This window comes from Desmodus rotundus, chromosome 9 (assembly GCF_022682495.2).
Source record: "Desmodus rotundus isolate HL8 chromosome 9, HLdesRot8A.1, whole genome shotgun sequence".
NCBI lineage: Eukaryota > Metazoa > Chordata > Mammalia > Chiroptera > Phyllostomidae > Desmodus > Desmodus rotundus.
In genome coordinates, this window is record NC_071395.1 from 72651234 (window position 1) to 72787348 (window position 136115).

Below are 136115 nucleotides of genomic sequence, written 5' to 3' on the forward strand. Positions count from 1 at the left end.
TTGTACTCTTTGACCCAAAGCAACGTAAGGTCAGCAAAGTCACACCTGGTAGGGCTGATCACACTCTCACGCCTTTGAAAGCAATCTTTGAGTTGGATTAGATAGTATGTTGCATATTGATGAAATGTGACCAGTTTTTATTGGAGAAATTTGTTTGTCTGATTACTTGATGCTTTCTATTTGAGGATATGTAAAACAGATTTTTAAGGGAATATGTAATTAAAGTTATATATTATAAAGTATAAAGCTAATTTTCCATCTATGGTCTAAATAGTAAAAACAGATTCCTATATTTGATTATGATTTATTTTATTTTATTTTATTTTATTTTTTAGTCCTCACCCAAGGATATGTTCATTGATCTTAGAGAGAGAAGGGGGAGAGAGAAGAGAGAGCAACAGGGAGAAGGAGAGAGGGAGAAATATTGATGTTAGAAAGAAACATCATTGGTTGCCTCCCGTACTCACCCAGACTGGGGATGGAACATATGACTTAGGTATATGCCCTAACCAGGAATCGAACCCCCAGCTTTTTGGTGTACGGGACAACGCTTCAACTAACTGAACCACTTGGCCAGGGCTGATTATGATTTCTTTATCCATGTCATCTAAACATGAGGAAAGGCTTTATTGAGCAAGAATCTAAAACACTCAATTCTCTTCACTTTATCCCAAGGCTGGATATTCTATTAATTTGTCTACTAAAAAGAGGTCCTACTTTATACTCACAAAAAAGGGGGAAAACACCAGTAAACTCAAGCAGACAAGCAGTTATGAAGAATAGCTGGTGACAAAATGGTAATGAAAGTTGTCCCCACACAGTGAGCCCACACTCAGGTGAGCTCTGAGAACTTTACAGATGAGTTCTACCAAATTTTCGGGGAATAGAGTATCTGTACCTTATATGTTTTTCCAGAAAATAGAAGAAGAAGGCAAGCCAGCTAGTTTTATGAGGTTGTTCTTTTTTAGCTAAGGGCAGCACAAAAAAATAAAAATATAGGTCTCATTCACTCATGAAGATACACACAAAAATCCTAAATAAAATACAGGCCAGTCAAATTCAAAAGTCTCTTCAAAAAGGAATTGTGCAACCTGATCACGTCAAGTTCGTCCCAGATGTGCAAGGATGATGTGCCACCCCGCAATCTTTCTTCCCAACAGAACCCCAGCTTGTTGGGAGCAACATGTGCCTGGCCCCAGGGGATACGTCATAATTAGCCACAGCCATCCCCTTCTCCTCTGCCAGACGCACAGGACATCAGCTTTTTCTGCAGCCAGGAGCGCCGGGATCTATTTCTGACCAGTGACACTGGGACAGGTCTGCTGGGGGAGGGGCCTCTGGGAAAATTTATCCCTCCTTGGCTGGTAAAAGGAGAGTCACTTAAGTTAAAGCAGTTTTGTGCTCCTGCTCCTGCTCTCTCCCTTTTGTCACCAGATTTATGTCTTCGAATATGGCAAACATCTTGCAACCGTGAGGTGACTAACCAGCACGAGGGCAAAAAGCCAGTGTGCTGATGGCAAGTAGAAAAACAGGCTCCTTCTACCAGATGACACTGTCAAGCTGCTGGACCAGCCTGAGGTGGCTCACTCCAGAATGCTTGTTAATACCCTTAGGTTTTAACATGCTATTGCTGCTGTTCTGTTATATGCAGCTGACACCATTTCTACCAATTCAAATAGTTTATCATCAGAAAACCTACCAATGTTATTAATTTCATTAGTGGACTAAAGCAGAAATGTCATATGACTGTATGATTAGAAATAGGAAAAGAAACCAGAGTGCAATGTCTAATCTTAATTTTTGCAAGTTCAGAAAACTAAGTATAGAAACAACTTTTTTAACTTGAAAAAAACTATATATTAAAAACCTAGGAATCTAATGCACGAAATAAACTAACAAACAAAATAGAACCAGAGACGTGGAAACATGGAACAGACTGAACGCTGCCAGAGGGGAGGGGAGAGGAGGATAATGGTGGAAAGAAGGGGAAGGGATCAGTCAAAAAACATGCGTGATTGGCCCACGGACATGGACAGTGTGTAGGTTGACTGTGGGAGTGGGGTGGAGGGTGAGCTGGGCGAAGGAGGGCAACGGGGAAAAATTTGGGACAACTGTAATTAAATAACAATAATAAAAATATTTAAAAATATAAGCATAGGAACTCTGAATAATCACAAATGCTTCAGATGATCAGAATGCACTGGAAAATGTGGGGCCCTGGCCCCCACTGAGGACTTAGTAGCATTGGCCATTAAGAACATATTTTGGGACAAAAATAAAATTTGTATAACAAATTAAATTAATGGAAGTATAAATTTATGCTCTAAATCTCCAATCACTCCCAATTTTTCAAGATTACAAAAATAAATGTCTTTTAAAAAAACAAACCAGCCCTGGCTGGTGTGGCTCAGTGGATTGAGTGCTGCTGGCCTGTGGACCGAAAGGTCACCATTTCGATTCGCAGTCAGGACACATGCCTGCACTGCAGGCCGGGTCCTCAGTAGGGGGCATGTAAGAAGCAACGGATTGATGTATCTGTCACATAATGATGTTTCTGTCCCTCGTTCTCTCTCCCTTCCCCTTTCTCTAAAAATAAATAAATAAATGATTGAATGAATGAATGGATGAAAACCAAACCTACAGTTGCCCTGGCTGGGTAGCTCAGTTGGTTAGAGCGTCGTCCCCATATGCCAAGGTTGCAGATATGATCCCCAGTCAGGCAGGCACATACAAGAATCAACCAATGAGTGCATAAATAAGTGGAACAACAAATCAGTGTTTCTCTCTCTCTCTCTCTCTAAAATCAATTCAAAAAATAAAAACCTACGATTAACATATTTAATGGTGCCCTCCATGTAAAGACGGAAGTAAGACAGGATTGCCTCTGCTGCAATGCTGGCGGAGCTGGTCAATGTACAAAGATAAGAAAATGAAACAAGCAGGATGCAGCCAGGAAGGGAAAAGATAAACGTGTTGTAACCTGAGATGAAATGATTACCTTTATAGAAAAATCTATCAGAAGCAATAAGCAAACCCTTAGTTAGAACCAATAGGAGTATTGGGGACTTCACTGGATACAAGAAAAACTTAATACTAATAGCTCTCCTTTACACTGGAATAATCAACTACGAAGTATAGAAAACAAAATATTATTTACAATAGTAACAAAATCAAAGTATTTATAACATAAGTTATTAATAATATTTTTTTCATTTATGTAAAACCTTTATGGAAATATTTGAAACTTGTAAAGGATATAAAAGTTCGGTATAAACTATTTATTTGGATGGGTCAATTCAATATTATAAAAATGTCAGTTCTCCCTAAAGTAATATATAAGTTAAATTTGGGGGAACTTGATAAACTTATTCTAAAATGCATATGACATTATGAAGGTACATGAAAAGCCACATCAGTTTTGAAAAAGAGGAGTGAGTCACCCTGCCAGATATAAAACATACTACAAAAGTCACAGCAAACAAATAAACAACAAAAACAAACACACAAAAACACTCTTGGGCCCTCACTGGTGGGGCTCAGTGGATTGAGTGCTGGCCTGTGAACCAAAGAGTCACTGGTTCGATTCCCAGTCAGGGAACATGCCTGGGTTGCAGGCCAGGTCCCCAGTAGGTATATGTGAGAGGCAACCACACATTAATGTTTCTCTCCCTCTCTTTCTCCCTGCCTTCCCCTCTCTCTAAAAGTAAATAAATTAAATCTTTAAAAAAACACTCTTGGTACTGTTTAGTAATTGAAAATAAAAGAAAGAAACTGATTAGAGACTGCCGAAACAGCCCACGTGCATATGGAATGTGATATAGGGTAAAGGTAGGATGACATCAGCGGAACAGGTTAGATTAGCAGATAGGGTAAAAGTAGCTGCATCATTTTATGGAGAAAGCTGTATCCTACATCACACCATATACAGAAGTAAACTACAGGTGGATTAAAGACTTTAAAACAAAAGGTAAAACTATAAGCCTAACAGAAGAAAATCTAGGAGAGTATTTTTGTGACCTTGGGGTGGGATTTTCCTAAGCAAGATACCCAAATCACAAACCATAAAAGGAAACATTGATGAATTTGAGTACATTAAAGGAACAATTCCTGCTCAACAAAGGACATCACAGATTCTCCCCACTATTGAATGCCTACTGTTTATATTCCTTAATTTACTCAAAAAGTATTCATTAGGCAACATGCCAAACCCTGACACAACCACAGTGCATATGACCCTGCAGGACTGGCATTGTTGAGGGAGGGACCTGATGGAGCGCATGCTCCCAAAGTGGCATCTTTTCAGCAAGTGGGCAGACAGTCATTTTGTCAGGGTCATTGTTAAGACAATACTAACAGACACTAGTGGAAGCATATAAAAGAGAGAAGTGTCTTGTTTAAAGTGGTCATTCCTCCCTCAGCCTGTGAAGCACGGGCTATGTTTCTGAGTATCTGCTGTCCCACAGCTTGCCATCTAGAGGGGTTGACCGGCATTAAACAATGTTTCACAATGGCTTTGGCAGGGCTGTAGAAACTTGTAATACAGTAACTAATCCAGAGTTCAGTCCCAGGAGGGAATTGATCCGCAGCTAGAGATCACATCCACCAATGCTCCGCTGACAGATGGCTCGTGCCTAGAGTCCCCAGGACCCTGGGTATCTTGCCCAGCCGCTTTGCCCTGCAGACACTGGAGAGACACATTCCACTACACCCGCTGGCGCTCAGGATCAGCTCCATGAGACACCATTTCTGATCCTAATTTTTCTGTCAGATTCTTTTGATTACAAAAAAAATAAATGAACTTAAATCACCAAAAACATTTTTTCAACCTTCATGGCAATAATTGATTCAGGCAAGAATCATCAACAGATGCTGCAACTTATAGGCCAAACTTTTATTAGGAACAAGCATATTTATATATCAAAGTATCTCCCCTGCCCCCCAAATCCTTAGTTACAAAGGGAAATATAAAATCTTGACAGTAGAGAAACATGGTGGATTTCACCTGAATCTAACATCACTGGTGGTGGGTCAAATGGACAGAATGTATTTCCTCATATGATGCGCTGAGACACACCACCATGTAGTGTTCCTGCCAGAAAAACAGAACCCAAACCCAAACCTGAGAAACATCAGACAAATTGAGGGGAATTCTACATGATTGAGGGATATTCTACATAATTACTGGACTGTAGTTTTCAAAAATGTCAAAGTCATAAAAAATAAAGAAAACTAAAGAAATATGGTCCTGGATTGGATCCTGGACAGGGAAAAAATAGCTATAAATATTTTGCGGACAGTTGGCAAGCTGGAAACATAAGCTGCGGATTGGATAATAGTATTGCATCAACATTAAATTTCCTGAAATTAATAACTATACTGCAGTTATGTAAGAACATATTCTTGTTTTTAGGAAACACATATTGAAGTATTAGTGATAAAGGGACATGATGTCTCCAACTTACTTTCAAATGATTCAGGAGTAACATTTGAGAGAGAAAGTGATAAAGCAAATGAGACAAAATGTTTATAAATGGCCGGTCTGAATTGATACATAAAATCAATCGCACCATACATGGATGTTTATTGTCAACTGAAATGTATTTATTTTTCTTTTTTTGTTTGTTGTTTTTGTCTTTTTTCTTTTTTCAGCTGAAATAAATTTAGAGTTTGCAATATAAAGATAGTATAATGCACCTGAAAGATGTATACTTTTGAGAAGATAGAGTAGATGTACTTGTCCCTATTCCACCCACTAAATACAACTAAAACCCTAAACATATATGCTTGTATCTTTCTGTCTGTCTGTCTGTCTATCTATCTGTATCCATCTCTCTCTCTTTCTCCATATATGTAAGGAGATACATGTGTATCTCAAACATGAGAAGATGAAAGGTGGAGAGAAGAAAGCAGAAACACTAGCGACCTGGAAACCCAGGGAGCACCGTGACGCTGCTGACTTACGCGGGCTTTCTCTTTGCTTCGCATGTCCCAGTCTTGGAAGCAGTCAGCAGGCTGGAAATTCCAAGGCACAGGCAAAAAACAAAAAACCAACCGACAAACAACAACCACCACCAAACCCCCCACCCAAAACCCTGCTCTCTCTAACCAAAGAACCAGGAAAACGGTAGCCTAACAAGACAGAAAAATTAGAAAATAACCGCTCTATCCCAGCCAAATATCACAGAAAACTGTGGCCCCACCCACACCCACACCAATCGAGGCCGAGTGGTGAGCCTAGAATTCCACTTTTCCCAGGATATAATGAGGCACCCCAATACCCTGCCACGGTGGTTTCTGGGAAGGTCAAGGAGGGAGTGGGGACTTGCACCCAGGCCAGCTGGTGATGAGACCTCCCACACTGCAGGGTCAGTGGGGAGACCACGTGGGAGACCACGTGCCAGACTTCCACTCCAGACTGGCAGTCAGGAAGCGTCCCTCAGCCCCGGCTGGGACGCTGTCCGAGAGGCCCACTGACTCGCTGTCGGAGAGGCAGAACTTGCACTCACTGCAGCAGGAAGGAGGCCATCCTCCCTGAGGTGGCAGCGGAGACGTGCGGGGAACTGGAACTCTCATCCTCACCCAGCAGGAAGGAGAAGCCCTCGCCTCCATCAGGTGTCAACAGAGGGGAACTTGAGTGGGGAACTTGAACTTCTATCTCCACGTGGCAGTAAAAAGGCAGCACCTCCGCCTTCCCTGCCAGAACACTGTCAGAGAAAGCCGGGTAAAACAGATTTAAATAAGACCCAGAGTCTCGTAAAATAACACAATAATGTCCACGTTTCGGCGTGCGTCAAGCACCCCACGCGCGCCTGGATGGAATAAGAGAGTCGGACCGTGGCGAGGTGGCGCGGTTAGTTGGAGTGTGCGGTACACAAAAAGGATGGGGGCGCGATCCAGGTCCGGGCACCGAACGAGGCTGCAGGTTCCACCGCCAGGCGGGGCGCGTCCGGGAGGCAACCCGTTGATATTTCTTTCCGCCGCCCCCTTCCTCTCTCTCCTCGGATGAGGATTGGCGGGCGGGGCGGGGAAGGCGCGGGGAGGGGAGAATAAGAGAGTCGGGAACCAGCCCCTCAGAAAATCTTTCAGCCGTTGCGCCCACGCGTCAAGAACTGGGGATCTTTCCTGTGCACGTGCGGCCGCGAGAGCAGCGCGCCGGTCAAACGACGGTCAAACAGGAGGCCTGGGACCGCAGCTGACTGAGCTGCAGCAGTGTGCCAGGAGGAGCGAGCCCAGCTGCACATCCCGAGCAAGCTGCCGGGGGAGATGACGAGGCTGGCGGAGGAGAGGGAGGAGACGCAGAAAAAGCCCAAGCTGTCTGCTGTGACCTCTGCCCAGTCTGGCGGCGGGCCCCTGTGCACTGTGGACATGTGAGGAGGTGGCAGGCGGGGCACGGGGGCTGCCAGTTCCGCCACCACGGAGACCCTGCACCGCTCACGCTGCAGCCTCTGCCTCCAATCTAAGTTCCTCCCTTGCAGCCTCCTGTCTGAGGGCTAGGGACAGAGAGGAGGGGCTCCATTGCCTGGGGACAGCCAGGGCCACGGGCCATACCGAACCTTGTGGTACTGTTTCCGTGGGGGCCACCCCCAGGTGTGAGTGGACGTGTTCAAGCATCGACTCAGCCAGCCCACACAGGTGGAAGCTGAGCTTGAAGGTGACCTGCAGACTGGTTTTATGAAGGTTTTCTTGAACTTTATAGTAACACGCACTGACGAGAAGTGGTGATTGCACGACGGATGGAATGAGAAAGTGATGGCCAAGTCCTCTGGCGCCCTGCGGGCCCCTACAGGGACCTGGTCAAAAGGCACGTGCTTGTCACCTTATCCCCTTTACTGCCTCATGTGGTTTCCCTTTTGCTCCAAAAATGTTGTAACAGAAAAGAGTATTTTTGGCCTTTTTGGATTAAAATAAACACAATTTTAGCATTAAAAAAAGTCCATGGTTCCACTGAAAATCATCGTACGAAGATCTGGGAAGATCTGAAACTGAATGAGAGAAAGACAATCAACAGCTGCCAACACCGATAGGACAGATGTGTCAGAATTACGTGAAAAAAACGTGGTCAAGTGGTCATGATAAAAAACACTTTAAAAGAAATGCCTGATTGCCTGAAACAAATGAAAAAATAGAACTCTTCAGCAAAGAAATAGGTCTAAAGAAGAAGCAAACGGAAATTTTAGAACTGAAAAATGCACTAGTTGAAATTAAAGCTTGGTGAATGGGCTCAACAGCAGGATCAATGATAAAGCGTGAGATGGCACAAAGCAGTACTCAAATGAAAAATACAACTGGATTTACCTGAAAAGCAAAAAAGGTTGTATTTTCAATCTATTAGTAACTGAGATTTAACTCAAAAAGGTACATAGAGCCCTGGCTGGCACAGTTCAGTGGATTGAGCACCAGCCTGTGAACCAAAAGGTCACTGGTTTGATTCCCAGTCAAAGCACCTGCCCTGACCTGGGTTGCAGGCCAGGTCCCCAGTAGGGGGCATGTGACAGGCAACCACACATTGATGTTTCTCTTCCTCTCTCCTTCCCTTTCCCTCTCTCTAAAAATAAATAAATAATTTTTTTAAAAAGGTAGAAAGAGAACATAAAAATAAGCTAAAAACATGAGGAATTATTAAAGATAAAAATAGACATTCATCATCAAATAGAAAAAAACACAGCAATTGAGTAGTTAAATGAATAAATCTAGTACTTTGACTGGTCCAATAAAATAGACCAATCTTTGGCAAGCCTGATGAAGAAAGAAAGGAAGGGGCAGGGGAAGGAAGAAAGAGAAAGACAGAAAAGAGAGAAAATACAAATAAGCAAAATTAGGGGTCATAACTACTGATATGGAGATTTTAACAAATGATAAAAGTGTAAATGTTCAGCCCTGGCTGGTGTGGCTCAGTGAATTGAGTGTGGGCCTGTGAACCAAAAGGTCACTGGTTTGATTCCCAGTCAAAGCACCTGCCCTGACCTGGGTTGCAGGCCAGGTCCCCAGTTGGGGGCATGTGAGAGGCAACCACACATTGATGTTTCTCTCCCTGTCTTTCTCCCTCCCTTCCTCTCTCTCTGAAAGTAAATAACCAAAATCTTTTTAAAAAGTATAAATGTGCAAACTTGCAATAATAAATTAGAACAGCCACATTAAAGAGATATTTTAGTAGAAATATCAATTACCAAAATTGATTCAACATGTAGAAACCTCAACACAGCAATAATTACAGTAGGAATTGGAAAGGTATTCAAAAAGCAAGCCCCCTTCTCCCCCCGAAGGCATGAGGCCTAGATGGTTTTATAGGTGAATTCCACCAAACATTCATAGAATGGAAAATCCCTATAATTTCTAACTTTTCCAGAGAATATAAAAATTTCCAACTTACTTTACAAGGCCAGCATAACCCTGATAACAGAACAAAACAAAACAAACAGAAAAAGACAAAGCCCCTAAAAAAAATTGATGGGCCACTCCTATTTTCTCTTCTTGTTTTTTTTTAACTTATGAGGCTCTGTACTTTTTAAAATTAAATTTACTAGGGTGACATTGGTTAATAATAACATTATATAAGTTTCAGGTATGTACCTTTGTAATATGACACCTACACATTTTATTGTATGCCCACCGCCTGAAGTCTAGTCCCCTTCCATCACCATACATTCAACATCCTTTACCCATTTCATCCTCCCCTTCCTCTCCTTTCCCTCTGGTAACCACTATTCTGTTGTCTGTATCTATGAGGGATCTTTTTGTTTATTAGTTTTGCTTGTTCCTTTGTTGCTTTTTGTTTTATATCTCATATGAGGGCAATCATGCAGTCCTTGTCCTTTTCCGTCTGACTTACTTCACTTAGCATATAATACTCTCAAGGTCCATCCATGTTGCACAAGTGGCAATATTTTATCTTTTTGTGGCTGTATATTATTTCATTGTGTATATGTACCACATCTTGATCCAATCATCTGTTGATGGACACATGTGTTGTTTCTGTGTCTTGGCTATTGTAAATACTGCTGCAGTGAACATAGGAGAGCATGTATTTTTACAAATAAGTATTTTCAAAATTTTGGGGGTAGATACTCAGGAGAGAGATTGCTGAGTAAATGGTAGCTCTACTCTTAATTTTTTGAGGCTCTTCCACACTGTTTTCCTGTATGGCTGCATTAATTTACATTCCCATTAGCAGTTTATGAAGGTTCCCTTTTCTCCACATCCTCTGCAACGCTTATCTCTTGTCTTATTGATAATAGCTATTCTGACAGTGTGAGGTAGTATCTCATTGTGGTTTTGATTTGCATTTCCCTTTTAACTAGTGATGCTGAGCATTTTTGAATATATCTGTTGGCCATATGTATATTTTCCTTGGAATAGTGTTCAGTTTGTTTTGTTGCTGTTGAGTTGTATGAGTTCTTTATATATTTTGAATATTAGTCCCTCATTGGAGACATTAGTTGCAAATATCTTCTCCTGTTCAGTTGATTGTCTTTTTATTTTGTTGGGTTTTTGTGGTTGTTCAGAAGCTTTTTAGTTTGATATTGTCCCATTCACTTATTTTTGCTTTTATTTCCCATGCTTTTGGGGTTGAGCTCACAAAAAAACAAAACAAAACAAAAAAAAAAACCCACTGAGGTCAATGTTCATAAGTTTAATGCCTGTGTTTTCTTCTATGTATTTTATGGTTTCAGGTCTTACATTCAAGTCTTTAACCCATTTTGAGTTAATTTTTGTATGTGGTGTCAGGTACCAGTCTAGTTTCATTCTTTTGCATGGGCTTTCCAGTTTTCCCAATACCATTTACTAAAGAGACTTTCTTTGTCCACTGTATGTTTTTGGCTCCTTTGTTGAAAGTTAGTTGCCCATATATGTGTGGGTTTATTTCTAGACTTTCAATTCTTTATAAAATTTAAATTTTTTTTCTATCATTCCACCCACCTCCCTTGGGCAACCATCAGCTTGTTGTCTATTCCTATGTGTCTATTTTCTTTTCTTTTTTAATATTTATTTATTTATTTTTAGAGAGAGGGGAAGGGAGGGAGAAAGAGAGGGAGAGAAACATTGACCTGCAACCCAGGTATGTGCCCTGACTGGGATTTGAACCCATGACCTTTCGGTTTGCAAGCTGGCACTCAATCCACTGAGCCACACCAGCCAGGGCTCTGTGTGTCTATTTTCTATATCTACAGTTCTTCTGTTCCATTGGTCTGTGTGTATTTCTGCCAATACAATACTGTTTTGATTGCTATAGCTTTTAGTATAGTTTGAAGTCAGGGAATATGATACCTCTGGCTTTGGTTTGTTTTTGTTTGTTTTTGTTTTTGAGTTATTTTGGCTATTCAGGGCTTTTTTGTTGTTGTTTCTTCAAGACTTTTTTGTTCTATTTTTGTAAAAAATGCCATTGGGATTTTGATAGTGATTGTATTAAATCTGTATATTGCTTTAGGTAATATGGCCATTTTAACAATGTTAACTTTTTCAGTCCATGAACATGGAGTGTCTTTTCATTTTTTCAAGTTCTTTCTTTTTTAAAAGATTTTATTTATTTATTTTTAGAGAGGGTAAGGGAGGGAGAGACGGAGAGAAATATTAATATATAGTTGCCTCTTGCATGCCCCCTACTGGGGACCTGGCCTGCAACACAGGCATGTGCCCTGGACTGGGAATCAAACCGGCAGCCCTTTTGTTCACAGGCAAGCACTCAATCCACTGAGTCACACCAGCCAGGGCCTATTTCTTCATTTTCTTTCAACAATGTCTTACTGTTTTCTGTGTACAGGTTCTTTACCTTCTTTGTTAAGTTTATTTTGGGTATTTTATCTTTTTTGTTGAAACCATGAATGGGTTTGTTTTCTTTATTTCTCTTTATGATGTTTCATTGTTAGTGTATAGGAATACAATGGATTTTTGTATATTGATCTTGCATTCTGCAACTTTACAGTATTTGCTTACAGTTTCGAATTTTTTAAATATTTTTTCTTTTTAAATATATTTTATTGATTATGCTATTACAGTTGTCCCATTTCCCCCCTTCACTCCACTCCATCCTACACACTCCCTCCCTCCCACATTCCCCCCCTATAGTTCATGTCCATGGGTCATACATATAAGTTCTTTGGCTTCTACATTTCCTATACTATTCTTAGCCTCACACTGTCTATTTTCTACCCACCATTTATGCTACTTATTCTCTGTAACTTTTCCCCCTCTCTCCCCTTCCCACTCCCCTATTGATAACCCTCCATGTGATCTCCATTTCTGTGATTCTGTTACTGTTCTAGTAATTTGCTTAGTTTGCTTTTATTTTTGTTTTAGGTGTGGTTGTTAATAACTGTGAGTTTGCTGTCATTTTTACTGTTCATATTTTTTATCTTCTTTTTCTTAGATAAATCCCTTTAACATTTCATATAATAAGGGCTTGGTGATGATGAACTCCTTTCACTTGACCTTATCTGAGAAGCACTTTATCTGCCCTTCCATTCTAAATGATAGCTTTGCTGGATAGAGCAATCTTGGATGTAGGTCCTTGCCTTTCATGACTTGGAATACTTCTTGCCAGCCCCTTCTTGCCTGTAAGGTCTCTTTGGGGAAATAAGTGGACAGTCTTATGGGAACTCCTTTGGAGGTAACCGTGTCCTTTTCTCTTGCCTGCTTCTAAGATTCTCTCCTTCTCTTTAATCTTGGGTAATGTAATTATGATGTGCCTTGGTGTGTTCCTCCTTGGGTCCAGCTTCTTTGGGACTCTCTGAGCTTCCTGGACTTCCTGGAACTCTATTTCCTTGGCCAGATTAGGGAAGTTCTCCTTCATTATTTGTTCAAATAAGTTTTCAATTTTTTGTTCTTCCTCTTCTCCTTCTGGCACCCTTATAATTCGGATGTTGGAACATTTAAAGATGTCCTGGAGGTTCCTAAGCCTCTCCTCATTTTTCCTCATTCTTGTTTCCTCATTCTTTTCTGGTTGGATATTTCTTTCTTCCTTCTGGTCCACACCATTAATTTGAGTTCCAGTTTCCTTCGCATCACTCTTGGTTCCCTGTACATTTTCTTTTGTTTCTCTTAGCATAGCCTTCATTTTTTCATCTAATTTGTGAGCAAATTCAACCAATTCTGTGAGCATCCTGATTACCAGTGTTTTGAACCATGCATCTGATAGGTTGGCTATCTCTTCGTTGCTTAGTTGTATTTTTTCTGGAGCTTTGATCTGTTCTTTCATTTGGGCCTTTTTTTTTTTTTTTTTTTTTTTTTGGTCTTGGTGAGCCTGTTACATAAAGGGGCAGAGCCTTAGGTGTTCACCGGGGTGGGGTAATGCTAGTCGCTGCACTGTGACGCTGTATGTGGGGGAGGAGTCCAATAGGGGGCAATGGCGCTTGCTCCACTCCCTGATGGATTTTAGTCACTCCCTCTGCTACCCACAATCAAATTGGGTCTTTCTGGTGCTGCTTCCTGGGTGGGTGGGTTTGTGTATGTTCTAGGCCCCTGTGGGTCTCTCCAATGAACTCTCCTGTGAGGCTGTGAGGCTGTGAGTTTCTCCCCCTGCCGCCTCAACCCCCAGAGGTATTTTCAATCAGTGGTTTGAGGCTTTATTTCCCCGTGCTGGAACTCTGGGTTTCATGGTCTGTCACTGGGTCCACTACCTGGTGCCTCACCAGCCAGCTGCAGCTTTGCCCACCCTGCTCCACAATCCACCACCTCGCTGGGTCCACCAGCCACCACCTTGCCGCGAGTCCTCTCCACCCAGCTGCCCATCTCCACCACTCCTACCACTCTGGATGAATGTTTCTTCTTTATCTCCTTGGTTGTTGGACTTCCAGTTCGATTTTCTGTCAGTTCTGGTTGTTTTTGTTTTAAAATTGTTGTTGTCCTTCTTTTGGTTGTGTGAGGAGGCAGTGTGTCTACCTACACCTCCATCTTGGCTGGAAGTCTCTCTAATTTTTTTTTTTTTTGTGGAGTCTTTAAGGTGTTCTATATGTAGATTTACGTTATGTACAAGTAGCAACAGTTTTCTTCATTCCCAATTTGGATGCCTTTTATTTTTTTCTTGTCTAATTGCTCTAGCTAGGACTTCTAGCACTATGTTGAATAACAGTGACAAGAGTACACATCTTTGTCTTGTGCCTGATCTTAGAGGACAAGCTTTCAGTTTTTTACCATTGAGTATGATGTTAGTTGAGGGTTTGTCGTGTATGTCCTTTATTAGGTTGAGGTACTTACCTTCTGTACTGATTTTATTGAGTGTTTTTATCATAAATGGATGTTGGAGCTTGTCAAATGCTTTTTCTGCATTTATTGACATAATCTTATGATTTTATTTTTTATTTTGTTAATGTGGTATATCACATTGATTGATTTGTGGATATTAAACCATCCTGGAATGTACCCGACTTGATCGTGATGTATGATCCTTTTAATGTATTGTTGTATTCAATATGCTAGTATTTTGTTTAGGTTTTTTTGTATCTATGTCTATCAGAGATATTGGTCTGTAGTTTTCTTTTTTTTTTAAGGTTTTATTTATTTACTTTTAGAGAGAGGGGAAGGGAGGGAGAAAGAAAGGGAGAGAAACATCAATGTGTGGTTGCCTCTCATGTGCCCCCTACTGGGGGCCTAGCCTGCAACCCAGGCATGTGCCCTGACCGGGAATTGAACTGGTGACCCTTTGGTTCACAGCCTGCACTCAATCCACTGAGCTACACCAGCCAGGGCTGTAATTTTCTTTGTGTGTGTTGTCTTTGCCTAGTTTTTGGTATCAGGATAATATTGGGTTTATAAAATAAGTTAGGAAGTATATCCTCCTCCTCCTCAATTTTTTGGAATAGGTTGAGATGAATTGGTATAAAATCTTTGAATTTTGGTAGAATTCACCAGTGAAACCATCTCATCCTGGACTTTTTTTTTTTTGAGTGGTGGAGAAGGGATTTCTGTTTACTCTTTCAATTTTCTTAATAGTGATTGGTTAAGGTTTTCCAGTTCTTTATGATTCAGTCTAAGAAGGCTGCATATTTCTAAGGTGAATCTAGCGGTGCATAGACTTTCAAAGCATTTTTGCATAGTCCTTTGTGTTTCTGTGGTATCCATTGTAAATTTTCCTCATTTATTTCTAATTTTACTTGTTTGAGTCTTTTCTCCTTTTCCCTTAGTGAGTCTAGCCAGAGATTTGTTAATTTTGGTTTCCCCCACCAAAGAACCAGCTCATGTTTCATTAATGTTTTCTATTATATTTTTGTTCTATTTCATTTATTTCCACTCTAATTTTTATTATTTCCTTCATCCTACTGATTTTGGACTTTGTGTGTTCTTCTTTTTCTAGTTCTTTTAGGAGATAATATTAGATTGTTGTTTTTCTTTTAAAGATTTTATTTATTCATTTTTAGAGAGGGCTGAAGGAGGGAGAAAGAGAGGGAGAGAAACATCAATGTGTGCGGTTCCTCCTGTGTGCCCCCTACTGGGGACCTGGCCCACAACCCAGGCATGTGCCCTGAGTGGGAATTGAACTGGTGACTCTTTGGTTCACAGGCCGGCACTCAATGCACTGAGCCACACCAGCCACGGCAATATTAGATTGTTTATTTGAGTTTTTCTGTTTGTTTGTTTCCTGAGGTAGGCCTATAATGCTATAAATGTCCCTCTTAATACTGCTTTTGCTGCATCCCCAAAAGTTTAGCATGTCATATTATCATTTTTACTTGTCTCTCTATATATTTTGGTCTTTTATTTCTTTTTTGACCCAGTAGTTTTTCAGTAGCATGTGGTTCATTTTTTAAAATTTTTACTTATTGATTTGAGAGGGAGAGAGAATCATCAATTTGTGGTTCTTCTTATCTATGTATTCATTGATTGCTTCTTGTATGTGCCCTGACCAGAGATCAAACCCACAACCTTGGCATATCAGGAAATCCTTCTAATCAACTAAGCTACCCAACCAGGGCCAGTAGCATGTGGTTTAATCTCCACATACTTGTAGTCTTTCAACTCTTAAAGTTAATTTCCAGTTTCATACTGTTGTGGTAAGAAAATATGCATGGTATGATGTCAATTTTCTTAAATTTATTAAGACTATTTTTTTGCCCCAACATATTTTCTATTCTTGACAATGTTTTGTGTATACTTGAAAATAATGTATATTCTGTTGTTTGGGGATGCAAGTTGTATAAATATTAAGTCCATTTTGTCTAATTTGTCATTTAAAGCCAAATTTCCTTGTTGACTTTCCACTCTGAGTCACATGGAAATCTTTGTAAGAGGCAGCCAGGTGTGGACAAAAAATGGGCTCTGTAATAAAAGTGACAAGTCCAGTGATGGAAATGAAGGCCCAGGGGAGATGTGGGGACATGTCTCCCTCTCCAGTGCCACCAGGGAGTAGGGAGAGTGAGTCAAGGCTCTGACTGCTGTGCCCCACTGTGAAGGTTCCCACCCCTGCAGCTCTGGGAGAGAGAACTCCCTACAAAGACACCAGCAGTTCCCTGGCACTGTAGTGCCATGCAGCAGCTGGCTGGAACCATTGCTCCAAGGACACAAAGGGTGAGGGGACTGTTAACCTGCTCAGCCACCATAGCAAAATACTACACACATGGGTGACTTAAAACAATAGGCATTTGTTCTCAAAGTTCTGGAGACTGAAAGTCCCAGGTCAGGTTTCACATAATGGACTCCTGGTGAGGGCCTTTTCCTGGCCTGCAGGCACCACCTTCTCCTATCCTCATAGGGCAGAGAGTTATTTTTTTTAATAAATTTATTTTTTAATTTTATCTTTTTTTAAAATTTATTTTTAGAGAGAGGAGAAGGGAAGGAGAAAGAGAGGGAAAGAAATATCAGTGTGTGGTTGCCTCTCATGTGCCCCCCACTGGGGATATGGCCTGCAACCCAGGCATGTGTCCTGACTGGGAACTGAACCTGCAACCCTTTGGTTCACAGCCCACACTCAATCCATTGAGCTATACCAGCCAGGGCGCAGAGGGTTAATTTTGAGTTTGAATAAAATGTTTCTTGGAGAAGATCTTTTTGCATTGGTCTATTAGCTTCCTCTATTCTAAAGTCCATATGCTTGGGAAGTTCTAATTCTTTCTTTCTCTAGGCTCTCTGTTCTCATTCCCTCTCCTCCACTTCTGGTATACCTATTATCCTTATGTTGCTCTTTCTAATATTGTCAGATAGTTCTCACAGAGTTCTTTCATTTTTTAAAAGCATCTACTTCTCTCTTTTCTCTCTCCTGAATCATTTATAGGTTTTTATCTTCATACTCAGTAACTCTCTCTTCCATCTGGTCTGCTCTAGTTTCAATGCTCTCTAGTATATTCTTCATCTCCTTTACTGAGTTCTTCAGCTCCAGAATTTCCTTTTGGTTCTTTCTTATAGTTTCCATCTCTTTGGTAAAGTATTCCTTTTGTTCATTAATTTTATTCTTGAACTCATTGAACTGCCTTTCTGTGTTTTCCTATAAATCATGGAGTTTCTTCATAACTGTAATCTTGAAATCTCTGTCATTTAAATCACCATCTTCCATGACTTTGAGTTTAGTTCCTGGGGATTTTTTTTTTTTCTGTGCTCCCAATTTACCTTGGTTGTTTATGGTATTTAATGGTTTGTTTCTCTGCCTGTACATTGAGGTAGTGAACTTTTTTCTTGTTTAGGTACTGTTTGCTCTCAACAATTCAGCAGGCTGATAGGTAGAGTACTTTCTTTTTCCTATGGTCCTTAAGGCATCTCAGTTTTCTTTACCAGGAGTGTGGGGCAGGGGAAATAAGTTAGCAATGTTGCAACTCCACCCTCTTCCAGTAATGGCTGCCAGCACTGTTGTGTTGTTTTAAGCATCCTAATCACCTCTACCTGGTTCTGCCTTGATGGGGAGAAGGGAGATGGCCTCATCTTACATTCCAGGCTATAGTGTGAGGGCTGCACCTTGACTTCTCTGCTACCACTGTCACTGCAGCCACAGTGGGTGCTGAACTGCATTAGCGCCCACTGTCTGGTCCTTCCCCCTGTGCCACTTCTTCTACCTATTTCTTTTTCTTTAAAAATTTTTTTTTCTAGTGAACCTTATATTTTTACTTTTTAAATTTTATTTATTCATATTTAGAGAGAGGAGCAGGGAAGGAGAAAGAGAGGTAGAGAAACATCAACGTGTGGTTGCCTGTCATGTGCCCTGCACTGGGGACCTGGCCCACAACCCAGGCATATGCCCTGACCAGGAATCGAACTAGTGACCCTTTGGTTTACAGACCCATGCTCAATCCACTGAGCTATACGAGCCAGGGGAATCCCCTACTTATTTCAATACAACCATCTTCCGACATTCTGAATCTTTCAGATGTGTTTATGTGTTGAGCAAGGGAAGTTTTATTGAGCTATAGTTGTGACATGTTGCAAGTTTAAGTGCAGAAATGATGGAGTGTTCTTACTCAGCCATGATGCTAATGTCAACCCAGGCCACTCCCATTTTCTAATGTAGATATAAAAGTTTTTTTTAAAAAAGATTTTATTTACTTATTTGAGGGGAAAGGGAGGGAGATAGAGAGGGAGAGAAACACTGGTGCAAGAAATGTCAATTTGTTGCCTCTCATACATCCCCCAAGTGGGGACCTGGCCCACAACTCAGGCATGTGCCCTGACTGGGAATGGAACTAGTGACCTTTTGTTTTGTAGGCTGGCGCTCAGTCCACTGAGCCACACCAGCCAGGGCAGATGTAAAAGTTTTAAAGAAAATGTGAACAAGCCAACCTAGAATTATATTAAAAGAATAATTCATAATGACAAGTAGGGTTCATCCCAAGCATTCAAAGATGCAAAGTTAGAAAAAAAACAAGGACATTAACAACAAAGTAAAACATAGGATCATTTCAGTAGGTGCCAAAGCATATGAATTTTTTCCTATGACTACAAAAATCCTTCAGTTTATGAATCCTTGGAGAAACAGAACTTGACTCCTATTACAGAGGATGAAAATATAAGATACTTGCTTTCAACGACCTCTTGCAGCTAAGTTACAGGCACATGACCAATCAGACTTTCACCAGACTTTGAAGAAGCTAGTATCACAAAGAGGTAGTGGTGGTGCCAAACTCTCTCTGCAGCAGAGTAGTTGTGACAACACTGAGTCCCTGGCTCTGCAGCTGGAGCAGTGCAAACTTCAGTGACCTGGTCTTGCAGCAGGAGCAGACTTTTGCTCACCAGACTGGTTTTGCAGCCTAGTCCTGGGCACTGTCCTGGCTACACAGTTTCAAGACTGGTTCTCTAGCCCTCACTGACAAATCTGTGAGGTAGGCAATGTATTTTTAATAAATTTATTTCAGTCTAAACTAGAACATTTCTGTTGCTTACAGCTAAAAACTCTGATACCAATGCAGCAAAACCCAACAGCCTCAGGGGCCTTATTCCACATTATTCCTTCTCTATATGCAACTTTCCACCTCACTTCCTTCTACTTGTTGCCTTATTTTCTCCACACGTTTTAAAAGGTTTATTTCCTTATTCTCATTCGAGAGAGAGGAGAAGGGAAGAGAGGAAGAGAGAGGAATATCGATGTGAGAAACATTGATTGGTAGCCTCCTGCACTGTCCCAACTAGGGATCAAACCCACAACCTGGGCATGTGCCCTGACTGGAAATCAAATCAGTGACCTTTCAGTGTGTAGGATAATGCTCCAACAAACTGAGCACCTGGGCAGGGCTTTTTTCTCCACATTTTAAAATATTTTTTGCAGCCAGCAAATTATATAAATGGCAAGTCTAGAGATTGCATCTGGCTCAAGTATGCATCCCTTGTCCAGTCACCGATGGTGAACAGACAGGGGTTGGCTTATGTGGTTGCACGGTAGCCTTTCTGGGGGACAGTTTGTAGAACACTTTAATCATTAGAAGGGGCAGTGGGCCAATGGTGGCTGAATCCCTGAAACAGGCGACTAACCTGCTGTTGGGAAGTCCTAAAAGGCTTTTCAAAGGAAGAAATTCTAGGCTATAATTTTTCATATAAGTTAAGAGTTACACAGAAGGGGACAGGGGATAAGAAGAGAGTCCATGCACAAGACAGAGAATGGTCTAGAGTGAAGGGTGGAGTGCTGAGAGATATGGCTAGACAGGTGGGCAAGGTTCAGATCACACAGAAGCCTACAGGTCACGTTAGGGATCTTAGACTTCCTCCCAAGAGCTATAAAGAGCAATTGATGAGATTCAAACAGTGGAAGGATTTGAGAAAATCTGAAGTTCTGAAAAACAACTCCAGGGGAGAATGGGAAAAAGGAAAGAGACCAGATGGAAGGCTGTTGCAATGAAACAGTAGAGAGATGACACCCTGGACTAGGAATGGTGGCAGCAGGAATAGAAAGAAATGGATTTGAGATATTAGGAAGTAAAGTTAATGGAACCTGGTGACAGGTTGGAGGTCGGGATGAGGGAGCAGAAGAGTTAAGGATGACTATCAGGGATTTTGTTGGTATTGATTAACCAGATTGCCTTTTTTCTTTTCTGTATTTTATTTGTTTTTATTTTTTCTTTCTCATTTGTTTCTTCCTTGTCCTTTTTTTTCTTTTCTGTTAACTTTTTTGTATCTACCTTAGATGAACGATTATCTTTTCTTTCTTACTTTTTATTTATTGATTTGAGAGAGAGAAACATCAGCTGGTTGTTCCACTCACTGATGCATTCCCTGGTTGTTTCTTGGATATCCATTGATCAGAGATTGAACCCTCAACCTTCACATACTGGGCAACGCTCTAACCAACTGAGCTACCCAGCCGGTGCCAGACCAGCGATTTTCAACCAGTGTACTGTGGTACACTGGTGTGCTACAAGAATTTTTAAAACATATGATACCTGATTATTTAGTCACTGGCACTGACCTCTTTTTTCTTAGATTGTCAAATTTAAAAAATGACAACAGCCAATACCACAACACTGGTCCTGTGTGAATACCCTGTCTCGACCCATAAGTACATAGGTCATATAATAGAGCTGCATCTTATTGATCACATTGCATAAGTTTGCCTCTGACTGGTTAATTCTTGGTACCAGAAATCCTTATATAAAAGTATAGGCACCTGACTTTTTTAAAAAGTTGCTTTGGGTCCTGGCTGGTGTGGCTCAGTGGACTGCACCGGCTTTGAACTGAAACGTCACCGGTTTGGTTCCAAGTCAAGGCACGTGTCTGTGTTGCAGGCCAGGTCCCCAGTTGGGGGCTTGCAAGAGGCAGTGGATCAATGTTTCTCTCCCTCTCTTTCTCCCTCCATTCCCCTCTCTCTAAAAAGTAAATGAATGAAATCTAAAAAAAAGATCACTTGGAACAAAAAGGGTAGGCAATTACTATTTTTTGTAAATCAATCAAAATTATGCCTACTTTTTGTCAGATTGCCCCCAAAATTCATATTTTCTGGTGTGCTGCAGAACTTTAGTAATTAGTTTGTGTGCCATGAGATGGAAAAGGTTGAAAATTGCTTGGCTAGACAAATGGATGGATGATGGTACATTCACTAGGTTGGGAAACACAGGAGGATAAGCTACTTGGATGATGAGCTCAGTTTTGAATATATTGTTTTAGTGTCTTTGGAACACCCCAGAAATCCAAAAGGCAGTGGGACATATGTGTTTGGGTCTCAGGAGAGGGATCTGGGCTAGAGAGAAAGTTTTGAGAGTCACTGGAGTACAGGTGGTAGGTGAGTGCAAGGGGATGGATGAGAATAACCTCGGTGTTTGTGTAGCATAAGGAAAGAAGAGGGCAGGTTAACAAAGAACCCAGGTCTGGGAGCAGGTTAATTTTCATGAAGGGCAGAGGAAGAGGAATGGCCAATCCACAGCAGAGATTGAGACTGGCCAGCCAGAAAGTTAAGACGAAAGCCAGGAAAACTAGTGTTATGAATCCCAAGGTAGGTGTGGCCATGAGTATGCAGGCTGCAAAAGTCAAGCAAGATCACAATGGAGAAGTGTCCAGTGGATGCAGAGGGATGGGGGGCATTGGCAACCTTGGTAAGAACTGAGCCAGTGGAGGGGAGTGGTGGGACCAAAAACCAGCCCAGAGTCGGGTGAGAAGGCAGAGGGAGGTGAGGGTTAAAATTAGGCAACTCTAAGAATGTGGCTATGAAGGGGAAGCGAGAATGGCAGCTGGAGAGGTTTCTAAAAGCTGGATGAGGGTGGTGGTTGGAGTTCTCCCCAGTGGGAGAGAGTACAGCCAAAAGGAGGGCTTGGGGGAAAGTTGTGGAAGGGGGTGATAAGGGCCTGTGTCGGGAAGGAGACTGTTCACTGGGTCACATGAGCCCTTATCAGGCTGGTATTTCCTCTCCATCCCCTTCCTGTCCCTGACCAGCCCTCCCTGGAGCTGGAAGAAGGAGCGAGTCACACCCTGGAAGAAGCTCTGTGCCTTTGGAGGTTTTTCTGCCTGCCTGTAAGCTGGGGCTGGGGCTGGAAGAGGAAGGGGTCTGAGGGAGGGATGAGGGCCAAGGACCTGGAGCTAGCAGTTTAGGCTCTGAGGGGCAATGGTGGGTGAGGGGAGTGGAGAGGATGGGAAGTGTGGGAGTCGAGCTTCTGGAAAGGATCCTAGAGGCTTCAGTGAGGACTAGGGACTAAGGGAGTAATACGGGGAGCCAGTAGGATACCCACTCAAAGTCCCCTTGCCCACAGGTCCCCATGCCTCTCTTCCTCTTGCTGCTCCTGCTGCCAAGCCCCTCACGCCCCCAATCCACCTGTGAGACTTCTAAAGTGGCCAACCTGTTAGAAGTGAACTGTGATAATCGGGGGCTGAAGGCACTGCCTCCAGATTTGCCAGCAGCTACAGCCATCCTCCACCTGGGCAAGAACTCCTTGGGCACCTTCTCCATGGCGCCCCTGGAGCCTCTGACTCTGCTAACTCAGCTGCACATGGAGAACAGCCAGCTGACCAGGCTGCAGGCTGACGGGGTGCTGCCACTGCTGGAGATCCTGGAAATACCCCACAATCAGTTGGCAAGCCTGCCCTTGCTAGGAGGTGCACTGCCAGCACTCACTACCCTGGATGTCTCCTACAACAAGCTGAACTCATTGTCTCCTGGTGCCCTGGCTGGCCTGAGCCAACTCCATGAGCTCCGCCTTCGTGGCAATAAGCTGAAGACTCTGCCCCACAGGCTCCTGGCGTCCACACCCCAGCTCAGAAAGCTCGATCTGGCTGACAACCAGTTAATGGAACTTCCTTCTGGGCTCCTGGATGGGTTGCAGGAACTTGACACCCTCTTCCTCCAAGGGAACTGGCTGCGCACCATACCAAAGGGCTTCTTTGGGGATCTCCTCCTGCCTTTTGCCTTTCTTCATAACAACCCCTGGTACTGTGACTGTGGCATCCTTTATTTCAGTCTCTGGCTCCAAGACAATGAAAACAATGTCTACTTATGGATGGAGGGTGTGGATGTCAAGGCCATGACCCCCAATGTGAACAGTGTGCGATGTGTCAATGAGGCCAAGACACCCATCATTGACTATACAAACAAGGACTGCCCCCATCTGAATGGTGAGGGTTACACAGCAGACTATGATGATAGCTTTGAGGTTGGGAGTAATACGGTGCCTACAAAGGCTGTCGTCACCAACACCAAAGCCAACACAACACTCTGGGGCCTGCTTTACTCAGAATCTGCTGCTTCTCTACACAATCAAATGCCCTACTTGCCTCCAACCCAAGAATCCACTGAGAAACAGACCACATTCCCAACCACCAGAGAACCCATCACATTCTCCAAAACTCCTAAACCCACTACTAAACCCACCACAACCCCAATTACCCCAGAACTCACAACCCTACCCACCTTAACCCTACCCACCTCAGAACCCACTACAACCCCGACCACCCCAGATCCCACCCCAACCCCGACCACCCCAGAACCTACAACTCCATCCACTCCAACCCCGATCACCCCAGATCCCACCCCAACCCCGACCACCCAAGAACCTACAACCCCACCCACCACAACCCCGACCACCCCAACCCCAACCCCCCCAGAACCCACAACCCCACCTACCACAACCCTGACTGCCCCAGAACCCACCACAATCCAGACCATCTCAGAACCGATCCTCTCAACCACCACAGAATCCACCTCACTCCCTACATCAGAATTCACAATTATCTCTGAATTTGACGACCTTGCAAAGGTCCGTGGGGTGGCTCACGGGAATGTGGACAGCTCCAGAAATGACCCTTTTCTCAACCCTGACTTTTGCTGTCTCCTCCCCCTGGGCTTCTATATCTTGGGTCTCCTCTGGCTCCTGTTTGCCTCTGTGGTCCTCATCCTGCTGCTGACCTGGGTCCGGCACACGAAACCACAGGCCCTGGGCTTTGGCCAGTCTGTTGCCCTGGCCACAGCCAAGCACACCACACATGTGGAGCTGCAGAGGGGAAGGCAAGTGGCTGTGCCCCGGGCCTGGCTGCTTTTCCTTCAAGGCACACTCCCAACTTTCCGCTCCAGCCTCTTCCTGTGGGTCCGGCCTAATGGCCGCGTGGGACCTCTGGTGGCAGGACGGCGGCCCTCAGCCCTGAGTCTGGGTCGTGGTCAGGACCTGCTGGGTACAGTGAGCATTAGGTACTCTGGCCACAGCCTCTGAGGGTGAGTAATTTGGGGACTTTAGAGGTTCTGATGAGCTTTCTTATTAGGATATAGCTACGGCAGGGTGGGAGTAAAAAGCACAGGGTTGTGGGAAGTCTTAATCACTTTTCCTTTCTCAGAAGTCTCTTTTTCACACCACAGAAACAGCAAACCAGGACGGGTAGTGAGATGAGTTGGGTGGGTCATAGAAAACAGTTCCCGGTGCTGCATCAGATGGGGATAGGGGTGTTTCGCAGACTACTAGGTTATTACCACTTTGGGGAAATTTTAGGAAAAAGCAAATAAAAAACAGCATGGCCTCCATGATTATCTGTGTATTAAAAATTTGAAGGAACTTATCAAGATGTGAGCCCTGATTGTCTCGGTGGTATAAACATGGTTTTCCTTTCCTCTGCTTGGCACCCTCTAGTTTTCTACCATCATATTGTTTGTATAATAAAAACGAACTTCAAGCCCTGGCTGGTGTGGCTCAGTGGATTGAGTGACAGCCTGTAAACCAGAGTTCCCAGTTCAATTCCCAGTCAGGGCACATGCCTGGGTAGCAGGATAGGTCTCCAGTAGGGGGCGTGCAAGAGGCAACCACACATTGATGTGTCTCTCCCTTCCTCCCTTCTCCTCTCTAAAAATAAATAAAATCTTTAAAAAATTTTTTGTAAAGGAAATTCTTAATAATTTTGAAAAGAAGAATCAGGTTCTTTTGGAGAAGAGTGGCTGGGACACCTGTCCCTAGCATTCCCAAGGCCCCCACTACCCCGCCTCTAGTTGCACTACTCACCCAAACACGCTCTAGTCTTAGCTTGCACTTCCCCTGCATGGCATCCATACCTCTCTCCTCCAGAGGTGACCACACTCCAGGCTGCGCCAAGCACCAGTTCCAGATCAAGAACCGTGAGGTTCCCTGGAGGTTAGTAACACTACTGAGGCCCACCTGTCTGTGGCCCACCATACTAAGAGTGAACGAGGGTGCCTGTGTACCTGTGGCCTCAGAAGTGCAGCTTTCCTGCTCTGTTCAGGTGAGTGGGACAGAAGAAGGGTGGGGGTTTTGCCGAACGGTCTCGGTTTCCTACTGTCAAGCTAGGATACATGCAAACGGAACCCACTCCTCACTCCTGGTGCCAGATTTCCCTATTCTCCCTACCATGTTCAATGGGGCCTTCTCTCCTACCTTGGCTCCAACCCAAACCAAGGCTTAGGGCCCAGGGGGTGGGGAGGCTGAGGCTTTCTGGCTCCACAGAGAACCCCTCCCCCAGATGGTGCTGGAAGAATCTTCCTAACTTGAAAAACTGACTGCATTTCTCCTGCTCTGAACTCTTCCTCTGATAGAGAACAAACTCTTGAGCTTGGCAACCAAGGACTTCTGTGCATTGATCCATAGCACACTCTAGCTTCATCTCTTAACAGCAAATGCTTCACCACCTGTGCTCCAGCTATTGCAAACGTCACATAGATCACCCACTCCCCAGTCTTCTCTAAGCCACTGCTCTCCAGTCAGCCAGGAGTAATGCCCCGCCCCCGGTTCCCCAGAGAGTCTAACTGCTACTGTGCCCAAGTCTCTCCTCCCCCAGGCAGAGCCAAGTGCTGTAAATCGCCCAGCAACGGGTCTATTGCTACACTCCCAGTTCCCCAACTGCTCCTGTCATCTTCCCCTCTGGATTTAGAAATCCTTAAATACAAGGTTCAAGTGTCTCAAAGAGGGCAGGCACTATGTCCCATGCTGGCATGTACCCGAAGCAGGTAAAGACCAGCAGGGGTGGGAAGGCCCAGCAGGGGGGCCAGGCTGCTGAGCTCCACCTCTTCTATCAAGAGGCCCTCCCACCTGTTGTCTGCCTGTCCCCTACCCTGGCTCAGAAGACTCAGGGTCTCCTACTGCCCAAGGCTCCTTCTAGTTGACCTTCCCATGCCTTTTTATGCTCTAAGAGGTTTTTAGGCTCCTTGAGGGCAGGGCTCGGGAATCACACAAAAAGATAATGCAGTCACTCTCCCTAACCTAGCGTCCAGATCAAGTTTCTGGTCAACAACCTGTTTCCTCAAACCTCCAGGCTTTGGGCACCTGGCTCCTGTGTTCAATCCCTCAAGCCTGGCCCATCCACTCTCTGTAGGTCAACCTTCTCTTCTCAGACTCTTTATTTCCGTCCCCTTAAGGCCATAAAAGCAGTCACCAGACACCAGAGACTTTTCCTGGGGATTACATGAGATGACTTGTGCTGACTTGTGCATCTGTCGCATTCTTGGGCAAGTGGCTGGGAAGCAAACAGAGCCTGGACTTGGTTTTCTTGACCCAGTCAGCTGCTAAAACAACACTGATTTACATAGTATTTGCATAAAACTAGTGAGTGCTTTTTCTTTAATAAGTTTTCTTAAAAAGTCCAGTTTCTGTTCTTAAGGGCATCGCTTCTTTGTCCAGTCTCCTCCCCCTCCAGCCCTCACAACTCTTCAGATTTGGGGGTAACGTTATCAATCCAATTTATTAATTATGTCCACAGTGAGGTGGAGGGAGAAAGGCCACATCCTCCCACTGCAGACCCTCTGACCATCTTGACAGCTTCTGCTCTCTCTGGGTCCCCTCAGCTCTGCCTTGGTTTTCCTACCAAAAGGGGGGATCTTCTGCTGTCCTATGTGCCCTGAAACTAACAAACGAGAGGAGTCTGGAAATCCTCAGAGTTTCTCAGTTCCCCCCGAGGCACAGCCAGGGACAGAGAGGTCACGAGGATCAGGACAAGCAGGGTAAGCTGCAGCGGGGGTAGGACAGACCAAAGTCCTTTACCGCAGAGGAAGGAACAACACTGTGGAGGGAAAATAAATAGAGGAGCCCAGGGCAGTAGTCCAGGACCCCCAAGGGCACACTGACTGTAGGAGTAGCAGGCGACTGGGAGCCCCAGCACACCGGCTACAGGCCCCTCGCCTGCCTCAGCCACTGAGGAAAAGACGCTTGTAGGCCTTGTTCATCTGCTCCAAGAAGATGAAGGTGAGGACGGTGTGGGGGCCCAAGCGGGCATAGTACGGTGTAAAGCCCTTCCACAAGCTGAAGAAGCCTTCGTAGCGAACGACCTTCACCAGCACATCCTAGACAGGCAGGTGGGCAGGACATTGGGCTAGGACCTGACCTCTGGGGTCCTGGGCCTCCTACCCCGCTACCCTCATTGTTTTCCCAGGACATCCAATCCTCCAGCCCAAGCCCCCAGCCCTGCTTCCTCACCAGCCCATTTTTGTATTCTGGCTTTCCGTCGATCATTCGCATGTTCTGGATCCTGAAGGAGAGGAGGTAGGGGCATGAGAGACATAAAGGGGCCCCTCCCAAGTTTCTCCAGGCCCAGGCCTGCAGACTCACCGGGTCTTGACAATGTCCACGGGCATGGAGGCAGCAGTAGTGACCAGACCACTGATCATGCTGGCACAGAAGTGGCATAGGATGTTGTCAGAGAAATAGCCTGGGAGAGGGGAAACAGGGAGTGGCAGTCAGCTTGGAGCTGGGCCAGGCCAGGCTGGGAGCTGAGGGCCCAGCTCTGGGTCTCACCTGAGTCCAGTAAGAACTGCTTGGATTGAGAGTAAGAGGCGAGCTGGGCAGCATTGACGACGACCGCCCGAGCCATGGTAGGGATGCAGCCCTGGGGGGAGTTGGGGAGTAGTCAGAAATACCTGAGATCTGATCCCATGTCCCTCAAGTCTCCAGCCACTTCACTCACCCTCCATAGTGTGGGGACCCCTTCCTCCCGGGCGATTCGAATCAGGGCATTAAACACGTTTTTGTAGCCACGGCGCTGGTCAGCTGGAAGCCTGGTGAAAAGGCAGGGGGAGGCCAAGCTCAGGACAGACCATCCTGCCCCACAGAAACAAAGAAAGGGAGGCCAGAACAGATGAATGCTCTGCTCTAAACCTAAGATAAAAAGTCCTTAATTCTAGATTTCAAGGAATGGGGCTGGGGTCAGGCACAGACCTGGAACTCACCGGCCATCAGCAGTCATGCGGATAAGAGCCACCTCAGCTGGTGTTCCCACAAAGGCACCAGTTGCACCTGCAGTCATGCCAATCAGGGCCTTCAACAGAAAGCCAGGGGGTGTACCATCAGCCCCCGTCAGACGTTCAAACAGCACAGTATAGATGCCAAGACGAGTGGTGGTGTAAGTGGCCTGGCGTAGTAGGCCAGCTGACAGCCTGGAGAGTGAAAGGGTCAGTCGTATCAGGCCAAGGTCTGGAGTTGCCAACCCACACCCTAACCCCCATCCTGTGGCCCCAATACCCGGTGTAAATGCCTCTCAGCCCTTCTGCCTTAAGGATACTGGTGAGGGCATGGAAGCTGGTTTTGTACTCTCGTGTCTTGGCTCCTTCCCCACTCAGCTGCATCCGGTTCTTCACCAGGTCCAGGGGTTGCACAAAAACTGTAGCTCCCATCCTGGGGGGAAGACAGGGGTAGAGTGAAGGGCCAGGTGTCCCAGATCTACCAATGCCCAATGGAGCTTGGCAACAAGGGTCATGAGGGGCAGGGCCTGCCATGCGACTGATTAAATATTCAGGAGGTTGGTGAGCATGTATATAAGTCTCCCCGTATATCAAGAGCAATGGATCTAAAAAGTCCAATAGTAAAGGAGGAGCCATTCAATAAAGTGCTCCATGCAGCTCCAAGGGGGTGGTCAAACAGTGAGTGACCTGGGACTGCACGCAGCCGGACCCTTTCGTGACCGGGAGGAGCCATGCAATGACCTGGAACTCCATACAGCCAGGCAGAGCCAAGCAATGGGTTGGGAAATTCAAGTAGCTGCCCAGCGGGAGCCGTGCAATGATCCTGCATGCAGCCTAGTAGGGGCCCTGCAATGGGTAAAAAGATCCTGGCAGCCCATCAAGGACTGAGGACGGCGCTGACCCTATGCCGGCTCGATACACTGCAACAGACCAAGATGAACTGGGCCCAGTTTCTTGCACCCATCCCTTCCTCCTCTTTCCCATCCCTGGGGCCTGAGCTTACCCGGCCAGGCCCCCAAACAGGAACTTGACCGACTTAGGGGAGGTACGGGGTTTCCCGTCCATCCCGGCGGTCCCGGGACTCGCCGTCGCCGCCATCACTACCCGATGGCCCTAGACACACGGTCCCGTGCGCGCGCGGCCCCGCTCGCGCCCAAGGTGACACCTCGCGCGCAACAGGGGCAAGGGCGCGCGCGCACACCCTCGTAGCTCTCAGGTCCAGAGCCAGCTGAAAACTAGCACAGGCGCAGGCGCGCAGCGCAAAGGTGGCCGGGAGTAAGGCGGTGCTGAAGGAGGAGCTCTAGGATAAATTCGCGAAGGGGTGTGGCAGATTTAGGAAGCCAGCCCATAGACGCAGTTTTTACCTAATTGAAATCGCGGGAAAATAGTTTTGAAGATCTCGCGAGATTGAGGAAGCTAGGTTAGCCTGGAGTTAGGAGGCCTCTCGCGATAAATAATAGCAAGATTTCAGCGGTGGGAGGGCAGTGTTGTGAGGGCTCTCGCGAGACTTGACGGTACCGTGGCGGCGGCGGCGGCCCGAGGGACGAGAGGTTCGTGAACTGATCAGCTGCAGGTTCCGGGCTGTAAGCGGGAAACAACTAGGTCGTCTTCTGGCACTTCGGTGCTCCCTTAATCTACACAGGCACTCCCTCCACCTCTAACTTTTGTTTTAAACGTCCTTTTAGGACCGGAAGTCCTTCATCTTGAGCGTCCAATGCTGGAAGCAGCCTGACATTCTTTACCGGAAACCCTTTCCCAGGACCTAGGAAGACGGCCCACCTGGCCGGAAGTCCCACCTCCTTGAGCTTCCCCCACCCTTCCAGAAGTTTTTCTGTCACCTGTGTTTACTTCCTTCCCCTCCCCCCGTTTTATCTGTGTACCAGGAAAGGATACGTTTAGTGTCTTCCTCCCAGGTTCTCTAAACGGCTTGGGTATCTCACTCCCTGAGCCGTGGTTCCTTCCTTGCGTCCCCATGTAGCTGGAAAGTGGGACCTGGGGGTGGTCGGACCCCTGGGATTCTGCAGGAGCGGAGAGGGCGCAGAACTCCGCTTCTGCTCCTGCCACCAGGACGCGGCCTCCTCAACCTCTTCCCCTCTCGCTGCCATGCACCCTCCGGCCTTCCCGCTTCCTGTAGTTGTTGTGGCCTCTGTGCTTTGGGGAGCGACCCCCATCCGGGGGCTCATTCGAGCGGTGAGTCTAAGGGGCAGGTGGGGGAAGGGCGCTGAAGGGAGATGTTGCAGATTGAAGGGGAACCCGGAATCTTTTGTCCACAGACCTCGGACCACAATACCAGCATGGACTTTGAAGACCTCCCAGCTCTCTTCGGGGCTGCCTTGAGCCAGGAGGGACTTCAGGTGATTTTATTTGATTTTTCTGTTTCCCTGAATCTTCCATCCTGGGTAGAGGTTGAGGAGCTATGCCCTTGGATGAAGTTAGAGGTAGGAAAAGAGTCAAGTTAGGAAGTGCATTAGCACGTCTAGTGTGGAATCCAGAATGTAGAGGGGGGAGACGGAGTCTACTCCTGAAACTCTGAGCCCTGTGAGGAAGGCTTAAAGTGGACCAAGATAGGAGCAGGGAGAAGTGCTGCTTATGGGTAGGGTCTTGGGTCAGTTGCTGGTTTATTTGACATTCGACAAGATAATTAGCTTTCTAAGTCTTTGTTTTACTGTAGCATGGGATAAAGATAGAAGTTATATCAGGATTATTATGAGGCTTAAACTAGGTAAGCAATTTTGTAGTACTTTGTTACAAAAACTACCACAACAAAAACTGGGCCATAAATATCAATGCAGTTTGTAAGGTGGGTAATTGGAAAGTTAAAGGGAGATGTTAAAAAACAAAATCCTATTGAATAAATTTTAAAGATTTTATTGGCTTTATTTAATGATTTGTGAATTGGGCAGTATCCCATGTAGCAGATAGAAAGGAAGCTGTACCAACTGAGACAGAAGGGAGCAAGACAAGGGAGTTATACTAGCAAAGAACTGGTTGGTTGTGGCAGTCACATCAGGGAATGGCAGGGGTCTGTCAGGCAGATTACCTCACTAGGGCTGACCAGGTAATTCCAGAATGACTAGTTTAAGATTACATTTCTGGAAGAGGCTAAAACTGTAATTAAGTTAGGTGTTTGGTCTCAGTTTGATGACACGGAGCTTAGCACAAGTGACTCTATTTTGGGCGCATTGTCTGATTTATTAACAGAGGTGGGTATGTTCTGTATGAGTTTGTCCTGGAGAAGGGAGTATGAAACGAAACTTAAGGAAAGTGATATGGATGAGTGGAGAATCTATGTACAATCATGGAGAAACTGGAAAGCAGAATTTGAATTAGCTTGGAGTATGGCATATAGGTTAGCTCATTTGGGACAGGGAGAGATAATGGGAGGGTCTGGTAAAGGGATGATGTTTGATACAATTTCATCTTCAGGAGGCTGAAGAGAGGTAGACTTGTGACTTGGGTGGGATGCTGAAATCCCAGAAGTGAGAAGGAAGTGGAGGATAGAGAACATTCAGTATGTGGGGACCAGTGTGCCTGGTAGGCTCTATGAGGAGCAGAACCTAGGAAGGTGAAAATCCAGCTGTTTCTTACTTCTCTTCCCCAGGGCTTTCTTGTGGAGGCTCAACCAGCCAATGCCTGCAGCCCCATTGCTCCACCACCCCCAGCCCCGGTCAATGGGTCAGTCTTTATTGCACTGCTTCGAAGATTCGACTGCAACTTTGACCTCAAGGTTGCTGAATGTGGAGTGGGAGCTGGGAAGCTGAGGGTAAAAAAAGGCACCAGGAATGAAGGGAGGCAAGGCCTATAATGGCTCCTTATTCCCTGCCTTGTCCTCCCTAGGTCCTGAATGCTCAGAAGGCTGGATATGGTGCAGCTGTAGTACACAATGTGAATTCCAATGAACTTCTGAGCATGGTGTGGAATAGTGGTAAGGTTGGGGCATCTCTGAATAACTGGGTTTTCAGTAGAGCTCAAGACTAAAGAGATGGTGGGTGGGCTAAAGGCTTAGGGGAAAGAAGTCAATCCTTTGGGTGGGATGGCACAGAAGAACCAAATGCCAGTGTTACCAAAGGATTTGGTTGTAGAGGGGTGAGTCCTCAGTATAATGCCCTGATCCCCTGCAGAGGAAATCCAGCAGCAGATCTGGATCCCATCTGTGTTTATTGGGGAGAGGAGCTCCGAGTACCTGCGTGCCCTCTTTGTCTACGAGAAGGGGTAGGTCGTTTCCTTCCTTCCCAGTCTTCCTTCAGCACTTTTCCATGCCAATCTGGAGTCCAAGCCTCAGGCCCTTCATCCTCTGCCCCTTGACTTACTTTCTGTCCCCTTTTCCATCCTTGGGCCTTGTCCAGAGCCAGTTACTTGTCTCTCTTCCTTTGTCACTTTGCTTTTCCTGCCTTTCTTGACACTGGTCTTCCTTTTCCTAGGGCTCGGGTTCTTCTGGTCCCGGACAATAGCTTCCCACTGGGTTATTACCTCATCCCTTTCACAGGGATTGTGGGACTGCTAGTTTTGGCCATGGGAGCAGTGATGGTGAGTAGCTCAGGGAGTGTGATGAGAAGAGCTGAGGCCTTTAAAACCAGCCTGGATCTGGGGTTTAGAGTTGGGGATAGTTTGTACTGGATTGTCCAGTCCTGTTCCCTAAGGCTGATCTGATCCATCCACCCCTTTTTTCCAGATAGTTCGTTGTATCCAGCACCGGAAACGGCTCCAGCGGAATCGACTGACCAAAGAGCAACTGAAACAGATTCCAACACATGACTATCAAAAGGGTGAGAGGGCTAGAGGAGTGGAAGACCTTTCCCATAGCTTTCATGGTTCTGAAGGAGTTGGAGACCAGGAGATGTGGGGCAAAGAACGATGGTAGGGAGAAGATGCCAGCCTGATATCACCTTTCCTTTGTTACCCATATATACAATGAGAAGGGGCAGGAACAGCAGCAGATGGGAAGCAAAGATGATTAAATGGAGTAGTTGAGGGGAAAGATGGAGGACCAACCTTGCTTGTAAGGGAGGGAGGTAGAACAAAAACGGGAGTGCGGAGGATTTAGTCTCAGAAGAAACAGGTGAGGAGGGGCTGCCAGGTCCTTAGGCCCAGGAGTCTCTAGTGCCCATATAAGGTAATAGCAGAAGCCCTGCCCCCATTTCCGCTCCTCCCACTCTATCTCCACCCTCACACCTCCCCCCAAAACCCACTTCCCTTCTTACCTCTGCTTTTCTTTGTCCCTTCTAACCCCCAATTCCTCCTGTTCTACCCTGGCCTTGCCCTGCAAGGCTCAGTCTTAGCTCTTCCATGGGCTCTGTGGAACCAGGGAAAATAACTTATGCAAGGTTTAGCTCCACACTGGCCTCCCAGAGTGAGTTCTTGTGGGCCTTGGTCCAAGGTGGGCCTTGGTCCAAGGTGGCTCAGTAAAGACTCCTTTTTGCTTCTCCCAGGAGACCAGTATGATGTCTGTGCCATCTGCCTGGATGAATATGTGGATGGTGACAAGCTGAGGGTACTCCCCTGTGCTCATGGTGAGGCCCTCAGTTCCTGTGCCCATGTCCCCACTCTACCAGCAGGCACCAGCTATTTCACCTCATTCCTCTTGACAGCGTATCACAGCCGCTGTGTGGACCCCTGGCTCACTCAGACCAGGAAGACCTGCCCCATCTGCAAGCAGCCTGTCCATCGAGGTCCTGGGGATGAGGAGCAGGAGGAAGAAACTCAGGGTCAAGATGGCGACGAGGAAGGGGAACCAAGGGACCATCCTGCCTCAGAGCGGACCCCACTTTTGGGCTGTAGCCCCACAGTTCCCACTTCTTTTGGCTCCCTGTCCTCAGCCCCCCTTGTTTCCCCTGGGTCTTCAACAGATCCCCCACCCTCTCCTCCAACTGCCATCCTGGTCTAATAACTCCTAATCACCCCACCCCTGGTGACCTATTTTGCACAGCCTCTCCCCCTCTATTCTATGTTGAGGGATGGGACATTTTTTCCCTAGGTTTCTCCCTTAACCCAACCTCATCCTTTTGAGGGGTGTTGGTGCAAAGGGACTGGGTCTTCATTTATTGGGTTAATAAAGTTGTTTTGTCGACTAAAGAAGGGGAAGATCATTATATAGGCGGACCTCTTACCTATCTGGGGAATTGTGCCCCCTCCCCCTTTTTGCCATAAAGGGGCAAAGTACTACTGAGACTAACCTAGTCATGAGGATAGGCCCAGCAGGCATTTGTTCTGAGTCAGAGAGGGAGCTCCACCCTTAAGATGACTCAACTGGCCCTGCCTTGCCCACAGGTCTGGCCCATTCTCTGGTCTGGATGGTTCTGTTCCCTTCCCCTCTAATTCAGCTGGCAAACTGAGGACCTAGGGCTAGAAAAGAAACAGGCCAGATAGGTCTGAGGCAGGTGCTTAGTTTATGGAGGGGAGCTCCAGTTCCTAGACATTGTAGTGCTTCAACCTTTCCTATTCCTAACCCCAAGCAAGGATAAAGGAGACAAACAACAGTTGACTGTCCTCCATCCTGACACCCAAGCTAAAACCACACAGCACCTTGTTAGTAGAATCTTTTTTATTCAGAAAAAAAAAAAACAACCCCAAAAAACAAAAAATTTTCCAACCACACACAGGAGGGGTATGGGGAGGGGGAGGTATCTGTCCATCCAGCCCTGGCCCCCAGCCCATGTGGTTTTGGCAGCGACAAGGGGTATAGGATAATGGCCCAAAAAATAAAAATGGTGTATGTGTGTGTATGGGAGGGAGAGGGGTGCAAAAGCAGTGGGGAGTGGGGGGGGGGGGGCAAAGATGAGGTCAGTACTGGGAGCGCCGCAGGTGGGAGGCCATTTCATAACATTTCTTGTTGATCATACCACCGTGGACACCTTCTTTGCCCATCAGCAGGACTAGCGCTGGAGAAGAGAGAAAGGAGGCTGGAACCCAGGTGTCACAGTACCACCCCCTGCCAGCTGTTCAGCAGCTGTCCAGCCCTGGGGGTTGTAACCCAACCTCATCTCTCCCACTGCCCTCCCTACACGCACACAGGCAGGCTGTCAGTCACCCTGAAACAAAAGGGCTTTTCAAAAGGGAAAAATCAAGCTAAGAGACTAGAAGCGGAACACTAAAATTTAGGAGTCAAAGGCTTATAGACTGTTGACTCGTGTTCAGGCTAGAAATGGATGTGGATGAGCCTGCCAACTCAGAAGACAACAGCTAAACGCTGGCTACGATTAACAGTCTACCTCCTCCCAGAAACTGGAGTTTCTCATCTGAAAAGGCTCAAGGCAGGGAGAATCCTAGGAGGTAATACAGTTCAACTTTTTTATATTACAAGAGGAACTGAGACAGAACTGGAGGGACTATCCAGTGTCCCAGCATTCAGCAGGCTGGGAGTAGAAAGCTGATCTGGTCCCTTTATACTAGGGAACCACACTGAAAAAGATTCATAGACGGACGCACATTAATGATCTTGGAACTACATCAAGGGTAAGACTCGGAAACTCACTCTTGGCAGTCATGGTGACAGTAATGTTGAAGGTGGGAGCTCCGCCGGTGCTCTTGGTACGAAGATCCATGGTAAATTCCCCATCCTGCAGCAGTGAGTCCCGGATCACAGAACATTTCTGGCCCCCAAGTGTCAGCCCATTCACGAAAAAACTTGACCGGTCTTTGCCAACAAGGACAGCAACCTCAGCTGGCTGTAAGGGAAACCAAGCACTCATCAAGTTAGTACACTATGGTTCCCACCTTCTCCAAGGACACACCTGCTTTTCACACCTCAGGGGAGCTAGAATCCCCGCCACAAAAGGTGTGTTGTGTTGGGTGCTTCGTGCATATCCATGAAATTGGAGAAACTCTTAGAACTGTTGAAAGTTAGTACACACAGAGATCAGGATCCTTAAACCTAGAGAACGGTAACAAGAAGAGACATATTCCTCTAGAGACTTAGATCTCGTTTAAGAAGGAAAGCAAACCCAGGAAATGGAGGACAAAAGCCAGTAAAGAGTGGAGTGGAACGGAATGGGGAGCCTTTGGATGCTCAGAACTCTCCTTCAGGAAAAGCAGAAGCTAAGAAGGGAAGGGAGGGGGCGGGCAAAGCGGGAGAAGCAACTTTGCCCTTATTTGGTCAAAGGATCTGAAGGAGTTGTTAGGGGCCGGGACGCCTGGGTCTCCAAGTAACCCAAAGTTTAGGTCCAGGTATCTATGACCCAAGAGGAGGAAGCAGATCCCTGAGGGCTTTCCGGGAAAGTTGGAAAACTTTGGAAAGAGTACCGCTGCTAGACCCAGCATGCCAGCTCTCGGGTCGAGATACCCTAGGGAACCTTTCCACCCCTCCCCCTTACACCCCAAATCCCCACATCCGGTCCCCTCCCGCCCGGAAATCCCCTTCCCCCCTTTCGAACTTCCGCTCCCCCTCCCCACTTCCGGGCAGTGTGGACCTGGGAGGTAGTGATGGGGACAGCAGTAGTCACTTCTTATTCCTTAACTTATACTATCCTAGAACTTCTCACAAAGTTCCCCTGCTCCAGGCCCCGCAGGATGGCGGGAAGGGAGGGCGAGGGGACTTCCGGGATTGGTCTCACAGGAATGTTGAGTCCACTGTGCAGACTTGGGGCGCGGGGTGGGTGGTGGAGGTGAAGAGTGAGGTGGCCTCTCCTTCTCCAACAGAGTTGGGAGGGGCTGGGAGCCTACACAGGACCGGCATGGAACGCCGGCCACGGTTCCTCCAGCATAACGGGGAACAATGGTGAAAGGGGCACGAGTTGGCGGCCGGAAGTGGAGCTGGGGGTCCAGGGGTCCCCAACTCTCCTCTCAATCACAATCCCTGGTTGGAACTGCAGCGCGTGCCCGCCCCGCCCTGGACCAGGCGGAAGTGGGCCGCCGCACAGGGCGGCGCGCCCCTCCCCGCCCTGTGCCCCGGATGTAACGCCCCGTCGCGGAAAGCGGGGCGGCAAGCTGGATGGGAGCCTCCGCCTGGGGGTTAGAACTTAGGGGGCAATTGAGGGACCCTCTCACATGCAGCCGCCATTCACGCCACTCCCAGGGCAAGGACCGGGTCACGGCCTTTCGCTGCCCTCCCCAGACCGCACCCGCCCCCACCCAAGTCCCTTCCTCGGGGTCCAAGTTCGGCCAGTCTCCCGGACCGCGACGGCCTTGCAGTACCGTGATGTTGACGAAGGTTTTCCCAGGGACAGCGGCCCAGACGGAGGGCGAGTCCTTATAGCCCACGATGGCCGCGTCCTGACAGGTCCCGTCCGCCATGAGGTTGTCGATGTAGGCGTTCCACCCGGCCATGGCGCTGCTACTGGGGCTGTTCTCGGCGCTGCTGCTGGGGCCGCAGGCTGGGCTCCGGCTGCCTCGGGCTGGCGGGCGGGGGGAGGCGGAGAGCTTGGGACACGCGCTGCCGTCCGGACCGCGGCTCTGCTAGCAGTGCAGCAGCCCTCACACCGCCACTTCCTGCTCCTCCCCCCCCCTTCTAGATTTTATTTGCAAAGGGCGGTAGGGGCGGGGCCTGCTTCTCATTCCCTCCCTACCGCCCCCCCACGCTTGTCCAGATACCTAACTTTGCAAATGCAATTTTAAAAATCCCTCCCCCTATTACAAAATTTGCAGAATTCGATGGAAAGCAATGCAAAAGCATGAAAGGGGGGAGCAGGGAGAAGTTAGGGTTAGGGCTCGGTCCACTTTGCATTGAATATAAACCACAATTTGGTATAAGGGAAGGTAGCCAGAGGAAGGAAAGTGAAAGGAGGAATTAGCAAGCTGCAAATTTAGCAAATTAAAGAGGGCTCGGGGAACTCAGGGTTAAACGGAACGACTCCCCCTTCCCCCACCTCCGCTGGAGGGAAGGAACGGCGGGCGGCGGCGCGTGCGCCCGCGCCTGCGCCGGGGCCTGGAGGGAAAGCGCGTGGGGTGGTTGGGGCCGGCAGCCGGCTTAGCGAGCGCGCGCCGCCAGACTGGACCGATTTGGAACCCCTATGAAGAGAACCGGCCGGGGACGTGTCTCCCTCCAGGCGGAAGAGGCGGGGGCGAGAGCGAGGCGTGCGAGCTGCCGTTTCTCCATTTTCTATTTTATTTAAACAAGAAATAAGAGAGCAAAGGGCACTCTGACAAAACACCCCGGCCGGTTTCAGAATTGAAAGCATCCACGGGGGACAGTTCTGTCTGTCCCCAATATGAGTGTAGCCCCCCACCACTCCGGGGGATGGTCCCTAGCTGGATCATTCCCGTTACCAAGCTTCACACACTCGTCCCAGCCCCGCCCGTTCCCCGGCCAGCAGTTTGGGTCGTCGGCTGTGCCCCTTGGCGCATCTCTGCATAGGTCACTGAGCACTGTGCTAGACGGGCGGGCCTACTTTTAAAGGCGGAAGAATACTAAGAACTTTCAAGATTTGCAACTTTTTCAAGAAGGGTAAAACCCCTTCCACTTTGGGCCCGTTGGGTTTTTTTCTTATTTTTCATTTCAACTTATGCCAACAAGTTGTGCGCGAGTGGATCGCCCGCCGCCAACTGGAAGGGTGTGGGGCAGGACCTGGCGGCCGGCTTAGGTGAACTAAACGCACTCTAGCTGTTTGGGCTGCTGAGGAGCAAGGCCTCTTCCGGTCCCTCGCCAGAGGAGAGCTTGCCCGGCGGCACAGGGCTTCACTTGTTTCATCTTCCAGAGCTGGGCGCGGTTCCTCTGCGGACACTCCTCACTTCGTGGGCACTCGACGCCCCCCGAGCCCGTGTTCCTCGACAGCCGCCGAGGTTGAGTCACTGGCCCGCCGGGGCGGGGCAGCACTGGGGCACGTGGCGGTGCTCCCCGCCCGCCATCTCCTGACCTCTGGCCTGCCGCACCCCCTACCCCAGGGTGGAAAATTCCCGCGAGGGAGCAGCCAGAGATAAGGGGACGGTGGAAGAGACAGGGAGAGGAATCGTGGGCCGGGGGCTGGAAGGCAAGATCTGACTGGGCCGGGAGGGGATTTGAGGAGAGGGCCGCGGGAGTGAGTCATGCAGCGCGCGCCGCTCCAACACCGGCGGGAGGAGCCTCCGAGTCGGGCGAGGAGCCGAGGCGCTCGGAGACCCTCGCCCGCCAACCATCCTGCCCCAGCCTCGGCGTACCTTCCTCTCCTGGCCCGGCTGCAGCAAGACTCGGGGCGAGCCCCGCACTCCACCCAGAGCCGATAAGGCGGAGAGAGTTACCGAGTGCAGAGACCCACTTCCCTGCAATGCTACTGGAGGACCACGAGACTGGTCCTGAGCGTTCACTGTCCATTCATTTTTCACTCCTGACTTAACATCATTCGCTGATGGGCCGGGACCGCGCCCTGAAACGCCCGAAGTCTGAAGGGAAAGGGGCTCCTGACTGACAGTCTCCACGCTGGGCGATAAGTGCTGTCCCAGCGCTATCAGTAGGCAGCCGCGCCAGCTCTGAGGGCCGGTCTAAATTGGTCTCCCTGCCCCCTCCCCCACACCATTGCTTGCCCGGAGAGGGTAGGATGGGGTGGAGCCCCGATCGGTCGCTATGAGGACCCTAAGAGGTGAGACCCTCTCGCATTCTGAAGGAGGGGTTCCATTTTAGACTTCAGAGCTTGCTCAGAACCCCCGACTCCTTCCCCCCACCGAGGGCAGAGGCAGCCCCTGACTGCCATTTGAGCTGAGCATGTGTGGATGTCAATCCAGCAGCCCCTCTTCCAGGCCCCCTCCCCAGCCCTGCAGGGCTCAAGTTACTCCTGGCCTTTCCTAAATGACACTAGTTCCTCTTTAACCTTTGCAAAAGGGGAATATAATCCCGGGGAGGGGAGAGACCCTCCCCCATTTTGAAGTCCTTCTCCTGCTCCTCCCTGGGAGTGGAATTAAAAATAAGGGCTTTTTGTTGGGGGACAGAGAGAAAAGAGAAGCAGTCGTTGACCTTTGGGAAGGGGGCTTTAGGCCGTAGTGGGCACTTGGCTGCCAACCCCGTGTGGAGGGGGAGGGTAGAGAGGGAGGAGAGAGGCGGGGATGGCTGGGAATAAATGCCCAGCCTGAGAGAGGGTGAGCTGACACTGTCCCAGCTGCCACCTAGACTCGGAGCTCACCCAAAGCCCCCAGCCAAGACATCCAGGTCCGGCAAATCTTCCAGCCTCAGGGGATGGGAGTGGTAAAGGGTGAGGGTGGTGGTGGTGGCTTGGAGAAAATAAGGAAAAAGTCGGCTTTTCTTTGCCCCCTTCTAGGACTGGGGTTGCTTAGGACCGGAGGATTTCGAGCAAACAGGATGGGGTACCTAAGGATAGGGAAATGGGGCTGTGAAGAGAGGCAGGCAGAGATGGATAGAGAAGGGTAGTTACAACTGGAGCCAGGTGGAGAATTTGGGGGCCCCGAGGATCTGAAGAAGACTGAGGAGCAGGAAAATGAAAACCAGAATTATGGCAGAAGATTTGAGAGCTAGGAAGCCATGGAGAACAGACTGCTTGACTAGAAGGGTGGAGGGATAAATGAACTTTTTGGGAGAAGAAGTTCAGGCAGTGGTGGAATCACTGGAGTTATAAAGGAGAGGCCCCTGGATTCTTAGGATGGGATGGGAGGTGGAATAGGAGCTGTTCTGAGTGGGGGAGGGGGCTGTGCCTGCCTCTTTGGTCTGTGACCTTTTTGTGGGATATTTTTAGCTCCAACACCTGCCTTCTTAGGGTGGGGAAGACTCTTAAAGGGCAAGGGATTTGGGGTTCCTTGAGGGATCAACTATCTACACTCACTCAGCCTCTTGTTCTGCAGCCATGGCCATGCAGAAAATCTTTGCCCGGGAAATCCTGGACTCCAGGGGCAACCCCACGGTGGAGGTGGACCTATACACAGCCAAGGGTAACACAGACCCACTGAATTGGTTTTCCTTGGAAGCCCCCAATGCCATCTAGTTTGCCCTTCAACTGTCCCACATCCTCAACTTTCTCTGAGATCCCCTTCCCCAGAGGTCTTCCCAGGCCTTCATCTTCCAACCTGGCTCCCCTGCTGGGAGATGCACTAGTCTGTCTGCACTGCCTCTGCCACTGGGCTCAGAGAGGAGACCTTGGTCCTTTAGGGGTGGATGGGACTCTGTGATCTTCCAATTCTTCTCATTTCAGGCCGATTCCGAGCAGCTGTGCCCAGTGGAGCTTCTACAGGTATCTATGAAGCTCTGGAACTAAGAGATGGAGACAAATCTCGATACCTGGGCAAAGGTGAGGAAAGATCAACACTGGAAGAGCCTGTGAGGGGTGGTTTCAGGATGTGAGCCCACAATGTCTGCTTGGGGTGGAGGACTGGAACCCAAAGCTGTTGAAGAGCTGGGGTCCACTGGTAGAGATCTGATTGAATCGGAGATCTGAACCCCCTCCTCTGGCCTCTCTAGGTGTCCTGAAGGCTGTGGAACACATCAACAAGACTCTGGGTCCTGCTCTGCTGGAAAAGGCAAGTTGGAAGAGCCTGCCCTCCTACCCCCACCTCACCCCCACCACTCCTACCATCTCATCCCAAGTAGCCCATGCTTGGGAGAGGCTAACCATCTGTCTCTCCAAAATACCTGCACTTCTTTCTCTTGTACATGCCCTGACTCCAGAAATCTGACTTCTGCTCTTCCCTCCTCAAACTTGCCCTTCCAGAAACTAAGCGTTGTGGATCAAGAAAAAGTTGACAAATTTATGATTGAGCTGGATGGGACTGAGAATAAATGTGAGTGAAGGGCTAGGGATAGGTGAAGGTACGGGATGCTAGGTAGATGGGGGAGAGACCATGGGGCTGAAGTCTGGTTAGGATTATTACTGTGTCCCATATTTGGGGGCACACTGTACCTGGATGGACTTTTATTCATTCCATAGGCATTTCCTGATGCCTGCCCTCTGCCAGGCCTGGGTCGGCTGTGGACACAGATGTGAAGCTGACACATTACTCTGGGGTGGGGGTGCCCTGAGCACCTCAGGCCACTGGGGAGAGAGATCTGTTAACAAACTCTTAAGGGCCAGTGGTTTGGAGTTCTGGATCCTTCCTGGGGTGCCTAGAGGTCTAGAGGGGACTTTTTTTTTTTTTTTAGAGAGAGAGAGAATGACACTGATTTGTTGTTCCACTGATTTATGCATTCATTGGTTGATTCTTATATGTGCCCTGACTAGGGATTGAACCTGCAACTTTGGCATATTGGGACCATGCTTTAACCAACTGACCTGCCTGGTCAGGGCCAGAGGGGACATTTGAGGAGATGACCTCAAACTCTGGGGGGAGAATCTCTCACCCTTTCTTTGCGCTTGCTTCCTCTAGCCAAGTTTGGGGCCAATGCCATCCTGGGAGTGTCCCTGGCCGTGTGCAAGGCTGGAGCAGCTGAGAAGGGGGTCCCACTCTACCGACACATTGCAGATCTTGCTGGGAACCCAGACCTGGTCCTCCCAGTCCCTGTGAGTACAGATGCCCTGCCAGATCCCACAGTGACAGAATTGCCCCATCCAGCGAGAAGTACATAACCAGTCCCTGGGAAGTTCACCTTCCATACCCAGCTCCAAAGATACGGTTTCCTGAAATGGAACCTCTCCTGCTATAGTTTTGCCCTTTCTTCTTTCCCACAATCCAAACCTTCCCTTAAGCCCCTCTGCTTTTCCCCCTTGACGTAACTCAGCTCATTCCCATTCCAATCCTAGGCTCAATATCTCCAGCTTCTTTTTCTGCCTTCTACCCCAACCCCCAAATCAGTAGAGAGCTACTTTATGGCAAGGATCTTGGCATTTCTGTGTATCTTCTTTAATCCTTATAAAACCAAATTCCCTCTTATGGAAACCCTTTGCATTTAATGTCAATAATAATGTTACAGACAAAGACTGAAACTGTGAACAGCTTAATATAATAAAAGTCTTTTTCAAAAAAAATTATTTTACAATTTATTGTTACTTACTAGGCAGATTGTATAGGAGCACGAGCTCTGGAGATAAGCTGCTGGGTTTGAATCCTAGCCTTGCCTGGAAATTGTGTGATCTTAGGCAAGTCATTTAACCACTCTGTGCCTGTTTCCTCACCTGTAGAATGGGGGGTGGTGATAGCACCCAGTTCAAAGGGCTGTTTTGAGAATGAAATGAGCTAATAGAATGTATGTAAAGCGCTTAGAGCAGTGCCTGGCCTGGCCTGTAGTACGTGCCATATCAGTGTTAGCTATTGTGTAGCAAACACATGCTAAGAACCCGACATTCAATTTCTCTAATTTTCAGCATGAGATTCTGCAGAGAAGCAGGTGGTATTCCCATTAGAGAAGTGAGGAAAGAGGCTCTGAGGAGTAAAATTACTCTTCCTAGATAACTCAGCTAGTAAGTAGGGAAGCCAAGATTCCACCTCTACCCCTCCTCCCCAACTCTGCCTGATCCCTCACACCCTGGCCCAGGTCTGAACACCCACTCCTCCTCTCAGGCCTTCAATGTGATCAATGGGGGCTCCCATGCTGGAAACAAGCTGGCCATGCAGGAGTTCATGATTCTGCCTGTGGGAGCCAGCTCCTTCAAGGAAGCCATGCGCATTGGCGCCGAGGTCTACCACCACCTCAAGGGGGTCATCAAGGCCAAGTATGGGAAGGACGCCACCAATGTGGGTGATGAGGGCGGCTTTGCACCCAACATCCTGGAGAACAATGAGGGTCAGTGTGAGCAGTCTGAGGGGCAGAACCCCTGGGTCCTCACAGAGGAAGGGGCTGTGGAAATAGGGTGCACCAGAGCCTCAGGTCTTCTGTTGTCCTTCTCCTAGCCCTGGAGCTGCTGAAGACAGCCATCCAGGCAGCTGGCTACCCAGACAAAGTGGTGATTGGTATGGATGTGGCGGCGTCTGAGTTCTATCGCAATGGGAAGTATGATCTTGACTTTAAGTCACCTGATGACCCCTCACGGCACATCACTGGGGAGAAGCTGGGGGACCTGTACAAGAGCTTCATTAAGAACTATCCTGGTAAGAACCCCCCAGGTGCCCCAGTACACTTGCCCAAGTACCTGGTAACTGCCCAACACACTGACTTCAGGGCCTCCATTGCCACAAGCTCGGTCCTTCCAATCCTTAGCACCTTTGCAATCTCCATACAAACTCTTCTGACTTGTCACCCCTTCATGAGGTCCTCAGACCCTTAATCTGACTGCCCCATCCCTCACCAGTGGTCTCCATTGAAGACCCCTTTGACCAAGATGATTGGGCCACTTGGACCTCGTTCCTCTCGGGTGTGGACATCCAGATCGTGGGAGATGACCTCACAGTCACCAACCCTAAGAGGATTGCTCAGGCCGTTGAGAAGAAAGCCTGCAACTGTTTGTTGCTGAAGGTCAACCAGATTGGTTCTGTGACCGAATCCATCCAGGCGTGAGTGCCTCCTGGCCCTGGGGTGCACCACGGCCTTCCTCCACCCAAGCTCTGCCTCCCCCCACTGCCGCCCTGCCCTCAGACTCCGAGTGTACCTGTCCCCTGACCCATCCCACTCTCCTGACCTCGAGCCTTTGACTAACTCTTGGCTTGACTCCAAGAGCTTTGCCACTGTGACCTGCCATCCCCACTCCCACCTCATACCATTCTTTTCTCCCAGATTCTGCCCTTCTTTCTACCAGCATCTCAGGGACCCAAGTTCAAGATCAGGAATCTCCCCTACTCTTCTACTTTCCAAGAACTTTAGTCATCACCCTCTCACCAAGGGCCCATTCCCAACAGAAAAGCCCTATCCAGCCCCTGGCTTTCTGAGGAGGTTCCGTTAGGCCTTATCGAGTGTCCTCTCCACCTAGCTGCAAACTGGCTCAGTCTAATGGCTGGGGAGTGATGGTGAGCCACCGCTCTGGGGAGACTGAGGACACATTCATTGCCGACCTCGTGGTGGGGCTCTGCACGGGACAGGTACTCATGGCTCCCCTCTGTTGTTAGAACAAATTTTTTGGGGTCCCTGGCCTCCTGCCCATGAGTTGAATGACACCATGGGCTGCTTCCTCAGAGCCAGGCCCAATCGCTTCTCCCCAGCCTCATGCAACCCTTGGAATCCCTCTTCCCTTCTCAGATCAAGACTGGTGCCCCCTGCCGCTCAGAGCGTCTGGCCAAATACAACCAGCTCATGAGGTACAGTGGGTGCAGTGTGCCTGGGTGTGGGGACCTGAGGGCTGTTGGGCTGGAAGGGCGCAGCTCTGACTTGGTCTGCCTTCTAGGATTGAGGAGGCGCTCGGGGACAAGGCTGTCTTTGCTGGACGCAAGTTCCGTAACCCAAAGGCCAAGTGAGAAGCTGAAGGCCCCAAGACCCCACAGGACAGATGTAGGCCTTCAAGCCCTTCTCCCTAAAATAAACACTGGTGCCAACGGAGTCAGTGGTGTGTGAGCTCCTTTGTGGGATGGAGATGCTGATCTCTGGACTGGGAAAGACAGGAGGTGGGGCAGGAAAGGGAGAATAGATGTATAACCTGCTGGGACAAAGAGGAAGTGAAGGCCTGGTCATAGAGGAACTTCCAAAGTTCACATTTTGGAAGGAGGCTGGGGGAAGCAGGTGCCACGTGCGAAATGAAACTGGAGGCACTGACAGAACATGGAATCAGAACAGGAGAAGGGGGAATGGAGGGTCTGACATCACCACGAGGGAAAAGCTGGGTCAGACCTGCCAGTAAGTTGAAGTACACAGTCTGTAGAGTGTGCCGCACTGTCGCTCGTCAGTGGAGCTTGAAGATCTGGAACCCTAAATATGTGACATATAGTGACCTGTGTAATTTTGGAAATAGTCTTATCAATTACCATTATTATCCCCATTTTATGGGTAAGGAAACTGAGGCACAAGAAAGTCAAATACCCCACCCAAGGTAACAGAGTTAGTAACTCACAGAGCAGGATCCCAAACTAGGCCATTTGGCTCTAGCCATTGTGCTCTTAAAAATACTATCTCTTATGAAAGTGCCAATATTTGGCTATCTTTGGCCTACACAAACAACAATTTTATACTGCTCAAGCTAAAATCACTTCTCTTCTTCTCCAGGACCCACCTCTTTCTCTGCCCAAACAAACCAGGACATTGGGTCAAACAGTGTTTATTGAATGTAAAGTAACCCCATCCCCATGGGGAAGAAAGTTCAAAGGAGAACAGAGAATAATACAGATTAAATACCCACCTGTGCATTCACACTCTCTTGCACGCACACATACACACACCACATACATATCCAAGCTCTAACAGTGACAAATCAAACACCTGCTTCCTCCAGCCTAAGTAAGTGATGGCTGTTAGGTGGTTGAGAGGTGGGGCTCCAGAACGGGTTCTAATAGCAGCAGCCTTGTCCCTCTCTGCCCCCTGCCCTGCCCCCAGGGAGTCGGGATGCCTAGGAAGTAGGTGGCAACTCTTCCCCACTCTGCCGCAGACGCTTCTTGGCTCGGATCTCATTCATAGCCTCTTCAATGGAGCGTGTGTCCCTCTTGTTGGCCACGGGCACTGAGGGCAGAGGGAAGGTGGGGAGGGCCTGGGATCCCTGTGCCCTAGCCCTTCCTCCCCTGCCCATCTACTGCTCCTCTCCCCTGCCCTCCACAGCCCCCGCTGTGGCCTCACCACAGCCATAGGTCTTGTTGGCCTGTAGCATATGGGCGGCATCCTTGGCTGCCCCCTTGCCGATGAGGTGGCTGTACTTGTCCTTGTAGTCGCTGGTGGGGCTCACCACCACAGGTCCCTGCTGAGCTTCCTCCTCCTCCTGCCGCTGGGCCAGCTCCTAGGGGTGCGAAGGTGGGGCACTGGTGCTAAGGGGCCTGATCCCAAACCCTCCCAGGTGGTGGGCTGCAAGGCTTCTGGGACTGCCAGGAATAACTCACCTTCAGCTTCCGTTTCTCTTCAGCCTTCTGGGGGTCCCACTCCTCTCCACGACGATAGGAGTCCAGCTCTTCATCTGAGGGTGCAAACTCCTGGGGAAGAAGGGATGATGGGGTCAAGGTTCCATAAACATGTTTCATCTCATTTCTCTCCCCTGGGGGGTACAGGAGAGAGTGGGGAACTCAAGCCTTTCACCTTTTTGAAGATCATAACATAGCGACATTCATCGTCTTCCCCGAAGGAGAAGGATGTCAGGCCAGCCACTTCCACCACATCATGTCTGGGAAAGGAGGACAGAGGCGAAACACTATGTAGAGCCATAAGGGGGCCTTGTACCCTCCTCTTGTGAATTTCCTTGCTGGACCTCTCATGCCACCCTAGCCACCCTTTTCCTGCCTCCCCAAGCCCCAGACACTCACAATATGCTCCTCTCTATCTTGTTCATCGGCTGAAACTTTTTCTTGATCTGCCCACTGTCTTGGATGAAATCTGACACCTCTTTCTCCATCTTGGGAGAGGGAAATGGGAAGAAGATATGAGATGATGGCTCTGCCCAATATCCCTTTCCCCAGCTGGGCCAACGGGCCTTTGCCTCCCCACACCTGTCCCAGCCTCCATGCCATTGCCTTGCCGGCTTCATCTCTCTTGAGACATTTGCAAAAAAAAAAAAACAACAACTGAGTTCTAATTCTAACTTATTAGATGTCCTAACTGAGGCTGCCTTGGATCTCTCCAGTTGTTCTCACCCTTTTACGAAACTCCACTTTCTGCTGTTTCTCTTGCTCCTGTAGTTTCTTCAGGCGGGCAGCCTGCTCTGGGGGTGAGAAATGGCAGCATGAGGCCAGGGGCAGAAGCATGAGTGGGGAGAGTTTGTAAGGCTTCAAAGGAGGTCTGGTGTCCACTGGGAAGTATCAGGCTGGGAAGGTAGGGTTACTATTTATTCACCAAGCATTTATCGATGTTTAAACCTGGCTCTGTGCTAGGCCCTGGAGCACCAAGATTATTAAGACATAGCTTTGCCCTTCAGAGCTCAGTTTAGTGGGAATAGCAAAGATTAGAATCATGCTTAACCTCATTTCCCAACCTCACTGGGGAAACCAATTAACAAACATTTATTTAATACCCGCAATATACAAACAACTATAAGACACCTAGGGAGGTAAGGACTAAGCCCTGGCCTTAAGAGCTTATCATCTCATTGTCTACATAGGAAAGGGGAAATTATCTAACTTCCTATATTTTGTAACCCCCTGGCCCCCACTACTTCTCACTTCTATAGACAGGATGAAGCTGAAAGGGCTAATCTGACACCCTTCTCCTTCGGGAGTATAGGTGTTCAAAGTCAGCTGTAGAGGAACTTCCTACCCTTGCATCTTTATGTTCCCTCTCCTCTCTTCTGCCATTTCAAATCCTTTATATCCTTAAGGCCCACTTCCTCCACAGGATCTGAATACCTTCAGCTGCACTGACCTCTTCCTATTTTTCTAATCACTCCATGCCTTTGCACATGTTGTTCCTTTTGCTTGAAATGCTTTTCCTCCTCTTGCAAACTTTGAAATCCACCATGAGTCAGAGTTACTCACTTCTTCCTCTGGGGCCCACACACATTCAGACATCCATTATTGCATATGCTGAGAACAAATGTAATTTGTCTCTCCTAGCAGACTATAAGCTCTTAGGAGGCAGGAACCCTCTTCATCTCCTACCCAGTTATTCTCTGTGGCCCCAGAGCCTGACAGCTTAGGAGCTCTCATCTGTTTGAAAGCAAGGGCTCTGACCATTGGTGTATCCCATCGTGGTCACTGAGTGTTCACTAATTGGTTCGTGAGTCTTCTCTCCCTATCTGAGGAGGTGGCATAGGATTATAGTTAAGAAGGTAGGCTTAAAACTCACACCTGGGTTTAAAACCCTGCCACTTAGTAAATGACTAAACTCTGAACTTCAGCCTGCTAATCTGCCAACCGCCACTGGTGATTCCCACATAGTCATGGTGAGCATGAAATGCCAGTTGCCAGTTCCCATTATGCTCTCTCCTTCTTCAGAGCTTTCAAATACACATCTCTGCCTGCTACACTTTGCTTGCTCCCTGTCTCTTAACTGAATTATCTATTCTTCGGATTTCAGCTCATTGCAGACTAGGTTAAGGACCCCTAGGTAACCACTCTCATAATTATGTTTCTTTTGGAGCACTTATCAAGTTGGTTATTAAACTTCTGTGTGATTATTTCATCAACGCGCCATTTCATCAATGCTCCAGGCTGGGGCTCCTGGGAGTACCACTGGCCCGTAGCAACCTTCAGTAAATAATGGTATTCTGGTATTAAGCAGCACTTAATGAGCAGCTTTGAAGGCATACAGCCTGCCCTGGCTCCCCTCGGGCAGGTGGGAAGCGGGTGCCTGGGACGGGCTTGTCCGTGGTCTCAAGGCCTGCAGGGTTGGGGGCTGGGGTCCTCCCCAAGGCAGTCATTCTGTCAGACTCATTCACTCGTCACAGCAAGAGCAATTGCGGGGAAGCCTGCACCTTCAGGCCGGCTGCACCCTACACCAGCAACCCGAACTCCTGAGCGCGCCTGCCTGCAGGAAAGTTACTCAAAGAACACAGGCGGGGAGCCTATAGCCAATTGGACCGGGAAGGGGCATTCTCATCTCTCCAATCAACACCTCGACCCGCCTGAGGAATTAGGAATGTAAAGCTATAGATCGGAAACAGGTAGAAAAAACTGGGTTAAATCAAGTAGGAGGGGTAGAAGGGCATCAAAGAACCCAGCAACCAATTGGAGGTGCTGGTGGTGGGTGGGCCACAGGATAGTCCTTAATAGGCAGCCCTTTAAGTTAAGATGGCTAATAGAGGTAAAAGGATTGCGGATGGGCGTGTTCTGGACCCAATCAGAATGGGAATGGGTCGTGGGACACTCCGGCCAGATAGGAGGGGCTGAGTGGCCGAACACACCCTCCCTGCGACCCGAAGGCAGGCCAACGAACACCAAGAGATTGGGTGGGGCCAGAGGCAGCCTACCAATCATAGCACGCGACCAGCGGACAGGCGGGCCTATCGTCGAATGGAAAACAAGGTCTGAGAAGCCAGAATAGGAAAAGGCAGGAAGTTGGCACTAGGCTTTGCGTAGCCAATCACCGTCCGCTACCAACAGCGGGCGGGTAGGTCGGCAACCCTCGTAGGGACTGGGGGGTCTCTGAAGGGGCTTGTGAGGGGTCCTTCAAGGTTGAAGATGCGGCACCGCCTAAAGAAGAAAGAGTTGCGCTCCTGAGAACTGGGTGAAGAAAAGCAGATGTTAATTTAGGATCCTCACCTCGGGCCTTGCGCCGACTCTCCTGGTCACCAAGGCTGGGTGGCTTTTCCATGGAGCTCAGGATGGAGCCGAGTAGGTCCGCCATCTTGAGAGTGACAGAGAGGGGGCGGGGCGTCTTAAAGGGAAGGGCGAAGTGCCTTTAAGGCCGGAAACACGTCGGAGGTCGAAAATTTCGTACAGGTCCGCCCCGGGGCTGATCTGACCCCAGTGCGCAAGGCAGCCTTCTGCCAACCGAGGCCCCGGTCCGGCCCCGGCCCCACCCCGCCCCTCCTCTCCCCCCACCCTGCCCCGCCCCACCCCTCCCTTCCCCTCCTCCCCACCCTGCCCAAGACAGAAGTCGGAGGCTGGCTGGTGCAGCGATGTTTAATGGCAATTTGTAGAAACCAAGCCCATGCACAAGTAGAAAGTGTTGGTGGGGCCCGCAGGGGGCCCCAGCCGCTCCCGAGGACCACAAGCGCGGCCGTGCAGCCCTCCCCGTGGCGTCTTAAATAAATTCTTCTTAATTATACTCTGTATGTTACATATTTACAAGACCCCTCCCATAGGGGCATGGGACGGAACTCCGCAAAGCGTTCCTATATACAGCGCCCCCCACCCCGCCCTTTTGGCCGCGAGGTTGGTGGCCAAGAGTCAGTCACACGGAGAGGGGGTGGCGGGAGAGGTGGGAGACAGGGCCAGAAAGGGAGGAAACAGACGCAAACATGCGGAATTGGATGGGGGCACGTTCAGCCCTGAAACACGAGGGGCGAGCGCGCAGCGAAGGCAGAGGTGTGGCCAGGCTGATACATTCAGAGACGCCTCGAACAAATAAATAAGGCAAGTCAGGAAATGGGTGAGGTGGGTGCAGGCAGGGAGGGAGCTGTGTAGAAGGGGCAGGCAGGGCTCGGGAGGTCACAGCTGAAGATGCAGGTATGTGGGGTGTGGGTCTTGGTGGAGCCAGGGACCAAAAGAGAGAGGGCGTGACCTGGAGAGAAGAGAAGCTGGAGAGTGGTGGAGGGAGTTGAGCACTTTGGAGGGGGCTGTGAGTAAGAGACCTAGGGAACTCCAAAGTGTGACGGAGAAAGCTGCCGACAGGGGGGCTCCTCCTCCCCCAGAGAGCCCTCTCCCTTAAGACTGCAAGAAGCGGCCTCCAGCGTGGGGAGAGGTCAGGTGGCCAGTCCAGGTTGGGGAAGCCCTTCCAGCTCCTGGTTCTGCTTCAGTTCCCTCATCCTGCAGAGACACGGAAGAAGTCAGAGGAGACCAACAATCTGGGGAGGTAGAGTGATGGAGTTGGTAGAGCAAAATCAGCAGAAGAATGAATACCTGTGTCGGCAGCGCCGCAGGAATCTCATGATTTTCCGGGCTGCCTGGTCCTGCTTCTTGGTGAGAAAGGAGCCTCTGGTAAAAAGAAAGAAAATATGAGCCCTCACAGACATTCAGGCATCCCCTGTCCTCAGCCCCTTAGTGACCCTAGCAAGGAAGGGCAGGGGGCAAGATGATGAGCTGGGTGTTGGGGTTTCATGGGCAATGGTCATGGATGCTGTGGGCAGGCACAGAGGGCTTAAGGGCTGGAGGGCTGGACCCGTACTTGTTTCGGCCAGGCAGGCTGCCTGTGGGCCGGCGGCGGTAGGAGCGGTAGTGCTGCTGGATGAGCACAGCTGCTCGGCGACTCTGCTGAAACCGCTTCTGCTCATAGTAGCTTCGGAACTTGCTCTGGATCAGGATGGCCGCCTGGGTCATCTTCTTGTAGAGTGCAAACTGTAGGGGTGGGGAGGAGAGACAGGCTGAAGTGGAGGGACAGAAACCCAAACCCATGAGGGTCACCCCAAGTTCAGCTGATGCAGGTCTCTTTCTCTAATCCACACGCTCATGTAAAGGCTTGAATCATCACAGACAACCTCACACCCAGATCTCATGCCTAATACCTTAAGTGCAATCCAGGTCAGCTTGTGGAGAGAGAAGGGGAGTCAGGGTTCCAGCAACATTCTGGATGCTCTGGGCTGGAATGGGTGGTTGTGGGTATGGGTTGGTGGGAGAGAGAAGGGTCTCACCTGCTTGTACTTCCGGTAACAGCGCTGGATCACAGCTGCTGCTACCTCCTGCTGCTCCTTCAGCCACCGGCCCTAAGGGGAAAGAAGGAAGTCTTAGCACCTAAGCACCCACAAAACAGACACTGATCTGTTCCTCCAACTTGCCTGAGGTCCCCTGACCCTTCACCTCATCTGAGGCCTCTCTGGATGACTGCTTTCCTTCCCAAAGTCCTGGGAACCCACAGTCTTCCCCTGACTCAAGATTGTGTAATTCATACCCTGAGATGTCCCAGCCTCCTGACCTTGTACTTTCGGAAGGCCGTCTGGATGACTCGGGCTGCCTCGTACAATTCCCGCTGCTCATGATCCGATAATGTCAGCAAGGCAAAATCACTCTCCATCTTGCCACTGGCAGATGCCGAGAGAAACTCTGCCCAAGAAGGCGCTGGAGGGACAGCCAGGCGACCCCGCTCCAAAGGCAATTCGCTGTAGGGTAGGAAGAAGGCAAGTCATAGGGCATGTGAAGTCCCTCTACTCCTGCCTAGGGGTTGCTGTAAAGGGAAACCCCCAGCAACAGAGCCTGTAGAGCGTGATTTCAGAGCTCACCAGCCAGTTCCAGTACCCTTCTTAAAGGCCCCTGGCATCTGCCAGAATGGAGCTTTGGCTATGGGGAAGCTGTCTTCCCCCTTCCCATCTTCCCTTGAAGAAGAATCTGGAGGCTTTGTCCTAAGCTGGTCACCTGGGAGGGGCAGAGCTGGGGAAATGGTCCACATTCTCCAGGTAGCTGGCCAGCCAGGACATGGTCTCGCTGAGCCCCAGGGCCCCTGTCCGCTCCCGAGTTGGAGCTCCAGCCTCAGGCAGCCCCACAAAGCCCTCTCGTTTAATCCGCTCTGGTGTGGCTTCGATGATCTGCTTGGCCAGTGAGATCATGTCCACCTGGATGGAGAAGTTGGGTGAGCCTTGAGGGGTCCCAACTGCCAGATGTTCCTGCCCTACACCAAGCTGTAGCCTCAGTCCACTTCCTATCTCCTCTCACCACCAGATGAGGCCTCAGGGATTGCTGTCCTTTCTAACTCTGTCTTTATTGGCCACTGTTCCAGATTCATTCATTTATACTTACTGGGCTTCCACCTGTGTTGAGACATTGTGGAGAACACAGGATAGGAAAGACATACTCCAAATGGAGGTCCAAGAGCTGAGCAAATGAAGGATTTAGCTTTCCAGGCTGACTGCCCACTGACCCGCCCAGTCCTGGCCATGCATGCCGACCAGCACATCCTGCCCGCAGGCTTGGCCTTCAGCTTACCGACCACATGACACCCTATGGCTTCAGCCCTGAAGCCTGCAGCACTTCCTGCTGACCACATGTAACAGCCTACCTTGTGGAGGTCTCTTAAGTTTTTTGTACTTATAATGCTACCCGGTTAATCTGTTCACCTCTGTAAAGTAGATATGTCCTCAGGCTCTTGCTGCTACTTTTACTCTCTTATTCACTTATTAAACCAGACTTTTTTTTAGCTTTTCCCATGTGTAAGTCTCCTCCTCACCAAAGGTCATTACCAGATACCTCCATCTTGCCTAGCTCTTTTCCACAATCCTCCCAACTTCTCTCCATCACTCTGGTTCCCCATGAAGCTTGTCTTTTCATGGATTAACAAGTAACCCCTACAGTCCAGCTCTAGTTGAAGATATTCCCCAGAATTTTTAACCTCTGATGCCTCATGACTTCCGAGTCAAGCTCTGATAGGAGCTAAGCAAAGGATTATCTTCTTTGTCCAAAAATGAGGATAAATGACCCCTTCTTCCCAAACTAAAGTAAGACTCAGTCTGTTTCATGGACTAGTTGGCCTCACCCCACCCCTGCATCTCACTCTTTCTAGCCCCATAATTCCATCAATGTAAGTGGTACCGGGATTACATCCACAGACGGTGGGCTGTAAGTTTCCTCTGGAGCAGCCCCAGCATCTGGAGCTGGTGGGAGAGGAGGTGGTGAGGGTGGGGGCCCTTTGGGGTTGGTGGCTTCATAGTCCATGAGGAGTAGGGGGGCCTCCGGGGCACCAGAGGAGAGTTGGCCTGGGACCATCTCCATAATAATCTCAGAGGCAGGCAGAGGAGCTGGGGGAGGACTCCCATCTGGGGCACTGGAATAGGCTGAAGTGACAGAGAAAGTGCCATCCGACAGCTCCGAGGGTGAGGAGACACTGCTCAGACCTGTAAGGGAACAGGGTGAGGGCAGTAGGAGCCATCTGCCATCCCTTGAGTCACCGACCTGCCCCATCTCTGCTCTCAGTCTCCCTGTCCTTGCTAGTTATTATCTTCCCATCCCTGCCTCCTCTTTGGTTTCCCTCCTCCTCTCACACTTCCTGTCTCCCACTCTTCAGCTTCCCCCCTGGCCTATCCTTCCACCCACATTCCCCTCTTAAAAAGATTAGGGGCAACCCTTACCAGTGTCTGGGCTGGAGGAGGGGGGCGACTGGGCAAGTGGGGTCTCGGCTGAAGCTTCCTGTCTCTGCAGCTCCTCCAGGCAGCGGGCAAGGCGCACATGACCCCGGGAATGAGCCACAGACAGGGGGAGACGGCCCAGAGAGTCAGGAATGCTCAGTGCCTGTCGGTTCCAACGGAAAAGGAGCACAGCAGCTTCCAGGTGTCCTAGGGCACAAGCCCACATCTAAGGAGAGGGGCAGGGAAAGGACAGGAGGAGCAGGGGGACAGAGAAAGAGGTGAGGCCTGAGGCCCTTTCTCCGGGTGGCCACATCTTCAGTCCCTTGCCCTCCCCACTCCTCCTGCAGGAGATCTTCCCTTTGAAGCATCCTTCCCACTTCCCATCGGCCCACATTCACTCAGGAATCCAGCATCCTCACCAGAGGGGTGCAAGAGAAATGATCCACATTGAGCGGGTCAACCTCTTGCTCTAAGTCCAAGCTTCCGGTCTCCACGCTTCTGGAGGGTTTGGGAACATTAAAATCGAGTCAGGGAAAAAGTGGGAACATCGGAACTGAAGGGACAGGGAAACAAACTGTCTAGAAGCACTACAGTCAGTGGGATGAGGCAGTCAGAGGTGAGTAAATGTAAGGAGGCCGAGAGTCACTGTTGTAACTCAGGATATTATCATTCCCCCCTCTACAAATCTTCCAGCCCCTCTTCCTTCCCAGTGACCCCCCAACTCCCTCTTGGAAGGGCTCTAATCCCCCTCAGTCCCCTGGCCCTTCTGTCCCAGTGGTTGCCCAGCCCCCTCCCTGCTGCCCCTGCTCACCGCCACTGGCTCAGGGTCTCGATGAGGCGGGCGTAGCCCTGGGCAGCAGCCAGGTGCAGAAGGCTCATGCCCCGGAAGGGGCTTCCATGGGCCAGACGTTCAGGACCCCTCCAGGTGGAGCGTGGGATCATGCTCTCTACCAAGACCACCACCCGTGCCTCGAACCCCGGCCCCTGGCCTTCATCCTGCAGTAAACACACCCCGATGCAGAGAGCTGAGCATCTGGTCCTCCGGCTTCGGATGGCCTTGGCCATCCCATACCTGCCCCCTCCCACACTCCTCACTCCAGGTTCCCCCCACCCAGACCTCTCATGGCCCATCAGTTGTCCCAGTTCCAGTTCCTGGGTGACCCCCACTCCCATAGCCAACTTTTTCCAGATCCCTGGCAGCCAGACCTCACACAGCCTTGCCCATGTTGTGCCTTCACGTGGCTCAGATCAGTGCCATATCCCCAGATGGCTTCTCCCCTTCAGAACCCGGAGTTCTCTCCCAGTTTTCTTCCTTCAGAGACTCGGAACCCACAGAGCACTGGGCCCCAGCCCTCCTGGCCCCCTCCCCCACCCTCTCCTTCACCTCCACCCTTCTTCAGACCAGAAATAGTCTGAAGCCTGTCACGCCAAGAGGGTGCCCAGAATAGCCACTCTTGCCACAGGGCGGGGGTGGGAGCAGGGTGACATCAGGGGTTAGGGAGGGGGGCTGGGGACGGGAGAGTGAGAAGTCACACACTAGAGCCATTTTCTTTAGGAAGACCCTCCCCCTGTTCACTGTAGACCTCCCTCATGGAAGTACCTGAATTGGAGGCATGTTAGGACCCTGGCAGGGTGCCTGCCCAGCTGCTGCGATCTCTGCCATCCGCTTCTCCATCTGTTCCAGTCGCTCCAGTATGGACATCCGGAACTGGTTGTCTGAGGGGGAATGGGGATGGGAGCCTTAGGGGGCAGGGTCTGGGTGATGCCTGGAACACCAGAACTGGATCTATCCTGGGATCTCGGAGGTAAAGTCACAAAATCATATTCTTTCATCTTCCCCCAAACAACAGCCCCTTTACCCACCCACCTTTGAAATACAGCCCACCGGGACTCAGTCCTTAAGCTAGGGATCTTAACACTACTCACCGACCCAGGACCAGAATCCAGAACCACAGTTGTGTCCTTCAGGACGCAGAGACACTAGGAATTCCCACATAGCATCAACTGCCCCAGATCACGCACGCACGCACGCACGCACGCACGCATTCCTCCAGCCTCCTCCTAGGTAAACTGTTCTGGCAGTTCTAAGTGCCCCAGACACTACCTTTGTCCCCCATGTTGGGACTGAAGGACTCCAGGGTCCCTGCTCTCTGTTAACCGCTGCCCAAAAGAGCTCAGGGACTGTGATTTGAAAAGCACCGCCCCCTCCTCCTGGCCCCCCACAGCTGTCCACAAAGGGGATGGTGGGGAGGGAACGTGACAGAGATGGATAGCCATGACCATTCCTCCTCCTCTCCCCACCCCATGCACAAATACACATGCACACACACACATCCCAAGCTATATCTGTCCCCTCTTGAGATCACACAAGGACAAGGAGGCGAGGTGGGAGGGGATCAGAGCCACGGAAAAACAAGCACAGAGAAACAGGATGGAGGTCAGGGATGTTCTGGGATGCTAGGCAGAAGGGGATGAAAGTACAGAAGTGATGGTGGGGAGGAAGGTGGGGAATGATATGGCAGAAACTCAGGTATAACAGAGAGGAGAAGGAGCTGAGAGGATGAACAAGATGAAGAGAGGAGAGACAGGACAAAGGAAAGCTGGGGACTGCCAAACAAGCAAGGAAGAGAAGAGGGACAAGGTAAGACCCTGCTCCAAGGAGGAATGGAAAGAAAAGTGAGGGAGGCAACCCACAGGAGAGATGGGAAGACACAGATTAGGCAGGGACAAGTAAGATGAAAAGCAGTCACAGCAGGACAGACAGAACAGGCCTGGGAGACCTGGCAAGACTGCAAGGTCAGCTGTGGGGCAACCCACCCACTTTTCGAAGGGGCAGGAGGCTCTGAGGGTGAGGCAGGCCAAGGGCCAGCCAAGCCACCACGAGCCATGGAGAGAAGCAGGGATGGAGAGAGACACACTCAACAGGGTGGCAGCAGAACGGAGAAACTAAGAGGCAACAACAGAGACACCCAGAGGAGAAGACAGAGAAGCACAAACCTTGAGAAAGAAGCAGAAGCAGAGAGAAGCAATTTTCAAAGCCACGGGAGGGATAACCAGTAAAAGGAACAGACATAGTTCTAGACTTAAATAAATACACACATACACACACACACGTATGTGCATGCATCTCTGTGTGTCTGAATAAGGCAGTATGTTTGTATGAGAAAGTACACCATGATATTAAAGTAGTAGATATTTACTGAGTAGTCCCGTAAGCAGTTTTCATTTTCTACTTTGTAGTTTGTGTTTTTCTGTGATTTGTAAATTTCCTATAACAAGTCCCTATCTTTATAGAGGGGAAAACAATACGAAAACTGAAATACACGTGTATATATACATATATGTATGTATAATACATACATACTCATGCACATTCCATATATATTGCTCTAGACTCTGTCCTATTCTGCCTCTTGGTCTTGCTTGCCTAAATCCCATCCTTTGTGACGGTAGAGGACAGGGAAGAGCCGGGACAAAGACGGTTCCAAGATTTGCGGGGAAGAGAAGGTGGGAGAAGTTTGCTGCTGCATTTAGCAATGACCAGTGAAGCAGGAGTTGAGGAAAGACTCGTAAAGGTGGGCTAGGTGGTGGCCACCTGAGTGCTAAGGGGTCCAGGAGCCTGTCATGCTCAAAGGTTGTGGGGCCCAACACTCGGGGTCAGAGGACTAGGTACTTACCATCTAGCGACAACCAGTCAAGCTGAGTACTAGGCAGTGACAGGAATCGGCGGGCTCGATACTCAAAGAGCACAGAAGCAGAAAGGGGCCCCTCCCGCCCGGCCACCTGCAAAGACACCAGCCCTACCTCATGGGCTGGGGAGGGCAGGATCAGTGAGAAGTGCTCTCTTTCCCCAGCTCCTTCTCTGGCCCCATGTTAGAGCCAGAGAAGGTCATTTCACATTGAGCTCCCCAACTTCCCTGCTGTGGGCCAAGAGGGCCCTGGCTTCGATGGCCTTGGCACTAACTGGGAAGAGTTCCATTCATTCGAGAACTTAACATCTGCTATGGGCCAGAGAACCCTTGGACTCTAGACCCTGTAGTTAAGGATGTTTGTTATTCATCACCAAGGCCTGAAAGCTGAGGGTCAACAGACACCTATACTTATAAACAACTTGATGGGAGATAAACCCTGCGGTCTCCCAGTAACAGAGGTCATGGCCCTGTTACTAAGATGGGGAAAGGAGAGCTAGCTGCTCACCAATGGTGTCTAGTGAGAGCTGTGTCCGAGGGTCTCAATATCTATAGCCTTGAGAATGAAACCATCGGGCCCGGGTCCCAAGACTAGGGGCTGAGACTCTTCTCCCCAAATGCCAGCTTCTCTTGTCTCACCCCTTTCCATCCATGCATCACCGAACAGTGCTGCTGAGATGGGGGGAGAGTACTCTCACTGACAACAAAGCTGTCAACCTGTCACCCTGGCTATCCTTGGGGGTCCCACAGTAAGGCTATTGAGTGCAGGGTAAGGGGCAAGGCTGGTGGCAGAAGGGCAGAGACAAGCCTTGGCAATGACATCTAGACCAGTGCTGTCCACCAAGGCGTTCCTCAGCGATGGGTGGAAATGTTTGCCTGCAATGCTTCAACAGGGCAGCACTAGCCGCAGTAACTACTGCGCACTCAGAATGTGGTTATTGTGACTGAGGACCTGAATTTTAAGTTTAATTTTCATTTCAACAGGCATATGTGGCTAACAGTTACCATATTAGACAGCACAGGTCTAGAACCAATGTCCTTCAGTCCCAAGACCGGCTGGAGGGGACCAACATCTCTCCCTTCTCATTCTCCCAGGAGCCAAGGACTCTGACTTGAAGCCAGAGGCCTGAATGGACATTAAAGACCACTTGGGTCAAATCCCTGACCTTACAGGAGGGGAGGCCCAGGACCTAAGAAAGGAGCAGACATATCTAAGGTCACTAGTCAGGTAAGGGATAGATTTCTTGGACAAGAACCTGGACTTTCTGACACTAAGCCCAGGCTCATCTGCCTGTTGGGGGACTGTGGGACTCAGCCTCAAGATTGGATAAGGTCTTTGTGCTCTCAGGAACAAGTCAACAACTTTGTTCCCAGTGCTTCCCAATGCCCACATATTAGTTCCTTCCCCCACCATTCCCAATCCCCATACCGGGACAGTAGCAGCGTAAGACACCAGGCTGGACAAGTGACGCTGGCACTGCGATGTGATCAAAGACACAGGAGTAATGCTCAGAGGTCTCCGTCCAAGGACCTGTGATGAGCACCTTGACCCCACCCTGCAGACAGAAGTCAGAGGGCCATGTGACCAGAGCTCTGTTTGGTATTCATTCACTCAATCATTCACTCACTCAGACCCTGAGAGAGTAGCAACTATGTGGCAGGCCCTGTGCTGGAGTGTGGTGGTACAGGGATTGGACAAGACCCTTTCGGGTAAGGTCAGCTAGTCGGTCCCTCCTCCCCAACATCCCTGCCTGGCACCTAAATCTGCTAGCCTCACCCAAGGCTGCGAACCCATCTGCAGATAGCTGTCACCAGGAGGAAGTCCTTTCCTTAGGGCCCCACTGTAGTTCCTCCTTTCCCTCTCTAGGGCAGCATAAAGCAGAACTCCTCTAACGATGAAGACAGGCGTTTAGCTTCCCAAAGTCTGCAATCATATCCCAGCTGTGTTTTTTCTTCTCCACAGAGTTGTCCCATTCCCTCCCTGTGAAAGTCACCAAGGGAATGAAGTCCCCTGGGCACTTGGGGGACTCATACAACCATGTGGAAGGGGAAGGAAGGGGGAAAGAAGGGGGAAAGGTGAGTCAGAAGGACTATGGAAACAGGAAAGGAGCTACACTCTGGAAAAATAGAGGTTTGGGAAGAGTACTAAGCAACCATGGTAACTAGGCCACAGACCACGGGGGAAGAGGAACACAGGGGCGAGGAGACTCACCTCTGGGTAGGACCACTCCGGGGAGAAGTCTGTGATGGTGCTGAGAGCAGGAGAGAGCTGGGGGGTTGGGGCAGGGATGCTCGGAGCTTCGTCACTGATGAGTTCTCCCATAAGGTCTGGGAATGATGAAAGACTGAAGGGCTCCAGCTCGCTGGTCCCACCAGCTACTCCAAACAAGGCCTCCCCTCTTCCTACCCTGCCCGATGGCTCCAAGGGGGCAGGTGAAGGTGGGGGTGAAGGAGGGGGTGAAGGTACAGGTGGGGCAGGTCCCTGGGCCTTGAGCTCCTCCCCACTGTCATCATCTTGAATGAAGAAGCAGTTCCCTCTTTTCCCACTGGCTACTGACTGTGGAGGAGAACCCCGAGCAGCCGCCTGGGGCTCCAGGGCAGCAGCAGGCTCTAGGGCAGGACAGGGGGTATGGGCGGCCTCTGCCTCTGGGAAGTCTGGGCTTACTCCCTGCCCACCTCCATATGTCTGGCCCCTCTGGGGGCTGTTGAGAAAACGATCAGGGTCAAAGGCAGGGCTGGGAGGAGCTGGTGGAACAGAGGGCTCAGAGCCTACAACCACAGCCAAGCTCATGGAAGGGTGAGGATCAGCCTGGGGAGCCAAGTGCCTGGTGGGTGTCAAGCCCCCAGTACGCTGCTCCAGGCCTGTCAGAAGGAGGATTGCGGTGCCTCCTCTTGATGAACCCCCTCGAGAGGTGGGAGGGCTAGGTCTGATCTCTAGGGGTTCTGCAAAGCCTGATGAAGAGGAGGAAGAGGAGGAGGAAGAAGATGGGGATGTATGAGCTTTGGGGAGCTCTGGGGGAAGTGGGGCTATCAGTGGAGGGGGCTCAGGGGGATGGGGATGGGGGATAGAGGTCAGGGTTAAAGCTCGGGGCTCCACTTTAGGAGAGATGATGCGGTGTTTTGTGCTGCTGCATTTGTGGGTAAGGCTTCCGGAACCTGGAATGGAAAGAGGTGGGGAGGAGAGAAGAGATATGACACATCTTTGTCCAGCCTTCCCTTACTGGAAGCCTTGTACTTCCTGGGACACTGCTATATAGTGAATACGAGGTGTAATCCTAGTTATAGCCACTGGAGGGCAGCAGAAATACTTATCCTCCCCCAAATTAAACAGGACTGGAGGAGCATGGCAAGGGAGGACTGAGGGCTTGGAGAAAGAGCTGAAAAAAAGGTAAAGGTACAAAAAAAAGGGCAAAAGGACAGAACCAAGGGGGTAGCGATGCTAAGGCTGGGTCTAAGTGGTAGTGCTGGGGTGGAAGGAGTTGCTAAGGGTAGGAGGAAGATACAGAGCCTGGGCTGCCAAGACTCAAGTAAAAGGAGCTGGGGCCAGTGTGCACCCAGATGGGAGGCTTCTGTTCAGCTGGCCCAGCTTTCTGGGACATGCAAATCAGCATGCAAATCCCAGCAAGCCAGATATCCCCCTGGCGTGAGCAAGTGCAGTGTGACTAGACAGGAAAAGAGCGCCAAGATTTGGGGGGGGTCACTAACCAAGGCCCCCACTGCAAAGACAGGCATGGGTTCGGGGTGCAGGCTTGGTCGGGTGAGTGTCCAGGATCTGCTGCACCAGCTGCTCTACAGAGAACTCCTCTGTCCCGTTCCCACAGCTCCACTTGATGCCGTGAACTAGAGGAGAGTTGGGGGGAAGTGCTATGGAAGCCCCACAAATGTCCCCAGAGTGCCCTGACGGCTCCTCCAAGCACCTGAGATGTTCCGAGACTTCTGGCCAGGTGCGAAGAGGCCAGCAGCTTCAAAATTGCTTGCATTTGTAGTTCACAGCTGTCCCTTCTCCACATTCCAACACCTAAGAACTCACCAGGAAGCCTAGCACCCCCTCAGGAAAGCACCCTCTTGGCTTGGAGGGAAACGGTCACCCCACAGGCTCCTGGTGCCTTTGGGAGGCCCCCGTGTCCACTCTCCCCTTGGAGCACTGTCCTAGCCCTGCTGCCTTACACATGGGCTTCAGCTGTCCCAACAGCTCCTCCCGGGACCACTTCAGCCACTCTCGACGGTCACTGCTGATGGAACAAAAGATGGGGCTGCAGCCCTTTCCACAATCCTCCAGGGCGGGGACGTTCAGGTAGTGCACAAGGACGATGTCAGGGTTCTGAGGGCACAAGGGTACATACACAGAGCACCATGGGGTCCTGAGATCCAGCAGCTCAGCTTCCTAGTCTTCACTTTCTTCCTGGGCATCCCCCCGACCTCATCCCCAATTTCTGGCGCTCTCTATCCCCACCTCCCTATCTCCCCAGGCTCCTTTTCCCACTCAGAATCTAGTCATCTTTCCACTGCATACTTTCAGACCCCATTTCCCTCAAAGAGTCAAGAAGAGTGTGGGCCCCTGAGCTCTTCCATCCTTACCTGGAGCAGCCAGTAGCAGCGCCGATGGAATGTGGGGACGATGGAAGAGTGAACGTAGCAGCCATAGAGACACTGCCAGGAGACAGGCTGGGGTGGGGGGAGGGCTAGTCTGCTCCCCAACTCTTCCTCTGTTCAGTCCCTTTGCAGGAATCCCAATCTTTCCACCAGTTCCTCTTCAACCCTTAACCACCCTCACCTACTCCCCACACCTTTAAAATCCCAGCACCCCAAGTCATAGATGAGGGGCAGGACCAGGGAACAGTGGGACCAGGGCCTTACAATGAGGACCACATTTGAGATATGGGCCCATCTAGAAAATGGAGGGCAGGGCAACAGCACATCTGACATGAGGGTCAATGATATGGCGAAAAGAAACCTATGCTTAAAGGTTCAGTACTGGGACCCTTGAGGGAAATGCAGAAGAGGTGAGGGGACTGGGCACTGGTGTTCTCCGGGGGAGGCATGGCCTAAGGCCTGGAGACTTGGGACATGGAGGGAAATGGGATATGGAGGGTGGGCTAAGCTATCAGCCAGCTGATACAGAGTGAGTGAGAAGGGAGGGTGGTGAGGGGGACAATGGCACCAAGCCCTGGCAGGAATGGAACCCAGCTGAGGGTAGAGAAAGATGAGCCAGGGCAGATGAGTCGGATGCCTCTCTTACCTCCATGCCCTGGACCTTCAGCTTCATGTGGTCCTCTCGGGTGGTCTTCCCATCCTTCCGCTTCTTCCAGAGGTAACCATCCTTCCGGTATTTCACCTTCTTGCGGTTGTAGAGGATAATGGAGCCATTCTGAGGCCTGAAGAGGGATGTGCTGGCCTTGAGTTCTGTGAACAGGACCCAGGACCCCTGCCACTCCCCACCTTCACAAACTTTCTCACCTTGTCTTAGGGGCACAGGATAGCCACTCATCATGCTTCTCAAAGGTGATCAAGTAGGATGCAATCTCCTGTAGAAGAGGTACGCAGGTGGGTATCCCCTTCATACCCTCTCAGCCTGGCCTCTTGGTCACCCCCTCAGTCTCAGTCTCTGCTGAGTTCTGGCAGCCAGTGGAGGATGCTGCCAGGTATCTGGACCCAGCAAGGCCGACTGCCTTCCAAAGAACCCCCGCCGACAAAAGTCTAACCTCTCCTTCCTTCCCTTCCAACTGGGGCTTTTATCTTGGGGTCAGGTCCAAGCTCTTCATTGTTCTTTATTCACACTGCATATTTTTTTACTATCTCCGAATTCCATTTTTGTGCCACTTCCTGACTCAGAAGACTTCAATGGTTTGACACTGCTGGGAATTCCAGATTTCTCAGCCTGACTCTGAGGTCCTCCATGACCAGGGCTCAAACCATCATTCACACTATTTATACATATTGCATCTACCATTCCTGCCAGATGGGTCCTCCCTGAAGTTGCTCTGAGCAGTCACCTCCTCAACATGCCCTATAAGCCCCAAGTGCCATGTACACACCTCTTTGGAGTCTGGAAATCCTAGCCATCCTACAGACCGAATCCCTTCCCAGATCTCAGGAGCCCTGCTGCCTCCCCAGCCCTTCCTGCATTTACAACAATACCACACACATACCTTTTCACTGACAGCTGTCTTCTAATCAAATAACCAAATCAATAATGATCAACCACCAAGTACACACAAAGCACTGGGTGTGGGGAGTACTGAAGGCATGTAACACAGGACCGTGCCCTCCAGAAGGAGCCCGCATCAGTGGTGGTTAAAAGCAGGAGCTCTGGAGTGAGTTAAATAAACTCATCTATACCACGGGGATAACAATGCTTGCTCTATAAGATTGTCAGAGAACTAAATGAGATAATATAGGTCAAGTGCTTAGCACAGTGTCCACTTTGTAAGAAATACTGTAAAGGTGGTAACCATTATTTTTACTCAGATGGATAGGCCAAGAAGTGAGCTCCTACAAGATGCAGGTCTTTATACCTCTCCTATGATCCCCCCAGAACCCAGAACAGTATTCTGCACTTGGGAATCTGGACAGAAACATGAAGACCGTCCCCTCCGCAACTCATCCTCCTCTAGCTCACCAGACCTTGCTTGGCCCTAACCTCCCACGCTCCCTAGTAAACCTCATTTGTATTCCACCGTAGCCGCTCTGGAGGCAGCAGCGGACAGCGAGGAAGACACTCCAACAGCTTCTTGGGGAGAAAGATCTTCAGGTGGTGGCTGTTTTCTGGAGGGAATTAGAAGGAAGAGCTTAGCATGCTAGCCCAGAGGGCTGAGCCAGAGCACTGGGGGAAATTGAAACGACAAGGAGAGCAGGGAATCCAAGAATTAGTCACCACAGAGCAGGGAGAAAGAAAGGTTGTGCCCAAAATGGGAACCTGGATTGTGAACTCACCAGCAACCTCGGTGGTGTCCTTGGTACTCATGGTGAGGGTTCCAGGGGCAAGGTCACCCCGGGCCTGAGGGGCCGGGGGGAGGGGGAGTCTGTGCTGGGAAAAGAGAGAACAGGTCATGGCAGAAGCCCCCACACTTAGCCAGGATGAAGAGGATGAGGTGGGAGAGGGAGCACAGAACTGGGTTGTGATATCTGGAAAAGATGAGGAAGAGGAATGGGATCAGCTCTGGTGTGAGAGCAGAGCAAGGAATGTGGGAGGGGGAGAACCCAGACATGGTGCCAGGAACCAACATGAGTGGGAGACACGACAGAACAGAGTAATCAGGAAGAGTGGGGTGGGGGAGGGGGGAGGCTGGCAAGGCTGGCGTCCTACAGCGTGGGCCCTTGAGGAGGCTGGGGCTTCAGTGGGGTGAGATCCTGGGGACTGCGACTCAGGGCATCAGGTCCTGGGAGACTAGTCTGGCAAAGGAGAGGCTGGATGCTGGGCGTTGGGGGTTGGGCAGGAGATCTAAGTCCGAGTGGAGAGCTAGGCCTTAGAAGACACACCCTGAGTCCCTTCTCTATTTGATTTTTCCAAGAGGAAAGACAGATCTGATAACCGATCCTAACCCCTTTCTCTGGTGCAGGCTGGTCGAGGCCTAGTACAATCGGAGCTAGACACCCAGGACCCAGCTTCCCACCCTCAGGACAACGCAGAGGCTGACAGCCCTCTCCACCCCTTACCCACCTCTCTCCCCACCCTTCCCAAACGCCTCCTGCACCCTTGGCCTCCAGGCCTACCCTACACCATCTACCACTCTGGCTCCAGCCCGAGCCCCCACCCTCCTGGGGGAACAGATGGAAGCTGGAGGAGGCTCTCAGCGCGGGCTCCGCCAGGTGTCCGAGGATGACGGGGGTGTGTGTGGGGGGAGGCCCCTCCGAGCTCCGCTGCGTGGGTTGGGGTAAGGACTCCGCCCCAGGGCACAGGTGCGCAGTCCAGGCTAGGCCGTCTGCGAGGGTGCGGAGCCGGCCGGTGGCGGGCCCCCTAAGGTGGGGCGGTGGTCCTGGGAGAAGCTCGGAGGTGGGAGGGTCTTGCCTCCGGCCCGCAGAGAGGGATGTTCTGGAGAAACTGCGGAGCAGAGTGCGCGGACGCACGGCGAGAGAGGGGCAGCGGGGGTGCGGGGGTCCCCCAGGCAGTCCCGTCACCGCAGGTCCGCGGTGGGGCCCTACGCGGAGCGGCGCCCCCTGGCGCGGGGGAGGAGGACGGAAGCGGGCCCTGGGGGCGAACCCGAGGAGAAGCAGTGGTCTCCCGCGCGGCGTACCACGCCTGGGCCGGTGGAGTTGCGCCCCCTGGCGCGGAGGCGGAGAGGCGGGCAAAAGGTCCTGGCTCTTACCTCCCGGGGTCCCGCAGGTGACGGCGGCAGCGGCCATCCTACCCCACACCGAACCCCCCCAGCGCGGGCTGACAGCGGCGTCCGACGTCACTGCGCACGGGGCGGGGCCTCCCAATTAAGGGGAAGGGGGTCGGGAAGGGAATCTGAGTGCAGCACGTGGGGAGACTCAGGGTGGGGCGCTGGTAGAGGGATCCGCTGCCAGCAAATCCCTGAGGGTGCAGCAGTATGGAGGGGCTGTGTTTCGGGGTCCCAGAAGCGGAAGCGTGGCCGTCTGAGCCGGCAGAGTGGGGCGCCGGCGGCCGTCCAGTACTGGGCGAGGATCGCGGGACTGGTGGAAAGGACTCCTTTAATTTGGGGGACCCATCCTGGCTTCACTCCAGCTGGGTCCTCCCCATTAGCCTCTTCCATCACTGCTCCCAGAGAGAAAGACAACTCTGGGCTCAACTTGTTTGCTTTTTAATAACAGAACAGTGAAAAGAACACTGCCAGGGAGCCAGGCCTGGGCGGCAACAGGCCTTGGGGAGCTCCTGTGAGGGGTGGGTTGAGATGGGAGGCCCAGGGGCCTGTTACTGTCTAGTGCAGAAGATGGGAGAGGAAGCTGGGAGGTGGGAGGGGTGGGCTAAGGAAGGGGAAGTGCCCTGACGCCTTCCTTAGGGGGTGAACTTCAGCGGTGAGACGGAGGCTTGGGTCCTTGAGGCAGTGCGAGCATGTTGGATGACCACGCATGGTTTCTCCTTACTCCTCAGACTGCAACTCCATCCCCCAGGGACTGTAAAGGGGGTTCCTACTGGCTGTGACAGTGCTGTAGGGGGGTAGAGAGCTCAGCTGCCTGGAGAGACAAGATCCTTCCTGGACCAGGGGATTCCAGGGGGACCAAAGCAGCTGTAAAGATGAGAGAAATTGGAAAAAGAAAGAAAGAATAAAAAAGTGTGTCTCTCTCCAGATTTCCTAATGCCCAAACCCAGGTACCCACCTGATTCCACCCTCTGATTCAGGGCCTCCTTATCCAGCCTCTGATTTCCCCCTACTTTATTGTTGTTCCCCTCAAATCCAGCAATTCAACTTGGCTCTTGGCTCCAGCTGTCTCTCCATGCAAGACCAATGTAGGGTAAGTGGAGGCAGCCTGGCTTCCTCACCCAGGTGTCTGGGTAGCTAAGGGAAGCAGTGTTCCCATAGCCTTGGAGGGGCCTGATAAGTAGTGTTCTCATAGCCTTGAGACTGGGTTTGATAAACTGTTTCCATAACATGAAGTGGGTTCGAATGAGCAGAGTCGTTATGTTACATAATTTCTGGCATCTTGCTGGCTTTGTTCACCTCTACTATTTAAGCAGGTAGGGACTCCCTGCTGGGTGCCATGATGGGAGACATGCTGCGGAGCAAGGGCCATGATGTGTGACATGCAGGGAGACATGCAGCTTGCAGCATGCGTGGCTCACCCACCCGTGAATAAAGGCATGCCAGACATCCCAATGGCTCTGTGAATATTTTTCCATCTGCATGAATACCATGAACTTGCCCGGCCGTGAACTGTCACAACACAACCAGGCATTCACATTACCCTCCATCACCCCACCAATTTCCTCTTCAGCCATACCTGGGCCTTGCCAGGAGGGAGAAAGTGGTCCTCCTCCCGTGGATAGGTTGCCCTCTCCTTTTCCAGATCAGAGTGTTCGGTAGTGCTGGGGAATCTACAGCCCACTTCGTCAGACAGCAGGGGCTCAGATACAGCCCCAGAGCTGCCCCACTGGGCCTTCTTTAGTCTGTGGAGACTTTAGGCTTAGGAAAAAGGTGCCTGGAGGCCAGGCTTCCTATCCCTCCATCCTTCACCTTTCTGCCCTAAGATATTTCCTGCTGGGACCCAGGGGCATTGTCATTTGACTTCCAGCTCTCCACTCCCAACTTTCTGCTCCCCTCAGACTGAACTATGTTTAGTTCAAGGACTCAGAGGTGACCTCTAGCTCCCCACTATCCTCCAGTTCTATGGAGTGCTTTCCTGTCTTCAGTGATCCAGTTTCTACTTCTTTCAGCTCATGTGGCTCACCTCCATCCCTTAGCTCCTTCCTTCCCACATTATGGAAGTTCTGCTCCAATACCCATCAAGTCCATGATGTCCATTTCCAACCTCCCTCCAATTCCTTCAAAACTCTCCACCCCTCCCTTAATTCAAATTGTTCTGCCTCCAACCCTTGCTTGGCTCCCAGAGCCCAGATATCCCTCCTTACTCATTGATGATTCTCTGTCGCCTCTTTAGATCCTCTAGGTGGTAAGTGACAGCCCTTACCCGGGCTGGGATGCCCCCAGGTCCCTGCTGCATTCCTGTCAAATATGGATGCCTCCTCTTTCTTCTGCAAAGCATCTCAGGAGGTGGGAGGCCCTCAAGGGGGTACATGCCAGTCTGGGAACAACCAGTAGCTCTCTGTGCCAGGGAATGGGAGAAAGGAGGTAGATGGCAGAACTGGGACTCTCAGGGGAGTTTGGATTGAAATAGGGAGTCAGGAGTCTTGGGAAGCCCAGATCACAAAAACAGCTGTGATCTGGAAAACACACTGATTGGCTCATAGAAAGGAGGGCCTGTTCAGTGCTCTGGTTGGGGGACAGTAGATGGAAGGGGTAATAAGGAGAGCTGGGGATAGGATGGCAGTGGGTACAATTTTAACTGAGACGGGTTGAAGGGCAGAAAGTCTGTCATACCAGCAGGGGTGGGATGTACTGTTCTTCCATCCAGGTGGGGCTGTGAAGCACAAAAAGGGGGTTAAGTGCAGAGAGGGCACCCCATCCGTGTTGTTTCTCTAATGACCTCTCCCAACCTCCTGTCTATAAGGCATTAGGAGCTACAATGTCCATCAGCCAGTGGGACAGTTATCCCCAGAGTAGTGCATATTGTTATAAAGCTTTGTGGTTGTTTAAAATTGTATAGCTTCACCCTCCCACCTCCAGTTAGTCCCCATTTTCTCCATTTCTACCCACCTGGGCCTTTGACTAAGGTCGTCCCAAAAAATGTCTCTGTAATGCTGGGGCGTCAGTCTGAGGCTCTGGGAAGGCATGCTGAGGGGTGGAGATCGGCTGACCACCCTGGAACACCTGAGGTGAGAAGAAGGTAGGCTAGGGTCTGGCTGTTTCCGCATAGCATCTACTCAACCTAGAGATCCATAGGCCCTGTCTTTCCATGAGGCCATACAGCTGCCCAGACTCTTTCAGGCCACGTCCTCAATCCATTTTAGCTGAGGAAAGTGGTAAAACCTCTGATTTGAAAGACTATTGGACCTGGGATGAGGGTGGAGATTAGCAACTGTTTGAGCCTCAGAACTCACCGAATCTCAAGCTTCTACACCCCACAACCAGAAAACATCATGTTTAGCAAGCAGGGCTGTTAAAGAGGAAGGCCCCAGCTACTCAGGTGATGATACACAAAAGGTTCCTTTTGGTTAATACAAGGATCCAGGAGAGCAGAACCTCTGTTTACTCCTGTTTTGTCTCCCCTTTCTCAGGAAGACTAATATCCTTTTATGCACTGAGGGATGTACAGAGCTGTTTGAGAACAGGGCTCATCACTTCCAAAGCCCACAAACTGAATGATGACTGCTCTCCTGCTCTCTAGAAGGAGAGTGTCCTAGGACTTAGGCCTCAGCCCTTCATCTTCTTCATCATCTCTCCTTAAGAGATCTCAGCCAGGCCCATGACTTTATTTTTTACCCCATAACTAAATACCACCAATGTGCTGATGACTCCTAAATCTATATTCCCAGCCCTGGCTCCTCTCCTGGACTCCGACTTGCAGGTCCAACTCCCCACTCAATGTCTCCTCTCTACCCTTCCCCATCTCACTGAAAGGCACCCCAAATGCCCAGTTGCTAGAGCCAAAAACCTGGTATGCCTCATTTTCCCTCACCTCCCATATCCAATCTAACAGCAAGTCCTGACAGTTCTACACCTAAAAATACACCCGGATTTGACTACTCATCATTTCCACTCCCACTCCCATATTCCAGCTCATCTTCCCATGCCTGGACTATTGCAATGGCCTCCTCCTTCTCTCCCTGCTTCCATCTAAATCCCTTCCAAACTATTCTTCACAAAGCAGTGTGAGTACTCTTTCTAAAATGATCGTGTGAATTGCATTACAGTTTGAGATTTGCTTCTAAAAAATCTGAGTAGTAGGAGGCTGGATGGGTGTACAGATGTAAAGATTATCCATATAATGACAATTATTGAAGTTGACTGAAAAAGGTACAGCGGGTTTATGATTACTACTTTCTCTATTTCTGTATTTGTTTGAAATTTTCTGTAATAAAAAAGTTCGAGGAAAAAAAAGTCTGCTAATGTCATTCCCTTGCTTAAAAATTTCCATTGATTTCTACTGTCCTTAGAATAAAATCTGAACTTTTTCAATTGCCTATTAGGTCCTCTGCCTAACTGTCTGACTTTACTCTCCGTATTTCCCTTGACCCCTAAGTTTCAGTTACACTGGACTGCTTCCTAGTTTTAGAAGATATGAAGCTCGTTTCTTTCTTGGGGCTTTTTAAAAACTACTATTCCTTCTTCTCCCCACTGGTTCTTATCAGACTGGCCCCTTCTCATTTTTCAGATCTCAATTCAAATTCACCTCCCCAGAAGTCTTCCACAATCACCTTATCTAAACTTACGTCTCCATGACATTCTATTTTCCCGTTATATTACACTCCTGTTTTTTTTTTTTATGGTACCTATCACTAGTTGAAATTATTTATTTGCATATTTTGTCCCCTCCTTCTAGGATGTAAGTTTTTTGAGCAGGACCCTCTCTTTCTAATTGTTAAACTCTGGTGCCTAATACAGTGCCTAGAACAATGTAGTGTTCAAAAAGTATTTGTTGGCTAAATTAATGAGTCATCAATCCTCTGAGCCCAGGCATTGAGCTTCTTATTTCCAACTGTTTTTAGGAAAGAACCCAGGCATGCAATCTTCTCTTCATCCCGTCCCCAATCTCCCCACTAGATGAGGATGACTCACTTGGCAAAGGGGATAAGGTTGTCTCCATCTTCGGGTACCTGCACGACTAGACTGGGCTGGGTGGTTGGACTCAGTCTCTTCATTGGTGCTGGGAGGATAATGAAAACTGAATCATTCATTCATGTAATGGCTGTAGGGATGAGACCCGTAGCATATCTAGAGACTGGAAGGAGTATATATGGGCCCTAAAAGAGGAAAGAGCTTAAGAGGTATTTCTAGTGCTGGACAGTTTTCTTCTTCTTTAATTTAAGATTTTATTATTATTATTTTTATTTTTGGAGAGAGGAGAAGGGAAGGAGAAAGAGAAGGGGAAGAATATGCATCTGTTGCACACCCCCAACTGGCCCGCAACCCAGGCACGTGCCCTGACTGGGAATTGAACTGGCAACCTTTCAGTTTAGAGGCCATTGCTTAATCCACTGAGCCACACCAGCCAGGGCTGCACATTTCCATTAGCTGAAGAATATACAGGTTAAAGATGGAGAGCCCAGGAAATGTGGATGTGGTAAAAGATAAAGGGGAAAATAAAGTTTCTGAAGCCAAATGTGTAGAGGAAATGAAATTTACAAATAGCAGTTACGGGACTTACTTGGCAATATGAGATGATGAAATGAAAAAGGATGACAGGTGGAAACTAGATAGGACAGGTATTTGCGGGTTGTGGTATAGAATTGGCAGCTGGGGGCAGTTAGAGAATTGAGAGTTGGTAAAATAAAATCAGGTACGCGGGGTTAATGAAAGTTATGTGTGGACAGAGTGGCGGATTGGTGACAGGAAAGGAAGGGGCCAGTGGGAATGTCTATAGGTAAAGAAGGTGAGCAAAGTCAGTTGCACAGAGCGAGAATTAGGGGAAGCCAAATATAAACTGAGAGCCAGTTGGGGTGGGCAGAAAAAGCAGTTACGAATGCTAGTTGGGAGAGTGCCTGTAGGAGGCATAAATAACAGAAAAGGCCAGTTGGAAACTTTTTCCAAGGGCAACTAAGGATGGGCTGAGAAAACAGGTGAGGTTAAAAAAAATAAAAGATAGAGAGAGAGGACTTAGGGCAGAGGTTGCGCTGAAAAGGCAGGATAGGTCTAAAACGGGATGTCCTGGGGCAGAGGGGCTAAGCTGAACTCAGGGCGCAGTTGGCAGCCGAGGGGCATTCAGATCTCCTGTAGTTGGGTCTAAATGGGAGACCTAGATCTAAGAGAAAGGAGGGAGCTTAAGGAAGCCAGACCAAGTACTCAACAGTTGACCCCAGAAGGTAGTCAAGGGCTTGGAGGGCAAAGTGTGTCTGACAAGGCAGTTGAGGGCTCAGTCTGGGCTAAGAGTTGGGGGGGGGGGCGGTAGTCCTGTCTGGAGCGAAGGGCCAGGCCTGAGTGTGTGGCTTCTCCTGAGCGGGTTAAGGGGACCCTTGACAGGTAGACTGGGCGCGTAGCCAGGCCTTCCGGAGAACCGAGCTTGAGGACAAAGCTGGGAGCCTGAGGAGGGAAGGTGGCCTGAGGGACAGTCTGGACCCCGTGGGGGCGAGGCTGGGTTGGGAGGGGTGACCTGGGCCTGAGGCGGCGCCGAGCCTGCCGGGACTGCCCAACGTGAGGGCCAGGCACGAACAGAGCGCCGGGGTGCCTCCGCAGACCGCACTTGGCCACAGCACCTGAGGCAGCTGCGCGGCGAATTCTAGAACGCTGGGCGGGGCGGGGAAGCGAAGCGAGGAGGTGACTGGGTCGAGGGAGGAGCCGACCCGCACCGCGCGCCTGAAGGCGGGGCCTGCGCTGAGCCTCCTCCTGGGCGGGGCAGGGCGAGCGGCTCCGCCCCATGAGCGCGCCTCCGACGACGGCAACGTGCGCGGGTCCGGGGCCTGAGTAATTCTACAAGGTCCGTCCCCACCTTTCGGGGTTCCTCAGGCGCCACTAACCCTTCTGAATCCCGGTGTTCAGCTCGCCCTTCTGCCCCCGCAACCTAGCTCCCCGGTGCCGCGCGGTGGGTCCTACAGTCCCGAGGGCACTGCCCCTTTAACAGTATAAGTCGCTCTCGGGCACTTTTCGGGACGGCGCGCGCGTGCGCGCGCTCATCTGTTCCCCGCCCCTTGCTCCCGCCCCAGCTCGCGCTGCCCGGGCGGGCGCCGGCTGCTGGCGCCGCTGCTGCAGCCGCCCGCCGGGCGTGAGTCCGCCGCCCGCCGCCCGGGGACCCGGCGAGGGGCGGGGGCGCCCCCGAACCGGCCCCGGATTTCCCCCGCTCTCGTCTCACGCTTACCGGAAAGTTTGTCTGTTTGCACTGTGCCGAGTCGCTCCAGGAGCCCTGCCGCTTCGAAGTGAGAGCTGGGGGAGGGGGTTGAGGGAGGGGACGCCCGCGGAGGAATGTGTCGGTCTAGGGGGCGGGGAGCCGTGGTCCTACTTAGCACGACCCCGCGGGGGCCGGCTGGCCGCGAGACCCGAGATCATGTGTTGTTTGTCCTGCGGAGGCGCGGAGAGGTGCCAGGCCCGGGGCAGCCGTCGGTTGGCTGGACAGGAGGACAGGGTCCGCACGGCCTCCCAGAAAGGCCGGGACCAGGGCCTCTGTGAGAACTGCCAGCAGGCAAGGTCCAGGTGGCCCAAAGCCCCTGTTCGGGTGGGTCGGTCCCTCCTCAGCCGCAGCTCCTCCCTGTACCCCACTGCTCCTTTACGCTGCACTGGCCGACCCCTGTACCTATTCTCTAGTCCTTTACCCCTCTGTATCCCAGCTGTGCCACCCCATTCCCTGCCCCATCAGCCGCAACGGCGACCGGCGTCACCTTTGCGTGTCTCCACCAGTGTCCCTATCCCCTGTGATCAGGGTCTTGGGGTCAGGGCTGTTCTTCCTGAGAAAGCCTCTAATTTCAGCTACTCCCTTCCTGTCCTGGGACAAACCAGCCCTCTCCGCGCCCCCACCCCCAAGGCTGGAGAGGTGAGACCCAACCAACATGACAGGAGTTTGAGGTCCTTTAGGGCTTCAGAAGGGGCCCCAGCATCCCCAAACTCTCTCCACAACTCTCCACCCTGTGTCCGTGGGCGTGGGCTGCTCAGCCTCTCCTCCCAGGGTGTGGGCACCCGATCACCCACATTCCTGGGCTCCTGCCTGGCACCTTCCCCAGATCAGTGGACGCCGCCATAGAATTAGCTTCAGGCTGGGGCTGGGACCTGCTTGCTTCCTTTTTCCCTTTTTTCCCCTTTACGGAAGACAGACCCTAAGGTTACACTCCCCTCCGCTGAAAGACACAGGTATTCTGGCTTCCTCCCCCGAGGAGCCCTGGGGTTGAGGGATGCAGGATGACCCCACCCTCCCCTGCCCATTGTCCTGGATCCTGAGGAGGAAGTGCTGGGGGCTGGGCAAGGGGTTTGGGGCTACAGGCAGATCCCAGTCCTAGGCTCTACCTCCAGCACTTGAACTTTGCCCATCAGCAACCCCTTCCTCTGGTGGTTGTGGACCCTGAGTGGGAGCTGGTTGCTACTTCTTCCTGGCTGACCCTGTGGGGGAATTTTAGGGCAGGTTTTATGTTTGGGATTTTCTCTCCTCTTGTTTCTCTTCTGGCCTCCCAGTTTGTGCTTTTGCCCTGGAGGTCTCCCTGTCTGTTCTCCCATTTCTGTGTCTCTCCTTCCTTTTCCTCCCTTTACTTCCTTCATAGCCTGACCTCAATCTTGCCTTCTCTCTCGTGTCTCTTGTTTGCTTGGTGTCTGTGACTTTCTGCTCCTCCTCTTCCCCCTTCCCGCCACCCTCAGCGTCTCTGCCCATGTGTCCCTTTCTCTGAATTGCCCTCTGTCCAGCCTCTCCTCTATCTGACGTTCAGTACACTTGCGAGTGACGAGGAATAAAAATATCACCATCTCTGCCCTTGGATTCACATTGCATTCGTCCACTCTAGAGGAATAGCCATCCTTACTTTTTCTAACATTGCTCCCCACCCCATATCCCCAGTCATGCAACCCCAAACACACCTCTGGAGCCACAGGTGCCTCCTAACCACTCTTCCCCCACAACCAGGGTTTCCCCCACAGCCCCAGCTGCCGTGGCCAGGCCCCAAGTGTAGGATGGGGCTCTCCCTACGAGGGCCGGTGGCAGCCAGAGCTGATACAGCCCCCCTGGTCTGGGGCTGGGACGACAGGTAACTCTGCGAACTGGGATATGACTAGGGAGAGAGGCAGAAACACCTTTGGGAGTCCCTCAGGAGAGATGTTTGGGAGGAGGGCCAGGGAACTAGGAACTGGGTACTTGAGGGGTTGGGTAGCTGGGGAATGGGGGATGGAGAGACTGGTTTCTTGGAGAAGCTGGGTGGCAATGTGTGGGTCCCCCCAGCAGGTCTAACCACCTCTTCTGTCTCTGTTCTCCAGCTGAGGAGGGTGGGAGTATCGGGAGCCATGACTGGTGCCTCCGTGAAAGTGGCAGTGAGGGTTCGGCCCTTCAATGCCCGTGAGACCAGCCAGGATGCCAAGTGTGTGGTCAGCATGCAGGGCAGTACCACCTGTGAGTGAGTCCCAGGAGCCTGGCTGGGCACAGGCAGGGTGGGCCAGGCCCACCACGCAGGCCAGTCCTGCTGGGCCGAACCGGGTGTAGGGCTCTGCCCAGCACAGAGCAGGTGCTTGTTGTGAGGGTGGGGGTTGGGGCAGGCTGGCCTTTCCGTGCTCCCAGTCCCTGGGAGGGGGAATGTTGGCCTGGAGCCCTCCATTGCCCAATCCAAGGAGGCAGTCCGGTGGGGGCGGGCCCTAGGAAGCCAAAATTAACTTTGGTGCGGGAGGGGTAGGGAGTATTAAAGGGGAGAGATGAACTAGGACAGAGGAGGGGAGTAGTAGGATGCCTGGATTTGGGGGCTTGTGGCAAGTGGGCAGAGGTTGGGAAGTACATGACCTTGGCCTTCCTTTGCCCTTTCCTGCCCCCTCAGCCATCATCAATCCCAAACAGAGCAAGGATGGTCCCAAAAGCTTCACCTTCGACTACTCTTACTGGTCACACACTTCGGTGAGACGGTTGGGCTGGGGAAGAGCTAAACAGTGGGGGATGGGATTTAGGTCCCAGGGAGGGGGCATTGCAGGGAAATAACACCTCTGGGAGATTGGTTGGGATTGGGGTGTGTAGGACTCCTTAGGTTGTGACTGAGACCAGGATGAGGGAGGCAGAATCTCGTGTGATAATTAGGACCTGCAGGAGATTGGATAGGACCCTCAGGGATGGTTGGGACTGTGGGTTGGGGTGGGGAAGCGCACAGGACCTTTGGGCAATCATTAGCAATGGGGGCAGGGCTCCTGGGGCCTGGGCACTAAGGACAAAGTCATGTAGGGCTCCTGCTGTCTTTCTCTGCTCCCTTCCACCTAGGCTGAGGACCCCCAGTTTGCATCTCAGCAACAGGTATATCGGGACATTGGAGAAGAGATGCTGCTCCACGCCTTTGAAGGCTACAACGTGTGCATCTTTGCCTATGGGCAGACCGGGGCTGGGAAATCCTACACCATGATGGGGCGGCAGGAGCCAGGGCAGCAGGGCATTGTGCCCCAGGTACATGGTGGGACCTGGCAAGGCAGCTGTGGATATCTTCAGCTGACCCTAGGGGTCTAAGGATTATGGAGCAGAGAGCTGGCTCTCTGAGGTCCTTAGTGATAGGGAATGTGATGGGGAATTGGTTTTGCCTGCAACCTGGACATCCAGGACCCCCTCCAGAAGCAATAAGGCTCAGTAAAGACAGCCAACTTTGTGGCGTCAAAGAGAGCCCTGCTTTGAAACCTGGCTCATTACTTACTACTTACCTACAAGAGATTACTTGTCTCATAATCACTTGTGAGTGTACTTTCCCTATAGACTGGTATATCATAGTTAAGGTGGTGACTAGAAAAAGCCAGTTGTGGGTAACTGAGAGTTGTCCATCATTCTCCCTGATTGTGCAGTGTAGTGGGTGCGCATACGGGCTCTGGAGGTAGGACTCCTGGGTTTGCTTCCTGGCTCATCGAATACTGTGACCCTGGGCAAGTGTGTACCTCTCTGAGGTTGCCTTCCCATCTGTAAAACAGGAACGACCTCCCTCAGGGCTGAGTTAGGGCTCAACAGGGACTGGACTGGGGCTGGGTGCCACAGGTGCACTGTGAACAGCAGCTTTCCTGTGTTCTCTCCAGCTCTGTGAGGACCTCTTTTCTCGTGTTAGTAAGAACCAGAGCACTCAGCTCTCCTATTCTGTGGAGGTAAGCCAGGAATATGTGGTTGGTGGGGAGGGGGCGTGGTGGTCCTGGATGGGGAGTGGAAGAACAGAGTGATTAAGATGAAGGGCAGCCTGGCTGGTGTGGCTCACTGGGTTGAGTGCGGGCCTGTGAACCAAAAGGTTGCAGGTCCTATCCAGTCAGGGCACAGGCCTGGGTTGTGGGCCAGGTTCCCAGTTAGGGGCGTGTGAGAGGCAACCAGTCAATGTTTCTCTCACACCCTGATGTTTCTCTCCCTCTCTCTCTTCCTCCCTTCTCCTTTCTGAAAATATATAAATAAAATCTTTAAAAAAACCCCAAAAACAAAACGCAAGGGCAGTTTCTGCGTCAGACAGCCTGGGATTCCTTGCTCTGCCAGCTTTGAGCAACTGATTATATCTCCCAGCTTCTGAATATGTTCACCTCTGAAATGGTAATGGTGGGGTCAGTGAGCACATGCAAAGTGCTTAGCACCGTGCTGAGTAAATGCTGAGTGTAGCTGAAATAACCTGTTTCATACTCAGTGGAGTATAGGGTAAGTTTCATAGGCAGTATTTTGTTAGCCTGTTATTTTTTTTTCTTTTGTTGAATTTATTGGGGTGACACCGGTTAATACAATTATGTAGGTTTCAGAGGTACAATTCTATAATACATCGTCTACATATTGTATTATGTGTTCACCACCCAAGTCATGTCTCCTTCCATCACCATTTACCCCCCTTTACCCTTTCTACCTGCCTCTACCCCCTTTCTCTCTGGTAATCACCATATTGTTGTAGCTTGTTCTTACTTGCTTCTTCCGCTCAGGTGAGCTATATGGAGATCTATTGTGAGCGGGTACGAGACCTCTTGAACCCCAAAAGTCGGGGCTCTCTGCGGGTCCGGGAGCACCCCATCCTGGGCCCCTACGTGCAGGACTTGTCTAAATTGGCTGTGACCTCCTACGCAGACATTGCCGACCTCATGGACTGTGGAAATAAGGCGAGGTGAGGTGGGCCGGTGGAGTGGATGGAAAGGGAGCCATACTTAGGAAGGTGAGAGGCAGGACCCAGTGACCACTCCTTTCCCCCCAGGACTGTGGCAGCCACCAACATGAATGAGACCAGTAGCCGTTCTCATGCCGTCTTTACCATTGTCTTCACACAGCGCTCCCATGACCAGCTCACTGGGCTGGACTCAGAGAAGGTGGGGCCCCCCTGACCATACCTAGTACAGGGACGACAATGTTAGACATGGCCTTGTGTTCTCTTCCTTGCCCACCCTGGGTTTGAGTGCCTTCTCCAGGCTTCTGTAGCCCCCTGTCCTTCCCCTGTCAGATCAGTGCGGTACTGTCTCCTGTTTACTTGTTTGTCTTTTTATTAGACTTCTCAGGCCAGGGCTTGGATCCCATTGTCCCTTGTTCCAGCACACAGTGGGCATGTAAATATCTGTAAATGAATAAACGAACGAATGGATTAGTAACCAGCTCCTCATTATTGTCTTCATAAATTTCATTTCCTCCTGTCCCCGTCCCTTGTCCCCTCCTGCCTTTCTCCTTCCCTTGCCAACTGCCCAATTCCCTTGCTGGGTGTTCTGCTGATTTCCCTGTCCTGCCCCACTGCCACCAGCCACCTCCTACCTCTTTTCTCTGACTCAGGTTAGTAAGATCAGTTTGGTGGACCTCGCTGGGAGTGAGCGGGCTGACTCATCAGGGGCCCGGGGCGTGCGCCTGAAGGTGAGGAGGCTTAGGCACAGAAGGGCAGTGTTGGGGGCTGTGTGCAGTGGTCTCTAATTCTAAACTGGGACTCTCGCTGCAGGGAGGAGGAAGGGAAAGGGGATGGGAGAGGAGGGCCTCATTCTCCACGTTCCTCATCTCTTTCCAGGAAGGTGCCAACATCAATAAATCTCTGACTACTCTAGGGAAGGTGATCTCTGCCCTTGCGGATATGGTACGACCTGGGGGTGGCAAACGAAGGGACTCTGGGAAAGAGGACACCGGGTGGCCTACCCTGACCCTCTTCTCTCTTCCATCCCCCAGCAATCAAAGAAGCGGAAGTCAGATTTTATCCCTTACAGGGACTCTGTGCTCACCTGGCTGCTCAAAGAGAATTTGGGTGAGGGGCTTCTCTCTCTCTCTCTGTTGACCCTGCCACCATCCTACTAACCCCCTTTGATACATCTGACAAATCCCTGCACCCCCCCAAGAATCTCATATCCTCCAGTTGTCCCATTGACTCTCCCCTGACCATCCTTTGAAGATGTCCTATTGCTGAGATCAGGGCCACACCCTCCCTGCCCAGCCAAGAGCCTCAGCCTCACTAACCTGGCCACCCATGACCCCTCTCTGACCCCACACCCACCGCTGACTTCACCCTCCTCTCACTGATCTCTGCCCCATAGGTGTCTGGTGTCTCCCTGACCTCACCCCTGCTCCTCCTAACTACGACATTTCATGGGTAGCTTGGCAGCTCTTAGCTTCACCCTACCTTGGACGGTGCCCCTATCAGACCCCTGCCTGGGCACTGAGGCCCCCCAGACTCAGTATGACTTTTCTTAGGACCCAGTCCAGCTTAAGCTTTCCCCTCCTGTCCATGCATAGGTGGGAACTCACGTACAGCAATGATTGCGGCCCTGAGCCCCGCAGACATCAATTACGAGGAGACTCTCAGCACCCTCAGGTGGGGCTCTGGTGGGGTGGGGCAGCATATGTAAAGTGCCAGGGGAGCTCAGGCTGGCAGCTCAGGACCCTGCCCATGAGACAGAGTTGACCATCAACTGTGCCCCAGTATTTTAAAACCTGGGAGGGAGAGTGGGAAATAGGCAGCAGACTAAGGTCACCTGGGTCTGGGCCTCATCACTCCCAATACCCTCTCCTCACCCAGGTATGCTGACCGCACCAAGCAGATCCGCTGCAATGCTGTCATCAATGAGGATCCTAATGCCAGGCTGATCCGAGAGCTGCAGGAGGAGGTGGCTCGGCTGCGGGAATTGCTGATGGCTCAGGGGCTCTCAGCCTCTGCTCTGGGAGGTAGGGCTCCAGGGGCAGGGGCAGCGCAGCGATTCCCCTTGGCTTGCGCATCCCTCTCCATTTGCCTTTGTGTAACCCTGAGGCCAGGGAGGGACAGCTGACCACAGAGCCCTTAATGTCCTCAATGACATGGATACAGAATGTGGAGCGGGGACTTAACCACATCTTAACAAAAGTTCTTGTGAAACATCAGTGGTTTAGTTGACCCTAAGCTTAACAACAATCAGCAGTGGAATGTTCTCTAAAATTTATGCTCAGCCTCACTGAGGCAAAGTGGTGTTCATTTTAGAGGACGTAGAATCTTGTTGACTGTGTCAGGTGTGGATTCTGCATTCAGTCTTTGGGTCCTTCCCATTGAGGATAGTCAGCGTGCTGGGGGTCACAGCGGGAGACATGCGGGTGTCCATTCTTGGGAAGATTAGGATAAGGTAGACACGATGTTCACCTTCCCATATTTGAAGGGTAGTCTTGCAAAAGAACAAGCAGTATAGTCTCTTTTCCAGGGGGTAGAACTAGAAACAAGGGGCACATGTAACAGAGGCAGATTTTAGCTCAGCATCACTAAGAACTTTCTGATAGTGCATGTCGTCTGACAATGGAAGGAACTGACTGCCTTGTTCAGTAATGAGCTCACCATCCCTGGAGGGGAGCAAGCAGAGACTGGGTACCTATTAAGGTAGGAGGGCTTTCTGCTTGGTGGAGGTTGACCAGATGTTTTCTGAAGTCCTTAGAGACTTGTTCTCTCTGAGGTCTTCTCCATGTCTCTAATCAGCTACATCTCTCCTTAGCCTCCTCCTTTGACATCTTTCTCTCTCCCAGGCTTGAAAGTGGACGAGGGGAGTCCTGGAAGTGCTCCGCCAGTTATAGCGTCTCCCTCTGCCCCAGCTTCACCCTCATCTCCCCCCACACACAATGGGGAGCTAGAGCCATCGTTCTCCCCCAACACTGAACCCCAGATTGGGCCTGAGGAGGCCATGGAGAGGCTGCAGGTGAGAAGCTGGAGCGGGCCAGGGATGGGGGCCTGGGAGCTGATGGGAGTGTAGTTCTCCAAAGCCAGGGTCAAAGAGGAAGGAGGAATCCCAGGGGTGGTGCGGGCCCCCTGTAGGTGCTTGTCCCAGATTGTCCTGGTCCTTGTCTGTCTTATGCTCCCAGGAAACAGAGAAGATTATAGCTGAGCTGAATGAGACCTGGGAGGAGAAACTACGCAAGACTGAAGCCCTGAGGATGGAGAGGTGTGAGAGGCAGGGGGTGCAGCTGGAGCCCTGGAAGGTGTGGGGGTGGGGAGGAAAGGTCAGGTGCTGCAGGGGAGGAGTTCATGGGCAGTGATGAGAAAAGTAACATTTGTCTCCTTGCCTGCAGAGAAGCATTGCTGGCTGAGATGGGGGTGGCTGTCCGGGAGGACGGGGGAACTGTGGGCGTCTTCTCTCCAAAGAAGGTGAGCAAGTGGTTGGGTGAAGAGGCCTAGAGAGGCCTAGCGGACCCTGAATGCTTAGGGAAGAGGGTTGGGGGTGGGAGGGTGATAAGTTCTAACCCTGATCTCTAAGGCCTCTGAATTGTACCCCCATTATTTCTGTCCCCACTCTTGCCACCTTCTTTCTGCGTTGTCTGGACATCCCTTCATCTCTTCCTCCATCTGACACTTGCCAGAGAGGCAAGTGCTCAGTAAATGCCTATGGCCAGGGACTCTAGGGACCATAGAAGGACGACGGGATCTGTTCCCTTAGGGAGATTCAAGAGCTGCTGAGAAACTAGGCATTTACATACATAACCTCACACATGTGTATATGTGAGTTTATGCATAGAATTTATTTCTGGATTTTTAAACTGGTTACAGTGGTTACCCCAGGAGAGAAGGAGCAGGCCTGGGAGATTGGAGGTTGGTTGGATGGAGACTTACTCTGAGTAGCTAGTTTTTAGCTACTCAAAAACTTAGCTAAAAAATACATTTTTAAAAGAATAACTTGGGAAAGCAAGCCTGTGAAGGGAATAGAGGGGGAGGAAGCACAGACCTGTGAAATGTTGATTATAAATGAAGTGAGAGGTTTAAAGATGGCCTCATCAGCCTGGCATGAGGATGGGGGAGCTGGCTTTCTGGAGAAGGTGGTTTGGAAAGTGGAGCCTGAAAGATGGTCAGGATTTGGGGTTAGAGAGGAGCAGGGAGGACATTGGCCTAAGCAGACACAGGGAGGTGTTGGTGAGTGGGGCACGCCAGTGGCTGTGATGTGCTTGCTGTGTAGTGGGTGCTCAGTGCATCTTCACTGAGAGGAAGGAAGGAAGGAAGCAGGATAGGAGTGATCAGGCTCAGCTGGGGGCAGGAATGGTATTCAGAGCCTTTCACAACTAGCAGGGAACAGGGAAGGACCAATCAGAATGGACAGCCAGCACAGCTGTGTAGGCCGCAAATACAGATGAAGGGATGACGTGGAGGCCAGTTTGAGTAAATCAGGAATTTTCAGCCCCACTGGAGAGCTAGCCATGTCTGTGTGGTCCACCTTAAAAAAGCAACATAGGGTCAGGTCCTAAGTCAGATACACTGTGGTTGGGGCAGACAGGGTTTTAGGGGCTGCCTAGAAGAGGTGGTGGACCCTCCTGGTTTCCTAAGGTCAGGGCTGTCTGGGAGACTGAGCAAGCAGAGATCCTTGAACAGGGATCTGAAGAGGGGAGCAGGGTTTGCTTTCCATGCCTAGGGCAAGTCAGGGAGCAAAAGAGCTATGGGAGGGTGATGGAAGGTGGCTGTTGGGCTAGGGACCTGGTCCGGGGTGGGTATGCAGGGCTTTGGGGTTTTTCTGAGGTCTGCATCTGGGGGAGGGGCTACAGGTGGTTCTCAACATGGCTTGCAGCCACCCTGAGGTACAGTGTACCTCAGAAGCTTCCACCATGGTTGCAGGGTTGGAAGGCAGGCAGAAAGGGGTGGAGAAACTGATGGGGTGGGTGTTTCTTCCCTAGAGGGCTCCCACTGTGTGGGGATGCCACCTTCTGAAGCCTGGGGATCAATAGGGGGGTGAATTTTGTTTGTTTGTTTGTGTCATTGTTCTTGTAGAGGTGATATACACCAGAGAGAACCTTCATGTAGTGCTGAGAAGTGTGCACAGTGAAAAGGAAGTCTTCCTCCTTCCCACCCTCAGGTTCCCCTCCCAGAGGCAAGCCCTATTATCAGGTTCTGTTGTGTTCTTCTGGAGGTAGCCCGTGCACACACTAGTGTGGGTTGTGTATAGTTAGCTACAGGTGGGTGTGCGTGCAGGCGCATGTGCGTGCATACATGGCCTCTTTTTGGAGTAGTAGTGGTTGCATGCTTTATACTTTTTCATGTAACGTAGGGGTTCTGTCTGTTCTTCACGGTGTCAATATTCTGTCCTATTGATGTAGGGTAACTTATTTAGCCAGCTTTCTACTGATGGTCACTTAAGTTGTTTTTTTATCTTTTGATACTATAAACAATATTACAACGGGTGATCTTATAAATAGGTCTGTTATCTGTAGAAAAAATCCCTAGAAGTGGAGATTTGTGGGCAAATGGTAGCTATGTAAAATTTTTTATCTGTGTTGCAAAAGTGCCCTCCGAAGATGATAACGATGTCACTTTATACTCCCGAAAGCAACACACAAGAGAAGTCATGTTCCCCACCCTTTCTACTTTTTAATCTTTGCCGATCTGGTAAAATGGCATTTTACTTTTGCATTTTCTCAAGGTGGTGAGGATGAATGTATTTTTGTATGTTTAAAAGGCATGTGTGTTTCAGGAGGGAGAGCTGATAGACTTACAAATGGGGAAATGCGTTTGGTAGCTTCAACCTGGGAATGGTGGGGTGGGGGGAATTGGGTCCTAGGGGAAATGCCACCGTTCGTCTTGGAGAGAGCCAAGAGCCTTAGGGAAAGTACCCTCTTTCTGGGACTCCCACCACCAGGCCTTCTTAAACAGGTGATTTTTAAACCTGGCTTGGTGCCTCCTTCATGTTCACGGGGATGAGGGGAAGGACAGGACCAAACTTTGGGTCCCCCACCCCCAGCCTCAGCCTGAGTGCCTCTGTGCTTATCGGCTTGACATATTAGGCTTCTAGGTAGGGTTTCATTTGAACAAAGGGTTCCAGGGCTGAGCAGAGATTGAAAAGCCCTGCCCTAAATCATGTCCCCTCTCCCAAGGGGTAGATCACTTTCTGCTCCCAGGGCCCGTCAGTGTTTGCCATTCCTGACACTGCAGTATTGGGAGGGGCATGAGAGTCCCTAGGGAGAAGTGGAAGGGTGACAGCAGTGATGGTTGGGGTGCCTGGGCAGAGGGGCAGACACAGTGATGCACGTCATACCCACCATGGGCGTGGCCTTGTGTCACGATTCTGGGGCCCCCGAAGAAATATGGGACCCAGGCTACTGGCTGTTTCCCCTGCACTGAGTGCCTTCATGCCTCCATGCTGTTGTGTATACTCCTCCTTTACCTGGAATGCTCTTCGTTCTGTGTCTCCATGTCGCCCTTGTCCTCAAAGATCAGCTCCCATACTGCCTTCCCGTGAGGTCCTCTCAAACCCCCTCTGAGCTCCTGCAGTTTTTTACTTTATTCCCCTTTGCATCTGAGCCCCTCCCAGGATATGGTGCGATCAACTCCTGGGAACAAATGAATGAATGAATTAATGAGCTAAGTGAAGGTGTGAAAAGACCAGAAACTTGGCTGTGAGACATCCATTTCCCACCTGTAGCGTTGCCAAGTCTTATCTCCCCAAGCCGACTGTGATTTCCTACTGACAGGGCAGCAGCGTCTGGGTTTGATTCATCTCTGTGTCCCGTTAGCACCTCACAGGGTTTTTAGAAGTAAGTCCTTATAGAAGAGGGACAGAGGATCCTGCATTCAGCTGGAAGGCAGGGGAAAGATTCGTGGAGGAAGTGGCATTTGAGACAGACCGTGAGGGAAGTGAATGATTTTGATGGGTGGGGGTGGGAGGGAGGCTGTTCCAGGTGAGGGAACATGGGGAGCATCTCACAGGGGTGGTCAAGGATGAAGGAGGTCTTTTGGAATGAGTGCTTAGCAGTCCACAGGGTGGGAACACAGAAGGGGAGAGAGGGGCCCTGGAAAGGGGCTTGAATGGGTGGGCTGGGGCCCTGATGTGGAGGAGGCCCAGGGATACCAGCGTAAAAAGCAGGGTTAAGTCAGGCAGGCATGGGATACCGCCTGGAGAGGTCCAAGTGGAAAAGCATGACTCAGCCGTGGTGTGGTATGAGCAGGGAAGCTGGGAGACCCCTGGAGACAGCAGGAAGTCAGGCAGGCCCTGTGGCAGGGTGGGCTAAGGCGGCAGATAGTAGGGAGGGAGACTTCTCCAGGCTCGGCGGCAGTGGCGTGAGGGGGGTGTAGAGGGAGCAAAGCTTGTATACTTCCCAGAGTATGTGCCTTGGGAGGGCGGGGGTGTCGCTAGAGAAACACGTCAGGAAAAGGTGCTTGGGAAAGGGAATGCGCTGAGTTTTCAGTGTGGAGCAACATAATGATCGGCCAGTCAGAAAGATGGGTCTGGGCAGGGAGGCCTTGACAGGGACATTACCAGGCAGCTGCTGCAGTGACCCTGGCCCCGGGTGCAGCAGGGCTGGGGACAGGCACTGCCTGGGGAAGTCTGCTGTGAAAGTGGGTCTATTTTATAGGCTTTTGAATTGAACTGACGCTCTTTATTCTTTAATTATAATTATAAAAGTAGTCCATGCTTCTAAAAAATTAAAGCTGAAATAAAAGGAGGGAAGTACCAGTCCCCTAACCCAATCCCCTCCTATACTCCCCAGAAGTGGCAAGGTACGTTTTGAAGGAAGAAATGATGAGACTTGGGAACAGAGGAAATATAGGGAAAGCAGAGGTGGGGGCAGGTAGGTTCTAAGGTTTCTGGTCAAGGAGATGAGTGGGTCGAGGTGCCTCTGAAGAAATGGGCCTTAGGGAAAGGATTGCTGTCCTGGGAGGGGTGGATGGGTGGGACTATTTGTAGGCCCCTTGTGTGTGAGGAGAGGGCAGGTTGGGCTGCTCTGAAAGTGGGTGGGGTAGGTGGAAGTAAGGATGGGGGAGAGTTCTCTGATGAAGGGAGGAGGAGCAGCCTCCTGCGCTGGAACCTGGACAGATGTCTGCTGAAGCTTCTTCCCTCTCTCTCTGCGGCATCCCTCTGGCTGGCTCTCAGGACCCTCCCCTGATCACCCCCCCTTTCCCATAGACTCCACACCTGGTGAACCTGAATGAAGACCCCCTGATGTCAGAATGTCTGCTCTACCACATCAAAGATGGCATCACCAGGTAGTGTCTAATCAGGGACCTGTGGGGCAGCCTCTCATTTTGGGGTGTGACTGCAGAGGGATGACCACACTAGTGACTTTCTTCCCTGGTGACCTCACTGGAAATACCCCAGATATCAGGACAGCTGATTCCACAGCCCTGCTCACTTTCTAGGCTTCCTGGGAAGTTGCTGAGCCTGGCTCCTAAGCGGCTGTCCCACCTCACCCACAACTTTACCTGGGTGAGATGCCTCTGGGACCAAACTGACTCTGTGTGTGCGGGGATAGCTTCTGACTTACCGAGGCACAGAATGGGTTGGAAACTTAGACCACCATGTTCCTAGCCCTTAGCATCACTGCCTTGGCCTCCCTTGCAACCCTCCCTGTGGGTGGAGGGAATTGTGGTCCCAGCCCCATGTAGTTTAGGGCAGTTCCTGTGTAGTTGGTGGCTTCACTGGCTGATGCTAATGCATATCCATGGGGCTTGGTGCCTCTGAGGTCACCTTCTGGAGTTAAAGAGATGAGGGTTTCCTTTCTGTCCCACCACAGACATTTACATGGCAGAGGACAGCCATCCCGTTCCAGGTTCCCTTTTGTCCTCTGCTGTGTAACAGTGACTGAGGACCAGGGCTTTGGAGTCAGGCAGATCTGGGTTCAAATTGCAGCTTCACCACTGCTGGGCTGCCTGACCTTGGGCAAGTTACTTTACCTTTCTGAGCCTCATCTTCCTCACCTGTGATATAGAAATAATTACCCTCGGCTTATAGAGTTGGATGAACTTGTATTCAAAAGGGGCTTGGTGAATGTCTGGCACATGCTTAGGAAACGGTGGCCATTGCCTTCCCAGGGTTGGCCAGGTAGATGTGGACATCAAGCTGACCGGGAAGTTCATTCGGGAGCAACACTGTCTGTTCCGGAGCATCCCTCAGCCGGACGGAGAAGGTAATGGCTGAGGGAGTGAGGGTGGCATGGCTGGGCAAGGAGAGAGACAGGTCTCCTGTTTCACAGCACACACTGAATTGGGCACTGGGTGTGTAGCCATGTAAGAGGAGAGGGGTCCTCATGGTCACAGGGGCTTCAAGCTCATAGCAGGCAGCGGGGGATATCAAGGGCCAGGCTGCCTGCACCCACCCTGCGAGTGCAGGCTGCCGCCCGGGCAGCGAGTGGGAGTGGTCCCCAGGGCAGAAGCAGAACGCTAGCAGGCCGGAGGGTGGAATTTTGGGGAAGAGGGGGTTTGCCGCATTCCTTGATATTTTTTATCCTGAAATAGCACCCTGGTCATTTTTTATGAAAAATTGTGTTTGTTCCAGTGGGTGCTCTGAATTTATCTCTGGAAAACCAACTTACTGATCACCCTATGACCGCGGCGGTTTCAGGGAGTTAATTGGCTTGTGTGTCCCTCTGATTCTAAAACTTCCAGGAATTTTTTAGCCTTTGTATGGCCTTAGCTGCAAAGGCTTGTAGGCATCACCAGTCCTACAGGGAAGGTAGTAGCCTGTCCGATAACGAAATAGTACTCGTGTGGTTCAGGGGTATTCGAGATCACAATTTTGTTCTCAATCAGTCATTAAAAAAAAAAACAAAAACGGAATGATTTGTGTTCAATTGAGTTCAAATTTGTGTCCAATTTACTTGGATTTGTGTCCAAGTAAAGTTGAGCTCTAGCAGATGAGGTGGCAGGGGTGCAGATGTTACACATGGGCTCTTCATCATCTTTATGCATTGTCTCACAAATCTGAAAAGATTGCCCAGTTTGATGCTTTTGAGGGCACAGGGAAATGGAGCATGTAAGGTCAGCACACAGAACTTTGTATTTATTGATTTTGGAGAGAGAGAGAAACATCAATTTGCTCTTCCACTCATTTATGCATTTCACTGGTTGCTTCTCGTATGTGCCCGGACTAGGGGTCGAACATGCAGTCTCGGTGTGTCGGAACTGTGCTGTAAACAACTGAGCTCCCTGGCCAGGACAAAGTCAGCACATTTTTAAAAATGAGAAAAGACACTATCATGTGGCTTAAAGCTCAGGTTTAAGACATGCCCGTTGGGCTTCACTTGGCTCAGCAGGTTAATGCAGTTGTTCTGTTCTGGTCCAGGTCCCCAGTGGCAGCAAATGCTTCCGGCACTGTGGGCTAAAAGCTGTTGAATCAGTTCAGCCTAGTGAGTTATTGCCAAGTTCCTGTTCTGTGGTTACCTCGAGTCATGTGCTGGGGTGATACCAGAATCACCCAAGGGCCATGGCGTGAGCCCACCCTCAGGAGCTCAGAATGTGTTTTGACAGGTGACCGACAGGCATGAAACACTATTATATCAGTAAAAGCATCTGATGAATCTGTGCCCCAAAGATTGGGGCCCTAAACGTCCAGTTCATCTGGGCCTCTGTTTTTATAGCACATTTAAGACTTGACCAAAGACAGGCAGAGAGGAGGTGGGTGCGAACCGAGAAGAATGGTTATCTACTATTGACTTTGTGTCTTGGGGGTTGGGGAATTTGCCCAGCGCCAGCGTAGCTGGAGCACGGCAGAACTGCTCTGAGCTCTGCTCTTAATACAGGCTGCTGCGGGTTCCTGGACATGGAGAAGGCTGCCCCGGCCACCTCTCCTTGCCCGGCCCCTTTCCCTCTTTCATACCTTTCTTTTCCTGACTTTAGATTACCTCCTGATTTACTCATTTACTGTCTGTCTTACCAGCTGGAAGTGAGCTCTGTAAGAACAGGACTTCTGGGGTTTTTTGCTACTATATTTCCATGACCTAAAATAGTGCCTGGCAGATAGTAGGGATGCAGTATATTTGTGGAATGGATGAGTGAATTTGGGGGCATGACAGGAAGTAAGGGCGGGCAGAGACTGGTACCCATTACAGATGCCCCATCCTTTGCCGCCTTTCATTGCTGTTCTGGGGCATACGGTGATGCCTTAGCACTCTCTCTCACTCTCTCTTTTTTCTCTTCTCTGTCATTTCTGCCCCTTGAAATTTGAGGCTCCCTTCTAGCATCTGCTCAGAAATCACTGCTTTCCCATGGTCATTTCTAGTCCTCTGTGTCTAAGTTGAGTTCCTCTCTGCTGTTTTTATACTCACGTAGTGTCAGTAGTACCATCTCTGCCTCATCTTAGAACTCTGATGCTTCTGTTACTTCTAGCATAAATACCTCGCATCTGCATGTCATTTTATTTGCGCTTTCAACCAGTCTGAGCTAACATCTGTGACTTTTTTTTTTTTGTATCCAAAATGTGTTTATTGGGATGGTTCCCCACTCATCTTGATTCAGGGTACTTTTAATGCTGCTTCCTTCTGAAGGAGCATCCTTCTGTCAGCCTTGCTTTTCCTCCCGTGGGCTGACAGAGGACAGTGGAGCAGCCCACACACAAAACTACCGTTTGTGCATGGCTAAAGACGGTGGGGATTTTATAGCATCCTGCGCATTTCACATCCATGAAGTAGGAATTGGGGCTCTGCACCAGGCGCTTTTTCTTGTGTTTCCTCTTCTCCTCTTCTGGAGAGGGATGAAGGAAATCCTTTGCGAGAGGCATGTTGTCGTGGGGAGGTCGTCACCGCCGGAAAGACATCTGTGACATTTTATAGTTTACAGAAGTTGGGTGACTTGATCAGTGCCCCTCAGTTCAGGAGTCAGTCACAGAGCCTGGATTTCTGGGATATAGGGCTCCCTCTATGACGCCAGGGCATTGCTTGAGGACAGGAAGCTGCCTCATGCGTCTTTGTGTCCCAGCAAGCAGTAGGCTTGGTGATATGTTCAGAGGAGCACCTTGGTAAATGTTTGGGTTGGGGTGACTTTAATCTTGTCCTGTGAAGACAATGCTCTGTTTGTTGGCTGTGGCTTGAGATCAGGCAGAAGTGAGCTGGGATCCTGCTGGAGAAATCCAGGCTGAGCCAGGGATAATGTTAGAAAGGAAGGAATGGACATCTGCAAGGCAGCAGCGACAGGGCCTGATGACCAGTTGGCTATGAGATGAAGCCCCCTGAGAATTACTGGTTTGCTAAGCTGCTGTGGGGAGGGTGGAGGTGGGTGAGTACAGAGCCCCTGCAGAGGCTCCTGGGCATTTTAGCTGGGGCTCTAACCCTCCTTCTGCTCTTCCTTTCCCTTGCTGCCTACCACCAGAGGGGCCATGGCACCCCTAACAGGTACTGGGGGGTGGGACTGGGGGTGCATGTATTTTGGGGGGAGTAATGCAAGATGGGAGTATGACCATAGCCCCTCTACCCCCAGGGTCTAATCACTTCCTTTCCTCTCTCTCTCTCTCCCTCAGTGGTAGTCACCCTGGAGCCTTGTGAAGGAGCCGAGACCTATGTCAATGGGAAACTTGTGACTGAGCCATTGGTGCTGAAGTCAGGTAGAGAAATGTTACAGAGTGCGGGTTCTGGACGTGGATGCACAGAGGAAGTCCTAGGGCAGAGCTCCCTTGGTGAATCTTAGGGAAGCCCCCAGAAATAAATAGGAAATAGCATGGGAATATGACGAAGGAACTGGGAAGTGAAGATCAAGGAACCAGGTTTCGGTTTTCCTTGCTGTCCCGGGGAAACAGAAAGAGGATGCCAAACTTCCCCAGGTCCCTTTGGCTGTCAGGGACAGGGTGGTTCCTGGTGTCAGCTGAAGGAGCCTTGGCTTTGACCACCCTCAGACGTGGTATGATGAGAGAACTGGTGTCAGGGCCTCAGGGACTTGTGGGCAAGACCGTGTACACCTTGGGCATGGGGACGAGTTTGCTGCTGTGGGAGAGCAAGTCCACTTTCCCCTCCTCCCATCTCCAGGGAATAGGATCGTGATGGGCAAGAACCACGTTTTCCGCTTCAATCACCCGGAGCAGGCGCGGCTAGAACGGGAGCGAGGGGTTCCCCCACCCCCAGGACCACCCTCTGAGCCTGTGGATTGGAACTTTGCTCAGAAGGAGCTGCTGGAGCAGCAAGGCATTGACATCAAGCTGGAGATGGAGAAGAGGTGCGAGGAGAGGGTGCTCTGTGCCCTGGGGCCCTCAAGGCTGTCCCTCCCGTCCCAGCCTCCTGTTGTTGGGCGCCCCACTGAGGTGCCTCCAAAATCCCATACAGCTCTTCCTCCCTACCTACCTAATCCCAGGCTACAGGACCTAGAGAATCAGTACCGGAAAGAAAAGGAAGAGGCTGATCTTCTGCTGGAGCAGCAGCGACTGGTGAGGAATCCATTGGGGGGCATAGTGGGACATGCAGAGGAAGAGGTGGGTTGGCGGACACATGAGCAACCAGGCTGGCAGCATGGTCGTTTGATTCTGCTTTTGGTTTACATTGTGAGCCTGAATGAGAAGTGGGCCTGAAAGGGGGTCAAGGGTGGGCGTGGCATCTGGGAGGGCTCCGTGAGAGAAGTGTGACCTGGGGGGAACACTGTGTGTGCAGGGAGCTAGTTCTTCCCTGTTGACCAGGGATTCCCAGACTCCAGTTGATCCTGTGGCCCCTCTATGGTTTTTACCGTAGAAGAGTACTACCTGTACTGTTACTTAAGAGTGGTTTTTTCTCCACATTTTTTGTTGTTGTTCAAGTATAGTTGTCTCCATTTCCCCACCATCACTCACCCCCACCCCAGCCACCCCCACTTCCTACCCTTGATCCTACCCCCTTTGGTTTTGTCCATGTGTCTTTTATACATGTTCGTGAAAAAGAAGTGTTCTTCACGTGGACTTAACTTTTGAATCTTTAACGTCATCCTCAGCAGTAATACATTTGCAAGAAATCCAGACTTGCCATAGCCGCAGCTTGCTATAGTTGCAGCTTGTAGCTTGCAGTATCAGTCACTTTCCCTGTGCCAGCCCCTGTCCCCCACACTTGGCATGCATTAACTCTCAAAGTGTACCTGTGAAGAAGATAGTGTGTCATTTTCATTGTGTGGATGAGCAGCGGTTAAGCAACTAAGGGTGTGCAGTTCTGATGGATGTTTCTGGTGGTGTTGGGATGTCCTTAGTGTTTTCCCTGTTTGCTCTCTCTGTGGCCCCAGTATGCGGACTCAGACAGTGGGGACGACTCTGACAAGCGCTCCTGTGAAGAGAGCTGGCGGCTCATCTCCTCTTTGAGGGAGCAGCTGCCACCCACCACAGTCCAGACCATCGTCAAGCGCTGTGGCCTGCCCAGCAGTGGCAAGCGCAGGGCCCCTCGCAGGGTGTATCAGATCCCCCAGCGTCGGCGGCTGCAGGGCAAAGATCCCCGCTGGGCCACCATGGCTGATCTGAAGATGCAGGCAGTGAAGGAGATATGCTATGAGGTGGCCCTGGCTGACTTCCGCCATGGGCGGGCCGAGATTGAGGCCCTGGCCGCTCTCAAGATGCGGGAGCTCTGTCGTACCTATGGCAAGACGGAGGGGCCTGGGGATGCCTGGAGGGCTGTGGCCCGAGATGTCTGGGACACAGTGGGCGAGGAGGAAAGCAGCGGAGGTGGGGGTGGTGGTGGTGAGGAGGGAGCCCGAGGGGCTGAGGTGGAGGACCTCCGGGCTCACATCGACAAGCTGACCGGGATTCTGCAGGAGGTGAAGCTGCAGAACAGCAGCAAGGACCGAGAGCTGCAGGCCCTGAGGGACCGCATGCTCCGCATGGAGAGAGTCATCCCCCTGACCCAGGTATGGAGGGCTTAGGCCTGGCTTTCTCTCTCCTCTTCTTCCCTCCTCAGTTGTTTCCTTTTGGAATCTGAACCTCCCTCCGACCCCCTCGCCCGTCTTGCTTTCAAAAATTTTATTGACGTGTAGCAGCTTTTCTCAGTATATAGTTTGTGAATTATGTGCCTCAGTCACCAGGGCAACTAACTGAAAGTGCAGATTCCTGGATTCTACCTCAGACCTACTGAATCAGCACCTTTGGGGATGAATCTGCATTTATGATAAGTACCAAGGTGTTTCTGAGGTACAATCCAGTTTGAAAACCACTGATAAAAGTACACATTTCTTCAGTTACCGCTCGAATGTTCACATACATACACATTCTCATAACCATGCTCTGCAAGGGTGAACGTTTATTCCGTGGTGGCCACTGTGCTGAGCACTTCTGTGTCACCTCCTTTAAATCTCCGCAACAGCCCGTGAGGAGCAGTGTATCACTGATCCCTGTTTTGCAGGCACTCACTCAACAAATATATATTCGAATGCTTGCTGTGCACCAGACATTACGCTAGCACTGGGGCTGTGCCGCAGACAGAGTGGCTGCTCTGTCCCAGCTTGCCTTCTACTGGAGGACCCCAGGCGGTCAGCCACCACAGCTCATGGTTACTGAAGGCTCCCTTCCCCAAACGCAGCTCCCTCCCCAGCTCCCTCCCCTCTCGTTCTCTCCACTCCTGCCACCCTGGCTTCCTTGCTGTTCCTGAACTTTCTGCGCACACTCCTGCTCCAAGGCCTTTACACCTGCTGTTCCGTCTGCCTTGCTGCCTTTCCCCTGAAGTCTCACAGCTTGCTCCCTCACTTCCTTTAGGTGTTTCCTGCAAGGGTAACTTCTCAGTGAATCTCTTTCTGGCGGTTCATTGCAGCCACCCCACCCTGACCTCCCATCCCCCTTCCTTGTTCTGTTCTCCATCTCAATATGTATAATTTATATAAAGTCTGTTATGTAATTTATATACTTACATATAATGTAAATAATATATACTAAGTAGTTTAAATATATAAACTTATACAGTTCACTTTTCACTGAAGTATGTGTACCATGCTATATATTTTTCTTAGTCATTTATCAACTGTCTCCCCCACTAACACAATGGCGAGGATTTTGCTTCCCCGTTTTGTTAACTTTCATATCCCCAGGGTAAATCATTTATTCAGCAGTATTTGCCGAGTGCCTACTATGTGCCAGGCACTGTCCTAAGAACTTCACATGGTTTGAGTTATTTAATTCTTAGAAGAACCCTGTGCAGTGGCTGCTGTCTTTACTGACCTCACCTTACACATGAAGAGACAGGCACAGAGAGGTTACAAGCTGAAGTTCCAGACCACCCAGCTGTGAAGGGGCAGACCAGGATTGAACTCAGACCCCTGGTTCCCGAGCCTGTGCTGCTAAGCCACCATTCTTTAGTTCCCTTACCTCCGAGCCTCTCTGGGCACCCCTTGACACCCAGCCACTCCAGGGCCTTCCGACTTCTCTCAAATCCACTGTGCTCCGGAGGTAGCGTTTCTCACACTGCTTCTCATTTTCTTCCATGCACCTCCCTCCCAGGATCATGATGATGGAAATGAAGAAGCTGATGAGGCCGCCTGGGTCAAGCCCCCAGAGTCAGAGGTAGTAGAGGAGGAAGCCCCCAGTGACCATGTGCCCTCAGCCCAGCCTACTTCGCCACCCCTGTCAAGTTGGGAGCGGGTGTCACGGCTGATGGAAGAGGACCCCGCGTTTCGTCGTGGTCGCCTTCGATGGCTCAAGCAGGAGCAGTTGAGGCTGCAGGGACTGCAGGGCTCTGGGGGCCGGGGCGGAGGGCTGCGCAGGCCTCCAGCCCGTTTTGTGCCCCCTCACGACTGTAAGCTACGCTTCCCCTTCAAGAGCAATCCCCAGCATCGGGAGTCCTGGCCAGGGATGGGGGGTGGGGAGGCCCCAGCTGCACCCCAACCCCCTGAGGAGATTACTCCCCCAGTGGCCACCCCTGCCCGCAGGCCACCAAGTCCCCGAAGGTCCCATCGTCCCCGCAGGAACTCCCTGGATGGAGGGGGCCGATCCCGGGGAGGAGGTTCCACGCAGCCTGAACCCCAGCACTTCCAACCTAAAAAGCACAACTATTATCCCCAACAGCCCCAACCATACCCAGCCCAACGGCCGCCAGGGCCTCGCTACCCCCCATACACTACTCCCCCTCGAATGAGACGGCAGCGCTCAGCCCCTGACCTCAAGGAAAGCGGGGCAGCCGTGTGAGTCCCATATCCTGGGCAGAGAGGGCCTGGTGGGGCCCCTTGCTAAAGGAGAGGAGATGCCTGAGATGCTGCTTCCCCAGAAGCCCTGGGGTAGGGAGGCCCTAGAGATGAGAGAAGGTTTGAGTAGGTGCTAGATGATGTGAGGGTGATGGGCCGGAGGCCAAAGGAAGGAAGAGGGCACGGAGTTGCCAGGAGCAAACCAAAGTGAAGGAAGAGTGATGGGAAGCTGCCTTGGGACCGCCCCTTGCAGAGGGGAATCCCACAAACGCTGCTATGGGTGGGGTGGGGCTGGGGTGCTGTGTAGCCAGTGTTTGACTTTTTTTCCAAGTCGGGGAAAAGGGGAGAGAACCTAGAGTGAGACAAGTTCTCCTCCCTGGCCCTTGTCTTATCTGTCTGTCTGTGGTGGTTTCTGTTTCCAGGGAGGTGTGGCGGGATCATAAGTCATTCCCCTCCCCTTCCAGGCCTCCTGCTGTAAGTGGAGGACCTGTGTGGTTGCTGGTTTGGCTGGGCTCCCATGTGGATGTGGGACCCTTCAATAAAAGATAGCAAACAGACAGAGCTTGTGGCTGGTGGTTTGGTTTTGGTGTCTAATGGAGGTGTAGATTACATAAGATGCACGGACCTTTAGTGAGAGGCTCTCAATTTTTACGTGGATGTGATTCTATGCCTTCACCACCTGGATTAAGATACAACAACATACTACCTTGGTTTCTCTCTCTCTTTTTTAAAGATTTTACTTATTTACTTTTAGAGAGAGGGGAAGGGAGGGAGAGAAACATTGATATGTAAGGATTCAGTTGCCTCCCACATCCTCAAGTGGAGACCTGGCCTGCAGCCCAGGCATGTGCCCTGTGACTGGGAATCGAACCAGCAACCTTTCACTGTGAAGGCCAGCACTCAGTCCACTGAGCCACACCAGCCAGGGCTAACCACCTTGGTTTCTTGAATGTTCAACATCAGGTTTCCTCCCTTCGGAGTGCATGACCCACTCTTTATTTCCCTTTCATCTTTGCTTACCCAGTGTCTCCATCTCTGCCCCCAACACTGCTGTGGTCCAGGACAAAGGAAAGGGAGAGGGATGAGGGGAGGTAGAGGGAATACAGGTCTGTCAACGCTTAACTGGCTCTACCTAACAGGAAATGGAGGGACAGGGGGGGATTCTGCTTTGTGTATTCACTTAACTGTCGGAAGGTCTCCCAAGTAGCCCATTTCCCCAGCTTCTGTGCCACCTTGGGTTTGTTCACCAGGGAATGTGTTGAGCAGGCTGACTACATGTGCTGTGTTCATCCTGTTTCTCTTTCCTGCCTTTGGTCAGGGTCCATGCAGTGTCCCAGTAGTATTTTGTTTTAAGACTTTTCAAGAAGGATGCTGCCTGCTTGTAATGTTCTGACGCGAAGAAACAAGCCCACGGCAATGCAATATTGTAAAAGTTTTGCAGGTTAGATCGCATCCCTGCCCTGCCTTCACCTTGTCAAGCCCTGGAATTCCCATGTTTTCATCCCGTTCTCAGGAAAACACTTCTACACACTTGGGAAATTGAGCTGCTTCTCCGTAGCTTCCAGGTGTCAGTCTTGAGGTGCAAGCAGCCAAACCACAGGCAACATCCCAGTTGCAGCCAAACCACAGCCCGGGGCAGGGGTGCGATTATGTTTACTCTTGGGTTCTGCACCCTAATTCTGGCTGCCGTTATTTTGGCACCTTTGACTGTCAGGTCTTCAGGGACCTGTTGACAGTGATTCAAGATCTGGACTGTAGTGGATAGTTTGGTGACAGTGTTGACTTGAGCAGTTTATAATCTGGTCAGTGAGACTAAATGAGCAAGAAAATGATAGAATAGGAAGTTCTCAGCGGGTCAGAGAAGGGAAAGACTTCAATAATTTAAAATAAAGTTGGATTATTTTCCTCTAAACTGTCTCATGTAAATGTGTTTCCTGATATTTTTATCTGTTTCTTACTTCCAAAATCAATCTTTAAAAATGTGCTGAAATTTAGATTTTATTCAGAGAAGTGCTTACAAATCTCATATGTTCTACACGCTAGCATGTCATTGTTAAAACAGCCCTGTAAAGTAGGTCTGTCTTCTGTCCCCATTTTCCAAATGGAGAGATAGGTTTGAATAGATTCGTGAGTTTCCGAAGGTCATAAGATCTTAGGAGGCAAAGTTAGGATTCCAACCCAAGTCAACGTGAGTGGAGCCCAGACTTTGTCACTTTTCCTTCTAGAAGCCATGCTGCCTTCTCATGTTAGGTCTTCTCAATCATTTCATGAGTCTGTCTCTAGTTTCTGGTCTCTCCCTAAGTTGCCTTGTGAAGGAGTGAGAACCGCTATTTGTGGGCCTCCTCCAGAACCAGGAGCAGAGGTCACCCCCAACAATCTGCCAGTTTTCTCACTTGCCCAATTTGGACATTTCTACAATTTCACCCTTGGTTTCCTCAGAAATTCCGTTTGCTGTTTTTCATTCTTCTCTCTGGAGGCTTCTTTCTTTATTACTCATTTGGACTTTTTGTTCTTTCACCTGGAATTTTTGTATCTTGAGTACATTTGGGGATTCCCAAGCCTTTTTTATTTTTAAACTGTCTTACACCTTTTCTATATTCCTAGCTTCTAATTTGGTCTGGTATGAAATTGTTCTTTCCCTTTTAAAGATTTAATGTCAGCGGCTACCTGATGACATTTGGCTTCAGGTAGACTGCGGGTAGGTTCTACTTACCATCCCCAAAGCCCCGCACTCCTGCTGGATCACAGACTGCTTGTATCATCATCTGATTCCCTCACATGGGGTCTTTAACCCTGAGTGCCCCTGGGGTTCTGCTTCCTGTACCAGGAGAGTTCTAGAGAACACTCCTCAAGGCAGGCTGGCTTTGAGTATCTCACTTAACCTAACTTGGCTCACCCCCTCTCCCTGTAGCCCTGGTATTCTATGCTGCTTCATTATCATCTCTGGCTACCCACTAAGGTTGGCTTAATGTTCACCTCTCCAGGTCAGAGGCCAGCAGCCTCTGCCTCATTACACCAAGTTCTCACTTCTACCATCCACTTCTGTCTTTCTTGAAAGGCAAGAGGAGACTGGCATCATCTGGATGTATGTGTCATCCAAAGTTCTGGTCACCAGATGGTTCACCAGATAGAAACTGTGTCTCATCCCTGAACAATTCCACAGTTGCAGGAGCTGACATTAGCCTGCAATGTCCCTGATAGCTTCAGCAACGAGGAGTGTCCCCTCAATTCCACTCGTTTCTTTCTTGTGCTCCCTCCACCCCCAATCCTGGAGGACTAGATTTTCAGAGACCTGGGAAGGCCTTGACCTGAGCTCTAGCTCCTGGGCTGCAGCTGGGTTCCTGCCTCATACACCAGGTGGACTAGCCTGAAAAGTTTTCATGCCCTAATAAGCTGAGCTTCTTTAAAAATGAGAACTGTTCTGGGTGTTTTTGTAGAGCCTTATCAGCTGGAGAGAAGTTCTCCTTTCTCCAAGTCCAGCACCCTGTTCCCAGCAGGTTAGGGCTGCAGTCAACTTTTGGGGCACCCAGGCCTGTGTTCCAGCCTGGTGCCTAATTAGCTGTGTTTCTCTGGGTAAGTCACCCCCTCTGGACCTCAGTTGTCTTCTCTGTAAATAGGATAAATAACCCAATGAAGCTGTTGGGAAGACTTGAGGTAAAACATGTGAAGGGCCTAGTACACATTAGGCGCTCAAGGTTGGTGCCCTGAGCCTTTCCTTGTTTTTAACTGGAAATGAAGTCTTGGGAAAGAAGGGAGGTGCCAGAAAATGAGGTCAGGTCCCAGAAAATGTCAAAACTCTCCGACTTAAGCCTCAACGCCTAGCACCCCTACTCACCACTTCTTCCATAAATTCTGTTGTTCCACTGTTGTCCACCAGGAGGAGAAAAGGCACAAGTTCCCTCCCTGGCCGCTTAGAGAGCGCGCCCAAGAGTCCTCCAGGCCCAGGGAGGGGCAGGGGCACACACACAGAAGGCCGGGCAGGCGGGGCAGGGTGTGTAGCAGCCCCAGCCACTGGCTCCATTTATCTCCTGGACGTAAGCTGGCTGTAGTTGAGCCTGGAAGCCGGAGGAGGGCAGCAAGGGGCCAAGGACCTACTGGCATTTCTTCCTCTGGGACTGGATTTCATCTTCGTTTTCCACAAGGCCGACTAGACTCCCCTCAGAGTTAGCATTTTTTCCCCATCCTGGATACTCTTGAATTACAAAAAAAAAAGGGAAGAGGAAGGACATTCACTGAGTACCTTTTGCCATAGGGACTGTGCAAGGGAAGGGGACCAAGCTTAGGGGAAATGATGTCCCTGTACAAGAGGAGGTTTTGGCAACAGCTTTTTTCCAAGTGTAGCAAATACAGAAAAGTAGAAGGAAGAAAATTAAAATAATCCATATTTCCTCACCCTCAAAGTATCAATTGGTGCCTTCTGAAAATATATTCTAAAATGTTTGTTCAGCCCCCGCTGGAGTGACTCAGTTGGAGTGTCTGGTAGGCAGAAAGGTCGTGGATTAGACTCGTGGTCAGGGCACATACCTAGGTTGCAGGTTCCATCCCCCGTCGGCCATAAAGGAGAAGGCAATCAATCCATCTTTTCCTCTCACGTCGATGTCTCTCTCACATTGATGTCTCTCTCTCTCTCTCTCAAAAAGCAATGAAAAATGTCCTCAGGTAAGGATTTAAAAATGAAAATTAAGATGTTTGTTCAACAGGTATTTATTGAACACCTACCTATGCTGTGTGCTGTGGGCGACGGCACAGGGAAGAGAATGATAATCAGGAAACAGGGCTTTTAGAAATCTGTGCAAATGAGCAAATGTTAATGTCTTAAGGACGAATCCCATAGCAAAGGCAGAGAACTACTTTACAAAGTTTCAGAAAAGAAAACCCAAAGAAGAGAAGAGCTGTGGATATGACGACGGTACTACAATCTGCGTTCTAATCTAATTGCACGTTAGAGAATATAGACAGTGCATAAGGAAATTATTTAGTCCAAATCTCTGATTTTGTTAATTTTTTTCTTGTAAGGTTTTTTTCTTTGACTTAAAAACAAAATAATTATATATCATGTTAATTATATACAAAAGTGTAAACTCTATTCAGAATTTTAACACTCGTGAGGAAAATGCGGCCCAGAAAACCTCAGTGACTTGCTTAGAATCCAGTTGGGTAGGACTGGGACTGGACCCTGGATCTCAGATTTCAAGGCTGGTACTATTTCTGTGGCTCGGGCTTTAAATGAAATTCTGACGTTGAGTTTCAGAGAATTCATCTTGGAGGAAAAAGTCTATAAATGTAATCAGAACTGGCATTCTCAGATAATAATTAGATCTTGGGTAATTCTTACTCAGGAGGTAGGCTATAGACATAGTAAATAGCCCTTGACTATACCCTAACTTTTAGCAGGTGGCAGGATTTATGCTGAAAAGTAGCTGAACGTTTCATACGCACGGTAAGAAGTCAGGTGGATCCTTCTTGGTTAAATTCCAGGGAATTCACATTGGAATTAGCTCCCGTGGTAGTTCACAAGTTCCACAGAACCAGGTGTGTGCCTGTCACTCTTGTGATTGGAGGAGCCACTTAGTTTGCTTTCTGTGTGATTCAGAATTTCTCAATCCATTCCTCATTAATTAAATGTGGAATTGTGAAACCAGGACCCAGGTAGAAGCCCTTACTGCAGCCTATGTGGTAGGGGAAAGAAGGCTTTTAAAAATATCCTTTTTAATTTTTTAAAAAGATTTTTTAAATTTATTTTTAGAGAGGGGAAGGTGGGGAGAAAGAGAGGGAAATATCAATGTGTGGTTGCCTCTCACGTGCCCCCTACTGGGGATCTGGCCTGAAACGTAGGCATGTGCCCTGACTGGGAATGTAACAGGCAGCGATGCTTTGGTTCACAGACTGGGACTCAATCCACTGAGCCACACCAGCCAGGGCAAAAATGTCCTTTCAAGAAGATTGTAGACAGACAGAATACCCAGGGTCAAACCTTTTGGGAGAAATGATTAGGATGCTATAAGACAGAATTCTCGATTTGGCTGTGCATCAGAATCACATGAGAAGCTACTTAGAAATAAAACTTCCTGGGCCTAATCTCACAGCCTCTCTCCTCTGTAAAATCCTATGGTTCTCAGCACACCTGGAATGAGAGTCAGTCTCTTTACCATGGCCCACCAGGCCCGCAGGATCTCATTCTGTCTGCAAGCTTCTGAGTACTTTCCTTCCCAAGGTTTGCATGACAGTTTCATGTCATTTAGGTCTCAACCTAAACATCGTCTTCTCAGAGAACCTTCCTTCCTCCTCTTCCCTGACTTCCCCGTCAGTGTTACACACATGCTCCCTCTCTCTAGCATGTATCACCTTGTTTTTTTTTATTCATAGTTCACTTCTGTCTTTGAAATGATATTTGTCCTTGTTCACTTGTTTATTGTCCATCTCAGGGGCTGCTCTGTCCTGCCACCTGTTTTTGTATGGCCTTCGAGCTAAGAATAGCTTTTGCATTTTTGAAATAAATGAGAAAAATCATACTTCATTATACGTGAAAATTACATGACATTCAAATTTTAGTGTCTGTAAATGAAGTGCTGTTGGCCCACAGCCGTGCCCATTCACTTCTAGAGGGTCTCTGGCTGCTTTCCTGCTCAAGGGCACAACGGGATGGTTGTGACAGAGACTTTATGGCCCTCAAAGCCTAAAATATTTACTGTCTGGCCATTTACAGAAAAAGTTTGCTGACCTCTGGTCTAGCACCCTAACTAGGATGTAAGTTCAATGAGAGGAGTTACCTATTTCACTACCTGTTCTATTCTCAGTGGTCATTACACTTCATAGTAGGTGCTCAAATATTGTTGAAAGAATGAACCAATGGCACCCTAGAATTTGTACTCAAACAGAAATGAACTTCCTAGGTGGTGTGTGACCAGGCTTGGCCTCACTGCTGAGGGGAAAGGCTAAACCAGTCTGAAGTGGGGTCAAATTTGGGTCCTTATGGTAATACCAAGCACTGGTGTTTTTTGTTTTTTTTTAAAAAATCCTCACCCAAGGATGTTTTATTGATTTTTTTAAATTTTTTTTTTAGAGAGAGTAAGGGTCGGGGGCAGAGAGAGAGAAACATTGATGTAACAGAGAAATATTGATTGGTTGCCTCCTGCATGTGTTCCAACTGGGGATTGAACCCACAACCTAGGTATGTGTCCTGACTGGGCATTGAACCCTTAACCCTTAACCCTTAACCTTTGGTGTATGAGACTAGGCTTCAACCAACTGAGTCCCCAGCCAGGGCCCAAGAAATAGTGTTTTTAATACTATGAGTGGTTTAGAATTAGAAAGACATTATCTAATACTTTTATAGTGCTGAATATGTGACAGGCACTGTTCTAAGTATTTAAAAAATGTTAATAAGTTTAATCCTCATACTAGCCCAATGGAGTAGTTACTATTATTATTATTATTCCATGTAAGCAAAAGGAAACTGAGGCACATAAAACTCAAGTAGTTAGCCCAAGCGTCCGCTGATGTAAGAAGAGCCAGGATTTGAACTGTGGTGATGGTCTGCCAGCAGTCCTGTACTCCTAACTCAGGATAGCATTTCACCCCTAGGCCAGAAGCTCCTGCCTCTTTGATTGATTGTGAATTGATTGATTCACAATCAATTACCATATTTTTGGATTATAAGATGCGCCCCCCAAATTTGGGAGGAAAATGGGGGTGCATCTTATAGTCCGAATGTAGCTTACCTGGCTCGCGGGGGGAGGGGGACGGCAGTGGAGTGGGTTTTCTCCCCCTATTTTCCTCTTCTTAAAACCTAGGTATGTCTTATGGTCCGGTGCATCTTATAGTCCAAAAAATAAGGTATTGTGAATTATTGATTGAAAATTTAGTTGTCTATGTATTAGGGGCTTTGCAGAGGCAAAAGAAACCACTGTATCTTTAGAATTGGAGCTCTGTAGCTGAAGAGAAGTGGAAGACTACAAAGGCCTCACCAAGAGAGGGAAGACCCACAGGAAGGGAATCAAGGAGTGGGCTGTGAACAGTTATTGTTAGAAGTAACTGTGCCTGGGGTGCTTGTGATTGTGGGATTATAAAAGCATCTTTTGTGTGTGGCCCAGTGAGGAATGGATACTTCGAGTAGGAAGTGGAAGAACCTTATTTGATGAAGAACATCACTGGGCACTGCCATATCCCAAGGCCAAACTTGTTCACATCTGGGGGGTGAGGGCTGACACGTCTGGGGAAGATAGGTCACTGTAGGTCTCAATGGAAAGCGCCTCAAACCTTGGGCTTTACCAGCATTTTCACAAAAGAGCAGAAGCTGGGTTACAAGGAATAGGAGTGGGGGCTGGGGAATAAATAAGAGGACCAGGAGTCTAACTGGCCCCTTTCGCCTGTAGAATCCCTGTGCTTCCTGGGGGACTTGGGTTCACAGTACCTAGACAACCCTAAGCCTACCCTGTGTGCCCCACGGGACAGGCATCCCGGAGGTTAGCACTTCTTAGACAAGGAGTGAGTGAATTTGGGGGACCTAAGGCTATGCTCATTTTGCAGCCAAGAAAGATGATGGCTCTCATGTTCCCTCATAAGATCCAGTCCAGATGGGTGGGAGGAGCCAGTGGTAAGTTATTTTCCAAATCTCCATTCCCTGGTTGTTCACTTCCCCTAATGTCCTTACCTATTAGCCACAGAGTACCTGGAATCCTAGCCAATTGCTGTGGTTCCTTTTTTGAAGACCTCACACAGCCTAGGAAGGTGGACACAAAACCCTCAGAGCTTTATGAGGATTGGGCTGGCCCTGGGGTAGGCACCTTGAAGGCCCTTGATTCATCAACAAGTTTGCATGGGATAAACCCTTCTTACTGATTTTGGTGACTTACCCATGTCTGTGTTGAAGCAGGTCATCATGGATGACTGTTGCTATCTCCCAGCCTTTGCCTTCTGCTCAGCAGCAGATCCCCTCCCCTCTTCTCTCTCAGGAGCAGTGACCTCAGAGTTTAGGGAAGGAAGTTAAGCCCAGGTCAGCCTGAATCCTTGTCTTGCTTATCTTATTCCTCTGCTTCAAAGTGGTTCCTCTTGAACCTCTCCCTGGGGGCTGCAGTGTTACCCCTTGGTGTGAGTGTCTCCAGTCCAGGGCCTGATTTGGACAATTCACCCAGGGGGAGGGCAAACCCCGCTGGATGGTATAGCTTACCTTTAAGGTGGGTTTTACATCACTTTCCCTCCCCCAAAGAGATACTTCTAGGGCACAAACTTTCTAGAAAATAAGCCCGCAAATGAGGTTTGATAACTCTCCCATTAGAAACTCACAATGCTTGGAACTGAGATCTCAAAGTGTCCTTGAGCAGCAGAATTGACTTGTGAAGAAGGCTAGGAACTTTGAATCCATCATTTTATTTTATCCTCACCTGAGGACATTTTTTTTTCATTGCTTTTTTGGAGGGAGAGGGAGAGAGGAAAGGAGAAAAGGAAACATCCATGAGAGAGAGAAGCATCAACTGGTTGCCTCCCCTATGAGTCCAGACCAGGGACCGAACCCACAACTTAGGCATGTGCCCTGCCTGGGAATTAAACCCGCAAACTTTCGGTTATGGGCCGACACTGCAACCAACTGAGCCACATGAGCCAGGGCTCTATCATCTTATTTGAGAAAATATTTATGAAGTTATGCATTTTGCTATGTATTTTGAATGACGCAAAGACAAAATAAATATCTATAAAATCCTACAGGACCTGGCCCTCTCCTTCCTCTCATGTCTTCTTTCTGGCACCTCTGCCTCCACCAAATTGTTTATGGTTCTTTGTGGACACCACACTGTCTCTTGCCTCTATGCCTTTCTCTCCTCCTGGAAGCTCCTCCATAACTCTTAGCGGCCCCTTCAACTGGCTGCCTCCTACTCACCCTCGAGTCTCAGCTTAACTGCTGCTGTCTCAGGAGACCTTGATTCCCTCTCTATGGGTTAGGGACCCTTTTCTTTAAAGCTGACCCTGGGCACATCTGTCACTGCACTTACCTTGTATAATAATTCAACTGTGGGTTTTGTGCCTGTCTTCTCCCCTTGCCTCTGGACTTTTTGAGGTTACAGACTAAACCCAATATATCCTTTAAGTCAGGTCTGGATTTCCCTCTAGTGAAGACAGCGGTATAGTAGGACAGAGAAGCTGCCCTGAGGCTCCCGTGATGATAGTATCAAGGTAGGTGGGTTAAATTCCTGAACAGTAGTATGAATGAGGAAACTGAGGCTGCCACTTGCCTAAAGTCAACTCTTGGCTTCTTGGCAGCGGGCCAGAGCTAGATGTCCACCTCCAGCTGAAGGAACTAGCCTGGGAAAGAGGAGTCAGATACCACGCCAGCCTTAACCACAGAGTTCAAGGTCTTGAGTTTCCCAGGGAGGTTATATCAAGATTAGGAGCCCAAGTCATAATCAGGTGAATGTTCTGATTGACAAGGAAGTAATAGGTGGTGGAAGGAGCCCAAGACCAGGTATCAGGAGATGACCTGGGCCCCGGCTCATGCTTTGTTCCATCTGATCCCTTGTCTGAGATCCACTTCAGTCCATAACGGGAACCCATTGGTCAAATGGGACTCCCCAACTTCTCCTATCTGTTCTTCAGCCTAGAGTAACTTCTGTCCTTCTCCAGTTATCTCCTGGTCAAAATAAAGGTTCCAGCACAAATGACACCCTTTTTTTATTACAAAATCTTTTATTACAAACTCATAAGCATGTAATTCTGTAACATAACACTGTCACACTCAAGCACACCATATGGCATTTTAGGTGAAATGTTCAAATTAAAACTATAAATTACTACACCCATATTATTACCCTACCAACCACACTCAGGCAGGTGTTACCTCTGCCAGACCCTGTACTGTTGTTCTTTTAAGATCCAGCTCTATGGCCTGGCTGGTGTGGCTCAGTGGATTGAGTGCTGGCCTGAGAACCAAAGGGTTGCCGGTTCGATTCCCAGTCAGGGCACATACCTGGGTTGCTGGGCAGGTTCCCAGTAGGGGGCGCATGAGAAGCAACCACACATTGATGTTTCTCTCCATCTCTTTCTCCCTCCCTTCTTCTCTCTCTGAAAATAAAAAGATAAATAAAAAAATCTTTAAAAAAATAAGATCCAGCTCTAATCCTGCCTCCTGAGTGAAGCCTTCTTCATTTTCCTAACCAGATGTGAGGTGAGGGATTGTTTTCTCTCCTCTGAGCCCCATAGACAGAGCTATATACCCTCTGAGGAAACTGAATGTTCTGCATTACTGTTTACTTAGGTGCTTTGCTTGCTTCTCCTACTCAATTACCCTCATAAATTTCTCCCTCCCGGAGGCAAAGACCATATTTACTTGTGTAGTTCTCTTATCACCTAAGTTATGGCAGATGCTTGAATATTTGTTGAGTGAAAGAAGGACCCCCTTTATCAGTACAATGTCACGGCCGATGGCGTGGACTCTGAGCCACTCACTGGCTCTGTGACTTTGGGCAAGTTAAGCTTTCTGTGTGTATATCAGTTGCTCCAACAGAAAATGGGTACGACAGTACCTGCCTCATAAGGCATGTTGAGGAGTCAGTGGGCACCTAGCCCTGTGCCCGGCACGCCCTAAACATTAGGGACTATTCCACTCCTTCAAAATGTGTCAGAGCTGGAAATGCTTTCCTTAGTATTAAAACATCATTGAGTAATGAGACTTTTTTCCTCCCTGAATTAGTGCCCTTCCTCCTCAGCCCCCAAATCTGCTGTGACCAAATCTTGGGTGAGTTGTGAAATCCTCCTGGAGAACTTTATATTGTCCTAGATACTTGTGTGGATTACTTGGTTCCAGTCTTCAGTTTATGGATGGAAAAATTAAGATTCTGTATTTGTTTTCCAGTTAACCATAGAGATTTACTTACTAATGTGCTTTCTTCTTCTTTTTTTGGCAAGAAGGAATGCCTTTATGTGGCTTCCTGAGAACCCGCAGAGGTTTTTATCTTGGCGGAGTTAATTAGAGATAGATCATTGTTGTCCTCCAGGGTTATTATAAAACTGGTCTCTGAGTCAAGTCAAAGGTCTTCCGATAACTAACACAGTTTACAATTTAAGTTAACAAGGGCAGCTTTCTACACCCAACTCTCAGACAAATGTAGATTCTGTGACATTCATAGGCTCGAGGTTACAAAAGAACAATTCTTAGAATTATGAAACCAACTCTTCTAATATTAATGAAAATTTCTTTGACACTTTTAAGAGGGGAAAAGAATCTGAAACCCAGTTTTAGCAGGACAGATAACGGATAAGTAAATATTTAACTTACATTTTATGGCTGCTCTAATATTTCCTTACCTTCTTTCTTATCGTTCTGAGAAACAAATGCTCATGAGTAGCCCAAGGCTTTGTGTTCTTTTTTTCTTTTTTTTTTTTTTTTTTGCAGAAGGAGGAGAATTTATTTTGGTTTGACTTTGGCTCACAATCTTGTCTTCTTTTTTTGTGTTGGGGTTATTAGAAGCACCTTCGATCCCACCACAAATCAGGGCAACTCAGAGATAGCTTTCTTGGCTGGAGGACCCTTTGGTTTCTCCTGCTCCCTTGCTTTCTCCTCGTACGTCAGGATCATTTTTAGGATGGCAGATCTCTTGCCCAACATCATCCTCAGAAAGTCAGAGTAGTTGAAAGTCTCCCCAGAGCCACCGGAAACCTCCTTGATTAACTTCTTTAGTTCCAGGTGGGTCTTGGGTACCCCGAGTTTCTCAAGCATTCGCCTCAGAGACATAATATCGATATCTCCGTTTCCATTCAGGTCAAACTCCATGTATTTTTTCTTGAAGGCTTCCAGTTTGGAGGGCAGGTCCTCATCACTGCTGTACTTGGGGTCATCCAGGAATTGCTTGTTGATTTCATTCAGGCGCTCTTCCTTCCTGGCCTTCAGCAGCCCAAAGGTTTTTCCTCCTGAGGGGACACAAAGGCTAATGTATCCTCACCCCCAGACCAGGCCAGGGCCATCACAGTTGTGCCTCCCTAGGCCAGCTAACTGCCCTCCTAGCCCCTGGCCCACGCCGTTGGCTCCTCGCTCACATTTTCAGGCTTTGTGTTCTCTAAGCACTTCAATCTGCATCAAAGGTATATGGTTTATAGGTTTTTAAATTCCACAGGGTGGGGTGGATTTTCAGATCACAGGTGGAGAAGATGAAGTGAGAAGGAAGAGGAACAGTGGAGCAAAGGGGGCCGCGCCACCCAGTGGAGGGAAAAGAAACACATTGCTCTGATTCTGATTCTCTGCTATTAACTGAGGCACAGCTGGCCCTCTGCCTGGTTTTGCTCTACAAATAATTTCTGTTTCAGAAGCTTTTCCTGTTGTAAAACCCTGGGAGGGAGCTATGCTTCCTTTCACAGTACGTACATCTGGCACCAGAGGGAGGCTTGCAGGGACAGGGAGCCTTCCTGAGCCCTGCCTTCTTTCAAGGACCGGACAGACTACAGACACCCTTTTTGGGTGTCTTCCCAGGCTCAGGCTCCTTTACGCAGTACATGCCGCCGGCGTGGGGAAAGGAGGAGGCTTCCTGGGCAAGCATGATCCTCCTCGTGCTGTTACTTGTCTCCTTTTAAGGGCATTTATTTAGTTTGTGTTCTCACAAACAAATAAGATGTTCCCTGGAGAACTGGACAATCAGGGGAACTTCAAGACAGGGGCATCTGCTTTCTGCACAGCTGTGCAAGGGGGAAGGGAAGGGAAAGATAGGCTTGGAAAACTTGAGCTGGTTTTATATTTCCCATAAACGAACACTACAGCTAACCCTCATCACACGCAAGCACTCCCTTACAGTTGAGAGGGGTTCACAACAGTAACCATGGAGACTAAGTGAAGACTACATTGCACCCAAAAGCAGCATTCGGTATTGGAACGCTGAGCCCAGACGTGAAGACAGGCAAGTGGAGTAAAGAGTATCAACGCCAGAAACCCCCAAATCTGTAGAGAATTTTTATGAGTTTATCTGAGCCAAATGGATGACATATGCCAGGGAGCAAGATCACAAATCTTCAGAGAATAATGGTTTTGTAGTTTTCTTTTTTATGCATTTGAAATTGAGAGAAGGTCAGGAAAATTACGAGGGGGTGAGGGAAAGCAGAGAGGGGATGGGATTACAGGGTAGTTGAGATTGTGTGCTCTCCTGAGGGTGGTCGTGTGTTAGAAGCAGGAGTCTGACATGGGCATTTCAAAGGTGTGCCGACCTAGATGCATAGGAACAGTAGACAGGACTTGCTTAAGGCAAAGATAAGCCTTTTACTCAAGAAGTTATATGCCTGAGGTGTGAGCACTCACCATGACCTTGCCCAGTTAGGAATTTATGATCAGATCACACCGTGAGGTGACTCCATAGAGCCCCCCACAGGAGGGCCAGTGGTCAGGCTTTTTCGAGCTTTAGACATTTGACTAAATCATTGAAGCTCTGAGTTTATGAGAGACAAAAAGAAGCAATCCCAATACATTATATGGCCCCATTTACATGAAATATTCATGATAGGCATATCTCCAGAGACAGGAGTAGATGAAGGGTTGCTGGGGGCTGGGGTGGGGTGGAGGATGGAGAGACTGCTAATGGGCACAAAGTTTCTTTTTGGGATAATGACAATGTTCTTTAAGTAGATTATGGTAATAAAATCATTGGATTTGTACACATTCGGGGGTGAAAATTGTGATATGTGAATTATATCTCAAGCTATTAAATAAAAACTCTTTCCCCCTCCAAAAAAGCAAATTCCACCTGTAAATATAGTAGAGGAAAACATCCCCATTGAGGATGGAGTTATAGGTGAAATAAGATGGACTGTGAGCAGATGGTTGTTGAATTTGGGTGATGAGGACTTGGGGGTACATTATATTATTCTCTCGACTTTGGTATATATTTGAAAATTTTCATAGTAAGAAGTTAAACAAAATTTTAAAAGTGAAAATGCACACAAAACACCTAAAAATTCTGTGAGAGTTCTGGCCAGGTAGCTCAGTTAGGTGGAGTATCGTCCTGATATGCCAAGGTTGCTGGTTCAATCCCCAGTTAGGGCACATACAAAAAGCAACCAACGAATGCATCAATAAGTGAAACAACAAATCGATGTCTCTCTCTCTCTCTCTCTCCCCCCCTCCCTCCCCCTTCCTCACTTTCTCTAAAAAGCAATTACAAATTTTAAAAATATTTAAAAATTCTGTGAGAAATGACAGGACATCAAAGGGAGGATGGTAAAGGCAGAAACTGACAGCTACCACCTAAAGAAGGGCCATCACAAGTGTCAGGGACCATGAAACGAGTGGGTCCTTTTGTGGCCATTGAGTACTTGGCCAGCCCAAGTGGAGAAATTTAGAATGTGGATAGTTGACAATTTACACCCTCACCGATTTTGCTTTTCTTTATTCAATTATTAATTTATAGAAACAAAAAATGGGCAGGAGAATGGAGAGGCAAAAATGATCTCTGCTGCCCTGACTGGTGTGGCTCGGTGGGGTGGATACTGTCCTCCTGCACACTGAAAGGTCGCTGGGTCAATTCCCAGTCAGGGCGCATGCCTGGGTGGCAGGCCAGGTCCCTGGCTGGGGTGTGCTTGAGGGGGGCATGTGAGAGGCAACCGCTCAATGTCTCTCTGGCACATTGATGTTTCTCTCTCTCTCTCTCTCTTCCCCTCTCTCTAAAGATAAATACATGAAATCTTTAAAAAATGATCTTTGCTGTCTTTTTGAGATGAAATGAGGAGATGAAAACAATTACAGCCAAACCTCAGATATATAGTGGGTTCAGTTCCAGACCACTGCAATAAAGCAAGTATCACAATAAAGCGAGTCACACTAAGTTGTTGGTTTCCCAGTGCGTGTAAAAGTCATGTTTATAGTATACTGCAGCCTATTAAGTGTGCAATAGCATTATGTCTAAAAAAATTACATGCCTTAATTTAAAAATACTTTATTGCTAAAACACGCTAACCATCATGTGAGCCTATTAAAAAAAGGAATACATTTGCTTGGAGCAGGGTTGCCACAAATCATAAATTTATTTTTAAAAAACTGCAGTATCTGCAAAGAACAATAAAGCAAAGAGCAACAGTATGCTTGTACTCTGAAAATAACATGATTTAAAAAACCAACACTATATGAAAGGTTACGTACAGTGAAGAGCACGTCTCCCTCCTGTGGTGGACCCCAAGTTTTATCCCTAGAGACAATCACCATCATCATCATCTGTTCTTATAAATGAGTGTAGATTGTGTGTGTATGGGCACACTTATCTTTATATATAATGATATATATAATACATAATGCATATATATAAACAGTCTTTTGCACTTTGCTTTTTAAAAAATATTTTATTTATTTATTTTCAGAGAGAAGGTAAGGGAGGGAGAGAAACATCAATGTGTGGTTGCCTCTTGCACATCCCCAACTGCAGACCTGGCCTGCAATCCAGGCTTGTGCCCTGACTGGGAATCGAACCAGAGATCCTTTTGTTTACAGGCCAGCACTCAATCCACTGAGCCACACCAATCAGGGTTGCCAGACTTCTTAATTCCACCTACGTCCAGGAGGCCCTTCCTGGTGGTTTTAGCTTTTAGCTCATTGAGTTTCGACTGCTCCTCTTTTTGCTTCTGTTTTGCTTCTGTTCCCTTATCTGGGCTGGACACTGAGTAGCTGAGATCAGTCACAAGGTAACTCCATGCTCACACGGCAGACTCCACTAAAAGTTCTGAACTCTGAGGCTTGGCGGAGCTTCCCAGGTTGGCAGCACTTTGCACACGTGTCACACACCGTCTGACACAAAGCTCTGGGAGAACGAAGCGCTGTCCATGTGATTCTCCTGGCAACAGACAACTGGAAGCTGGAGTCTAGTTTCTCCTGGACTCCGCCCCATGGGCCCCTTCCCTCTGTTGATTTTCATCTGTATACATTCACTGTAATAATCGTGACTGTAAGTATTACGGCTGACTGTTTGGTGAGTCCTTCTAGTGAACCATCAAACCTGAAGGTCGTCTTGGGGCCTCAACACAGATACTCACACAGGGGACCCCAGGAAAAGCGGAACAGGAAGACTTCAGGTTGTTTTGGATCCAGGGTGGCTGAAAGGGCCTCTTCTTCTCTTTAAAGATAATTTTCAGTCACAGAACTTTATTTTTGAACCAATTGTAAGTACCCAAAAATAAAAGTTCAAAATACAAACACACACCAAAAAGGGGACACAAACAGCTGTAGCTGTCTCTATGCTGCCAATTCTAGTGACTCAAAAGGGATTCCACCGAATGTCGAACGAAGGGTATCTCTGGCTAGAGGTGAGGCAAGGCCCTCGTTGTTTGGTGTTGGCTTTCTTGGAGGAACCCACTTGTGATTTTGCCATATCCCTAGTCTTAATGATCAAAGCTTCCCTATGCCAGAGGAAAAGACTAGGGCTGAATACTTAAGTGTGGTGTCTTGTCTAACATTCTTATCATCTCGGAAAGTCTCAGTAATTATAAAAGTACACCACTTACTGGAAAAAGTGCCTGTCAACCTGTCAATGGTGACTCAATAAGACTTATTGGATGGCTAATACCTAAAACTTCACCTCTACTTGTTTCTCTTTCACCTCAGAAACTTATGACCTTGATTAAGCCCCTCTCGTTACTAGCCTGGTGACCATTTCAAGCAGGGCTAGCCGGGGAGCCCAGCTCGTCTCAATCCAGGAGCTTGAAGGTCTCCACCTTGCCCTCCCACGCTGGGCATTCCTGTCTCCTGTTCAGACAGCAGTGAAGGAAGACTCCGACCAGCCCCCGTGTTTAACGTAGCATCGCCAGCATTCCCCCTTCTTTTCTACCTGTGATGCTACTCAGGCATAAGGGTGTGAGGGCTGTCTTCCTATCCCTTTCCCCATCGTCTCTACTTGATCTTCCATTCTTTTTATCCATATTTTTTTCTAAAAGTATTCTTTAAAACCAAAACTGGAGTTCTTATATGGTGTATCGGCTGGATTGTGACTTAAAATGAGTAACAGAGACCTGAAATACCAGTGGCTTACGCATGATTTAAGTTTATTTTTCTCTTACGTAAAAGTCCAGAGGTGGAGGACTCCAGGTTTCTGTGGAGACCCTGTGGCCAACCGGGATTGAGGCTGTTCCTGGCTCCACCCCTTCTCACCCCAGGGCACAGCCTCAGCCTCCAGGTATAAGGTGGAGTGCCTGTCATCCAGGACACATTCCAGGCAGGGAATGGAGGAAGGTACTTGCCACGTGTCTCTTAAGGAAATTTCCCACAAGCTGCCACTTCCATTGTCCCCTGTGGACTCATGTTCCCTCAGCCAAGGCTAAGCCACATGGCCACACCCAGCTCAAGGAAAACTGGGAATTTTACTCTTCACTGCAAGCCACCTTGTGCCCAGCTAAACCTCTAGGATGCTTAGAGGGGTGGGGGTTATTGGGACAGACAACCACCAGTTTCCATCACAACTGTCATCACTTCTCACATTTTTCTCTTTTCTATCTCCACCAGGGCTCATGTTTCACTGCTGTATTTGCCAGCAGAAATGGCTTGTCTGATTGGGATGTGGGTTAGAATATTATTTATGATAATAAGTAATATACTAACATACTGTTATATGGTATGTGTTTTTTTCCCTACCTTAATAAAATGTTATCTGGTATTTTTTAAAGGATTTTATTTATTTAGTTTTTAGAGAGGGGTAGGGAGGGAGAAAGAGAGGGAAAGAAACATCAATGTGTGGTTGTGTGCCCCCTACTGGGGGCCTGGCCCGCAACCCAGGCGTGCCCTGACTGGTAAGCAAACCTGTGACCCTTTGGTTCACAGGCCAGCACTCAATCCACTGGGCCACATCAGCCAGGGATCTGGTATTATTTTTATCCTTACCTGAGGACATTTTTTTTTCATTGCTTTTAGAGAGAGAGGAAGGGAGAGAAACATCATGTGAAAGAGAAGCATTGATTGGTTGCTTCCCACATGCACCCCGACTGGGGATCCTATGCACCCAGACTAGGATCGGGGCTCGAACCCAAAACCTAGGTATGTGCCTTGACCGGGATTCGAACCTGCTACCTTTGGGTCATGGGCCCATGCTCCAACCAACTGAGCCACACCAGCTAGGGCTGTCATCTGGTCTTTAAAAATTAACTTTAAAAAAAATTAATTGATTTTAGAGAGAGAGAGAGGAAGGGAGAGAGAAACGTTGATTTGTTGTTGCACTTATTCATGCATTCATTGGTTGATTTCTTGTTTGTGCTCTGACCAGGGATCGAAGCTGCAACCTTGCTGTATTGAGACGATGCTCTAACCCACGGAACTACCCGGCCAGGGCCTTATTTGATATTTTAAACACAGATACAGAAGCAGTTAAAACTTTACAGTCTTAACTTTGCTTAGCCAGATCCTTTATATAAAGGATTCTTAATTTTCCTCCTCATCTTTAGCTGATGTGAGTAAATCATTGAGAAAATGTATCACTTTAATTTTGTATTGACTTATATTGTTTATGATTAATACTAGTACTCTATGGTTAACCATATGTGGCTTAATTATTAAAAACAAACCTATTTACATATCTCAGTATACATGTTTTAACATGTCCCTTGATATAGAAATAATTAGGAAAAAAACCCTAGACATCGACCTATCTGTAGTTTGAGTTTTATGGCTTTGCTGAAATGTGAACTCTGACTTAAGACACCCTATCTGTACGAAGTGGCAGCTGCGTCAGGTGGCCAAGTGCTCCTCCTCCCTTTTCAACCGCTTTGCCCACTGCAGTTGGACTCTGATTTGCAGGCTTGTGGCGCCACCTAATGCCCAGTGAGGACACTGTCTTTTGTGCATCCCGCTTTTTGTGCATTATCTCGTTTAATTCTCACCAGAACTCTATGTACTAATGTTACCACATTTTACAGGACAGGACACTGAGGCCCAAAGCTCAGGCCATCTTCCCACGTGTGCAGAGGTAGTAAGTGGTAGAAGCCCCAGGGTAGTGCGGGGCTGTCTCCAAAGCTCATGCTGTATCAGTGGTTCTCAACCCTAGAAAGCTCTTGTAAAAAGTATAAATTTTTAACTTAATTGACCTGGGGGGAAGCATGGTATTATAGACCAAATTGTTATCTTACCCAAATTCATATGTTGAAATCCTTGCCCCCAAAGTGACTGCATTGGGAGATAGGGCCTTTATGGAAGTAATTAAGGTTAAATGAGGTCATAAGAGTGGGGCCCAAATCCAATCTGACTGATGTCCTTTTAAGAACATGAAGAGCCCTGGCCAGGTAGCTCAGCTGGTTGGAGCCTTGTCACTGATATGCCAAGGTAGGGGGTTCGATCCCCAGTCACGGCACATGCAGGGATCAACCAATAAATGCGTGAATGTACGGAGCAACAAATCGATCTTTCTCTCTTTCTTTCCCCCTTCCTCCCTCTCCCTCTAAAAATCAACAAACTTTAAAAAATGTTTTTAAAAGAAGAAGAGCTACTAGCAATACTCCTGCATAAAGAAAAGGGCACGTGAGGTCACATTAAGGAGGCAGCCATCTATCTACAAGGCAAGGAGAGAGGCCTAGGGAGAAACCAGCCCTGCTGACACCTTGAGTTTGGACTTCCCAGCTTCAGAACTGTGAGGAAATACATTTCTGTTGTTTGAACCCCTTAGTCCATGATACTTTATTATGGTCGTCCTAGCAGACTAATGCACATGGACATCGTTGTTGTTTTGGGTTTTTTTTAGCTCCCCACATAATTCTAGGGTATATCTAGGTAAGAATACCTTTGGTGGTAAGTCTGAAAGAAAACCCTACGAGAAGAGGCAGTGTTGGGTTCTGGGGTAAAAATGGGCTAACCATCTTTAGAATCTTGGAAGAATTCAGATGGTTCTCTCAATAACTCTGTCTGTGCCCACATTTCCTTTTATTCGTATCCTATTTACTCAACACCAGTACTTAAGATAAATAAAATCTGCTTCTTATCTGCTTTGCTTTTGTTTTATGACTAGTACTGCCACAGTATTGTTTTACGCTGCTTATTGCAAGGGTGTGCTATTTCACGTGTGTTATTGGACAAACAACATTTTTGTGGGTTGTTAGGAGACCTCACCCAACATCCGTAACAATGTTCCTAGGGCCAATAAATGTATTTCAGGGTTTAATAACCAAATTAAAAAGGGATTTGGTAGCGTCTCCTGAATGTAGGTTTAAGGATGTCTGTACACCTGTGTGTCTTGGAATGTGTTTACTGAAATATTTATTATTAGTTCTACTGAGTGTGAATTTCAGCATCCAGGCTGGCTGTGCTACCTGGATACTGAATTTAAATTGACAGTCTTGTTCCTCAGAGTTGAGGTGACACTTAGATTTAGCGATGCTTTAATACATCAGAGTCACCTGGGGATTAAAATACAGATAGCTCTGCCCCCTTCCTAGGCCTTCTAAACCACAGTCTCCTGAGGTGGGCCCCGGAAACCTGGAATCTGTCTTCTGTTTGCCAGGGGATCAGCCTTATAATTGTGTGGTGTTACTGGACACATTTTACGCGATATTGAGTAATTTGAAAGCATATGATATGAAATTCATTTTATACACCAAAATTGAAGTAAAACCAATCCCCTCAAATTCAAACCAAATTTCAAGAACCACAGTTTGAAAGCTTGTGAAGGAAACTGTACACTGTTCACACCAATGTCTCCTCCACTGATAGACATGTGCCCACCTCCTTCGTATCGGAACTGAGCGGTGGTTTTGATTCGCTTCTGCACCTCCTGTGGTCGTGTTGTGCAATGTCCTTTATTTTAAAATATTCCGTATGTCACAGCCAAGAGGAGTCTAAAGAGACATAACTAGTAAATGTAATGTGTATCCTAGATGGGATCCTGGAATCAGAAAAGGATATGAGGTAAAAACTAGAAATCTGAGTAAGTTATGGACTTTAGTTAATAGCAATGTATCAGTTGGATCATTAATTACAACAAATGGCTCCAGCTGGTGTGGCTCAGAGGGTTGAGTGCTGGCTGCGAACCGAAAGGTTGCCGGTTCAGTTCCTATTCCGGACACATGCCTGGGTTGGGGGCCAGTTCCCTGGTTAGGTGGGTGCTAGGGCAGCCAATCGATGTTTCTCTCCCTGTCTTTCTCTCTCCTTCCGCCTCTCTCTAAAAATAAATACCAAAAATACTTTTAAAAATTTTGAAAAATTATAATAAATGTACCACACTCATGAAAGATGTGAATAGGGGAAATTGGATATGGGGTATATGGAACTCTGTACCACTTTTGCAATTTTTCTATCAACCTAAAACTCTTCTAAAATTAAAAGTTTACTATTTTTTCCAGTTTTATTGAGATGTAATTGACATATAATGTATTGGTTTAAAATGTGCAGTATATTGTACAGCATAATGATTTGATGTATGTATATATTGTGAAAAAGTTTACTTAAAATAAAAAATATTACAACGATGGCAAAATGTAGTTATAATTTTTAATATTTTATAGTATATAATATAACCCTTGCATTTATTACATAATTGTGATAATGTTAGCACTGAAAAAATACATATAGAAATCTTACTTTAAAGTGGAAATAAGATGTAATTAAACTCCATGGAAAAGTGTTAATGGCTGCCATGCTACCTGGTTCTACACATTTAGGAAAGAGTACCCTGTGAAATCACAGAGACAATAAACATGCCTTAACGCTGAACACACCGAGTGATTCCTGGTGTGCAGGCCACATGATGATACCACTTCACTTTATATTCATTCCCATGGGGAAATAGTTTTAAATTATGTGATGGCTTTAGAAATTTGTTTCGTGCCTAAAACTGGTAGCTCTGTACTCAGGGTTTTCATATCTAAGGCGTATATCAGGGGCAAATGTGGCACACCTGATTCCATTTTCAGATAGCGGAACCAAGAGGTTAAGCCACTCTATTAAGGTCCCAGAAATAGTAAATATGTGGCAGAGCCAGGACCAGATTCCAGGTCTTGTGATGTTTCATCCACTCTGCAGCAGCAGGAACTGGTCCTTAACCCTTTAAAGGGTATGCCAGCCTCTCTTCTTCCTTCCTGTCAGGATGCTACTTTCACTCAGGTGTCTACACCTGTCTGGGGCCCCTGACCTCCAGAAAAGACAACCATTCTTCAGGTGGCTCCTCAGTAGTCTAACCTGAGGGGTTCTCAACTTGGGGGCACATTGGCATCACTCCGGGAGTCTCACCTCCAGAAATTCTGAGATATTTGGTCTACAGAGAAGCTTGGGATTAATTTTGTCCTTGCCCTAAAATTATGTTATGTTGTTGCTTAATATTGCTACCAAACAACAGAAAACGATCTGTCCATTAAACCTGCTTCAGAGAGGGCCACTGGAGTTTTGATTGGATGTAATTTCTGTTGATCATATCAGAAGCCAGAACCCTTTTCCCTTTGAAGCAGACATCTGGCTTTAGCCTACAGTCTTTGGGTCTTCTCCCCACAAGGTAGAAGTTCTACATCTCAGGATATGAAACAGAATACACCTTGCTGGTTGGTCTAGGTTGAATAGCAAGTCACACAAGCTAAGGGCTAGAATAAACCTAATTATATCCAAATGTGGTGTGCTCTTGTTTTGAGTAAGCTAGTCCAAAGAAGCAGAATAGTCCTTTGACTGGCCTCTCTTTTTTTAATTGAAATTATTGGGGTGACATTGGTTAATAAACCTTTGGTCTCCGAGTGGGCTGAAATAGCCACTGCGTGTTGTAATTTAACACTTAGGCTTTGTGAAGACAAGGGAGAACCCTGATTTTGATAAGGCCTGATATAATCATATACGTCCCTCTGCATTATGCCTAGTCTCCTGCAAGTTCAGCCCCCATGTGCCCTCATCTGAACAACACACATTTCATATTAAGCACTATTTATTAGAATGCTGGGAGGTATTACCTACTTACCTGATTTAGAGATGCTTGTCCATCTCCCCCAGTGATGCTGTTTTTCCCTTTGTGGGCTCTGGCAACTTTCAGCGATTGCCCGCCAGTGCTGGAGATGACCCCAGATTCTTCTAACAGCTTGGTGCCAAAGATACTGCCTAGATCAATGTGTCCTCCCTTGGGTCCAGCACAGTAGGTCAAACTACACACTCAATCATGAGTAGGGAAGGGTCTAGTTAGGAATGTGTAACTTTATAGGTGGTCCCATCCAAAAATAAATGCTGAAATATATAAAACAAAGAGATAAAAAAGTGAGTTCAGTGTAACAAGAAAGAGAAAGGGAACAGAAACTAAGATGTATTTGAAATACATCCTTGCACACACCAGCACCTCACACTGGTTGATCACATACTTCATCCCAATTCTATTTGAGAATCCTCCCTACTTTAAGCTTCTTATCATCAAGATCGACCAACATCATTAACCAACCACCTTGTTGTCACAGTTTTTTTTTTAAAGATCTTATTTTCATTTTTAGAAAGAAGGGAAGAGAAGGAGAGAGGGAGAGAAATATCAGTTGTGGTTGCCTCTTGTGCACCCCATACTGGGAACCTGGTCTGCAACCCAGGCATGTGCCCTGACTGGGAATCAAACTGGAGATCATTTGGTTCACAGCCTGTGCTCAATCCACTGAGCTACACCAGCCAGGGCTGGTTGTTACAGTTTTTAAAGTATATTTTATTGATTATGCTATTACAGTTGTGCCAATTTTTTCTCCTTTATTCCCCTCTACCCTGTACCCACCTCCCATCATCATTCCCTCACCTTAGTCCATGTCTATGGGTCATATATATAAGTTCTTTGGCTTCGTCATTTCCCATACTGTTCTTAACCTCCCCCTGTCTATTTTGTACCTACCAATTATGCTTCTTATTCCCTGTACCTTTTCCCCCATTTTATCCTCTCCTCCTCCCCTCTGATAACCCTCCATGTGATCTCCATTTCTGTGAATCTGTTCCTGGTCTAGTTGTTTGCTTAGTTCATTTTTGTTTTTGTTTTTGTTTTGTTTGTTTAGGTTCAGTTGTTGATAGTTGTGAGTTTGTTGTCATTTTACTGTTCATATTTTTGATCTTCTTTTTCTTAGATAAGTCCCTTTAACATTTCATATAATAAGGGCTGGGTGATGATAAACTCCTTTAACTTGACCTCATCTGGGAAGCACTTTACCTGCCCTTCCATTCTAAGTAATAGCTTTGCTGGATAGAGTAATCTTGGATGTAGGTCCTTGCCTTTCATGACTTTGAACACTTCTTTCCAGCCCCTCCTTGCCTGTAAGGTTTCTTTTGAGAAATCAGCTGATAGTCTTATGGGAACTCCTTTGTGGATAAATGTCTCCTTTTCTCTTGCTGCTTTTAAGATTTTCTCCCTATCTTTAATCTTGGGTAATATAATTATGATGTGCCTTGGTGTGTGCTTCCTTGGGTCCAGCTTCTTTGGGACTCTCTGAGCTTCCTGGACTTCCTGAAAGTCTATTTCCTTTGCCAGATTGGGGAAGTTCTCCTTCATTATTTGTTCAAATAAGTTTTAAATTTCTTGCTCTTCCTCTTCTCCTTCTGGTACCCCTATGATTCGGATATTGGAACATTTAAAGTTGTCCTGGAGGCGTCCTGAAGCCTCTCCTCATTTTTCTGAATTCTTGTTTCTTCATTCTGTTGTGGTTGAATGTTTATTTTTTCCTTCTGCTCCAAACTGTTGAGTCCCAGTTTTCTTCCTGTCACTGTTGGTTCCCTGGGCATTTTCCTTTATTTCACTTTGCATACTCTTCACCTTTTCCTCTATTTTGTGACCATACTCATTTCTGTGAGAGTCCTGATTACCAGTGTTTTGAACTCTGCATCTGATAGGTTGGCTATTCATGTAAGCCAAATGTTGGCTATGTAAGCATCTTTGTTGCTTAATTGTATTTTTTTCTGGAGCTTTGATTTGTTCTTTCATTTGGGCCATATTTCTTTGTCTCATGGCATCTGTTACGTTGTAAGGGGCGGAGCCTTAGGTATTCTCCAGGCCCAGACAACCCACGTTGCTGCTGCGTTGTGGTGCTGTACATGGTGGAGGAGTCTAAGAGGGAACAATGCCACTTACTTGGCTCTTGCCCCACTTTCAATCACTTCCTCTGCTACCCACAAGCAAATTGGGCCCTTCTTGTGCTGATTCCCAAGTGAGTGGGTTTGTGTACGTTCTAGGACCCTGTGGGTCTCTCTAGTGAACTCTCTTGTGAGGCTGGGAGTTTCTCCCACTGCCTTAACCCCCACAAGTTTTTTCAGTCAGAGGTTTTGAGGTTTTATTTCCCCACGCTGGAACCCTTGGTTGCTTGGTCTGTCTCACTCCAGAGTTGTTCCTCCCAGTTTATCTACATGCAAAAGTGAGACCGCCAGCTCTGACAGCTGTTGCCTCACCTGGTCCTCCAGCTGCTGCCTTGCTGCAAGTCCTCTCCACCCCAGCTGCCCATCTCCACCCCTCCTACTGGTCTGGATGAATGTTTCTTCTTTAACTCCTTGGTTGTTGTACTTCCATTCAGTTCTATTTTCTGGCAGTTCTGGTCACTTTTGTTTTTAAATTTGTTGTTGTCCTTCTTTTGGTTGTGTAAGGAGGCAAAGTGTGTCTACCTATGCCTCCATCTTGGCTGGTGGTTGTTACAGTTTTGTTTACTGACCCTCAGATGTTACACAGAACTTGTGGACTCAAGTGTCAGCCAACATTCCTTATGCAACCCTATGAAAAAGTAGTCAACCGTGATAACTATTGATGTAATGGGATGTAAGGGGCTCTGCAAAGCCAATTGGCTACATTTGTTCTTTTTACCATCTTTACCTTCTGCCCCAAACTCTTGTCATTACTCTTAGACTTCTGGGTTAAGGTACTGTTTCTGGCCACTGTTAAAATTCAAGTTAATCACAGAAGACTTCTGGTCAACATGTACAAACTGTCTCTGGTGCAGTGACTGAGGGCAGGGCAGCTTCTTATCACCAGTTTGGGGGAAGGAAAATATCTTTACAAAAGAACACAAGTTACCAGAGGTCAAATTAGCTCAAATGCCAAGAGTTGGAAAGAACGGTAGGAGCGGTCAGAGTGAGAAGAGAGGAGTCAGGGAAGGCTTTGTGGATTTGATTTGTGGAACCAGGTCTTGAAGTAGGGAAGCCAGAGAAGGCTTTGTAAACAATGTGAGGTATTCGTAAGGTTTGGATTTGTTATTGTTCTTTTAGACCATGTCTCAAAGCCCATGTTTTGCTCATGTGGGTAAGACTTATACATGATTTCATTTACTTATTTTTAGTCAGAGGAGGAGGGAAGGAGAGAGTGAGGGTGAGAAACAACAATGTGTGGTTGCCTCTAGCATGCCTACAACTGGGGACCTTTCCCACAACCTGGGCATGGGTTGTCCAGGAATTGAACCAGCAACCTTTTGGTTCACAGGCTTGTGCTCAACCTACTGAGCCACACCAGCCAGGGCTACATGATTTCTTCTATGGCATGAACACAGTGAAGTCAAGGAGGATCATTTGAATGACTCACTGCTGCAGGGGTAGAGCGAGTTTGATGGAAGGGGAAAGGCAATGAGCCCAAGATGAGTCTAGAGAGAGAATTTGTGGGTGTTTGCAGCAGAATTAAGTCTCTTGAGAGAGACCCTGAAGTAGTATCACAGTTATGGATTTCAGTGGCACTGGAACAAGGTCAGCATTGTGAGCAGGCTCATGGCATAAGCGAAAACACAGAATGAATAGTGAGTAAACAGTGTGGCAGATGGCAAATGGATCACATTCATGAGAGGAGGAAGGCAGAGTCATAGAGAAGGGATCTTATTGGAGGATTAAATAGTTCATCCAAGATTTTTTGATGGGCCATGTCTTCAGCTGGAAAAATGACACCATGAGAACAGAATTAGGAGTCATTCTGGCAGTCTCATGGTTCTCTAGTCACACTGGGAATTTATGTCCTTGTGATGGCGGGAGACATTGGGTCTTGATTTTCCTCCCATGTTATTTTCTCTAAAAAGAGCCTCAGAAATATTCATGTAGGATATTTGCCCTGCAATATCCTACACAAATAATTTCTACTCAAATGCAACTTGGAAAGCTAAAAATACAAACACTTAAAATACAAACAAACAAACAACTTTCCCAGACTATATCTGAGATCAATTTCAACAGAATTTATATAGGTGGCACTAGACATCAACATTTTAAAGGTCCTCAGGGGATTCCAATGTGCAGCCAAGTTTGAGAATCACTGCTCTAGGCTCTTGAGGCAGATGCCCATTAATGCATGTACACTAGGTACAAGTACCTAGTAGAACCAAATGCCCCCCCCCCACCTTGGTTCTGAGGCAAGATACTTTTGTAGTCTGGGCTTGGGATGCATATAGCTGGCTATTAATTGTGATGGTAATTGACTTCTCTTGGATCAGGACTGTAGCTTGAGCAGAATGGAGAAGGTTGAAATAGCAATTGTGGAAAATGGCAGGCAAGCTGACTAGGGAAACAGAAAATTATTTCTGGAGAGTGGAAATCATACATTTATTTATCTTGGGGCTCATCTCCAAAGTGTAAAATTTTTCTCACTAGTTATTAATAGCCTGGACAAGGAAAATGGATATTTCAACTGATTTGGGGTTAACAAACTTCCTGGGAAGTTGAAGACATTAGGGCTAGAGTTAAGGATATTGGTGGGAGAGTGGCTAAAGTGATGGACCTTAGAGTTTAGGGCCTTACCCCAATGGTGAACTCAAGAGAAAGTTTTCTTTTCTGCTAGGGTGTATACTGGATATATATACACAATATTCCTCTCTGAGAAAAGTCACCCTTTATGGTGAGGCAAACACAGAAGCCTGCCCCCACAATTGGGGTAGAATGCGACCCAGATTTGGCTCATCCTACTATCCCTTTCCCCTGAACACAATGATTGGTCCAGGGGTGAGCACCAGACCCAAACAGGTGCTCCTTTTCTGTAATCGGGATTTGTGAGGGGAAGTGTAGTTTGAGGCAACATTAGGTAGGATGGAAGCCTTCTGCAACTAGTTTACCTTTGAACTGAGACCTGAATAACAAGAATCTTGTGCAAAGAGAACAGAGGAATTAACAAGTACAAACGTTCTGAGGTGAGAAGAGCCATACTTGTTCAAGAAGTAAAAAGTCTACTGTAGAATACTGTTCTCATTGTCTGAACTGCTCTCCCCCTCACTCTGGGTAATTCCCATTCAACCTTCAGAATTTAGCCCAAACATCACTCCCTTCCAACAGTAAGCCTTCCATGACCTCAGAGCAGGTCTCCCTTCCTCCCCAGCTTCTTCCTGGGATCCAGGGGTGTGTGTTTACCAGACTAATGGAACTCAGGAAAGGCAGTGGTGGGATAAGAGATGCAGGTTGGGGGTGTTAAGAAGACCCCGCAATCTCTGCCGTGCGAAGAAGCGAAGCCCACTCCCAATTTCTCAAGCCCAGGAGTGTGCTCAGGGAGCCACACCACTGCGCAGAGCGGCCTGTCAAAGGGCGGAAGTGCATCCTTGGAGCCGTTCTAGGAAACCCGGAGGACTCAGCTCGTTAGTGATCCTGGGGCTGAAGTGGGCCTTGGCCGATTCACAGGGCCACTCCAGGGAGCAGCTTTGGCATGCAATGGTGAGAGGGCGCTCAGGTAATGGAGCGAACCCGCAAAAAGAAACTCTGGGAAAGGGGAGGTGGCGTTGACGTGCGAACCACCTGTTCCTCCCACAGAGTGGGGCGCGCGCAGATTGGCTGGAGTGCGGCCCGGGCACCGGAAGTAGCCAATGCCTGTCGTCAGTGAAACCAAGACAACAGCTGTGGGTACTGTGCTAGTGGGCCGAGCAGCCCCGGAGCCCGAACGGAGCAAGCGTAGGGCAGCGGCGGCCTGCGGTGAGACCTCATTCCGTTCGGCGGGAGGGAGGAGGGCTCTAGGCTCCCGACTTCCCGGTCTTTAACCCGAGCAGAAACCCAACATTTAGGCCCGTTTCTGACTTGGGTTCGCTGTGTGACCTTGGACTTTATGGTCAGCTCGGGCCTTCATTTCCCTCCTGCACACTGAAGTTGTGGGGCCTGGACCCTGCCAGGGTCCATCCCCACTGCAGTTCCGTGCCTGTCAGCCGCCGGGGTGGAAGAAGCAGGGGCACCCCCTTCCTGGGTCCCGAGGTGGGGGCCAGTGGGAACTGTGGTTTTCTGAGATACCATCCCCAAGTAAACAGCGGGGCCGAAATGACAGGGTAGGGTCAAAAACCTAAGGCGCCCTTGGCATATTGTGCCTTATGCTGGCAGACAGGATATTGGCTTATGAGGGTTAGTATTGGAACGGAGACAGGCAATCGAGCCTTCTTGATTGTGGGAACCAGGAGGACAGCGGAAAGGATAATAGTGCTTTAAATTAAATGACATCCCAATTAGGAAAAGGAAGTTATTTTCACAAATAGTTATTGTGATCAGCTATGTTTTAGGCTCTTTAGATACAAAAGATCAGACATCGTTTGTGATCGGACATCGTTTTAGGCTCTTTAGATACAAAATGAATGAAATATCCAGTTAGTCCTCAAGGGTATCCCAGATTCGTTATGTAGGTAAGACATTTACACAGATTCATTTAATAAATATTCGCCAAGTACCTGAAATGTGCTAGGCACTGGGAATACCAAGATGAAAAACATCATTCCTGCTCACCTTATAAAGAAGAAAGCATACATGAAAATAGACTGCTAATACAATGAGGTAACTGCTACAAAATCAAGGCGTTTTAGGGGCAGGGAAGGGGAAGAAAACAGAAGGGACTCTATGCTGGAGCTGAGTCCTGTAGATGTTAAGTGTACAAGGCGGGCAGGCGGTGGGAATAACCTGTTTGCAAAGGCAAAGAAGCTTTCTAGAATAGGAAGTGTTTGCTCTTCAGGACCCAGAGCATGGCTGCAGCTTTCAAATGTGATTGGAGAGTGTCGGGCAGGAGATGGAGAGGGAGACGGGAGCCAGACTAGCAGGGCATTATGAGCCATGTTAAGTTTTTATTCTGTAGGTCTTGGGAAGCAATGAACAAGAAGCGACATGATAACTATAGTACAAAGAAGGAGGTGAGTGGAATGCTGGTTCAGGGGACCAAGAGAGAACTACCTTCCTACAGGTGTTAGTGAAGACTTTGGGGAGGAGGTGATTCTTAGACTAGATATACTAATATCTGCCCTTTAAGAAGTTAAGGGAGAGTATTTATATCGGTTAAAATGCTTTTTGTCTGCAAGTAAGACTACAGCTCAAGCTGGCTTAATGCGGGGTATAAACTCTCATAATTGGAAGACAACAGGTAAAAACGTTTCAGGACATTTAATCTTTTGGCCCTGGCTCCATTTCCCTTCAATTTTCTGAGCTCAGCCTGCCTTCTTCCACAACGTGGGAATGAAATGGCAGCAGCAGTTGCAGGCAGCCATACATAGACTTCTCCTGCTGTGACTTCTCTCAGGATGGCAGGAAACTGTTCTCATAATCGCCCAGCAAACTTTCTCAGACTATTATTGAGCCAGAGGAAGGCATATGTTCATTTCTGAACCAATCCCTGCTGTTTTGAACAGTCACTTGCAAGGGGGATGGGTTTAATTTGACTGGGTTAACTCAGTTGAGGTTCATTCCTAGGGCTCTGAGAGCAAGGCCACTGCATACTTTTTCGTCAAATACCCCATAAAATAATTTGAAAAGCTTTGTATCCCCTTACATTATTTGTAAGTTGACATCCAAAATGTTTCATCTTTTTGTCATAAATTTGAATAGTTGCAAAGGATATTATTTTTAGTGTATTATAAATTTTGACATTTCAATATTAAACCTTATGCCAGTTTCCTGGACACCTGCCCTTGGTTCCTTGTGCTTACCACATTCTTCACCTTCTCTGTAACCTCCTTCTGTCAGCATCCTACTCCTCCCTCCTTCTCCCACTTCATTTGCCTCCCTGTCTCAGTCATCTCAACTATGTCCTGGCTAGTATCCTCAAGCCCCTCACTCCCTCATTCTTCCACTGTGCATGTCCTGATTCCCAGCCTGCTCCGGGCCACCAGAAGTGTCGCTGGAGAAAGACAGGAAAGCATGCTGATGGGTTCCTCCTCACCGTGATGCTCTCCAGCATACTTGCCTCATAAGGAGGTTGTGAGGGTTTAACAAGCTATTGTCTATAAATTGCTTAGCACACAGTACACAGTAAGTGCTCATCATTACTCTCCACATTAAAAGGTCAGTGCATCCTCACTTCTTTATCTACCCCAACTCTGCACATACTACATTGAGGTTAGAATGTTCTTTCTGTTCCTTTATTCCTCCTGTACTTCCTGGCTGCTGAGGCTTTGCCCCATGTGCTGTTGTGCAGTCTTTGAACTGAAATACATGGAGGAGGTACACAAACCCTTTCTGTAATGTCTGTGGGCACATGGATTATTGAATGGGGATCAGTTTCTAGATCCTTGACTTCAATATTTATCCTTACTTACCACCAATCTTGAAAATGAGCTTGTGGTGTATAGCTTTCTCTTTTCCTCCTCTACAAAAGAAAGATATACGTCTCACTCGTGCCCTTCTGATTTTACTGCGGTGTATTATTACTCTGGCGTAGATAAATCTCTGGAGTGCCACACAAAAGGAGAGTTTGTTGAGGAAGTAAATGATTCCTGGACCTTTTGTAATTTAAATCCCAATATATGCTTTCAACAAAAGTTTCAAAAGACCAAATCAGACTGTAGGCTGATAGATTATTTAATTTTTTTTTTTACTGTGAATTACAATATTATTTTTGGTAGGTAAGTTCAAAGGATTAAGTGATACTGCTATCACAAGAGATCGTTGTAAACTCTGACTTAGACAGTTTGGGCAAACTCAGGTCCAGTCACAGTATCCAGCTAGGGTCAGTCTGATAAGCTTAAGAGGAATGTGATTTTTAACTCAAAAAGGGGATTTAGTTAATTGTATTATATCTTCCCTGTCTGTCCTCAGAAGTTTAGGGAAGGGTAGGAGCAGTTAAGATGGAGGGTAGGAAGAAAGGGCAAGAACTGGCCATATATCTACAATAATGCTGCTTCATACACGTGTTTAGCTATTTGGTAGACAAGACCTTGGGTTGGGATGGATGCACCAGACTGAGAGTGGGATAAATTCATTTGTTAATTAACACTGTCTAACACAGCGGTTTCCAAACCTTATGGCGGGGTTTGGAATCACCTGGGGCACTTGTTAAAAATATAGATCCCTTGGCCACCCCTGGAAATTCTGATTCTGAGAGTTCTGAGGTGGGAAATTAGTATATTTTAACAGATTTCCCAGTTGATTTTTAGGCATCTAGCCTAGTTTCAGGCAAAGGATCATTATTTAAGAGCCATTTGTTAAAAAAAAAAATCTTACCCTGGCTGGTGTGGCTCACTGGATTGAGTGCTGGCCTGTGAATGAAAGGGTCGCTGGTTCAATTCCCAGTCAGGGCACATGCCTGGGTTGCAGGCCAGGTCCCCAGTAAGGGGCATGTGAGAGGCAACCACACACTGATGTTTCTCTCCCTGTTTTTCTCTCTCCATTCCCTTCTCTAAAAATAAGTAAATAAAGTGTTTTTTAAAAATCTTGCTAGATTTCAAGCCTATTAAAAATTTTTCAGTGTTTATTTTAAAGATTTTATTTATTTATATATGCTTAGAGAGGGGAAGGGAGGGAGAAAGAGGGAGAGAAACATCAGTGTGTGGTTGCATCTCATGCGCCCCCCACCAGGGACTTGGCCTGCAACCCAGGCATGTGCCCTGACTGGGAATTGAACTGCGACCCTTTGTTTCTCAGGCCGGCACTCAATCCACTGAGCCACACCAGCCAGGGCAATTTTCAGTGTTTTATGTGGCTTCCCATTGTAGATTTTCATCTAGTCAGTACGGTCCTTTTAAAGTTTTATTTCTTGTTGTTAATTAACAGGTGGTATCTGGCTTACGCATCAGTATTTTGTGAATGAGGCTTTCTGAGCCTACTCTAGGGTGCATTGAGAAAAACAAATCCAGGTCTGCAGACTTGAAGACCCTCTGCTGAACTGTGGAGATCCGGTGGGGTCTGCTTGTCATTCCCCAGACCGAGGACCAAGAGTGGTCAACTTACTCCTCTGGTGGCACCTTCATCTTATTGCTCTCCAAAAGGAGTTAATTTCAATGTAGAAAAGTACAGAAGTGAGAAGCAGAAAGACAGGAAATTATATTTGGAGATGTACATTTAGGCTACGAGTAGTGGCATGTTTCCATATTAGGATGAGGTTTAATGTGTGGCTGTGCCTCTGGGAAAATCAACCAACTGGAGATTGGCTTTGATTTGTATATGAGAAGGTACCTATGTAAAGCATTATTTAATAAATAATGTTAATATTGTGTCACTGGTAGAATGCAAGGCAAAAGAATGGTCAGACAGGGTCAAATTTAGTTAGGGGATACTTTTTGGATTTGAATTTTGAACCAGAGTTTGAAGCTGGGGATAGGTACATACCTAACTTTCATATCTTTGTCTTGTTTTACTGTGGACAAGTGATTTTTTCATATGGTGTGGTACAGATTTAGGTTCTATGAATGATGACTTTGTAAAGAGCTAGATAATAGAAAAGAAGTAACTATGGGAGAGATGAGGGTGAAAAGGAAAGGCCAGAGAGGGCGCTGGAAGTAGATAGGGACTGAAATACCAGCCTGTGGAACTTGTTCTTGGCTGAGTATTAGAGAGAAATTTATTTAACACACTACTTCCCAACTCAAATGGTAGCATGGATGAAGAAGATAGCTAAATTCTCTACAATGGATCCTTACAATTACATGGATTCATATTGTCTGTATTTTCAAAAATTTCAACAAAAAGGAGAAATCCAGCTTTGGGGTGCTCACTCCTTACTCCTTGGAAAAATGAGAGAAGATGCCGTGGCAGGGAAAGTAGACGAAGATTCCACATCATTTTGAGGGGTAGCACAAAGAACTTCCAAGGCTTCAGGATTCCAGTAGGAGATTGAGTTTCTAACAGGTGCTGGAGGTGGGGGTTTGTGGGGCCGTTACTAGGGCTGCACTGATGAGTGACTTGGAAGGCCCCAGGGTAGGAAGGTGGTAGTAACTACCACCCTGTGGATGATTGAGAAGCTGGGGAGAGAAAGAAGGGCAGTCCTAAGGTCACCCCCAAATCACCACTTTTCCCTTTCCTCACCACTTGACCCCAGTGTCTCCTGCCTCTCAGAGTCTTCATTTCTTTAGTAATCTCATATTTTCCCTCTTAAGCCCTATTTCTCTACTGGTACCATCACTTCTAATATAAACACAGTCAAGTCTTTCCCATTATAGAAAATTCTTTTTTGACCTTTAATGCTACTGCCCATCTTGGTCCTCTCCTTTCATCCAAAATTTTTTAAAAGAAGTAGCAAATTTACTAATCAGTCCACTGTCACTGGCTTCTGTTTTGTCATTCTACTGAATTTGTTCTCACAGATCATCTGTAACTATCTAATTGTCCCAGTAGAGGTTTTCCCGTTCTTATTCTACTGGATATCTCAATGTGTGTGACACTTTTTAATTCTGATGTTGTATTCTGGTTCTTCTCCTACTTCATTAACCATTTTTTTCTCTTTTTGGCAGGCTTCTCTTCCTCTACCCACCCTTTTATCTTTAGGGTCCTAACAGGAAACAGATATTTGACTCAAATTAGCATAATTTCAGGAGGGTTTATTTGCAAAGAGGTTAATTATAAATGATATAAGTGTGGGCAGGGTGTTGAGGCAACAGTGGGGTGGTCATAAGAGACCAGAGACAGGAGACCTTAAATGGAGAACCCAGTTGTTTAGACATTTGGGTAGAATAGACACCTTGAGAGGAGTAATGACCTACCATTGAGGGAGACCATGAGCCCAAGGTGATCTCATAGGAACTAGGAGAATAAATATCCTGACCTTACTATTGTCCCTACTTCCAGCTTCCTGCTGGGCCTCCCCATTGATGGAACCCAACTAGAAGCCAGATGGCCTGTTGATGTATGCTGTATAGGGTAGCCATCTGGGGCAGAGAGCAGGGTGGAGAAAGGTAGAAAGATCTAGAGTGGAAGATGGGAGATAATTGGAGTACCCTTAAATGTTATCTTTGGCTTTTTAGGTTTCTGTCCTCAGTAACAGTTCTCATACTATGCTCATACCATTTATGCTAAGTACTCTCAAGTCTGTTTTTCTAGTCCTGACTCTTCTAAACTTTAGACTAACATATTTTGACTGATTCCTTGATACCTTTATATGGATATTTTTAAATCCATATAGTCCAAGACAGAGCCATCTGTCATCTTCCTTTCTGAACTAGCTGCTCCTCCAGTATTCCCAACCTCAGCGGTACCACTGTCCATCTAATTACCATTCCTCAAATTAAGGGAGATGTGGCACCATCTTGGACTCATCCCTACTCCTCACACACCAAATCTTACAGAATTTGTCCTCTTAAATATTTCTCCAGTATGTGTCCTTTTCATTCACCACTACAGTTGCCATGGTTAGATTTAATGACCCTTTACCTTGATGACTGCATCAACCTAACTGATCTTCCTATGTCTAGGCATACTACTTTATAGTTCAGCCACTAAATGGCCACTAGTGTGCATCTGCCTGGAATGCTAGTCTGACAATGGACTGTGTCACTCCTTGGCTTAAAAAGCATTCCATAACACTGAATTTTCTAAAGGATAAAGCCCCATAGCTACCTATCCCCCTTGAGAATTACCTTCCACAGCTAATACTTTTACTGATGGGAGGATTATACTCCTCAGATTTGCTATGGTACAAAAATGCACTCGCCTAAGCAAAAAGCCTCTTCAATATTAGCTCCAGGTTGCTTACTACCTGAATAGAGGCCAGGCTTATTCTCCCATCATTTGGATTTCTGTGACTGGGACAGCTAAATTCCTGGGGCCATTGTACCAATTTGGAACAGGTTTGGCTTCATAAAAAAACCAAAAACAAACCTTCGCCCCCCCACAAAATAACAACAACAACTAATAGTTCAAACAAGGCAAAGCTTATTTCTTTTTTTTTTTTTTTTCTGAAGACAAGTTTAATTTTTCTCATTCAATATAGTTTGAATGTTGAAAGTTTTACTGATTATTCTTTTTTTTTTTTATTGTTATGCAATTACAGTTGTATGCCTTTTCTCCCCATCCCTCTACCCCACCCCAGGTGAACCCACCTCCCTCCCCCCTCTCCACCCTCCCCCTTGGTTTTGTCCATGTGTCCTTTATAGTAGTTCCTGTAATACCCTCTTCCCACTATCCCCGCCCCCACCCCCCACCCCCACCCTGGCTATTGTTAGATTGTTCTTAACTTCAATGTCTCTGGTTATATTTTGTTTGCTTTTTTCTTCTATTGCTTATGTTCCAGTTAAAGGTGAGATCATATGGTACTTGTCCCTCACTTCCTGGCTTATTTCACTTAGCATAATGCTCTCCAGTTTCATCCATGGCAAAGCTTATTTCTTAAATAAAAGAACTCCAGGGGCAGGCATTCCAGGGCTGCTTTGGCAGCTCCATGGAGTCATCAGGAGCCCAGGTTCCTTCCAGCTCTGGTCCTGCCATAGGGTATGCCAGTGTACTCATGGTTCAAGATGGCACTCCAACTACCAGCTCACACCCCAGGCACAGCATGGAAGAAGAGAGTGAAGGAATGCATTCCTTCACCCTGAAAGAGACTTCCCATATGTCCTGTGTTCTTTCATTTACATCTTACCATCTTGTTGGCCAGAAGTTGGTCACATGTCAATACCTAGCTGTGAAGAAGTCTGAGAATTTATTTCTTCTGCTAGACTTATTGCTACACTAAAAAAATTCATTATTCTGTTGCTGATGAGGTAGGGAAGAATAGATTTGGGATAATAACTAAAAATCTTTGCCATAGCATTTTAGAAGTTTACAAAAAGCATAGGCTGTAGATCTATAAAAATACTAAGAAACTTCTATAAAGGGGCCAATTAGAATATTAGTATGTAAAAGTCAATAGCATTGCTATATATATAAATAAAACCAGTTAGAAAATATACAAAAAATGTACTAAAAGAAAATTCATAAAGAGACTTGATGGATACAAAACATCAGGATGTTAGGAGATTTTGCAAAATTATGCTAAAATTTATTTAGAAAAATACAACAAGAAAATGTGAAAAAAGACTAATGAGAGTGAACTTTCTCTAACATTAAAATTTTTAATAAAGCCATAGTAGATTGAACAGTTTGGTATTAGAGAGGGAATAAACAGATTAACAGAACTGAATGGAGTCTGGAAATTGACCCAGAAATTAACCAAATATATATGGTTCTTTAGACTGTGATATAGATGGCATTTCAAATCAGTGGAGAAAAGAAAGTAGTTATTTATACAATTTACTAACTGGCTGGCGAAAATTAAGCTAGAACCTTACTTCATCCAATTATAAGAGAGCAAGGATAGTTACTTCTGTGCTAGTTATAGCTAACTCAAGTTAACTTTTGAATGGTACATATATAGTCCCCTGTTCTGTAGAGCTGGTAAGCACCAGAGGACTGGGCTCAGGATAGTCCCTCTTGCTATTCATTTTTTTATTACTTTGTTTATAAATCCAAAACTTTATATTAGTTATTTTTCCCAATCTCTCAGACTTTTCCATGTACCATGTATTAATATGGCCACCATTTTCCCTAAATGTTTTGCTTACCAAACCTCAGGTTCTGCCCCAACTCACTGTTAATACCATGGAACTTTTATCAGCATCTCCTTACCTTCCAGTTCTTGTTTCTGTCCTTAACTCTCTTCCTCTAATCATTTCTCTCACTCTTTTCAGTCAGCATTTGCTGTTTGTCTGGCATGTCCACCATAATTCTAAATATCTTTCTTCTCTTCAACAGCATTCTATCATTTCAGCAGAAACCAAGACTGCTTTTGAGGGCTGTCAGAGCATGTCAAAGCTCCATACTCTTCTAACATTAGCTTCATTTAGGTATGATATAGCCACTTCACATACTTTCTCTCATTTCAGATTGTGAGATGGGGACTGAGAACAAGGAGATAATTCCCAAGGAAGAAATTTCTGAAGAGTCTGAGCTACATGGGGCAATAGAAAAACTGCCAAAGGCAGTTTACAAGGGTCATGAGTTTGGACCCTCATGTGAAGAAGACATGTTGGAGGGGCATTCAGGAGAGTCCACAGAAGAGATTATGGAGCAGATGTCTCCTCAGGAGAGAGACTTTGCATCAGGGTTGATTGTCTTTAAGAGATCACCCTCAAGCGAGAAAGACCAGGAGAATGAGAGTGTGAGAGAGTTCCATCCCAGACCAAAACTGATGACACGTCAGGGAGATATTACAGCGGAGGCATTTGCTACCTCTGGCCAAAACATCATAGAGAATTTAGGACCTAACAAAACACAGAGTTCTGTGGGAGAAAAACCTCATACATGTAAAGAATGTGGGAAAGCCTTTAATCAGAATTCACATCTTATCCAGCATATGAGAGTTCATAGTGGAGAGAAACCCTTTGAATGCAAAGAATGTGGAAAAACATTTGGAACTAACTCAAGTCTTCGCAGGCACCTGAGAATTCATGCGGGAGAGAAACCCTTTGCTTGTAATGAATGTGGAAAGGCCTTCATTCAGAGTTCACATCTTATCCACCATCATAGAATTCATACTGGAGAGAGACCTTATAAATGTGAAGAATGTGGTAAAGCCTTCAGTCAGAATTCAGCCCTTATTCTACATCAGAGAATCCACACGGGAGAGAAACCATATGAATGTAATGAATGTGGGAAGACCTTTAGGGTCAGCTCACAGCTTATTCAGCATCAGAGAATTCATACTGAAGAAAGATATCATGAATGCAATGAGTGTGGCAAAGCCTTCAAGCATAGCTCAGGCCTTATCAGACACCAGAAAATTCATACTGGAGAAAAACCATATCTGTGTAATGAATGTGGGAAAGGCTTTGGTCAGAGTTCTGAGCTTATCCGGCATCAAAGAATTCATACAGGAGACAAACCATATGAATGCAATGAATGTGGAAAAACTTTTGGT

The 136115-nt window shown here is 48.5% G+C and overlaps 12 protein-coding genes across 27 annotated transcripts in view; 5 read left to right on the top strand and 7 right to left on the bottom strand.

Annotated features, from left to right (window-relative positions):
* The first annotated feature begins 21829 nt into the window (after positions 1-21829).
* GP1BA (glycoprotein Ib platelet subunit alpha) lies at positions 21830-24788 on the top strand. Its single transcript, XM_045198887.2, has 3 exons — positions 21830-21929; positions 22267-22344; positions 22581-24788. Exons 1-3 carry the CDS (start codon positions 21879-21881, stop codon positions 24528-24530), a joined length of 2079 nt encoding a protein of 692 aa, XP_045054822.2. The 5' UTR covers positions 21830-21878; the 3' UTR covers positions 24531-24788.
* A 2190-nt stretch (positions 24789-26978) lies between these two features.
* SLC25A11 (solute carrier family 25 member 11) lies at positions 26979-29980 on the bottom strand. 2 transcript variants are annotated; one of them, XM_045198890.3, is made up of 8 exons: positions 29854-29980; positions 28770-28922; positions 28478-28684; positions 28216-28306; positions 28047-28137; positions 27861-27960; positions 27729-27780; positions 26979-27595 (listed from the first exon to the last, which is right to left on the bottom strand). In XM_045198890.3, exons 2-8 carry the CDS (start codon positions 28919-28921, stop codon positions 27440-27442), a joined length of 849 nt encoding a protein of 282 aa, XP_045054825.1. In that variant the 5' UTR covers position 28922; positions 29854-29980; the 3' UTR covers positions 26979-27439. The 2 variants fall into 2 exon arrangements, with proteins under 2 accessions (XP_045054825.1, XP_024420969.1); XM_024565201.4 differs by lacking the exon at positions 29854-29980 and adding an exon at positions 29493-29727.
* RNF167 (ring finger protein 167) lies at positions 29910-34561 on the top strand. 2 transcript variants are annotated; one of them, XM_024564921.3, is made up of 10 exons: positions 29910-30039; positions 30175-30679; positions 30763-30843; positions 32091-32216; positions 32327-32414; positions 32611-32701; positions 32911-33016; positions 33162-33255; positions 33919-33999; positions 34078-34561. In XM_024564921.3, the coding sequence occupies exons 2-10, from the start codon at positions 30593-30595 to the stop codon at positions 34371-34373; spliced, it is 1050 nt and encodes a 349-aa protein (XP_024420689.1). In that variant the 5' UTR covers positions 29910-30039; positions 30175-30592; the 3' UTR covers positions 34374-34561. The 2 variants fall into 2 exon arrangements, with proteins under 2 accessions (XP_024420689.1, XP_045054824.1); XM_045198889.3 differs by having other exon boundaries at positions 29993-30072.
* A 454-nt stretch (positions 34562-35015) lies between these two features.
* On the bottom strand, positions 35016-37924 carry PFN1 (profilin 1). Its single transcript, XM_024564922.3, has 3 exons — positions 37619-37924; positions 35961-36153; positions 35016-35367 (listed from the first exon to the last, which is right to left on the bottom strand). Exons 1-3 carry the CDS (start codon positions 37748-37750, stop codon positions 35270-35272), a joined length of 423 nt encoding a protein of 140 aa, XP_024420690.1. The 5' UTR covers positions 37751-37924; the 3' UTR covers positions 35016-35269.
* Positions 37925-39075: 1151 nt separating this feature from the next.
* ENO3 (enolase 3) lies at positions 39076-45737 on the top strand. 3 transcript variants are annotated; one of them, XM_053910358.2, is made up of 12 exons: positions 39076-39202; positions 41186-41272; positions 41533-41628; positions 41799-41857; positions 42049-42118; positions 42701-42834; positions 43832-44054; positions 44162-44359; positions 44560-44761; positions 45175-45283; positions 45441-45499; positions 45586-45737. In XM_053910358.2, the coding sequence occupies exons 2-12, from the start codon at positions 41188-41190 to the stop codon at positions 45653-45655; spliced, it is 1305 nt and encodes a 434-aa protein (XP_053766333.1). In that variant the 5' UTR covers positions 39076-39202; positions 41186-41187; the 3' UTR covers positions 45656-45737. The 3 variants fall into 3 exon arrangements, with proteins under 3 accessions (XP_053766333.1, XP_045054823.2, XP_053766332.1); XM_045198888.2 differs by lacking the exon at positions 39076-39202 and adding an exon at positions 39838-39975; XM_053910357.2 differs by lacking the exon at positions 39076-39202 and adding an exon at positions 40412-40538.
* A 696-nt stretch (positions 45738-46433) lies between these two features.
* Positions 46434-50710, bottom strand: SPAG7 (sperm associated antigen 7). Its single transcript, XM_024564834.4, has 7 exons — positions 50525-50710; positions 47963-48030; positions 47636-47724; positions 47412-47496; positions 47219-47308; positions 46962-47118; positions 46434-46847 (listed from the first exon to the last, which is right to left on the bottom strand). Exons 1-7 carry the CDS (start codon positions 50607-50609, stop codon positions 46738-46740), a joined length of 684 nt encoding a protein of 227 aa, XP_024420602.2. The 5' UTR covers positions 50610-50710; the 3' UTR covers positions 46434-46737.
* A 163-nt stretch (positions 50711-50873) lies between these two features.
* Positions 50874-67052, bottom strand: CAMTA2 (calmodulin binding transcription activator 2). Of its 8 annotated transcripts, none has more exons than XM_024564710.3 (23): positions 66971-67052; positions 65598-65691; positions 65326-65429; positions 64122-64189; positions 63904-64039; positions 63243-63314; positions 62832-62985; positions 62370-62504; positions 60877-61820; positions 60094-60220; positions 58653-58787; positions 56576-56691; positions 55787-55971; positions 55395-55473; positions 54979-55201; positions 54443-54744; positions 53273-53469; positions 52836-53019; positions 52555-52626; positions 52429-52449; positions 52092-52261; positions 51827-51901; positions 50874-51733 (listed from the first exon to the last, which is right to left on the bottom strand). In XM_024564710.3, the coding sequence occupies exons 2-23, from the start codon at positions 65626-65628 to the stop codon at positions 51670-51672; spliced, it is 3594 nt and encodes a 1197-aa protein (XP_024420478.2). In that variant the 5' UTR covers positions 65629-65691; positions 66971-67052; the 3' UTR covers positions 50874-51669. The 8 variants fall into 8 exon arrangements, with proteins under 8 accessions (XP_024420478.2, XP_045054932.2, XP_045054937.2 ...); XM_045198997.2 differs by having other exon boundaries at positions 63243-63329; positions 65598-65686; positions 66971-67050; XM_045199002.2 differs by having other exon boundaries at positions 63243-63329; positions 66971-67042.
* Positions 67053-67427: 375 nt separating this feature from the next.
* Positions 67428-73934, bottom strand: INCA1 (inhibitor of CDK, cyclin A1 interacting protein 1). The gene is made up of 7 exons (XM_053910712.1): positions 73855-73934; positions 71960-72047; positions 69938-70051; positions 69662-69701; positions 69193-69386; positions 68565-68730; positions 67428-67852 (listed from the first exon to the last, which is right to left on the bottom strand). The coding sequence occupies exons 2-7, from the start codon at positions 72040-72042 to the stop codon at positions 67706-67708; spliced, it is 744 nt and encodes a 247-aa protein (XP_053766687.1). The 5' UTR covers positions 72043-72047; positions 73855-73934; the 3' UTR covers positions 67428-67705.
* Positions 73935-74023: 89 nt separating this feature from the next.
* KIF1C (kinesin family member 1C) lies at positions 74024-96757 on the top strand. 2 transcript variants are annotated; one of them, XM_024564793.4, is made up of 23 exons: positions 74025-74250; positions 75936-76056; positions 76283-76415; positions 76831-76907; positions 77262-77441; positions 78053-78118; positions 78920-79098; positions 79186-79297; positions 79749-79826; positions 79975-80040; positions 80130-80205; positions 80691-80769; positions 80974-81119; positions 81939-82108; positions 82272-82351; positions 82479-82554; positions 87290-87369; positions 88195-88289; positions 91613-91696; positions 92115-92301; positions 92437-92509; positions 93325-93939; positions 95519-96757. In XM_024564793.4, exons 3-23 carry the CDS (start codon positions 76310-76312, stop codon positions 96200-96202), a joined length of 3309 nt encoding a protein of 1102 aa, XP_024420561.1. In that variant the 5' UTR covers positions 74025-74250; positions 75936-76056; positions 76283-76309; the 3' UTR covers positions 96203-96757. The 2 variants fall into 2 exon arrangements, with proteins under 2 accessions (XP_024420562.1, XP_024420561.1); XM_024564794.4 differs by lacking the exon at positions 75936-76056 and having other exon boundaries at positions 74024-74250.
* Positions 90536-90926, bottom strand: LOC112308517 (small ribosomal subunit protein eS27-like). Its single transcript, XM_024564795.4, has one exon. The coding sequence runs from the start codon at positions 90875-90877 to the stop codon at positions 90623-90625; it is 255 nt and encodes an 84-aa protein (XP_024420563.2). The 5' UTR covers positions 90878-90926; the 3' UTR covers positions 90536-90622.
* An 11780-nt stretch (positions 96758-108537) lies between the features above and the next one.
* On the bottom strand, positions 108538-109218 carry LOC112308733 (allograft inflammatory factor 1). Its single transcript, XM_045198944.3, has one exon. The coding sequence runs from the start codon at positions 108959-108961 to the stop codon at positions 108680-108682; it is 282 nt and encodes a 93-aa protein (XP_045054879.2). The 5' UTR covers positions 108962-109218; the 3' UTR covers positions 108538-108679.
* A 16442-nt stretch (positions 109219-125660) lies between these two features.
* ZFP3 (ZFP3 zinc finger protein) overlaps positions 125661-136115 on the top strand; it is a 12823-nt gene continuing 2368 nt past the window's right edge. Inside the window, exons 1-3 of one of the 4 annotated variants that reach the window (XM_045199024.3) lie at positions 125661-125707; positions 125804-125962; positions 135082-136115. The exon at positions 135082-136115 is cut by the window's right edge and continues 2368 nt beyond it. In XM_045199024.3, coding sequence (XP_045054959.2) covers positions 125857-125962; positions 135082-136115 — 1140 coding nt within the window. In that variant the 5' untranslated portion in view covers positions 125661-125707; positions 125804-125856. Of the gene's footprint in view, positions 125963-125984; positions 126803-127097; positions 127153-135081 lie in introns of those variants that run through there. The other 3 variants (XM_045199025.2, XM_045199026.3, XM_045199023.2) reach the window with 3 other exon arrangements.

Bases quoted from the DNA above. Each gene is read 5' to 3' on its own strand.
- RNF167 (XM_024564921.3), top strand. From the start codon at position 30,593: ATGCACCCTCCGGCCTTCCCGCTTCCTGTAGTTGTTGTGGCCTCTGTG. The intron at 30,680-30,762 runs GTGAGTCTAAGG...TTTTGTCCACAG, and splicing joins TCCGGGGGCTCATTCGAGCG to ACCTCGGACCACAATACCAG. The intron at 30,844-32,090 runs GTGATTTTATTT...TCTCTTCCCCAG, and splicing joins TGAGCCAGGAGGGACTTCAG to GGCTTTCTTGTGGAGGCTCA.
- LOC112308517 (XM_024564795.4), bottom strand. From the start codon at position 90,877: ATGCCTCTCGCAAAGGATTTCCTTCATCCCTCTCCAGAAGAGGAGAAG.
- PFN1 (XM_024564922.3), bottom strand. From the start codon at position 37,750: ATGGCCGGGTGGAACGCCTACATCGACAACCTCATGGCGGACGGGACC. The intron at 36,154-37,618 runs GTACTGCAAGGC...TTTCCCTTACAG, and splicing joins AAACCTTCGTCAACATCACG to CCAGCTGAGGTTGCTGTCCT. The intron at 35,368-35,960 runs GTGAGTTTCCGA...TCTCTTCTCCAG, and splicing joins TGTCACCATGACTGCCAAGA to CGCTAGTCCTGCTGATGGGC.
- GP1BA (XM_045198887.2), top strand. From the start codon at position 21,879: ATGGAGAAGTGTCCAGTGGATGCAGAGGGATGGGGGGCATTGGCAACC. The intron at 21,930-22,266 runs GTAAGAACTGAG...GTCCCTGACCAG, and splicing joins GGGGGGCATTGGCAACCTTG to CCCTCCCTGGAGCTGGAAGA. The intron at 22,345-22,580 runs GTAAGCTGGGGC...CCTTGCCCACAG, and splicing joins GGAGGTTTTTCTGCCTGCCT to GTCCCCATGCCTCTCTTCCT.
- KIF1C (XM_024564794.4), top strand. From the start codon at position 76,310: ATGACTGGTGCCTCCGTGAAAGTGGCAGTGAGGGTTCGGCCCTTCAAT. The intron at 76,416-76,830 runs GTGAGTGAGTCC...CTGCCCCCTCAG, and splicing joins CATGCAGGGCAGTACCACCT to CCATCATCAATCCCAAACAG. The intron at 76,908-77,261 runs GTGAGACGGTTG...CCTTCCACCTAG, and splicing joins CTTACTGGTCACACACTTCG to GCTGAGGACCCCCAGTTTGC.
- LOC112308733 (XM_045198944.3), bottom strand. From the start codon at position 108,961: ATGGAGTTTGACCTGAATGGAAACGGAGATATCGATATTATGTCTCTG.
- SPAG7 (XM_024564834.4), bottom strand. From the start codon at position 50,609: ATGGCGGACCTACTCGGCTCCATCCTGAGCTCCATGGAAAAGCCACCC. The intron at 48,031-50,524 runs GTGAGGATCCTA...TCTCACCCCCAG, and splicing joins GAGTCGGCGCAAGGCCCGAG to AGCAGGCTGCCCGCCTGAAG. The intron at 46,848-46,961 runs GTGAGGCCACAG...CTCTGCCCTCAG, and splicing joins CAACAAGACCTATGGCTGTG to TGCCCGTGGCCAACAAGAGG.
- CAMTA2 (XM_045198997.2), bottom strand. From the start codon at position 65,628: ATGAGTACCAAGGACACCACCGAGGTTGCTG. The intron at 60,221-60,876 runs GTGAGTCTCCTC...TTCTGTCTGCAG, and splicing joins CGGAGTGGTCCTACCCAGAG to GGTGGGGTCAAGGTGCTCAT. The intron at 53,020-53,272 runs GTGACCAGCTTA...CCTACCCTACAG, and splicing joins CCCAGCTCTGCCCCTCCCAG to CGAATTGCCTTTGGAGCGGG.
- INCA1 (XM_053910712.1), bottom strand. From the start codon at position 72,042: ATGAAGAGACTGAGTCCAACCACCCAGCCCAGTCTAGTCGTGCAGGTA. The intron at 69,702-69,937 runs GTGGGTAGAAAT...TGTGCTTCACAG, and splicing joins GACCTTAGTCAAAGGCCCAG to CCCCACCTGGATGGAAGAAC. The intron at 69,387-69,661 runs GTATGACAGACT...TCCCTGGCACAG, and splicing joins AGTACATCCCACCCCTGCTG to AGAGCTACTGGTTGTTCCCA.
- ENO3 (XM_045198888.2), top strand. The intron at 41,858-42,048 runs GCAAGTTGGAAG...TTGCCCTTCCAG, and splicing joins GTCCTGCTCTGCTGGAAAAG to AAACTAAGCGTTGTGGATCA. The intron at 44,762-45,174 runs GTGAGTGCCTCC...CTCTCCACCTAG, and splicing joins GTGACCGAATCCATCCAGGC to CTGCAAACTGGCTCAGTCTA.
- SLC25A11 (XM_024565201.4), bottom strand. From the start codon at position 29,587: ATGGCGGCGACGGCGAGTCCCGGGACCGCCGGGATGGACGGGAAACCC. The intron at 28,923-29,492 runs GTAAGCTCAGGC...TCTTCCCCCCAG, and splicing joins CTGTTTGGGGGCCTGGCCGG to GATGGGAGCTACAGTTTTTG. The intron at 28,138-28,215 runs GTGAGTGAAGTG...AACTCCCCCCAG, and splicing joins GGGTCCCCACACTATGGAGG to GGCTGCATCCCTACCATGGC.